The sequence below is a fragment of the Megascapheus bottae genome, chromosome 8 (genome assembly GCF_031878675.1).
Source record: "Megascapheus bottae isolate mThoBot1 chromosome 8, mThoBot2.hap1, whole genome shotgun sequence".
Taxonomy (NCBI): Eukaryota; Metazoa; Chordata; class Mammalia; order Rodentia; family Geomyidae; genus Megascapheus; species Megascapheus bottae.
In genome coordinates this window covers 19,497,377-19,606,559 of record NC_143516.1, presented here as the reverse complement: position 1 = coordinate 19,606,559, position 109,183 = coordinate 19,497,377, and the positions used below count along the sequence as shown (strand labels likewise).

Genomic DNA, 109,183 nt, shown 5'->3' with positions numbered 1-109,183 from the left:
TTTATTTTTCAGATAGGATCTTCTAGTTTCGCCCAGAGTGGTCTCTATTGTATTTTTCCTACCTATACCTCCCTCATACCTGAGATTATAGGGCATACACACCCACATTTGACTCGTTACTCTCTTAAAATGGACATGCAGCAAAACTTTGTGTATAATATTTGGTGAATAGTACCAAAACAAATACTAAGAGTTCAAAGAAAATACTTTCAAGGTCAAATATTTTTAAATTTTGCCACACCATTGGGTGAAGCTCCTTAAAGTCAGCTCCTTACTATTTTGTTGCCCATGAAATGAAAAAGTCAAGTTTTGAGGTAAAGTGTGTCTATGATCTGGTGGTTTCAGACTAAAATAACATGTGATTATTTGTGCTAATTATTTATAACAAGTTTTAGAGCCAAAATATAAAGAGATTTAAAAGATTATACTTATTTTACAGATGAGAATATAGAAAGACAAAATGGTAAACTGTCTTTTCTCAAGACACTTGATAATTAGAAAGCTGCCTTAATATTATCTAATAGATTCTTTATGCACTAGATTTCCACAAAAGATGATGACCCATATTATGACTCAAGAAAAAGAGTGGATAGAAAATAGGAAAAGCAATTATAACTACTAAAAATTCTGACAGATGCAAGTGCCTGTACTGGTACTTGAACTCAGGGTCTGAATGAACTCTACCCCTCTGCGTTTCTCCTCAAGCTGGCACTCTACCACTTGACTTACAGCTCCACTTCCGGCTTTTGGGTGGTTAACTGGAGATGTGAGTCTCATGCTTGAGCTGCCTTTGAATTTCGATCTGCAGATCTCAGCCTCCTGAATAGCTAGGCTGACAGGTATGAGCCACTGGTGCCTGACTTACATGCTCTTCTCAAATTGGGAAATGCAGTGCCAGAGATGGTTGGACTATGAGGAAGAACCCAGGCTTGGTGGTAAAGAAGAAATAGGACAGAGAGTTCACTCGTGGGCTGGGAAGGCAACGCTTTCCGTGCATGCGTAGGGGCTGCATTAAAAAACAGAAAAGGCTGTGGGTGTAGGGAACAAAAGAATCTTTCAGAAAGAATATGAAGGCAAATGCTTCTTAGTAAGATGGGGGAGGGGAGATTTCACTTTCAGTTTTTAGCTTTTTGAAACTTTTAGCCAATTTCAGTAATAGTGAATTTTGGTCAACAGCATATTTGCATAATTCTAAAACTTTTCAGTTAATCTGAGGACATTAATTGGCATTAGGATTTGTTTTCAATGTGCTAGACCTTTTTAAAATCTACTTTCTATTTTAAATAATTAGAAAAGGTGACAAGAAAGTTTACAGTGGTATGATATACTTTCCAAATGCTACAGCTTCAGTATACTTGCTCTTTTTCTATCTATCCAATTATCAGTAGTTATCTATAATTTCTAACCATGTGTTAAAATTGTATTTATAATAAAAAACAGCATCAATATTTTCTCTTTAGTCTCCAGATTGGAGTAAGCAAGTCTTCTTAAATACAAATTTACTCATTTAACGTTCACACCTGAAAATTCCCATAGTGCTTCAGTATTTACTTTACAGTAGGAATCCAATTCCTTTTGTGTGGTATGGAAAAATTTCCATGACCTAGCTCCAGTCCAACCTTTTAGTCCCTCCACCCCATCATGCTCTTCACCACATCATGTACCTACTATCCTTTATGGATTATGCAGGTTTGTATGTCCTGGGTCACTCACAGGCATTCCAACTTCTTGTTTATTTAAAGAAAACCTGTCCATCTCTGGGCATTCTTTCACAAAGACTACTTCCTTTTCTGAAGTTTTTCCTATTTCTCCCTCTCCAGCACTAACAATTTCCTTCTATAAACACCCAGATTGTACCTATAGTATTTTGATTACACTCAGCTGCTTCTATTAACTTCCCTTTACAAAACTCAAAGCTCTTGAGGCAGGCTGTGGATGGATCTTATTGCTATGAGTCCCAAAGGCTTCACTCTGGGCTTCATAGATAATTAAGGTGATCATGTAACTTAGTTTGTGCCTGTTCACCAGCTTGATTATTAACTATAATCTCTTGAAATCTACTCTGAAAGTTGCTGGATTTGGCAGGTAAATCACACAGTGATCTTTCACATAGTACACACTTGGCAAAAGAATGAGCACATCTGGTTTTCCTTAGCGTGGTGTAATAACATAGATAATATATTACATTTGGTAATATATAATGCATATAATTTCACATAGTTTTTTTTCCATTTCTTTTGGTTGTATAGGAATTTGAACTCAGAGCCTCTCTCCAGTGATCTACCATTTGCATCATGCTCTTAGTCCTGTTTTCCTTCTCACCTAAGGCCTCAGATAACGATCCTCCTACCTACTTTCCCAAGTAGCTGGTATTACCACCGCGTTGAGCTTGTTATTTAGAATGAGGCTTGGTTGACATCTTTTTCTTGACTGTGCTCAAACCTCCATCCTCCCATCTACACCTTCCAAGAAGCAGAGATTACAAAAGGTGGCGCACAGCACTCTGCCATAAGTTAAAAAAAATAAATAAACATTAGCTGTTTATGATCATCTTTTCCCCCTCCGCTTCAGTGTTACCCCGGACAACACAGCATTCATTCTTATTCTTTTGGACTAAATGGTCTCAGAGTTTGGTTGAAGCTTGTCATGTTTTATAACCGTCCGGAAATGTCAGTCTTTCAAACGTCCAAAATCGTTTAATTTTTTTTTTAAATTCCTACAGTGGAACCGGAGCTGCGACCATCGAAGCGGTGGGAATCACCAGGAAACTCGGGCTGCCTACCCAGTGACAGCAGGTGCAAAAGAGTTTTGCTTTTCCCAAAACAAAAATGGTGTCTGGCGGCGTCCCCGCCCCTTTCCCCCGCGGACCAATCACAACGCAGGATTCAAACGCCGGCGTCTCACTTCCGCTCGGTTTTCCCGGACCTCAAACTTCCAGCGGCGAGTCGCCGCCTCCCTGCGCCTCCGGACTCGGGTCGGCGTCTGCAACGGGGACGGCAAGGCCGAGGGCGGTGGCGGGCGCTATGAACGCTGCGCGGACACTGCGGGTGCCGGGCAGCCACGGCTACGCCGCGGAGTTCTCCCCGTATCTGCCGGGCCGCCTGGCCTGCGCAGCGGCGCAGAACTACGGCATCGCGGGTGAGCGCTCGCCGGGGGCGGGACACGGGGGAAGCGCTTCCGCGAGCGCGCGCGTGCGTGTGTGCGTGCGTGCGTGCGTGCGCGCGCACTGTCGCCGGCCGCCGCCAGGTGTCAGCAGAGGCGCGAGTGGCGCCGAGCCTCCGCGTCCGCTGGCTAATCCTGGGGACCGAGCCTGTCACTTTACCCCTTCTCCTGTGGCAGTTACCGATGCCCTCGTCCTTGGACATTCCTTCACATTGCCAGTGCCGCCTGGCACGCGTGGTTGGTGGCCTGGATCAGTGCGGGGACGGGGGTGTCTTCCTCACTCCAAGGCACCAGCACTGGTTGCCTGCCTTCTGCCTCACCCTTGCCATCCCAGTTGCTCAGCCGGCCGAGGCCCGAGAGGATCAGGGTTTGAAGCTAGCCTGGGCAGAAAAGGCCATGCAGCCCCCAGCAAAAAGTAAGGCCGGAGGCCTAGCTCAAGTGGTCGAGCCAAGCAATCCGGACACCCCGAGTTCAAACTCTAGGACTACCACCACCAAACCCAAACAACCACAGCATTCCGACACAGAAAAGAAAGAAAAAGGACACTTTTCGTAACTTTTGTTCCTCAAGCATGTAATTGCAAACAGATGCCAAGAGGCTCGGCCAGTGTCTTGGGTGGAATGGCGAAGTCCTGGGCCTGCGATCCCAGTTTTGCTTAACTTACTGTTATTATTACTTACTGCGATATTAGGAATTGAACCCATAGCTACGTGCATGCGAAGGCAAGCACTCTACCACTTGTGACAGGCCTCCAGCCCTTTTGTATTTATTTTAATTTTTTGAGATAGGGCCATACTCACTCCACTTGGACAGTCTCTGTCCTGCCTCTGCTTTCCAAGTAGCTGGAATTACAAGGGTACACTACTTGCTAAAAATGTAGGTTTTTTTTAAAGCTTTCCATCTGCCTCTATTCTCTCTCTCTCTCTCTCTCTCTCTCTCTCTCTCTCTCTCTCTCTCTCTCTCTCTCCCTCTCCCTCTCTCCCTCTCTCCCTCTCTCCCTCTCTCCCTCTCTCCCTCTCTCCCTCTCTCTCTCTCTCTCTCTCTCTCTCTCTCTCTCTCTCTCTCTCAAGTTGATGTTCTGGCTGTTGTTCTGCACTAAAGCGAGGTGGATGCTGTCAGTAATCCATAGTGTTTTTAATAAGTCCTATCGTAGGGGGGGAAAAGTGCTGTCTAAAACTTGATGGCAAACAGTTATGTTTTCATCAGTGGCTCTGAGTGCTTGAACACTGTTAAGCCTGTAATATTCAAATCATTTGCAAAATCTCTTGAGTGGAATTGGTACATGTGTGTTTTTAAGTCAGTCTTGTTTAAATAGGAGAGTTCCCCATGTCCCCTTTTAAAGATAATGTAATCTCTCAAATACATTAGCCCTCCAGGAAAATAATGCAGTGTTGGTAAGTAACAATATAAAATCAGTTAAAAAAATTTTCCCCCAAGTATTTGGTATTGCCATATCCGTATTTTATTTTTTTTTATTTTAATTTTTGCCAGTCCTGGGGCTTGCACTCAGGGTCTGGGCACTGTCCTTGAGCTTTCTAAAGGCTAGTGCTCTACCACTTGACCCACAGCACCACTTCTAGCTTTTTCTGTGTATGTGGTACTGAGGAGTCAAACCCAGGGCTTTGTAAATGCAAAGCAAACACTCTACCCCTAGGCCACACTCTTGGCCCCCCTCCCCAAATTTTGTTTTTAAGTCTATTATTAAAATCTTTTTAAAATTTATTATCAAGGCAGCATAATTTAGTAGAAGAATCACAGACTGAGGGACCCCTGAGCCTGAGCATTGTCATCTGCCAGAAGGGAAGGTAACACTAACCTGCAAGATTTCAAGTGCCTGGCACCTTGCCTATCACCTTGATTGAGTGAGTACTCAAGTGTCTTCTCCAACCAGTAATGCAGTTCTGAGTTCCATTTAGTTGAGATGGTTAAGTGGAATATGGAATGACTAAAGCATAAACATTTGAAAGCTCATGCCTGTAATTCTACTTATACAGGAAGTTGAGATCTGAGGCTCATGGTGTGAAGTTAGCCTGGTCAATGAAACATCCCTGAAACTTTTATCTTCAAATAACCAGCAAAAAGCTGGAAGTGGAGGTGTGTTCCAAGTGGTAGAGCACCAGCCTTGAATGAACCCCTCCCCCCCAAGAAAAATCCAAGAGGTCTGGTGTACTAGTGTAAAACAAATACAAAATTCTAATCCGTTTATATACACAGTTCCCATACTTAAGAGGAAATTTGTGATAGTACAATCAGGTGTTCACTTAAGATCACTTTCTTGATCTTAAACGTTTCCCCCAGCAACTTCAACAGCATGACTTTGAGGGTTTTTTTTTTTTTCTTACCAGGTTGTGGAACACTACTAATACTTGATCAAAATGAATCTGGGCTTTGTATTTTTAGAAGGTAAGGTGGTTCCAATTATTAAACTTATAGATATTCTCTTATTAGTAAAGCCTGCACAGAATTAAGTTTTGGACCTTTTGGATCAGTAAGAACTTTTCATTCGCATTATTAAGAAATGTTAGCATTTGTATAGAATAGAAATTATTTTTGCCATTAGATTAGGAATATGCCATGTTTCTACTCAAGTTTATTTTTGAGTATCCATTTCTAATTTATCAAATTTAAGCAGACTGAACTAATTAATGTAGAATAGGACATTGCCTGTCTTTGCTGCCTTAATGTAATTGAGCTCTACTCAGGCAAGAGCTATTTACTGTTTATTTCCTGCCTGTTTTCCCGTGAGACTGTTGTACACATTAATATTTCCATCATCAATAAACAGAGTTAAAGAAAAGAAACCAAGTCCTGTCAGAAACTAACTACGTTCCTAACTCAGGAGAAAGATTGATGGGAAAATTTAAAATTATTCATCTACATTAGTATGGTGACAGGACTTCATGCCAGTTGCTTCATATTAGTAATTGTACTCTATGTGTGTATTTATTGTTGTTTGAACTCAGGACCTCTCCTGCTGGATCTTTTTACTTTAGTTTAGATAGGGTCTTGTGCATCTTTGCTCAGTGGGCCTCTGACTAGAATCCTCCCATCTCTGCCTCCAAAGTAGCTGAGGTTTTAAATATGACCTGGCCTGGAATCTAGTCTGTTCTTTTATCCTTTTTGAACTTATTTTTGTCAAGTCACTGTTTTACTTCTTTCCTACCATTGTGAAAATATTAGATCAGGTGTGTCAAAATACATGAAAAACTGTGATCATAGAGCATTCGTCCAGCTGAGTGTATAATTTATTTAATTCTTTCTTTCTTTCTTTTTCTTTCTTTCTTGCTGCCAGTCCTTGGACCTGACCTCAGGGTTTGAGCATAGTCCCTGGACACTTTTTACTCAAGGCTAGAGCTTTGCCACTTGAGCCACAGCACCACGTCTGGCTTTTTCTGAATATGTGGTACTAAGGAATTGAACCCAGGGCTTCGTGCATGCTAGGCAAGCACTCTACCACTATGCTATGCTCTTGGCCCTGCCTGTGTAATTTCTACTTACGTTTTTGCATTTGTTCTGTAGCTTCGACTGGAATGATGGTTTATTTGATGTGACTTGGAGTGAGAACAATGAGCATGTCCTGGTCACCTGCAGTGGGGATGGTTCGCTGCAGCTGTGGGACACTGCCAACCCTGCAGGGCCACTGCAGGTGTATAAGGAGCACACCCAGGAGGTAAGAAGGGAATCTGGGTGTCTCTCTGGGCTGCTGGTTCTTCCTTCTTAGACTTTGGCTCAAATCTCTCTGGAGCTGTCCATAAGAAATGTTTAAACTTTAATGTTTCTTCTACATATTAGATGTCATTTGTTACTTAATTATTCAAACAGAAACTACATCTTGGCCTAAGGATGTGGAGCAAAACGAAAGGTCAGGCTTCTCATTAGGCAATCAGGATGCCCCTGGTAGCATCCTGAGGCATCGCTCACTCCATCAAGTCTTGTAATTTAATTGTCCTTATGCCAGAAGAACTTGCTTGCCCTGGATGCTTTATAGGAATAGGCAGACCTTTCCCCAAAGTACCATAAGATTGTCCTTAGGCTTCAGGAAGATTCCTGAGTGTTTCTGAAATATATTTGAATTGTAGCAGCATTAAGTACTGAATATGAGGCAGAATCAACTAAAAATATATCGAAACTGGCTTGTGTGGCTATATTTGTGTGTGTGTGTGTGTGTGTGTGTGTGTGTGTGTGTGTGTGTGTGGCATAGGGAATCCGTTGGGTTGTAGTCATGCCCAAATATGTATGTCTTATTAAGGAACTTTACCCACTTTGTTTCCCTATCCCTCCTACACTAATGGCCCTTTTCTCCCACCCCCAATCCCAAAACAGCCTGTTTTACGTTCCTGATATTCCATATTTTAGGGTATATTAATTGCACCTAGGAGTTTTACTGGAGCATTTCAGATGTACATAGATTGCGTCTTAATCAGAAAAACCCTTTCTATTGCTTTCTCTTTCTCAGATCCCCCAGTGCCCTTTTGATGATCAGATTTCATTAACATGTCTTGTGCCATCTTTATCCATAGATACAATGGCTTTTGAACGTATTCACCCTCCACTATTTTCCCCTCATCCTAATCCCTCTAAACAGTCTCATATAGTTGTGCTCTATGTATATGTATGTATGTATATATATATATAAACTTGTTTATGCATCTTTGCATATTTACATATGCACCTATCTGTCCATGAAGGTGTATGTCCTTTCATGAATAAGCGAAAACAGGCAATTGTTGGCTTTTTTGGTCTGTTGTGGGGCTTGAACTCTGGATGCTATCCCTTAGCTCTTTAGCTCAAGGCTACTGTCCTACCCCTGAGCCACAGTGCCACTTCAGTTGGAGATAGGAGTCTCAGGGACTTTAGTGCCTGGGCTGGCTTTGAACTGCATTCCTCAGATCTCAGCCTCCTGAGTAGCTTAGGATTACAGGCATGAGCCACTAAGCCTGGCTCAGTATTTGCCTTTTTTTTTTTTTCCTGCCAGTCCTGGGCTTGAGCTCATGGCCTGAGCACTGTCCTTGGACTTTCTCAAGGCTAGAGCTCTACCACTTGAGCCTCAGTACCACTTCCGGCTTTTTTGTATGTATGTGGTACGGAGGAATTGAACCTGGGTCTTTGTGCATGCTAGGCAAGCACTCTACCCCTAGGCCAAACTCTTGGCCCCTAGTATTTGGCTTTTTGAGGTTAGGGTATCTTACACAAGATGATGGTCTCCAGTTTTATCCATTTTTTTCTTTATAGTTGCATAGTATCCTATAGTATATAAGTTGAGAACTTATTGGGTTCTTGTGAATAGAGATGAACCTGGGTATATTGGCATATTGCTTGTACATTGCTTCACTCTCCTTAAGGTATATGCCTACTAATGATATGGTAGTGTGAGTTTATGGCATAGTTTTTTGTGTGTAACCTCCATACTAATTGCCATAGTGGTTGCACTGCTTTCATCCCCTCCAATAATGTAGAGATTTTCTTTTCTCTGCATCCTGGCCAGCATTTGTTGTTTGTTTTCTTGAAGATTGCCATTCTGATTAGCATGAAATAAAATCTTAGGGTAGTTTTGATTTGCATTTCCTTTATACAAATGTATCTATTATTTGTATTTTATCTGAGAACTTCCTTGTCAGTCTGCTTGGCCATGTATGAATTGTATTATTCTTTTGTTGTTTAAGTTTTTGAGCTCTTTATATAATCTGTATGTGAATCCTTTTATGTGTTGAATAACTGACAAAGATTTTCTCCCATTTTGTGGTTTGTATGTTGGTTCTGGTATTTGTTTCTTTTGCTGTGTGGAAACTTTTTAATTTGATGAAGTCCCATTTGTCAGTTTTTGTTTTTGTTTTCTGGGCAATCAGAGTAACTACCTGTGCCTATAACTTTCCCAGTTTTCCCTGTGTTTTCTTGTAGCAGGTTTAAAGTTTCAGGTCTTACTTGGAGATCTTTAATCCATTTGGAGTTGATTTTGACATATGGGCCTTGTGGAAGCAGATAGCCAGCTTTGCCAGCACCATTTATTGAAGAAGCTGTCTTTTCTCCAGTGTATGCTACTGGCTATCTTGTTGATAAGGTCAGTTTGTGATAACAGTCTCTCAGATATGTCTGAGCAGGCTGACTCTGAACTTTAGTTCTTAGCTGTCAGCCTCCTAAATAGCTAGGATTCTATGTATAAGACACTGGCAGAGATCTTGGTTTGATATTTCTGTTTTTGTGAAGAATGACCTTTAGAGGGGCCAGGAGTTTGGCCTAGTGGTAGAGTGCTTGGCACTGGGTTCAATTCCTTGGTTACCACATACATGGAAAAAGCCAGAAGTGGTGTTGTGGCTCAAGTGGTAGAGTGCTAGCCTTGCATAAAAAAAGCTCAGGGACAGTACCCAGCCCCTGAATTCAAGTCCCATGACCAAAAAAAAAAAAAGAGTGTGTAATGGGAGGTTTTGCTATTTTCTATAATTTTATACATGTTTTAAAATCCATAATGAATAAAATAAGTTTTGCATTGAAATTGAAAACTTTTTCTTTTCCCTTAGTAATTAAAAGTCTATGTCTCCTTTTCTTCCATTGATACAGATAAGTATGAAAATTTGGGGCATAGTTTTTATTTGACGTATTTTCAGTTTAGTAGACCAACTAAAAAGGAAGCAGTACTGTAAAATAGATTAAAAAAATAAGTTCTTTGGAGATGGTTTCAGTAATTAAAAGGATTCTCTAAAAATGGTTTTGATGAAATTCAGATTTCATAAAGTAGTATAGAATACTATTCGGTGGTCCCTGTCCTCATCCTTTTCATTGTCCCAATTAATTTTCTTCACTACTGCCGAGAGAAATTTCATAAAATAGACTGTAAGAAAACCCTGCTTTTAAGGGTTAAAATCAGATATGCATCTCTCTTCCTTTCTGTATTTAATTTGACCATATGTCATGTCTACTCTTTGAGCGGGAGTGGAGAGGGGAGAAATACACTAAGAGGAGACAGGATTTCCACTCAGATTTGTTTCTCTATGCATTCATTCATTTCAGGAAAGTTTGTCTCTACAAGTTCTCTCACCTAATACAGATGGGAAGATGATCTCTCTGAGACATAGAGACTGAGGCTCTGGTCATCTCACGTGTAGTGTTAATCATGAAAGCTGAGGAGCTACAGCATTGCGAAGGCAAGGAGAATATTCTTGAGTCTGAGGGAAGAATAGGAATGAGCTATTCGGATGACGAGGCCTGAGGAGTAGTGTGGGAGGCCAAGTGAAGAGTGCTCTGGAAGAGGAGGAAAATGCTGGATGTAGTTTTTATTGGACAATTTTTAATTAAATATGCTATAAATATAATATATAATAGATTAAAAATAAGCTTTGTGGGAATTAGCTTCAGTGGTATTCTATATCTTCTCAGAATGGTTCAGATTTCTTAAAAAAGCATTAGCCTGTGTTCTATAACATGGGTGTGATTGTGGAGAGTGCCTAAGGCCGGGACCGGGGTCTGGCATTTAATTTAATTTGCTAGTGAAGATCATCTATTAATGTAATATTGTAGAACACCAAATCTATGCAAAGATCTATAATATACAAAAATAGAAAATTTTGATCTCTTGTTTTCTAGATCTTTAATAGTTTTATTTAATGTTTTTCAGTGTTTTTGTTGGTTGTTGCTATTTTTGTGTTGTCTAGAACTTATCATCCTCCTGCTGCCTTTATATTGGCTAAATTTTCTAGCATTATTGAAATATCATTGACAAATAAAAGTATACATTTAAGATGCACAATTAAATGTTTTGATGGAGGTATATCTTTTTTCCATATATTTTTATTATAATTGTAATTAATAGAAGGGTTACATTATATTCACCAGATAGAGGGTGCATTACTTCACAAACATTGATACCCTTTCTCATGTCTTGGTCCGCATTTCCCTTCCCCAACCCCTGCCCCTCATCTTGTTTTCCCCCCTTCCCTATCCGATTTCAAATAACCAAATATGCATATATACAATATATCAGATAACAAGGTGAAATACTGTAACAATATGAGATAACCAAGGGACAGAAAAAGAGATGAGAGATAACATAGTACATTAAGAACAACAATCACTCATTATATGGCTTTTGTTTCTATATCCTAGAGGTCCTTTCATTTGGCATCATACTGTATGGCCTTATGTATCTAGGTTTTGTTCTATTGTAAATCTCTGCTAGGAGAGCCCAAGGTTTCTACTGATTATGACAAATGAGGGAAACCATTGAGCCTATGTTCCTTTGAATCTGGCTTACTTCACTTAATATGATTTTTTTTCTAAGTCTTTCCATTTCCTTACAAATGGGGCGATGTCATTCTTCTGACAGCAGCATAGAATTCCATTGTATATAAATACCACATCTTGTTGATCCACTCATCAACTGAGGGGCATCTGGGTTGGTTCCCTATCTTTGCTATGGTAAATAGTGCTGCAATGAACAGCACTAGTGGATTTAGAATGTCCTTGTTTCTGGACGATTGGGTAAATGCCAAGTAATAGAATTGCTGGGTCATAGGGGAGCTCTATGTTTAGTCTTTTGAGGAACTGCCATACTGCTTTCCATAGTGGTTGAACGAGTTTGCACTCCCACCAACAGTGTAGTAGTGATCTGATGGAGGTATATCTTGAGTAATGATTTCCACCAACTAATTAACATTGATTTCCTGAGGGGTGTGTGTGTGTGTGTGTGTGTGTGTTTGTGTTTATGGGTTTATGGGTTGATCTACTGTCTCAGCAAATTTCAAGTATACACTGCATTATTGTTAACTATACTTCCAGTGCTGTACATTGAATATTTAGATTTTGTTTAAAACTTAAGTTTTAAACCTTTGACAACATTTCCCCATCTCATCATCCATTTCCTCTGTCCCTTCCTCCAGGTCCTGGCAACCACCATCCTATTCTATACTTTGCTAACTTTGACCTTTTTGGGATTAAAGCATCAAAATTGTAAATACAGCCTTTTAAATAAAGACAAGTCCCTCTCTTGCCCTCAGGCTCTTGTATGTCTGTTCTCATATAGAGAACAGATAACTTTTACTTATGCCATAAAAAGCCTGCACACTCAGACACCTGCATATCTGCGGGTGTTTTAAGATTGAAAACAACATTCTGGCTGATCACATTTAATGGTATATACTTAGAGCCATGTGATTACTACTTTACTAAGTGTAATTATGCAGTCTTTTGTTGAATTCACTTACAGTAGTGATCTGTGTATCATTTGTTGTATGAAACAACAGCATGGACAAAACCATATCCATACATTTTTAGATGTGTCACCCAAAATGGTTCACTGAGGGCAGGGAAGCAGAAGAGCTCTACCACTTCCGGCTTTTCTCTATGTATGTGATACTGAGGAATCAAACCCGGGTCTTTGTGCATGCTAGGCAAGCACTCTACCACTAGGCAAAACTCCCTGCCCTTGATGAATACTTTCTAATACCCTCTGACATTTCCTCAAGGTGTTACCACAGTGATGTGTTGGTAGGTTTAAAAGTACATATATTTGTTTTAGTGAGGAAGGCTTAGAATGATTCTGTAGAGTGTAATAAGGCAGAATATTGTGTCTACAAGGCATGGAGGAATGGGCAAGATGACTTTTCCATTTCTAAGACACCATGTTGAAATGAGTAAGACTATATATATTCAATATAGTCAACACACACACACATATTACCAGTACTGGGGCTTGAACTCAGAACCTGGGTTGTGTCCCTGAATTTTTCTGCTCAAGGCTAGCATTAAATCACTAGAGCCATAGCTCCACTTTCTGTTGGCTATTTAAAGGTAAGAGTCTGAATGGAGCCGGGTGTGGTGGCTCATGCCTGTAAACCTAGCTAGTCAGGAGGCTGAGATCTGAGGATTAAGGTTCAAAGCCAGCTCAGGCACCAAAGGACTTGAGACTCTTATCTCCAATTAACTTCTAGAAAACTGAAAGTGAGGCTTGGCTCATGAGTAGGGCGGTAGTCTTGAGCTGAAGAGCTCAGGGACAGTGCCCAGGCCAAGTTTAAGCCCCATGACCCACAAAAAAAAAAAAAAAAAAGAGTCTGAAAGGACTTTCCTGCCCAGGTTGGTTTTGAACCAAAGTTCTCAGATCTCAGCCTCCTGAGTAGGTAGGATTGCAGGCATGAACCACAGAACCACCGATACCCAAGTTGAAGTTTTGTTGAAGTAAATCAGTTGTTATGACTATTGCTGTTATAAAGAGATAAAATGTAACATTAAACTTGATGCTGCTTTGTTTTCTAAAATTTTTAAATGTTTTTAGGTGTATAGTGTTGATTGGAGCCAAACTAGAGGTGAACAGCTCGTGGTGTCTGGCTCATGGGACCAAACCGTCAAAGTGGTATGTCAATGAATCTGTAAATAGAAGCACAGTCTTTCTTTCCAGTGCTTCCTTTGCATTTTTTTTGCTTTCTAAAATATCGTACTGTAGCTTGACATTAGCTATTCAATATTCTTTTCCAAAAACTTTAGAACTTAAAATTTTTTTAGGCTGTGAACTAATAATTAGCTTATCATTGATTACGTTGGCCTCTGAAAGACTATTTTAGTTTATATGAAGTAGATCATAAAAATTCTTGAAGTATGTAAACTTGCAGTATATTGTACGTATTGTACATATAAAAGCATATCAATTAAATAATTGATCTATTCATTTATTTGTAGTGGGATCCAACTGTTGGAAAGTGTCTGTGCACCTTCAGAGGCCATGAAAGTGTCATTTATAGCACAATCTGGTCTCCTCACATCCCTGGTTGTTTTGCTTCAGCCTCAGGTAAATACCTCTGAATTTACCCAAAATTAGAGTAGCCTTATTTTTTCCACTAGATGGCACTGTGTGCTCTTGATTCGGAGAAAATAGTTTATCCCTATTCTTTTCTGCTCTTAGGATCTATCTATCCTTCTTTACCAACTTATTGACAAGAGTTAGCTGCAGCTGAGAATACATGTAAAGGAATCTAAACCTTTGAAGACTAATTCCTGGTTTCTTGTAAGGATAGATTTGAAGATGATAATGTCATAGCTAAGATAAGACCTACATCTAAAAGAGAAGATCTTTTTGTTTTAGAACAATATTGAGCCTTTGAGACACACAGTTTTGTCAATGAACAGGTCAAGTTTGAAACTGAAGATCCTAATGCACAAGACCTCATGCTTTGAAATGGTGTCCTTGGGTAATCATTGGTTACTAAAAGCCATTGCATTAAATCAGAGCCGTCCAATAAAGTCTAAATAGAAGAAGCCTTCAAATAGAATATAGTGGACAAACTACTACCTTAAGGTCAAAATGACTGTTTATTTGCATATTGTCTGTCGCTGCTCTTACACTGTAATATCGAAGTTGTTAGAAGCCTAAGAGCTTGAATCCAAAAATATTTACCACTTTTTCCTTTACAGAAAATGCATTCTGATCCCTTGTATTGAACTTTGAAGGGACCTAAAGAATTGGAAGCTCTTTTTTTATTTTTATATTTTTTATTGTAATTAATAAAAGGGTTACATGATATATGCCAGATAGAAGGTGCATTAATTCACATACATTGATACCCTTTCACATGTCTTGGTACCCATTACCCTCCCCCCCATCCACCAGCCACCCCCCATCTTGGTTTTCCCCCCTTCCCTACCAAATTTCAAATAACCAAATACAAATAAATTCAATATATCAGATAACAAAGTGAGATACTGTAACAATATGAGATACCCAAGGGACAGCAGAGGAGATGAGAGATAACATAGTACATTAAGGACAACAATCATTCGTTATATGGCTTTTGTTTCAATATCCTGGAGGTTTGGAAGCTCTTTTGTATAGTTTCTTGCTTAGGAGAAGGTGGTGTGCTTCTAGTAGCTTTCATTTACACATCTGGCATCTAAAGATAAGCCTTTCTTCAAGTTCATTTTCTTGCAATTCTAAAATTTAAAGCTATTTAAATTTCTGAGAATTCTGCAAGTATCATTATATTGAAGACACGCAAATGGCAACTTTCAAGCAAATTATATACATATATATCCATTTAGATTATGCATTATGTTGAGATACTAATAGAAAATAATGGTGGTATTTATGTATGGAAGAATAGCTAAGAAACATCTTTTAAAAGTTAATTGCATTTCTGGGGCCGGGAGTTTGGCCTAGTGGTTAAAGTGCTTGCCTAGCATACATGAAGACCTGGATTCGATTCTTCGGTACCACATACATAGAAAAAAAAGCCAGAAGTGGTGCTGAGGCTCAAGTGGTAGAGCTCTAGCCTTGAAAAAGTCCAAGGACGGTGCTCAGGCCCTGAGCTCAAGCCCAGGACTGGCAAAAAAAAAAAAAAAAAAGTTATTTGCATTTCTTAAAAAGTAAAGAACTGGGGGCCGGGAGTTTGGCCTAGTGGAAGAATGCTAGCCTAACATGCACTAAGACCCGGGTTTGATTCCTTGGAACCACAGACATAGAAAAAAGCTGGAAGTGGTGCTGTGGCTCAAGTGGTAGAGCTCTAGCCTTGAGAAAGTCCAAAATAGTGCTCAGGCCCTGAGCCCCAGGATTGGCCAAAAAATAAAATATAATAAAAATAAAATAAAGAACTGTATACCTTGTGGACATATAAAATCAGTACTATTATTTTCATTTTTAAAAATGTCTATGTTTGCGGGTTGTGGGGGAGGAGGCAAATGGGGACCATGTCATGAGAAAGGGTATCAATGTTTGTGAAGTAATGCACCTTCTATCTGGTGAATATAATGTAACCCTTCTATTAATTACAATAAAAATATATGAAAAAACCCAAATTTCTATGTTGTCTAAGCCTTGACTTCTTATCCATAATTTTTCTCAAACTGTCAGATCATTTTAAAGGAGACCAGAAATAGCTTTTCTAGTTCCATTTTTTTTTTTTTTGTCAGTCATCTTGAACTGTGGGCCTGGGCACTGTCCCTGAGCTCTTCAGCTCAAGGCTATCATCCTACCCCTGGACTTGGGCGTTGTCCCTGAGCTCTTCAGCTCAAGACTACTTCTGGTTTTCTGGTAGTTAATTGGAGATAAGAGTTTCATGGACTTTAGTGCCCAGACTGGCTTTGAACCGAGGTCCTCAGGTCTCAGCCTCCTGAGTAGCTAGTATTAAAGGCATGAGACACTGCTCCTGGCTTCTAGTCCCATCATTTTGTCTAGTCCCAGTTAACCATAAAGTTGTATGTATGTTAAGTAAATAGAAACACCATTAATGTTCTTAATATGAAATTAGCCCTTCAACCTATGTGTAATAACTTGAGTTAGTTAGATTTTATGCTTTTAATTTAATGCAAATTAGCTTCAAATTTAATGCAAATGAGTTCATACTTATAGTGAATCAGATCTCTAAGATAACCACAGTTCACTTTAGTAATCGTAATTTGACTACTTGCTATTTTTACCTTTGATGAAAAGCCCTAATTCAGGGAGTCTTGGTGCAAGTTAAATTAAGATTCTTACCAGCATATAAATTAGGTTGACATTAGCATGATTTCCCTACAAAAGAGAGATGTTTTTTGGTGTTATATTTTATAGTTTCAGAGGGCCCATTTCAAACCCTGAAAGGAATTAGTATCCATCATCAAAATGAATGGAACACAATTCCCTTTCAGTGAAGGCATGTCTGCTGGGAGCTCTAATTGGCAACGGTCACTAAATTTAATCATGAGTATAACTTTATTAAGATAGATTATAGATAGATTTTGTTAAAGCTCTTTTACCTTGCTGTTACATGTGATTTTCTTTATAATATTATTTAGGGTTCTAAAATTGCCTTCATTTAACCTCCCTCCCTCCCTCCCTCCCTCCCTCCCTCTCTCTGTGTATGTGAGCAGGATTTGACAAATGCACGCTAAGCCTACACTGTATGACTGAGCTATACTCCTAGCCCACTTTTGTTTGTTTTTAATCATTGTTCTTTTTATTCCTGTGACCAAATATAAAATCCAATGATAAAATCATGAACTAATAACAGCTGTATTTATTTACATATTATGTGTATTAGTCCTTTCTTTGGGTTGAGTCACACATAACTCCTTTCACACTGAATTTTATGAAACATATATATACATATGTGTGTATATATGTTATATATTATATACATATATAATATATATTTTGAGTCTGGATAGTGCATATAGCATATTTAGAAAGCATCTTTTAAATTATATTACCCTAATGTATTATAGTTGAAATATAAATACTTACATTAATTGAGAATTCTTTTGTAAAAGTGCAAAAAATCTGACCCAAATTGCATTAAGGAAGAAGATAGATTTGTTTGCTGACAGAGCTGTCAACTCTTGAATTAGATCTAGCTTTAGAGGCATACTGAATTTAGATAGGGCTCTGTTTTTATCTGTTATCAGTTACCAGATGATGGCAGTAGCTTCCACCCTTCATTCTTATGGTTTCTGACCAACAGGAAAATTGAGAGGTCCTCTTTCAGATATTCAGAAGTATTACTTTCTCTCATTGGTTCAGTGGGTCTTTGTGGTTGTTTTGATTGAGCTTAGCTCCTGTGATGGCAGGCAGAAAATGGGGGTGATACCCAAGCTTCAAGTGTTGAAGATATGAGGAATAAATCTTGCTCAGGTAGAAGAAGGTGATTAGATTCCACAAGGCCAGTGTTCATTATATTGGCTATACATTTAAGGTTTAAAATAAATCACAGGGGATTTGAGTAATCAAATAAAGCACTGGATCTATAAGAATTAATAGGCAGGTGAGTTACTTAACAGATTTTCTTTGTATGTCTTATGTATTTCCTATTGCATGTCTGTATTCTCTTATTCAGTCAAAAGCCTTCCAGTGATGAACACTAAAGTGTTGTTGACTGTTATTTCATATGATACAGAACTACCAACTTACCTGATTTTGCAAACACGCCCATGGTTCATTTTGATTGATGAAAAGGACACTCAGCTAGCCTACCAGATATTTATTGAATGTGTGCCATTTGCTGGGCATTGGAGATTCAGTGAGGACAAAAGCAAAGTTCCTGCCATTGTAGAAACATATCATGTAGTGAAAAAGAGAGGTGCAAACAGTTATCCGCTAGAGATGCAGATACACAGTGAATGGACTCCTGTGCTTCCTAGCATCGTGCTCTGCTTTTCTTTGTGGTGGCGTGGCATTGATAGTGCTGGTTACGCTATTATTTCTCCCACAAGGGCAGTAATAAGACCTATACCGTGCAGTGTTGGGGATCCTTGAGTTCATGTACACTAAAGACTTAGAATGGGCCACCATACACAGAGAGATTAAGAACCCTGGAAATGTTACTATTGTTGTGATAACATGGTGGAAATGAACTCGTCAAAGGTGGCAGGGTGCTTTCCTGAGGAAAGTATATCCAAGCTGCTGCCCATGAAGTTGTTATGAGACTCTTAAGATGGAGGTAAAGATGTGGGGTGCGGAGAGGATAGAATGTATTGAAGGAACATCAGAATGGCTTTTGGAGTGTATATGTGCAGCCAGAATGAACAACGAGAACAGATGCCTTGCTCTGCACAGGCTCTGTAATACGTAGCGTGTAATACAAGTCCAGGAATTTAAAAAAAAACAACTCACCAATCACTGGATTCATTAGGGGGCTTAAACAACTGAATTCTGGGCTCCATCTTAGTTCTGCTGAATCAGAATGCCATTGGAAGGTGGCTGTTCTTGGTCCCAGTTGATCCGGGGGATCAGCTCCATTTGGAAACTCTGCACTAGTGTGGGATGGCTCTGTCTGAGATGGCAAATGAATAGTCTATTTCTATGGATGTCATGGGGGCTATCATGCTTGTTTTCATAGGAGCATAATCATCGGATGTTTAAAAACCTACAGAGTGGCTTCAATGCTGAATTCAGAGATAAAGTGGTTTCTTTAGTTTGAGAATTCTTGGGTTCCCCCCTCAGTTTTGTTATAATCTTCAACAATTAATTTTTTTGCATTGTCTGAAAAGCTTGCTATCAAATATACAATAGTCTTTGCATAAAAACAATCTCAAGGGGCTGGAAGTTTGGCCTAGTGGTACAGTACTTGCCTAGCATGCACAAAGACCCAGGTTCAATTCCTTGGTACCACATACCTACAAAAAAAAGCCGGAAGTGGTGCTGAGGCTCAAGTGGAAGAGCTCTAGCCTTGAGAAAGTCCAAGGACAGTGCTCAGGCCCTGAGCTCAAGCCTAAGACTGGCAAAAAAAAAAAAAAAACCAATCTCAATTGCAAAACTCACGGTTATGGAAGTCAAATACTTTATTTTTAATGATAGGATGAAAGCTTCCATGATAACCTTCTATTTGTGGCACACATCTTGTTAACTATTTTACTCAATTGATTACAGCAGCTTACATTTTAAGATAATATTTAGAAATAAACTGGTTAAACTACTCCAAGAATTCAGTCACCTTTAGGGTTGTGTAGAACTTGTATTCATTATCATTAGTGAAGTTAAAGCCAAAAAGGAAAAGACAGATCTAAGTATATCTTCATAGCAGAGTTCTGAAAGTTTATTTTGTTTTATGTAGTTCATGAGACAGAAAGGAAGGATATGTGAGCTCCTTAAATAAAGAGAATTAATATGAACCAAACTTTCTTTTGAGCCATGGAAACTAAATTACAGACTCTGTATAATTGCATAAGTCTTAGCCATCCTCCAATGTATGGGGTCTAGCAGTAGTTAAAATAAACCTCATTGTATTGTAAGGAAAAGTCATATTACATATGACAGACATCTGGCATTCCAATTAAATTAATTTATTTGGGCCCAAAAGTACTCTATCAGGACTCTGTTCACGTGACTGTTTTAGACTCTGTATACTCATTGTTCTTCATCTTACTTGCTGCATTCTGAAATTAGGCAGAGCAGCAGCCTGTACTTCCTGCCATTTGGTTCTGCTGCCAGTGGCAGGTCTGCAGCTGATAAGAGAAGCTGGTGATTCAGGTAGGACTAGGGCACCATCAAGGGCTCTGATGAGCATCTGGCTGGCAGGGAAAGGCCAGGACCAGGTGTCTGGTGATGGGATTAGAATAAATGCAGATGCCCTGGGGGCTGAAAGAGTGGGATGAATCATAAACTTTTACCAGAAGGCCTCCTTCTTACCTGGGCAACAGAGATGAAGACAGAATGTCAACAGTGTACCACAGGAGTGACTTTCAGGGAAGTAGGGTTCTTAACTCCTGCAGAGCAGTCTTCCCCTTCAAGTTAAGGACAGGAAGACGGCCACAGCGATGGCTTGAAAATACATATTGCCTGAATGTGATGAGCCAAAATATTATATCAAAGATACTGATTAACCATCGACCTTTTTCTTATTGGATCTTTTATGCATGGAACCTAACAAGTGTGTACTGTTAAGTATACTACTGGACTTACTGTTCACAGTGAGCACATCTGTTTATCTACCACTGAGATCAGTAAACAGAATTGTACCAGAGGACTTCATCTAGTTCTTGACATCCCTGCTCCCTGCTCCTCCCCACTGCTCCACCCTCCAGGGTAGCCAGCTCTGCCTTCTAATAGCACAGAGTACTATTACCTGCTGTATGCTTTTGTGTCTGATTTCTTTTGCTCATCATTCTGTCTGTTTCACTGATCATAGTGCTACAGTAGGCTTCTTTTAATCTCCTAGTCTTCACTTGAAATCAGTTCACATAACTCAGATAAGATAATTGTCTGGTGACACAGCTCATTAGACTTTAGACAGTGCTTTAATCATGACTATAGAAGACCTCAGAGTTACTATTAAATTGTATCAGGTTTTGAAAGCAGCCATTATCACTTGGGCTTTTGGTCTGTTTAATAAGATGCCTTGCAGGGGCATGGTGGCTAATATCTGTAATCCTTGCTACTCAGGAGGCTGAGATCTGAGGATCAAAGTTTAAAGCCAGCCTGAGCAGTAAAGAACTTGAGAGTCTTATCTCAAATTAATCCCTAGAAAATGGGAAGTGGGGTTGTGGCTCCAGGGGTAGGGTGGTAGCCTTGAGCTGAAGAGCTGAGGGCCTAGAGTTCAAGCCCCATGACTGATCTCCCCCCACCCCACACCAAAGAAAAGAAACCTCATGTTAAATCAAATGTTGTTTTTTTAAGAGACAGAAACTTAGGGAGCACACTATCCACTTCCTCTATGATAATAGGCACTCTTTCCACCTCCGAAGAATAGAACTAGAACTGTTACAGGTCCTTGTCACTTTAGTTGAAAAGTACACCAAGGGAAGGGTTGCTTGAAATGCCGCAGGACAGTGTCTCTGGACTTGTCCGGCTAAGTAACTTGACTGTAGGCTTGCTCTCTCCATGCAGTAACTCTTGGCCACCAGGGGCTCCATGGCCACCTTGACCTTCCAGCTGCAGTGTAAGCCTGTGTGGAGAATTCCCTGGAGAAGGGAATGAATGTGCTGTTCCTAGAAGGTTGCTGCTAGCCATGCCTGTCACCTCGAGATAGACTCTGAAGGCTAGGGCAAGGAAGGGAAGCTTTATTTCTTAGGAGTTCTGAGATATACTCTCCTGACTGGTAGCTAAACCGGAGACTGATTATTTTTAGGGTGCCTACAGGTATTTGATCCTCTTACACGAACCAGTTCAGAACTGTATCCCTTTGTGTGTCCACACTCATCATTCCCTTTCATCTTAATCATCCTTAGATCCAAAAAAATGCCAGTTACTTTCATCTATCAAAGTGTTCTTCAGCCTTTTCAAAGGCACCTGGATGGTGGTTTTAAATAAAAGAGGGAAAAAGGTCTCATCTGTATGCAAAGAATAGTATGTGTTTATGAATCCACAAAGGTACATCAGAAACATGGGAAAGAGATGCCTGACCAAGCCCTGAATGCTGCAGCCTCTGGGCGTGGAGGCTGGGAAATGGGATTGGAAATAGTGGAGATTTTAACTTTAGCTCTAGTGTGTTAGGGATTTTATTTTTAAATAATTAGGAGAAAATAACAAAATGCCCCTATGACAGAGAGAAATAACATCCCCTATTCCCTCACCTTCCCCCCAGTTTATAGAAAACGTATGAACGATGGAGGAATTCTTCCTTAAGCAAGTGCCTGGCAGTGTGGAGTGAATGACGTTTGTGTAAGACAGCATTAAGACGAGGCGGAAGGCAGTGGTTCTCCAGGTACTGGTCCCGTTGTCTAGTGTCCTAGGAGAAGTGATTTCATCTCCATATGCTGCATTGTCCTTGTCAGTAAAGGACTAAAAGCAATTGCTTTTATATCATCATAATTTCTGCATCATATCATTGCTGTGATATATAAAATGTTAATATGCATAAAATGCTTAGAACACCATCTGATGCCTAAGCATCCAATCATTATTGCCTGTTATGCTTGTTAGTAGGGGGACATGAATGACTTAGAAATATGGATAGGTGTCTCATTTTGTTTTTCTTAAACAGTGAGGATTAAGTAATTCCCAGTGCCTTACCTTGTTTCAACCTTGTAAGATAGTTCTTCATAGGTATGGAAACCAAGGCGCAGTAAAAGTAACTTGTTAAACATAATCAGCCTAAGCCAGTGGGATTAGAACCCAGCTCTGGTGCTTCAAAGCCCCGTTCTTCCCCTTGCCTTGTTTTCTTGTCATGCTGAGGATTGAACCCTGGGTCTTGTACATGCTAGGAAATTGTTCTTCCATACAGCCCAAAGCTCTTGTTCTTGACCTCAAATTCAATAACAGCACAAATTCTTATCTTTCTTATACAGCTTCCAAAGAAGTCAAAAATATTCTCTAAATTTAGCTATTTCATGTGATTGATCTGGTTTAGAAATGGGTATATAATATATGTAAACGTTAATTGTAATAATTAGCATCTTCAGTTATCATATCATGTAGTATCTACTGTGTACCAGAGACCATGGCTAATGCTTTACAGAAACTGCATTGTGGTAAACTTGTATTTTTGAATTTTATTCATCCTGTCCTTTTTTCATTTTATTTCCTTCATATTATAGAAAAATTAAAAGCAAATGCCATCTTTAAATCATTTAGTCAGGGTGACTTCGTACAGTTAGGCAATACAAACCATTCTTGTAATGTCTTTAAGATTTTGAGGCTATTCCCAAAAAGAAAAACATTTTCTCCAGGTGCCATGTATGAAAAGGATCTGTAGTAGAGAGAGGTAGAGGAGCAGCTCTGTGATACATACTTGAGGCCAGAAGCTGAAGCTTAATTGTTAGCGCGTGCGCACGCGCACACACACACACACACACACACACACACACACACACACACACCACCCCCCCCATCCAAGTAAGCAACCAAACAAAACTACTTAAAAATCAAAATTCTTTGTCTCTAGGAGATTCAGATTTTCTTTGAGGAGGAAGCATTGTGTTGTATTGCTTTCTGTTGTCTTTCCCTTTTAGTCGTTTGTATTTTAAAATCATACAAAGATGGGATATCCTAACGGGGGAGTATCTTTGCTCATTGTGGCTCTGTGTGCTGCTGCGGGGATCATAAGTGATCAAGTGTTCCTTGCTTCGCAGGTGATCAGACTCTGCGAATTTGGGACACGAAGACCACAGGAGTCCGAATTGTGATTCCAGCTCATCCGGCAGAAATCTTGAGTTGTGACTGGTGTAAATATAATGAGGTACACATGTGGCTCCATTTTGTGGGGCTGCTATTCTAATGTTGAAATGATCAGTTTTATTTGTCTTTGTTTATGTGGACTCTGGTGAACCATTAAGTAAATGCAGTCCTTTTTGTTTCTAATTAGTGATTGTGACTGACACACATGAATTGAATCTTAAGTGCTCATAAAACAAAAGTAAAAAATACAAATTCTAAAAAGTTCAGCAGTTCTAGTTTGTTTTGGGAAAGTGCTTTATAATTTATGTAATTTTCTCCTTCTGTGTGTGTGTGTGTGTGTGTTCACCCTGCCACTTGTGCTTTAATTTCTTTTTCATTTCACTAGTCTAGACTTTGAACTTCTTGTAACTTGATTTTTAGTGATAGTCTTAATGTTTTTGTCTTCTTTTTTTTTATTTTTTTATTTTTTTTATTTTTGGCCCCTTTCTCTTTCTGGCCCCGCTCGCTCCGGCCCCGCTCGCTCCGGCCCCGCTCGCTCCGGCCCCGCTCGCTCCAGCTTGCTCTTGGCCCCGCTCGCTCCGGCCCGGCCCTGCTCCTGGCTTGCTCTGGCCCTGCTCGCTCCGGCCCGGGTCGCTCCCGCACGCTCCTGGCCCCGCTCCTGGCTTGCTCTGGCCCCGCTCGCTCCGGCCCGGCCAGCTCTCGCTTGCTCCTGGCTCTGCTCGCTCCGGCCCCTTCTCGCTCCGGCCCCTTCTCGCTCCGGCCCCACTCGCTCTGGCCCCGCTTGCTTCCGCCCGGCTCGCTCCAGCTTGCTCTGGCCCCGCTCGCTCCGGCCCGGCCAGCTCTCGTTTGCTCCTGGCTCTGCTCGCTCCGGCCTCGCTGGCTCTGGCTCGGCTCGCTCCCGCTCCGGCCACCACTCGGTTGGGCTCTGTTCACTTCAGCTCAGCTCGCTTCTTTCGCTCTCTGTCGCTTGTTGCAGTCTCGTCTCTGCCACTTTTCCGGTTTGGTTGTGTCTCGTCTCTGCCACTTCCGGCTTGGTTGTGTATGTGGGATACCGAGGAATCGAACCCGGGTCTTTGTGCATGCTAGGCAAGCACTTTAACCGCTAGGCCAAACTCCCGGGCCCTATTTTTGTCTTCTTTTAAAAGCCTAATTTGCATATTTCTTCATGATAGTAATGTCTTCAAAGCTTTAGCCACATGAGCGCATGAATTGAAAACATAATAGGGCTGGGTGCTGGTGGCTCAAGCCTGTGATCCTAGCTACTCAGGAGGCTGAGAGTGGAGGATCGCAATTCAAAGCTAGCCTGGGAACGAAAGTCCATGGGGCCTGAACACTGTCCTGGGGCCTTTTTTCCTCAGGGCTAGTGCTCTACCAAGTGAGCCACACCACCACTTCTGGCTTTTCTATGTATATGGTACTGAGGAATCGAACCCAGGTCTGAAGTGGTACTGAGGCTCAAGTAGTAGAGTGTTAGCCTTGAGCTGAACAGCTCAGGGACAGCACCAGGCCCAGAGTTCAAGCCCCATGACTGATGAGAAAAAAAAAAGAAAATAGAATGGATTTAATATATGAAAATGTACTTAATGTTTCTGTACCAGTGGTTTTTGACTGCAAAAAATTATCGAAATGTATACCTTACTTTTCTATTTTTTTTTCCAGTTCTGGGGCTTGTACTCAGGGTCTGGGCACTATCCTTGAGCTTTCTTAAGGCTAGTGTTCTACCACTTGAGCCATACCACCAATTCTGGTTTTGGTTTTGGTTTTGTTTCTGCGTATGTGTTACCAAATAATTGAACCCAGGGCTTCGTGCATGCTAGGCAAGCACTCTTCCACTAGGCCATGTTCCCAGCTTCCTAATTTTAAGTTAACAAAAGAACTTTATATTGACAGAATCATTTAGATAAAAGGAAAAAATAATACATATTTTGTAATAATTCTTTACATGAACACGTCAGTGCTGATGGCTGGTTTCAGTTTCAACCATCACAAGTGAATTTTCCTTGTAAATATTATGTACTTTATTATGGTCAAAACCTTTTTATAATCATTGACACTTGGATTCAAGGGATCTGACATTAAAGCCCCATGTATCTAGATAATGAGTTGCTGTTCCGGTTAGTATAGAATAGGCTGAGTGGTTCCTCAGCCAGGAGCTATGGCCTCACCTCAGGTTCTAGGTAGCAGAACGTGTACAGTCTGAATATAGTCAATTGTAGCTTTGTCATAGTTAACCCTTCTCTGGATTGCTTTTAGAATTTGCTGGTGACAGGAGCCGTAGATTGCAGTTTGAGAGGCTGGGATTTAAGGAATGTACGACAACCAGTATTTGAACTTCTTGGTCACACCTATGCCATTAGAAGGGTGAAAGTAAGATTTTTTATTTTCTTTTAATATAGAGATGAAAATATAAATGTAATTAATGAAGCATACATAAGAGTTATTTTGGTGTTTATGGGTTGGTTTGTTGAATTTATTGATTTATTTAGGAATGCTGGATTAAGCCCAGGGCCTGGCAGCCCTAGCAAGTGTTATACCACTGAGCTATGCTCCCAGCTGTTGGTGTTGTTTTTAAGATAGAATCTTGTTTTGTGATCTAGGTTAACTTAGAACTCTTTTTTAAAAAATTGTAATGTATAGAGGGGTTACAGTTATATTTGCCAGATAGTAGGTGCATTACTTCTCACATATTGATACCCCTTCTCATGTTTTTGTCCCCATTTCTTTCCTCCCCCCCTTAGCTTAGAAATCTTGATCCTCCTGCATCCTCCTCTCAATACTCTGGTATTTGATTCTTTTTTCTCATTTTTTGTAACTCAGCTAATAGTCATCAAAATTAATAACAAAAGTTTGCTCAAATATTTGAGTGTTTATTGAATGAGTTAGGACAATGTGAACATTCAGTGCATTAAGGTAAATAATTTTTTTCTTATCCTATTATCCCCCCATATGTATTTTTAAAATTATTTCCTAATGGTATCGGTTTACCTTTAGTATTACATTCTTTATACTTTTCTATTCAGTAGGAAAATCTCTACTTTTCTTTCTTTCTTTTCTTTTCTTTTTTTTTCGGTTGTGGGACTTTAATTCTGAGCCTGGGCACTGTCCCTGAGCTCTTCAACTCAAGGCTGTTGCCCTACCCCTTGAGCCACAGTGCCACTTCCGGTTTTCTGGTGGTTCATTAGAGATGAGAGTCTCACAGATTTTCATGCCCCAACTGGCTTTGGACCGCAATCCTCAGATCTCAGCATCCTGAGTAGCTATGATTATAGGCCTAAGCCACCTTGCCTGACTTAAATCTACTTTTTTTGAAGCTGATGTAGAGACGATTAATTCTATCTTTTCTTTGATATAATGGTAACTGAATATTTATAAGTAAATAGGATATAGGAAAATTTCTACTCTATAACAGCAGAGGATGAAGTAACTTGTTTTAAATTAATGTTAATTTCTCAGTTCTTACTTATGTTACTTCTACTATATTACTGTGGAAAATAATTCTCATTTTGGGTTATTCATTAATGGCCAAAAATGTGCCTTATTAATATATTCTATATGATAATCGGACCTGATGCTGTTTTTAAAATTGTAAATCTCTTTTAAATTACTATTTTAAATTTTATTGCCTGTGATGCAAATATATAAGATGTCATACTATAATTGCTTTGCTTATATTTTAAAGATAGTCTTATGTAGAAAAGTTTTATTAGTAGAAGCATAGTTTCTGTGAATATTTCAGAGTGGTCCTGAGACTGAAGTTGGATAACATAGTGAAAATACCTTATGAACTGTAAAGTGTACTTATTTGTAGAGTAGATGATAGTAAATTCTATAAGTATATATTATCACATATTTAAATTTCTCAACATATTTCGGCAGCCAATAAGAATGTGTATTTAATTTTTTCAGAGTACAAACATTTTGGGAATACTTAACTCGAAAATGCTTGAGGGATGATTTTCTCCAGAGAATGTAAGAATAAATATTTTTCCTATGAATGGACATTTAAAAGGCCAAAAGACTTTCAGAACGGCATAATTTCAAGTGACAGATCTGAATAATTTGAATTTATTATATTTTTCATGGAATAAGTAGGAAATAGCATGCTAAAATTACAGCTAACTTTTTATTCTGCTTTATGTTTTTAGTTTTCACCATTTCATGCTTCAGTGCTGGCCTCATGTTCCTATGATTTTACTGTAAGGTATAGTATTTTTTTAAATGCATTTCATTATGAAGTACCAAGTAAAATTTGTATGTTTGCAACTTTTCTGAAACATGATGTATTTATTTTTAGTAATAATGAGTATCTTTCCTGCTGTTCGGTCTTAGTTTCCTTTAAAATATTACCTTTTTAAGCCTATATTCTATTTCTGATTACTTTTTTTTGTAAGGACATTCTAAACATTTGAACTCACCTTGGCCATATTCTAGCAATTACATCTCTCTTTATTTCTCATTTACTTGATGTTCCAGAATCCATGTAGCTTGGTATAAAATGTGTTTCTATTAAAATAAATTATAATAGTGCCTTTAGAAAAATGTCCTGACATGGTTTTCTGGATTGATATAATACAAGAAGTTAGACCAACTTGTAAATACAGGAGTGGAAGCATGGCTTAAATGGTAGAGCAACTGCTTACTAGTAAGCCCAAGGTTCAGAATTCAGACGTGAGCATAACCAAGGAGAAAAAAGAAAGAAGACAGAGGGAGGGAAGGAGGGAGGATTTAACATACACACTAGGAAATATAATCACACTAGGTTGCTCATCATACATCCCTAACTCCAGACTTGAACTGTGGGACTAGATTACTGGCTAAAGGTAGAAGGTTTGAAGATATTAACTTAGTGACAGTTCAGTCCATAAAAATGAGTATGTTGGCCAGAAGTGTGACCTAGTGGTAGAGCGCATGCTCAAAGCCCTGGGTTAGATTCCTCAGTACCACATACGCAGAATAAGCCAGAAGTGGTGCTGTAGCTCAAGTGGCAGAGCACTAACCTTGAGCAAAAGTACTCAAGGACAGTGCACAGGCCCTGAGTTGAAGCCCCATGATTGGCGCACACGCGCCACACACACACACACACACACACACACACACACAGAGAGTATGTTAGAGAATGAGTGTGTAAAGAAAATCAGAACAAAAAGTTAGTTTCTTCAGGAGGAAATGGATGTTGGGAGGAGGAAGGGAGCAGCCCACTAGAAACAGGGATCACCTCCAGAGCAGTGTGCAGAACGAGAGAATAACCAGGATTCTCCAAATAGGCTGAGCAGGATGAAGAGGGATCTCAGAACCCTCTGCCACTCGTTGTCATGTGGTGTTATACATGGAAACAAAAGGGATTTCAAATACATAATCTAGTCCTTGGGTTTCCAAAACTTTTCTAGTGTCTGAAACTAATCACCAGAAGCCCTACTCAATGGATGTTGGATATTTTATCTTTTGGTAATTTCATTTTTATAATCTTTAATGACTTTATTTGGGTCTTTTCTAATATGTAGATTGTATCTATTCATCTAGGTACATCTTGAATTTCTTTTAGTGTTTTATTTGTTACTACAGGGTGATGGTGACTTTCCATACATTCTTTTCAGAGTTGTCACTATCATCTTAACCCTACTGACTATTCTGTATTTTATTCATGTACTTAAATACGGCATTTCTCTTCTAAACACTAAGTTGGGAAATGCTTTACTTTGAAGATACAAACTTGTCTCAGGAACATTTTGTACAACTGCATGTGAGCTGTACTGTTCTAAAACCTTGTAGGTACCAAACCACATGCTGAAAGCATTAGTCTCCACATGTTTCCTTAATGCTGCAGGAGAGTAGAGTTTGGGAGAGGGGTTAGTGCTCCTGCAGAGCAAATGGCCTGTGCCATGTTTTTATGCTTTTACATCATGCTTTCCACAAGCATGTGGAACAATGAAGACTATAATGAAATAATAAGAGCTCTTTAACATTTAATTAGAAAAGATATTTAAATAAGCAATTACCCTACAAAGAGTCCAGGTTTCTTTAGATAGAATGGGGAAATTTGTAGTATCTGTCCTCACAAGCTCACAAGGTGGTTGTAAGAATTATATAAGAGGTCATCTGTTAAAATACTGCGATAATTCTTAATTATTTTTTCCAACTCTTACTGTAAAACATCTCCTCAACTCTATTCTTTTAGCCAGCAAGACCTTATCTCTTTTGATTTGGCATGGGAGGGCTCAAACATAAACCTCATTTGCTGCTCAAGTCTACAAAGTTATAGAAAGCTATCTTCTCCACTTTTTAACTTTTATTTTTTAGTACTAGTGAATGAATTTATTTGTTAGGAAAGTATTCTACCACTTGAGCCAGGCTGGCTTCAAATTTAGATCTTCTAGATCTCAGCCTATAGAGTAACTTCATTAGTACTTCAGTATCTCTTCTTGTGATAGATTTGATTATATGGATTATTTCTTCTTTGTTCTGTTTTGGTAAGTCTAGTTTATCTAGAATTAATTCATTTCTTCTATATGTTTGACTTTATTAGCATATAAGTGGTTTTTTGTTGGTTTCTTTTTTTTTTTTGCCAGTCCTGGGCTTGAGCTTCAGGGTCTAGGCACTATCCTTGGGCTTTCTCTAGGCTAGCACTCTACCACTTGAGTCACAGCACCACTTCCAGCTTTTTTCTGTATATGTGGTACCAAGGCATCAAACCTAGGTCTTCATGCATGTTACATGAGCACTCTATCACTAGGCCATGCGTCCAGCCCCAGAATATGTTTTAAAAGTATTCTTTAATGATCATCTGGATTTCATTGATATTTGTTATGTTCTCCCCATTTATCTCTGATTTTATTAATTTGATTTTTTTCTACTTCATTTGGTCAGTTTGACCAAGGGTTTATCCATTTCATTTATTTTTCCAAAGATCCAACTTTTTATTTCATTGATTGTTTATACAGTTACTTGATATCCTGTGTCAAATACAAGACTTAAATTTGTAATCCAGTGAAGTTTAAGATCAGCCTGGGCACAAAGTTAGTGAGACCTTGTTTCAACAGATAGATTCGGTAGTAGTTCCCACTTGTAATTGCAGCTATATGGGAGACTTAGGTAGAAGGATGCTTATGATGGTAACTGACCAATATTCAATATCCTATCCCAAAAAGTAACAAAACAAAAGGGCTAGGAGTATGGGTCACATGGCAGAACACTTGTCTAGCTAGTACAAAGCCCTTAGTACCTCCCTGTCACAACAGTTTCCTGAAGGACCAAGCAAAAATTGGGCTTTGAACTTGAACCTTGACCTTTTCTGGGCTAGTAATGCAGTGTCCATGAGTCAGTGCCAGACTGCCCAGGGCAAACAGCCCACATTGCAGTGTGCTGTGTTTCTGAGTTACGATGTTGGGTAGATTATATGTCATATGGTAAATGAAATTGTGACTTACAATTTCTCTTTGCAATGGGTTTACCATTGTAAATTGAGGAACATCTGCAAATATTGTTAATGAGGTGGATCGCTTTCTGCCTGGGCTGGCCCTGATCTGTGATCCATTCTGTCTCTGCCTCCTAAGTAGCTAGGATTATAGATATGAACAGGTATGAAATATGCCTGGCATAATTTCAGTTTTCATTGCTTTTTCCATTATATTAAATAGGTCATATCACAAAGAGAAATTTACATGACAATAAAAGTAAAAAGCTGTGGACTTATGAGGCTTCATTATATTGTTTATCTCTTCGACATTGTCAAATAGATACAGGTATAACTTTCCTAAGATGAGAAAGCTGCAACGATGAGTTTAGACTCAAAAGTTATATATTTTTTTTAATTAAAAAATACTTTTTTAGTGCCTTTCCTAGAGCTTGAACTCTTGGCATAGGCACTTTCCCTGAGCTTTTCTGCTCTAGGCTAGTGCTCTGCCATTTGAGTCACCACTCATCTTCTGGAGATAAGAGTCACATGGAGGTAAGAGTCACATGCCTTTGGAGCTGGCTTTGAATTGTGATACTCAGATCTCAGCTAGGATTAGCTAGGATTACAGGTGTGAGCCACCGATGCCTAATATTTTTGTAAGTATTCCAACCTATAAAATACCTTATTCATGGCATTTGATAATAATAAACCAAGCCAGTTACTCTGATAAGCATGTACTTTTTGTTGGCAAGAAAACTATGAAGAGAATTTTAATTTCCATGATAGCATACTGCCCACAAGTATGCATGATGTGAATCTTAGCTTTATCAACACTGGCAGCTCTTAAACTTATAGGCTACTTTTTAGTTAGGGTTGCACACCTGTATACTATTTTTACACTCAAGTGTATTTGCAGAATGTCTCTCTCTCAGCATGATGGTGGCTGTAGATAAGACTAAAATTGAAGGCTTCTAGGACAGTATAGGGAAGCCTAAGCCCAAGTCTGTCCCCCTCTTTGCTATAGTGGGAGATGTGTTGCCACAAACAGGAGTGGAACAGTGGAAAACAACTGAAAGGAGTGATTCAGGGTCAGCATATTCTTGGGAATCACTGATTGCATGGCCAGACTACCTTCTACTAGCCATATAAACTTGGGCATGTTCTTGGAAAATAATGTGGCTCCATTTTGTCACCTGTGAACTAGACACCAGAATACACTCGCTAGAGAATTACTGTGATGATTCAGTAATTCAGAGAATTACTGTGATGATACACAAATGTGACACCTGGAAAGGGCTAGAGATACGGGAACATTTTATGCATTTTACATTTGCTGCTCTTGTCAGCATTAATGGATGGTGGTCAGAATGGGTGGTGACAAAGGACTATCTCTTTGGGCTTCAAAGGTGAAGAAATCATTTCTGCTTTGCAGTTGTAAAATCAGCCTCAATGTGGCCTTTGGTTGTCCTTGGCAGTTCAAGTACAAAGTGGTAGGAAGTTGTCTGGATGCAGCCTTGTCCCTCCATGTCCTTTGTTCTGTGGAGAACTCTGTGAACATTCTCTGGGCTCAACACCTCATGCTGTAGGGTGAGTGTCTAGATCCTTGAGCCAAGAAGGCATCGGGAGGAAAGGAGCCTCCTCCTTTTATAAGCCATGAAAGAAAGTGAGGATATCCAGTGGTTTCATGAGGTAGTATCTGTAAATGTTCTTGGCATCTAATGGATGCTTAAAAAATAATAGATGCTTTAAGTGAGAAGACTAATAGTAATAATAAGTTTCCTATTTTAAACTATAAGTAGCTCAGGGAAAGTTGAGAGATTAATCATTCGTTCCTTATCTAGCATTATATTAAGATAATTATGTTATTCAAGCCACCAAGAAGCTTTGTGAATAGAAATCTTTATTGTGCAGTGCAGCTGAGATAGGGGAAGGGGACCTTGTGAATTTGATGCAGCAAGAACCAGAGCAGTAAGCCAGGCATGGTGGCTCATGCCGGTAATCCTAGCTACTTAGGAGGCTGAGAGCTGAGGATCGAGGTTCAAGGTTCAAAGCCAGCCGGGGCACTAAAGTCCATGAGACTCTTATCTCCAATTAACCACCAGAAAACTGGAAGTGCCTCTGTGAGTAGCCTTGAGCTGAAGAGCTCAGGGACAACACCCAGGCCCAGAGTTCAAGTCCCACGAACAAAACAAAACAAAACGAACCAGAACAGTGCTCAACACGGCACAGAGGAGACAGGGGAACATTCTACTCAAAGATACAGCCAAGCCACCTCATCTGCTTCATTCCAGGCTGTTGAAATAGGTCCTCTGAATCACTCCATATTATATGTAAATATTTGCTAGAAAATTGCTTCTTAGGGAGGCAACATGATGTAATAGAAAAGGGTAAGAGCTTATAGTTTTAGGTTTTTCCATTACCACCTACACTGTACATAATGTGTTGGTTTTCATGTATTACCTTAATTACATTATGTAATCTCCCATGCAGTCAATCTCCTAAGCATTTGTTTCTTCTATCTTAAACTATATGATGACATTTGACTATCACATATGGAAGCTATTCACAAGGTACCTGACTTCCATCAGCACCCAGTAAATTGTACTTGGCTTCTCTCTTTTATTTTCAAATGTATGTATTTCTTAAGCTTAGTGCCATAGAAATATATATTCTGTATTTCTCATCACAGTTGTCAAAGCCCAGCAGAATCACAGAAACACTCCAGGGCATGTTGTCTGCAATTTCTTGTTTAATGATTAAGCAAAATATTGTTTTACATGTGCATATGTAGAGAAAGGAAAATAAAACAAGTATGGTAAAATTTTAACAATTGGAAAACTAAATGAAGAGGAGATTCCTTTTATTTTCTATGACTTGTGTGAATTGGAAGTTTTCAAAATAAAAATACCTGAGGAAAAAGAAAGTATTTGTTCATGCAAAATAAGACACTGAAAATGTTTCTTACCAATGCCTTTTAATAGTACAATAGTCAATATTTAATTTAGAGTAAGATAGTGTTATGATAGTGCAGAAAGCAGAAAAGCAATCTTTGGATTGTAGCTAATTTAGACTTTTAATACAAACAGCAGCTACAGACACATCTCTAATGTTTGTCACCCTCACTCTCAGAATCTGCTTTTGTACCCTCAGTGTCTTAACTTTACTGTGGTGGATAGGATAGTTGATCCTTGAGTTTATTAGCAGGGATTTCCACAGGCAGATACTTCTCTTTCTTGCCCTTCCCAGTAACAAAGGTCAGCCAAAGTAAACAGATAGTATAGCTGAATATGTACTCTGCCTCACAAACCTTTCATTTCAACTTTCCCCAGTCCCCCTAACCCACAGGAAAGGTCAGTCAGAGTAAACAGAGAACGATCTCCTGGCTGAGCATGCACTCCTGCACAGCCTCAGGTGACTGCTTTTTAAGATAGTTGTTTTTAACTCCTCTCCATTTCCCCACCAGACAAGAAACCCTATGGCTAAATGTTGTAGTTCTTCTGATTGCCAACATTTTTCAGGCGCATTGGTTGAGTCCTTAAAACCGTAGAAGGTATGTTTACTGTTGTAAACCTTTCACATATCTTAAATAAAAATGTTTTTGTAACCCTAGCACATTTTTCACTTTGCAGCTCAGGTTTGCCAGACTTTCTCCCTGATATTGAAAACTCTCGATGTTTACATCCCCTTATTTGTTTAGTTCTTATAAGGATGTCTTGTGTTAATAAAGCACATTGTCTGACTACAGCATAGAGCTTGTTGCTTTGCTTTGTCCCTGACACTCAAAGGGTCATGGCTATGCTAAATAAATATTTGCAAATGTAAGTGAAATTTAAGTTAGATGAAGCATTATGTTCTTTCTGCCCACTCTGATTATAAAAGCTTGCAACAATTATATTTTAATATGTTTTTACCTCAGTTATATTTCAAGTAGCCACTAATAAGAATGAATGTAATGCAGCAACTTTATTTAGATAGAATGTGTTTTTTGGAGGAGAGTGCTTGCTGTTGCATTGTGGCTAAATCAGCACTACCTAAATAAAAATTATATGAATCAATGAATTTGGAATAATTATATTGGTATCTTGATGGTTAACTAAAGTTAAAGATAGACTTCTTTTTCACTTTGAAGCTTTCTTAGTATTTCATTCTTTTTTTTATTGTCGGGATAATGTATAGAGGGGTTACAATTACATTCAGTCAGTTAGTATGTGCATTACTTCTCACACATTCATACCCCTTCTGGTGCTTTTGTCCCCATTTCCCTCCCCCACCCCTCCCAATAACCTTGTTTCCCCCGTTCTCTTTCCTATTTCAAATAAACAAATAAACGTATATACAATATACCAGGCAACAAAGTCAGATACCGTAACAATATGAGATTAACCAAAGGGCAACAAAAGAGAAGAAAAATAACATAGTACATTAACAATCACACAAGATAAAGCTCTTGTTTCCATGTCCTAGACATTTTTGTTTTTATAGTACTGTTAATCTTCAGCTTCGTATACTGACACATTAGGATCTATGCATGTAGTTTGTTTGATATGCTACTTTTTGTTTATTTTTCATCAGCCCTGGGGCTTGAACTCAGGGCCTGAGCATTGTCTTTGAGCTTTCTCAAGGCTTGCGCTCCACCTATTGAGTCACAGAACCACTTCCAACTTTTTCTTTTTTTCCCATATATTTTTTATTGTAATTAATAGAAGGGTTACATTATATTCACCAGATAGAGGGTGCATTACTTCACATACATTGATACCCTTTCTCATATCTTGGTCCCCATTTCCTTCCCCCCACCCCCACCCCTCATTTTGTTTTCCCCCTTCTCTATCCAATTTCAAATAACCAAATACACATGTATCCAATATATCAGATAAAAAGGTGAAATACTGTAACAATATGAGATAACCAGGGACAGCAAAAGGGATGAGAGATAACATAGTACATTAAGGACAACAATCATTCATTATATGGCTTTGCTTCTATATCCTAGAGGCCCTTTCATTTAGCATCATACTATATGGCCTTATGTATCTAGGTTTTGTTTTATTGTAAAGCTCTGCTAGGAGAGCCCAAGGTTTCTACTGATTATGACAAATGAGGGAAACCATTGGGCCTATGTTCTTTTGGGTCTGGCTTACTTCATTTAATATGATTTTTTTCTAAGTATTTCCATTTCCTAACAAATGAGGTGATGTCATTCTTTCTGACAGCAGCATAGAATTCCATTGTATATAAATACCACATCTTGTTGATCCACTCATCAACTGAGGGGCATCTGGGTTGGTTCCCTATCTTTGCTATGGTAAATAGTGCTGCAATGAACATTGTTGTGCTAGTACACTTCCAGCTTTTTCTGTGTATGTGGTACCAAGGAATTGATCCCAGGGCTTCATGTATTCTAGGCAAGCACTCTACCATTAGCCTACACTTCTGGCCCTGATATGCTAATTTTTAATATGTGCCAGGAAACTTTTTACCATGTATTGAAGTTAATAAATTTTTGTGTCAGTTATGATATTGGAAATACCTCTTTGTGTATTAAGTATAATGTCAGAAAAATGTTGAGAAAAAAATTTAAAAATCCATAAAATGAAAGAATATATATTAATTAGAAGAAACTTGTAGAAGAAACTTTAGACTTCAAATGCCTGGCTTATTTCATCAGAACATTTTCAGAATTATTGTGCACTAACATTTTTCTTTAAGAATCAAGCCAAACCTGTGTCTAATTCATAACCTAATGCAAGCACATGAATAAGTAGATAAATGTAAAAGGAGAGTGGAATGTTGAACCTTAGCTTAATGCAGTGCAAGTCACTGCTTTGAACTTTGAATTGTGCTGATTAGTTTCCACAGAAAATTTATGGATTTTTGTCTGCTAATTTGCATTATAATTTTTTTAAATTGTGCTCTGTGGGTTCAATAAGGCCACTCAGTAGCTTTGTATATGTTTGTATTTTTCTTAAGTTGATGCTGCTGCTACCTCATTTCCCACAGTAGGAAATCAAAAGGTAATATCTGAAAATGAAAATCAATAAATCCAGTGAGCATGTTATTTAGTGTAAAGTGAGCATATTATTTAGCGTAAAATGGCAGAAGAAACAACGAGAAGAATTTAGAGTGATTCTATCTATGTGAAGGATTGAGGGTTGCTGTCTGTCACAAGCCTCATCTATGCAATTGGAGGTGGTTGTTTTTTTTTTTTTAAGAAAAAGGTAATCCAGCAGAAAACCCCAGTCTTTCCTCATCTTAGTTATTTGCTCACATACACTGAGTCTGTTTACTTAGATCACTCGAGTGCTACCAGCCAGCTGGTCAGAGTTTACTCGGTTCTTTGAGAACTCAGGGATAAATAATAATTCACCCTTGAGATCTGTCCTGAAACCATTTACTCTAGTAAATGGACCTAACTTCACGGACTGAACTCTATAATAGAGAACAGATGATGGCACTTTTTCATGTTTTCACCCTAAATAGTTTCAGCAAAGTTCCTTATCTTGCTTTGTATTTTATATATGGGGTGTGTGTAAAACAACCACTTCTTTAGCTCGTTTCAATACAAAAGGGAAACTTTCTCCAGACCACTTGGTTCCTCTGAGCCCCGAAGCTGAGCGCAGCAGCCCAAGGGAGTACTGAAGCTGTGGACGCTCGCACCTGCTTTATCCTTCCTTCTCTTTCTGCACATCTACTGATTGATTTTCCTTCTTCAAGCTTTCATGTCCAGTTACCAGAAAAGGAACAGACTGAATTATTTTGTCTATGTTATCTGTTTTTCTCTGTCTTCCTGTTTCCTTCCACCCTCCCTGTCTCCATGCCCATCCTCCACTGGAGAGAGTTGTTAAAATAGTTTGGCTGTGAGTGGTGCAGATGTTCCACAACCTGAGGACACCAGTGGGTTTATGTACAGCTGCTTAGCTGCAGAGATCAAGGACTAAGCATTTCATGTGGCATTGCTAATGGATGACCAGAGCACCGACAGAAAGCTGATGTGGGTGTAATGGTTTTTATTGTTTAGGTGTGACATTCTAATGCAGCTTTGTCTAATGTAGCTTTTTTTTTTTTTTTTTTTTTTTTTTGTTTGCCAGTCCTGGGCTTGAGCTCAGGGCCTGAGCCCTGTCCTTGGACTTTCTCAAGGCTAGAGCTCTACCACTTGAGCCTCAGCACCACTTCCCGCTTTTTTCTATGTATGTGGTACCGAGGAATCGAACCCGGGTCTTCATGCATGCTAGGCAAGCACTTTAACCACTAGGCCAAACTCCCAGCCCCTAATGTAGCTTTGACTGACCTTATTTATCTGCACTTGTGTGAAATGCTCTTGTTTTTTGGTACCAGTTGTAGTCCAAATGCACACAGGCTGTCTTTCCTAATGTAATTGATCTGGTACTGAGATGGATATTAATACTACTTCATGAGGAGAATTCTTACAGTTTTGTGTTTGTTTTAATCAAATATTCAAAATTGAACTGCAGAGATTATCTTTTGAGTCTTTAAAAATTAAGATTAAGGGTCCAGGAGTTTGGCCTAGTGGTAGAGTGCTTGCCTAGCATGCACAAAAACTGGGGTTCAAGTCCTCAGTACTACATACATAGAAAAAGTGGTGCTGTGGCTCAAGTGGCATAGTGCTAGCTTTGAGAAAGCCCAAGGACAGTGCTCAGACCCTGAGTTCAAGCCCCAGGACTGGCAAAAAAATTAAATTAAAAAAATTAAAAATTACTGGTACAAAACACCAGTAAACTTAATAAACAAGCCCTATAAGAGGTTTTTTTTTCCCCTTTGTCTTCTAGCTCTTTTTCAGATGTGGCATTCTTTTAAAAAAAAAGTCATTCTGTATCCTTGTGTATTGCAGCCATAAATATTCCCACAGCAAGCCTTCATCCGCCTAATGGCCTTCTTTAATTTGTCAGAGTACTCTAAGCTATACGCTGAATGGTTCCTGGGCTTAATGTTTATTGTAATGAAGAGGAGCCTGGCCTTCTAAAATATTGGTCTGACTAAAGTTTTAATTGAAGTAGTATAATTAATTCACTTCAGTATTGAAGCAAATTGTGGAATTTTATCATGTTTAACCATGAATTTTGGTAAATCATGAACTATGGTATCATTTCCAAATATTTGTAATTAATTGCTATGAATATTACTTTTGAAAATTAACATAAGCCATATAATGAATGATTGTTGTTCTTAAGGTACTATGTTATCTCTCATCTCTTTTGCTGTCCCTTGGTTATCTCATATTGTTACAGTATCTCACTTTGTTACCTGATATATCGGATATATTTGTATTTGGTTATTTGAAATTGGATAGGGAACGGGGGAAAAGAAGATGAGGGGTGGAGGTGGGGGGGAGGGAAATGGGGACCAAGACATGTGAAAGGGTATCAATGTATGTGAATTAATGCACCACCTATCTGGCAAATATCATGTAACCCTTCTATTAATTACAATAAAAATATATGAAAAAAAAGAAAATTATCCAGTGAGGTTTCAGAAATAATCATATATCCAGTCTTCATTACTAGTTATTCCTTTTTTGTTTTAAATTTCATTTTTAATTTTCAAAACAAACAAAAAACCCCTAACATCACTCCAATCTTATCTTGCAAATAAATAGTCTGAACATGAGCAGTCAATAAATACTTTTGAGTGAATAAATAAAAACAAGTTTTAACTTCACAGAATTATTTTGCTAATCTACAATTTGTTTTAAAACAAATTAACACATAGTAAGCTTATGATTTCATATGTTTGAGGTCGCAAATTTTTGTGTCACTCAACTAATGAGCCCTTTGCTAACCACACAGAGGGTGTGGTACATAAGCTAGCAACAGATACCTAAGTAGATGAAAGTAAATGCATATAAAAATACCAGAAGAGGAAAGGAATTCCTACACTCATTGCCTTGGGAGTTCACCTTTATTCTGGCTCAGAATGTTAATAGCCTAACTAATGAAATCCTGGCATGCACTTTGTCGTAGGGAATTTTCTGTCATTTGAAGAGCTGGGGAAAGTTTACTTGACACTGACACTTTAAACTGTTAGCCTGTTACTCAGAATTGTCCTAATAATCTCAGATACTGCCTACTCATATTTTGAATTGCCTGACATAATCCAGGCCTAGAGAAGAAGGATCAGAATGTCCTGGAAGAAAAAGTCCTGGACAGGATGTCAGTGGAATATGGGTATTGGGGTTGCTGCTTGTTAGCTATCTAACAGTAGGCTGCATAATTTCTTCATCTTTGAAATGAGACTGTGTCTACTGTATATACTTGAAAAGGTTTTATGATGATCAAAAGCACTTTTATAACATAATGTGAAAGTGGAAAACTGTGAAGTGCTAAATTTGTAATTCTTGCTGAAGGTAGATGGAGTAAAGTGGGAAACTCAGTGCTGGATCATTCTATTACTGTGAAGTAGGAGTTAACTGATGAGGTTCTGTCACTTATTCTAATATAGGAGAGAGAAGCCTTTTACAACTAGTTACCTCGAGTAAATTATATTAAAGAATAATGTTAACCTTTTCTGTGAAAGAGATTCCCTAGACTTTGTGCCTAAACTACTTTAACAATGTTACCTTTCTTGTTTCTAAACTATCTCCTCTCCCCTTCCCCCACCAAGTCTTTGCTACAGTGGTTAATAGTAATGCCTAGGACACTGGTACCCAGAGTACTGTCCTGGGTCTAGCACTGGGAACTTGTTTCTTATACAAATCCTTATGCAAGTCTGGACCTTCAGAGTTTTTTCATGATGTTTTTCTTAGCATACATTATTTGTATAGGAAAGATTTCACTGTGGCATTTCCATAGATGCACTGAACACATCCTAATAAAACTCATCCCTCTATCAGTCTCCCTTATGCCTTCCCAGTTTCTTAAAACAATTTCAACAGGTTTTACTATTCTATTTTGATAAATGTAAATAAGCTCTTTCACCGTATTGAAACCTCATTCACTGTTTCCATTACCGTTTCTCTTCCTGCTGATACCCAGGCCCCTCAACAGAGCCTGTTTATTTTCTCCTCACTCATCTGAAGTGTGTATTAATTAATAGGTTATCTAATCCTTTGGTTTGTATGCCTTTTCCTTCTATACTCATGATTCATAGGTTGGGTCTTTTGATAATGATAGTTGTTTGTTTGGTTTCTTTTGCCAGTCCTGGGGCTTGAACTCAGGGCCTGAGCACTGTCCTTGGGCTTTCTCAAAGCTAGTGGTCTGCCACTTGAGCCATAGCACCACTCCCAGCTTTTTCTGTGTATGTGGTACGGAGGAATTGAACCAAGGTCTTCATGCATGCTAGGCAAGCACTCTACCACTACTGCTGGCCTCAGTTATTTGTTGTTTTTAATTTAAATTTTATTGTAAAGATGATATATAGAGAAGTTTAACAGTTACGTAAGTCAGGTAATGAGTACATTTCTTTTTTAACATTGTCACCCCTCCCTCATTTTCTCACAGTTTTTCCCTCCCCCATTAGATAGTTCATGTCTAACATAGTGTCTAGTGAGTATCATTGTTGAATTGGTTCATGCTTTGTTCTACCATTTCTGTGCTTCCACTTCCAGGCATGGTGGCTCACGCCTATAATCCTAGCACTCAGGAGGCTGAGATCTGAGGATCAGGGTTCAAAGCCAGCCCGGGCACAAAAGGACCTGAGACTCTTATTTCCAATTAACCCCTAGAAAATGGGAAGTGGGGCTTGACTCAAGGGTAGGGTGGTACCCTTGAGCTGAAGAGCTCAGGGACAGTGCCCAGGCCGAGTTCAAGCCCTATGACCCACAAAAAAAAAAAAAAAAAAAAAAAAAAAAGATAATGGGAGTGTGGCCTGTGGCCTAGTGGTAGAGTGCTTGCCTAGCATGCATGAAGCCTTGGGTTCCATTCTGTGGTATCACATACTCACTAAAAGCCGAAAGTGGTGATGTGCCTCAAGTGGTAGAGTGCTGCCTAGGCCCTCAGTTTAAGCCCCAGGACTAGACAAAAGAAAAGAAATAAAAAAAACAAAAGGGATAAACTCAAGAAAAAGAAATTTAAAAATAGCTGAAAACAGTAAAATAAAAAAATCTCGTTTCCCTTTCTTGGAGTTCATTTCGAGAAGCATCATTTTATACCATCAAATGCACATAGCTGTTGCACCACTGTGATCCTCTTCTAAGAATGACTTTCTATGGTTTCACTGTGTGAATGCTTAGAGTGCTATTTAATTAATCATGTACAACTATAATTATTTGTATTTTACTATAATGTTTTGATAGTTTCACTTATGTTTTTTTTTTCAGTGCTATTAACTGAATAATTACTCTACTTTGTCTACAAACTTGATACCCTATTTTCAATTTGTTTTATTAGGCTTTTGACTTGAGTTTTTTATTTGGGCTGTTGAGCTCTTCAAAAGTTTTAAGGTTTGTCTTTTTTTTCTTCAACTTTTTTTTTTTTTCGCAGTCCTGGGCTTGGACTTTCTCACTGTCCTTGGACTTTCTCAAGGCTAGAGCTCTACCACTTGAGCCTCAGCACCACTGCTGGCTTTTTTCTATGTATGTGGTACTGAGGAATCAAACACAGGTCTTTGTGCATGCTAGGCAAAGCACTCTACCACTAGGCCAAACTCAGCCCCTTTCTTCAAGATTTTTATCTTTATTGACCACCCTTTTTTCTTATCCTCCATTTTTATTTCACTCAGACTACTAGTCTTAATTCTCTTTGAGCTCATTTATTTATTTATCTTACTTAAATTCATTCAGCTGCTTATACAGCAGGTCCTTAAGTCTTTTATTGTGGAGTTGACAGTTTTTGAGTAAGACATGTTGCCTTGTTTATTCATGAATTTGGTGGGTTAGTGGTGGTTATTTTTTTTTTTCTTATGCATCTGGGGCCTAGATTTGGGTGGAGATTTTAACCTTTGTGTTCTTTTAGCTGGTGATTTCTCACATGTTGAGACTGTCTGGGTTGTGGGTATTTTCCTGTTACTTGATTCTGGTGGTCAGTCTCAGTTGTCAAATAATCAGTCTTCTAGGTACTGGGTGTAGAGTTCCACTCCACTCAGATAAGGAAGCTTATCTACAAGTTAGTATAGTTGATCAGTCAGTCTTGTGTTTGTGGGAATCCCCAATGAAAATTGGGCACCAGTACTCCAATACCTTTGAATGCGTCTAGAAGCAAAGATATATCTTCCTATTCTATGAAGACCTTTATAAACCAAGGTATAAGGAGAAATACAATGGAGATTACACTAATGAAGGATTTGGTAATGTAGGAAGAAAGGGGTGGGAGCTAAGCTTGATAGAAGAGGTTAATGAGAAAGTGAAGTGAGGAAAGTAGGATGACCTCATTAAGATTGTGTTGGGGTGAGAGTCAGAAGGGGAAATTAAGAAAATGGATTTGCCAAACAACACAAAAATAAAACAAAGCAACTCACCAAATACACACAGATAAAAAAAAATCAAGACCAAAAAAATGAAATGAGGTAATGGGCAAGGATTAGGAATGGGAGCCAGCATGGAAAAATATATGAGGAGAGAGCAGTTCTACTTGTAGATAGAAGAATAGCTTAAATGGAGAATGGTTATAGAAACAAGAAGAAAATATGATTTACATTGGAATACTGAAAGGGAGTTGGGGGGATTTGATATGATCATTTCAGAGGAAAGGGGAAGAGTAGAATTAAGAAATAAATGTGAGAGAGGGTACAAAATTTTCTGCTTCAGATATACAAAAATATAAGTAATTTTTTTAAAAAAGGGATTGTAACAAAGACAATAAGATGTATATAAAACAAAATGAGTTCTCTTATTCTTTTGAATATGTATATGCATATATACCTGCGCATGTATGTATGTGTATACATAACCTGTATATGTATATACATGTATATGTACATACATAGATGAGCACATGGAGATATCTGCCTCACAGTGGAGCTCACATGCTCGAGGTACGCCTGCACAGGCTCTGTCATCATGGAGAGCCATGGGGTACTGAACAAAGCTTCAGGCTCCAAGCTTTCCTTGCTCTTCTGGCCTCAAGCAAAGGGTTTTGTTTTTGTTTTTGTTTTGTTTTCCTCTCCTGGACATGGGGCAGCTAACTGCCAAATACATCTTCTAAGTCCCATCTGTCTCTAACCTCACTCATGGGTACTGCCAAACCTCAATTTACTGCCAGGCACCTGGAGCAACTGCCTTTGGCCTCTCTCTGCCTCTAGTGGTGCCTCTGGCTGCTGCTTTGTGAGCTGCTGCAGTAACCACTCCCTCCACTCCTTGCACCCAATGCCTTTGCTGTGTGACTCAGGAGAGCAACTCCTGCCTCTGGGGTCCCAAACTACTGCCTCTGGCATCTAAGCTGGCAGGGTAGCTTCCTGCAGTTTAAATTTCTCTATGGGACTGTGTTGGACACTCTTCCCTTTCCTAAACGCTCTCCAGTAGTTTTCTTTTTTTAATTGTGTTATGTTAATTATACTGTTGGGGAAATTATTTCATGATGCATTTACACACATTGACATTGAATTCCAACCGTTCTCACTCTGTTTCTCCTTTCTCCTCTCCCCAGTGTAATTTTGATAGCCTAAACCCCTTTCTTGTAACTGACACCCAAATTGTAAGGGAGGATTTCTTGTGATCCTTGAGCCGCAGTTGTTCATTTTCCCCATGTTTCCTCTGTTATTTCTAAAGTCAGTGTATTCCACTGGGATTAGAATGGGATGGGATTAGATGGGATAAATGAGTAATTAAAAACATTTTGGGTGGGCTGGGAGTTTAGCTAGTGGTAGAGTGCTTGCCTAGCATGCATGAAGACCCGGGTTCGATCCTCGGTACCACATACATAGAAAAAAGCCAGAAATGGTGCTGAGGCTCAAGTGGTAGAGCTCTAAACTTGAGAAGAAGAACCCAAGGACAGTGCTCAGGCCCTGAGTCCAAGCCCAGGACTGGCAAACAAACAAACAAACAAAAAACAACATTTTGGGGGAGCTGAGAGTTGGCCTAGTGGTAGAGTGCTTGCCTAGAATGCACGAAGACCCCAGTTCGATTCCTTGGTACTGAATACATAGAAAAAAAGACAGAGTGGTGCTGAGGCTCAAATGTCCTTGAGAAAGTCCAAGGACAGTGCTCAGGCCCTTAGTTCAAGCCCAGGACTTGCAAAAAAAAAAAAAAAAAGAAAAAGAAAAAAACTCACTGCTCTAGAGACTGGACCCAAGCAATGCAAATGGAAGTCATTATGATGACAAAATTTACTTAAAATAATAAAAACATAGCCTAGAGTTAATGCATGTGTAGGGCATTGGAAAATGGCCAAAACATTTCCATTTTTTTTGTAGTTAGCAGAGTCTCAAAGAATTAATGTCTAACTTGTAAGTTGATGAAAAAAGGAAAAAGGAAGAGCTTTTAAAAATATTTTAAACTTTTTGCTGAATTTATCCAATGTCTAAATATCAAAAGTGAAATCTGAAATTCCATCTTAGTGAACTAGAAAGTAATTTCAGCTTAAATTTTGAAAAAAATTTTCAAACTGGTACATACTATTCAGACATTTACAATCATTTTAATATTAATACAGTTCTGCATCATTGCTTTGTTCAAGAATTGTGGTATCAGAAAGGAACAAGTTTCTCAGTTAAGACCTTGTATTATGTTCTCCAATTTAAATGAAAAATGTTCTTACAGTTCTGTCATACTTTGTAATCACTGTAGGCCAGTAGAGTATATTACTTCCCATCAGACAGTAAATAGTCAGTGATTTCATCAGTAAAGAGACAGAAAGGCACCAAGAAGTATATATGCTGGACCCAAACAGACATTTCACTGTAAAATATTGTGCCTTCTTTGCTCATTTAATGACATGTAGACTGACTTCTCCCAATGAAAAGAGAGCATTTTACTTGTGGGACAGGCTCATGAGGGGCCTTGTAGATATATAAGTAGATAGATGTAGATACCCCTATATCTATGTGTATCTATATATAGATATATTTATATCATATCTATATATAGATATGATATAAATATATCTATATATAGATATAACAATAGATATATCTATACAGATATATACATATAGATACATCTATAGTTATTGATATATAATGGTATATATTATTATATATCCCCTAATTATATGTATTAAATTATACTGAATATATTATTCAATATATTCAGTTATATTATATTGGATATATTACCTAATATATTCAATTAAGAAACTTAAGAGTATAGGAGAAGGTTGTAAGGAGACATGGAGGCCACTACCTCCCTGCCAAGTAAGAAAACCCAGAGAAACACATATCCAACATGTCACCTTACAACACTCTCTTTCCTGGTGGAACGTTCATGGGTAGGACATATATATATATATATATATATATATGTCAGAGATTAGGGTTTGCCTAAAGAGGATTTAGCCTACCCATTCTACTGAAATAAAACCAAATCCAAAATAAAGTCAGAGTACTCAACATTGGATTACACCAAACTGACCATCTCATAGAATGCTTCTACTGTTCTTTCGGGTAATGTCGTTGATGGTTGACATTGACGTTGATGGTGATATTGAGGTTTTTTCATTCCATATGAGTAGGGTTTCCTGTCTAGAAATTCCCAGGGAGCATGTCCTTGTATAGGAGCACATGCCTATGGACTTTGAGTTTGGGGCCTATTGTGTTTTCCTTTATTCTTTGTCTGTAGAAAAGCTTAATATCAGTGGTCTTCCCCTATCAAATATGTATGATCTCATGACATGTATTTCTATTTAACAATATCATTGAAGGTTCCAACTTACTTTCTTCTCCTTAATGTTCTTTTAACTCATTTTTGCCATGTTGGATATTTTCAAAACCATCATGAATTTTTGGAATGTAGCGGATCTATGCAAAATCATTTGATTATTATTTTGAATAATGCAAATCAGAGACTAACCAGATTTTAGAAATTAAATTATATAAGTACATGTTTGTTTTGTTTACATAAGTGTAATCTGAATCCAGAAAATTTTATCTTGGCACCATTTGCTGTCTAGGAACAAATGGACAAAAGCAATGGATACCAACTACCATTAGGGTTTCCTAGAAGACCTGTGGCTTGTTACTTCCTTTGTTTGGAAAGGTTCCCTTTCAGAAGTAAAACACTCCACCTAAATATTCTCTGTGTCTCAGTAGTGTGGTAAAGGAGCTATTTATTCAGTGTTTCTATGACATCCACACAGTGTATTATCCATAGCAACAGTCCTTTTCAAAACTTAATAGGGCTAACTCTGTGTTTATTAGGGAAATAATACCTGCAGGTTAAACAAACTGTGACTGTTGGTTCAATGTGTTTGTTCTTTTCCAAAAGGATCTGCCCAACCTTCTGTGTATTTCTTGTTGTACATCATTCAAAAAGCTGAATTAGGGTTTGACGCCAGAATTCTGAATATGCCTTTTTAAAGTATGCTTAGAGTCAAAAAGGATGATGAGCAGATAAAGCTTTAGAAAGCTAAAATACTATTTTGTCTATTGACAATAGAGCCAAATTATCTGAACAGTAGAAATCAGTGCTATATTATGTAAATATTACCACTCACAGTCTATAAAAGAGGTAGAATACATAATATTGGCCCGTGAAAACATGCTTCTGTCTTCCTTGACTCTGGGAATTACTTTGATGGGCAAAAGGCTGTTTTTCAAAAAAAAAATACAGTCTCAGAATTATAGACATTTTCACAGGAGAACAGATTTATGTTAAAGAATTTGAATTGCTGTTGATATGTAAATTGAACCTAAGATCTTTTCATGTTACTTTCTGAGAAATGAAGTAGAATTTAAAACCACAAAGTATTAAGAGTTCATCGAATCCATTATTCGTGTTTTATCAGCATGAATACATCCAGTACTGCCACGGAAGTGTCTCATGTCCCATGGCCATACAAACTATAGAACTAAGAAGGCGTTCCAATAACAACACAATCCTCTTTTACAAGGGTATATTAACTGGTAATTCTATTGATTTGGGATCTAGCAGAATGGAATTTATGTTTTTCCCTATAAGATATTTTCTCTTTTTTATATAGAGTTATTAGTCCTTCATGTATTATATATTTATTCATTGTAACATTATTTATTCCTTTATTTACAATTATCCATTATGTATCCTCTATCAGAGTCTCCACTGCTTTAAAAGAAAAAAAACATAGGCATAAGAAGATTAAGTAATATGCTCAGGTCCCAACATGTATTGAGTTGTGGAGCTAGGATTTTCATGCAAGGCAGACCAGCCACATAGTTCACAGTTTTAACTTCTAAACAGTGATGGATACACCTAGGTTTGAGGGTTCTGCAGTTTATAACAATACTTGAAGAAAAATTAAACATTACTGATATAAAACTGCAAGGCTCCCTCTCAGGGTCATGTTAAAATAAACTTCAGTTAATTCACAGTTAACATACTCTGTCCTTACCCTGGGTACCATTTTCATTGACCTAGGGGTGTTTTCCCTTCTAGTTATGAGCTAGGCAAGCACTCAACTACTTTTCTACACTCTCAGGTTGAGTTAACATTTTTGAAGAAAAAAATATTAAGATAATCTGCTCTTCTGTATCAGAAACTTTTCCCTGCGTGGATGGCCAGTAATTGAAGTTCACTGTCAAAACAGTTAACATTTGAAACTTCATATCATAATTCTAAATAGCTTGCTCCTAGAAGGAAGTAAATAACTTTATGAAGTGTTTTTGTAGAGCACAGACTTGAATAAGAAGAAGCCTTTGAGAATGGTTTGGGGCTTTAAAAAAATTCTAAATCTAAAAAAGAAGTAGTGTAGGAAAGCAGTGAGATCATGGATCTTGGCAACCATCTACCTGGATCCTGGAGTCTTAGACCCAAAGGTTTGCAAAAAATTTGACCTCTGTAACCACATGTGTCATAATCATTTTGCCAAGAAAATTTTTTCTCTTTAAAATCAGTAATAAGCTCTTTATTTATTTATTTATTTTAATGCTTTATTCATAGTGGTAAAAACAACTTAAATTCCTATCGCTTGGTAAATGGACTAAAGAAAATATATCTTATTCATTCATTAGAATGAATATCTTATTCATTCATTAGAAAGGAAATGTACTCAATTGCCTAACTTAGGTAACTGTAATCCTCTGTTTTTAGCATTTCCAAATAAAATTAATAAAAATTTAATTAAAAATTTTTTTTGCCAGTCCTGGGGCTTGAACTCAGGGCCTGAGCACTGTTCTTGGGCTTTCCTCAAGGCTAGAGCTCTACTACTTGAGTCATAGCACCACATCTAGCTTTTTTTTATTGTTGTTGTTGGTCATTGCAGTTACATTCCTGAGGTAGTAGATGCATTACTTCTCACACACTGATACCCTTTCTCATGTTTTTGTCCCCATTTCCCTCCCCCCACCTCCTCCCAATCATCTTGTTTTCCCCTCTTCCCTTTCCTATTTCAAATAAACAAATAATTGCACATACAATATACCAGGTAACAAAGTCAGATACAGTAACAATAAAAGGGCAAAAAAAAGAGAAGAGAAATAACATAGTACATTGGGGCCGGGAGTTTGGCCAAGTGGTAGAGTGATTGCCTAGCATGCACAAAGGCCTGGGTTTGATTCCTCAGTACCATGTACATAGAAAAATGCCAGAAGTGCTGCTGTGGCTCAAGTGGTAGAGCTCTAGCCTTGAGAAAGCCCAAGGACAGTGCTCAGGCCCTGAGGCCCAGGCCCAGGCCTGGCAAAATAAATGAATAACTAAACTTGTTGAGGTCAGCAAATGCTATCAGGGGAAACCCACTGCCATTCACTGTGGACCTTGTTAAAAACAAAAAAACCAAAAAAACACATAGTACATTAATAATAGCAATCCCACAAGATTAAGTTCTTTATGAGTTGGTAGAGTCTATTTTGGTAAAATCTGTCTATTTCTTAGTATAAATTTGAAGAGATAGTTTTAGCCATTAAGTTGTTGTTGTTGTTCTTCTTCTTCTTTGTGTTGTTGTTATTATTATTATTATTATTATTATTATTATTTGGATCGCGGGGCTTGAACTTGACCTGGGGGTTGTCCCTGAGCTCTTCAGCTCAAGGCTACCACCCTACCCTTGAGCCAAGCCCCACTTCCCATTTTCTAGGGGTTAATTGGAAATAAGAGTCTCAGGTCCTTTTGTGCCTGGGTTGGCTTTGAACCTTGATCCTCAGATCTCATCCTCCTGAGTAGCTAGGATTACAGATGTGAGCCACCACTCCCAGCTCTTCTTATTTTTGTCTTCACAGGTTCTGGAACTTTTCAAAGCCTGACCCTCTCCTTGAAATTGTGGAGCATCACACGGAGTTTACTTGTGGTTTGGATTTAAGTCTTCAGAGTCCTACTCAGGTAATGGAATCAGCATACTACCGGTACAGCCCACACCTAATCTGTGTCAGGGAGGGATTAATGTTATAGTGGAGATGAGGGCAATCAGAAATTAACCTGAACTCCTAAGCTAGAGCATTTGAACATTGGAAAGACTGAGGAATAAGAAGTATCCAAAAACTTGCCATACCTCTCTTCTCTCAAAAGATCCACTTCTCCAAGAGGAGAGAAACCTTTCTGAAAGGTTCTGTGCCTAACAAATTGAAGGCTTTGTGTCAGTAAATAGAGTGCAAAAGAAAGATGGAAAGGGATGGCGTGTTCTGAGGGAGGCTCGAGAAAAGAGCCTGTGGTCTTAGACTTTGCACAAGGGGACCCCAACAAAACCTGCCCCTCTCTGATATCCACATACTGTGTGCAGGACTTCTGTTTTAATGAATAAACTTTGTAGTTTCACTCTGGATCTTTTAAAATTTTGAGTATAATTTTTTTCCATGTGAACTTTTTAAAAAGGTTTTTATTAATATTGATTTTTACATCATATTTCAAATGTTATCTTTAACAAAAAGGGGGATTCTCTATATCCAATTTCTGGAACATAGATTTTAGAACATAATTAAAATTAAGCTGAGGGTTTGTATATCATAGATACATATCAGTTTATGTAATAAAACGTGTTTATAGAGTATATATCCCATCATATATTTCTGTCTATGTAGTTATGTTTATATTTCTGACCATATAAATTTTTATGCTGTATACATTCTTTTGTTTTTTAAAAAGCAATTTCAGGTTCAGAAATTATAAATTCATGTCAAAAATACTGTAATATATTGAATGCTAAGGTACTTTATACCACAGATGGTGTAGTAAAATCAACATTTTCCTTGAAGTACAAAATAATACATGGAAATTCTAGAGTGTGATTAAGGCAATAAGCTTACGACTGATTTTGGAAATTAAACAAAAGTTCCATTGTACATTATATACTTAAAACTCAATACATACATAGGTTTTCATTCCTTTTCAGAATTTATGACAAGTTTAAATATAATAAATTTAAAATAGCCTCACTAGATATTAGAAGATTCTCATTATCATTAAAATAATTGAAAATGACTTTATAGCATATAAAAAGAAGAAAGTGCAATAGAATCATCTTCCACATAAATAATGAGCTTTGAATGAACTAGCTCCTTTTTCTGAGAAATGCATCTATTATTGATAAGTTTTAATTCGATGAGTGTACCTATTTTCTGTCCTTGTTTTTTTAAAAAAGCTGTAATACACTCTTCAGTACCTGACAGTACCAAACAAAAGGTCCTATAGAAATCTACATTAAGTATTCATAAGCTGTGCACTATGAAATCCAGACTGGACTGAGGTAGCGCCTGTGGCTCCTCCATTGTGGGGGTTTCTCACTCAGATGGCTTCTAAACCCTCCGTAGACTCACCTTATTGGAACCTTGTGAGCAGAGGAGTTATGAATCAATGATACCTATCCTTTGACAGAGATTGTATTGCAAGGCAATATATGTAGTCTGTAGCCTAGTGACTGCCATCTGTCTCTTCTTGTTGGATAACAGATTCTGTGTGCACTAGGGCAGTGGTGGCTGTTGAGTATAACTAGGAGTGGAACAGTAAATTCCACTTGGGGTCTTGGAGGAGTAAATAAGCAGGAGGCGCTGCAGCATAATGCTCATTCAAATGGGCCAAAAATCTCCTCTGAATTCATTCAGAATGAATATAATTTTGAAGTTATGAGATCCCAGAAATAAGATATTCATTCTTATGCATTAATTCTTTCAATAAATGTTCTGATAGTCTAGACCTTGTAGATACTGGGAATTCCTGGTGGGATAAAAATAAACGTGGCCACTAGGCCAGAACTTTGGCCTAGTGGTAGAGTGCATAACCAGCATGCACAAAGACCCAGGTTCAATTCCTCGGTACCACATACAGAGAAAAACCAGAAGTGGTGCTGTGGCTCAAGTGGTAGAGTGCTATCCTTGAGAAAGCCCAAGGAGAGAGCTCAGGCCCTGAGTTCAAGCCCCAGGACTAGCAAAAAATAAATTAAGATGAAATAAAATAAATGTGGCCTTGGGGCTGGGAGTTTGGCCTAGTGGTAGAGTGCTTGCCTAGCAGGCACAAAGACCCAGGTTTGATTCCTCAGTACTGCATGCATAGAAAAAAGCCAGGAATGGTGCTGTGGCTCAAGCGGTAGAGCTTTAAGCCTTGAGAAAGTCCAAGGACAGTGCTCAGGCCCTGAGTCCAAGCCTGGGACTGGCAAAAAAATAATAAATAAATAAATAAATAAAAATGTGGCCTTGCCTTCATTAAGCGTTTGGTCCAGTGTGAAGTCAGATCATCTCACAAATGTGATCAGGTAAGAGTGACAATTCTGAGAAGGAGAAGGGTCTTGTGACTTAAAAGCTCATGATCAGGGCAGGCATTTCACCTGCCCTGGACATCTATATGTTGAACAGGTATGCATGATAACAAGAAAAAGTGGACCATTGGACAGGGTAACAGTACACACAGAACCTGCACTAGAGAAGCAGAGCTAGCACTTACAAATACAAAAATGTCTACTTTCCTGACTTCTGGTATTCTACAGTAGAATCTTAAAAATATATATTGTTTTACTTGTTATTTAAAAAATTGAGTGTTGTTGTTACAAGCTGAATTGGATAGGTTTCTGTACTAATCTGCTTAAGCTATCATAACAAAACAACACAGAATGCCTGGCTTAAACAACAACATTTTTATTTCACAGTTCTGGAGGCTGGATATTCCAGATCAAGGTCTGGTTCACGTTCACCAGATCAAGTTCACATTCTGGTGAAGTCTCCTCCTGACTTCTAGATACTACCTTGTCACTCTATCTTTATCTAGAGAAAAAGCAAGCAGGAATAGCAAATAGCAGGTCATGAGAGGAAAAATGGTTCGGTATGATTAAGAAGGCCATTACGGCCAAACCGTGGAATGACAGAGGGACGGTGATAGGAAATAGAGACCAAACTATGTGGGGCTTTGTATACTATTCTGCATTTGAGTCTAGCAGTAATTGCATTATAAACCCATTGGATGCTTAGAATAACAGATATGATCGGATATGATTTGTGCTGAAAAGACCATACTGGTGGTTATAGGAGAATAGCTTTTAGATAGGGATGGAGGCTCACAGATTAGCTTGGAGTCTTTTAAAGTAATCCTGGTGAATTTGAGTCCTGGAGATGGAGAGATGGAAAGATTCAAGATATGTTAGGTTGTACTGAATTAAATTGATGGAACTTTTTATAGTTCAACCTAATAACATTTCAATGATAGCAGAAGAAATACTGATGGATTGGAAATGGGCTAAGAAAAAAACAGTGGATGAGATTTTACCCCTGGGATGTGAGGACAAGTTGGGCACTGGTTTGATTTAGTGAGATTGTCCAAGAGGAGGAAGCAGGGACAGGAACAATTAAGAGCTGTGTTTGAGTTATCTCCTGTTAGACATTCAAACAGATTGTCTAATTAGATATGGCTTGTTCTTCTCAGGGGAGAGTTTGTATGCAAAACTAAAATGTGTGGCAAGAATGGAACAAGGGAAGTGGGGAATTGGCAGTATATCATGGTGAAATTCTCACTGGTACATTTAAAGTGAAACAGTATTATTTGAGGGTAGATTGTGATAAATTCAGCATGTATATTATAAATCCTGAGATAACCTTCAAGAAGTTTTAGTAAAAGACACATAACTAGTAAGGGAGTCATGGTGATAAAATAGAATGACAAAAATAATTTTTTCAACATAATAAAAACTAGACATAAAAATCCCACAGCCAAATCATATTGTGAGGTAAGTCAAGCTCAGAGAGACAGACAACACATATTTTCTCTCTTTTGTGGAATTAGATCTAAAATATAGCAGGATATGATAAATTATACAGGAGTTAAGGCATTTGCACAATGAAACCAAAGGAGGAGACTCTAAGGGCAGGAACACAGAGCTCGGTGCTTTGAGCCTCTGGTCATATAAAACACTGCCAAAATGAACTCCAAGAAATGGAGTTTTTCTTTGTTGTTGCTTTTGTTTTCTTTTGTCTTGTTTGTTTGCTTATCTCTCCTTGTGAAGGGGAAAGGAAAGGGGGCCCAGAAATGGGGGAGAAAAGGTGAACAACTGCAGCAGTGCTACACACCCGGCACTATGTAACTTGAGAGTGGGCATGGGAGGGAAAAACTGGGAGAGAACAAAGGCAGGGGTGACATTGTCCAAAAAGAACCTGACTTCCATAACTATAACCCCTCTGCACATCACCTTTATGTGACAATAAGAGTATCGCACAGTCATCATTGGCATTACAGTCAATAATAACAGACAGATGTATTTAACCTAGTGTTAGTCCTAGCGGGATGAATTAGACAAGAAAAAGTAATAGAAATAATTTAGATTAGAAAGGAAAAAAGTAAGGTTTTTCCTCTCTTTTCAGATGCCCAGCTGTAATAGCAGGTATCGGGATGGCAGATTTCAGAAGGATGACAATTTGAGCCCAGCCTGGGCAAAGAGTTAGCAAAACCCATCTCAGTCGGATGGTGATGCCTACCTGTCATCCTGGCTGCATGGGGGATTGTGGTCCAAGCTAGCCTGGGCAAAAATGTAATACCTTACCTGAAAAATAACTAAAGCAATAAGACATGGAACATGGCTCAAGCTGCAGATCACCTGCTTAGCAAGCACAAGGCATGAATCCAGACCCTGGTGCCAGGGAGGAAAAAAAATCCATCCATGTCAACAATTATACTGAGTGTAACGAGTTAAACACCCCTCATTAAAAGACAGTTAAAAAGCTAAATATATAAGGAACTTTGAGAGGCTTTCTATGTTAAGACTTCATGACCTATTGGATTTTGAACTTGCTCTTCATTTTGAGACAGGGTTTTCTTACTCAATCCAGGGTCACCTTGAACTCATAGTTCTCCTGTCTCAGCCTTCTAGGAGCTGATATTACATACATGCCACCACACCTGTCTGGATTTTGAGTAAAAAAAAGAGGTGTTCTGAGTCCAATTATTATCTAATATCAGTTTTCCATGGCTTAATGGCTTAGTCAGAACATGTCTCATTTGCTCACAATTCCCTGTTAGAAATTTGGGCCTGGCAATTCTTCTGTTGGTCTCACCTGGACCGCCCTTTCCCTCACATGGTTCCTGTCCTTTAGCAGCTTAACTCGGGCTTGGTGGTCTTGATGGACCTCATTTACACCTCAGCCTTCTTGTTGGTGAATCCCTTGTGTGAACCTCAGCCTTACTTGACCCTTCTGCTCATGTAAGCGAGCCAGGGCCAATGCTGTCACATGGCATCTTGAGAGGCTAGACCTGGAAGCTACACACTATACTTGATATGGCAAAGCCAATTAGGAGACCAAGCAGAATCCAGAGACCCGGACAGGGATACCTGCTCTTCAGTAATTACGAAGAATGCTGTCCTAGGATCTACCATTATAACTTTAGTTGATGTAATTGATGGCTTCATTTAATTTTGATGTGTCTTATTTATTCTTTATTTTTATAACATTGTACAGATTTACTGATTGCAAGTTAATTTTACCCTTTGTTTATATTTTATTCTCTGATAAAATCTTTCTTTCTCTGACCTCTTACTACTATTCTGTCTGCTTTAGAACTTATCTTAGGGCTCTCTGTCATAATATAGTCTCAGTCTTAGAAAAGATTTGTCTGACTCCTTGTTTTTATTAATCCTGTTCTTTTTAGCTTCTTCCTTCTTAGAAGTCAGGGGGAAAAAAAAACAGGTCCAAAGGCATTCTTATACTGCCTTTCTTCTTGACAGAATGTAAGATCTTGTCTTTTAAGGTCTAAGACTTGACAAACAAGCCCTCTGGAGCCATTCTTTAAGGACAGTGGCTGAGAAATACTGTACGCCCTCTCTTGTTAACCGAGATGAAGTTATCTTTCACTGAAAAATTTTCTTTGATTTTTTTTCCTATGAGATCATGACTCATGCAGCCCTAGCATTTTCTCTTTTTTCTGTTATCCTTAGTTCTAAATTGGATAGCCCTTTTCTGCTCCTAGACTTGTGATACCAGGCTTGCTCTCTACCTGCTTATATAATTAGAATCTTTTTTTTCTGTATTAATTTATCTTGAGAATTCTTGACTTTGTGCCCTTTAGTGCATGTCCTGCTCTTCTGAGTGTGCATTGAGTTCTTAGTGCAGTATATGTAAGCTAAGGACAGGTTCACATATCTTATACATTCTTTTTGGGTATCATTAATTCTCTCTTTAATGGTTTGTTGTTTTGGTGGTACTGGGGATGGAACTTGGGCTCTTACACTTGCTAGAAAGATGCTCTGCTAGTTGAGCCACTTCTCTAGCCCCTTACGTGTTTGGTTATTATTGAGAGGATGCCTCACTTTGTCCCTTGGCAAGCCTGGACTGTGATAATCCTGTTTGGTGCTCGTCCATGTCACAAGGATGACAGGCACTTACTGCCCTGGCAGCCATGATGCTTCTCCTGTCACTGGTATGGACAGGGGTGTACCACCACACTCAGGATGGAGGGACCTTCATGAGGTCCCTCCCCAGTCTCTACCTTCCATATAGCTAGAATCACAGGCTTGAACCACCATACTTCTCTCTAAAGCAGACGTTATCAGTTCATTTCAAGATATCACCTCCTCTCATCTAATACAACTTCACTATTTTTTTCAGTTGGAGTTTGGGAAATTACATTTAGAAGATTACCCTTAGATCTAAAAACTGGTTTTTGGGTTTTTTTTCCCTCTCAGTGCTTTAACAAAAAAGACAAAAAAAAATACCCTTTGATACACACACACACACACACACACACACACACACACACACACACACACGTATTGAAAACTGCAGCTATTTTAAATGTACAGCTCAATCAGTAATGCATCTAGGCATCCATCCAGACCAATGCCAGCTTTCCATGGATTGCCTTCGAAATCTTACCCACTCCTTTCAAGCAGTATCTGCTTGTCCATTTTTTCCAAGCCAGACCTGGAGCCATTGTTGCTCAGTTACTTCTAAGGTGTAATCTTTGTTCAGGCTGCCCTAGATGATAATCCTCCTATTTGCACTTCCCACTGTGGCTGGGATGACAGGTATGTATTACCATACTCAACTTTCTCTGTTGAGATGAAGTCTTTTAAACTTTTTTTGCCCGGGTTGGTTTAGTCCTCTCGGTTTTAGCCTGCTGTGTAGCTGAGATCACAGGCCTGCATCAGTGCACTTAGCTATTGATTGAGAAGGGAAATTTCACAGCTTTGTGTGGGGACTAGTCTTAAACCTCAACTTCCATATATCTATCTATCTGGATTTTTTTTTTTTGAGGGGGGTACCTGGTAGAGGTTGTGGTACTCAGGTTTGAAATTAGATGTTGTGCTTGTAAGACAAGTGCTCTGCCAATTGAGCAGTACCCCAGCCGTTTTATTTAGCTTACTTTTCAATAGAGTCTAGCTTACACTTTTTGCCCATGCAGGCCTCTTACAGCAATCTTCGCACCTTTGCCTCCTGCCTAGCTAAGATTACAGGTATGTGCCTCCACATCCAGTTTGCTCTTCTTGAAATAGGGGTGTGCTATGTTTTTGCATAGGTGAGACTTGAACTGCAATCACCCATCTTTGCCTTTCATATACATGGGGTTACAGGTTTGTACTAACATGCCCAACTGTTGTGAATGGCTGTCTTGCAAAGTTATGATTATATTACAAGTATGAATTTACCTTTGGGGCCTCCCCAAATGCTTGGTAAACACAATCTTTAAGAATTATTATTGAGGCCCTGAGTTCAAACCCCATTACCAAAAAAAAAATTAATAGGAGTTTTTTAGGGTCAAGCATCCTAGGATTTATGTCTAAATCAATTTCCTCACAGATATTAGTTCTTAGATTATTAGAGGATAAAAAATACTCAAAATATTCCAATATGCATCTACAAAATTGGACTTTAGGAGTAGGCTAGCACTGTTGTATGTTCTGTTCACCTGTTATCTCAGATGATGTTTTCTGCATCTGTAACAGACTAGCCCTGGAGTTGCAGAGACCATGTGCCACAGACCTTCAGTATCTCAGCTCTTTCCTCTTTGATGCTTGTAATTGTGTGTTTTTATGACAAGTGCTTGATGCTGTCCCTGAACCCTGGACTATCGAAGGTGTAGCTGGGGGTCGCAGCCTTGTGCTCAGTGGTAGATGGGGTTGGCCTGCATCTGCCCTCTGCACCACATAGGCCACCCTTGCCAGGACTCTCCCATTATGTATGACATTCCAGCCACTGCCACGAGTGTCGCCTGCTCTGGAATCTTCTCAGGCCTTTGCCTCCTCTAGGCTATGGAAGCATTGTGCCTGAAAACCAAGCAGATCACTTGATCACACATAATGAATGGCTGGTTTTTCAAATTTTAGATTTAATTGTTAGTGATAATTTTAAAAATCATTCTCCCTAATCTCTGTGTCTTCCTATCTTACTCATTCTCCCCAAAGGAGATAATTACAGTTCATTGAGCACCCTTCCCAAGGCAAGAGCAGTTTCCCACAAAATTGCAAGAAAAAAATATAATTCTAAACAAGAAATAGAAAAGTTGCCAATAAAGTAAATCTCACAATGGGACAGCTGGAATGGACTGATAAATTAACAGCTCAAATCATCATTTGAGGTGAACTACCTTATCCACTGCTTGTGTAAATATTTTAATAAAGTGAAGGGAATTGATAAAGCTAAAGAACATAAATGAATCTCAGTATACCATGTATCTGAAGTCTGGCATTTTCATTATGATGTTTTGGTTTCAAAAAGCTGCAATTCTAGGAGCATTAGTAGTGAAGTGTCTTCGAACGTATTTTATCTGCTTCATCAGTGGTGAGCTTCCAGCAGGGCTTCCTTACTGTGAGCATTGGTTCATTAAAGCTCTGGAGATCATCTGTGGAATGGCTTGCTCAGTACTTGGCCTGTGAGAATTCTCCTGTTCTGTGAAGCATCTGGAAGCATCATGGCACTGCATCTGTGCTGAAATAGACTGTGCCCACACCATGCTGCGAAAGAATGGGCCCAGCCAGGCACTGGTGGCTCATGCCTGTAATCCTAGCTACTAAGGAGGCTGAAATCTGAGGATCACTGTTCAAAGCCAGCCTGGGAAGGAAAGTCCATGAGACTCTTATCTCCAATTAACTATGCAGAAAAAGCCAAGCCCGAAGTGGCACTGTGGCCCAAGTAGAGTACTGGCTTTGAGTACAAGTGGCTCAGGGGCTGTTCCTGGACCGAGTTCAAACCCCGTGACTGACAGGGAGGGAGGAGAGGGAGAGAGAAAGAGAATTCGTGGAATTGGTTTTAACTCATAGTCTTGTACTTGCTGGGCAGGTGCTCTGCCATTTGAGTCACACCTGCAGCACTGTTTTCTTTAGCTTTGTTTCAGGTAAGACCTTATACATTTTGCTTGGAGCTGGCCCACGTCTTGATAGTCCATTATATCTGGGTTCACAGTCATGCGCCACCATGCTCAAACTTTTTGTTATGATGGCCCCAAACTGTGACCCTCCTGACTTCCACCTCAGCAGCTAGGATTTCAGGTGTGAGCTGCCATATGTCCCTTGTTCCTTTGGGTGTTTTCTTTTGTTGTCTCACTGTGTTGCCTGACCTCAGTGATTCCCATTTCAGCCTTTTGAGTAGAGAGATGTCATTGCCACTGGGCTTCCTCTTTCTGATTCCTCCCCATTTCTCTCTTGTACTCCATATGAGCCTACTAAGCCTGAAACTTCACTTACTAAGGTGAAATGGCAGAATATAGCACATGGTGCTTTCCATTGAACTAATGGCTTATTAATATCTTTTCCGTATAGAGGAAGGGAAGTCTGCCTTAAGAATGTTTCAATCCTGAGCTTAAATTCATTTTAATCAACAACAAAAGCCCCTGAACACCTCTGCCTCTATGACACTGTGGCTAAATAGGATCTGTGGGCCTATTCAGGTCTAAGATTTAAAAAATAATAGTGAAGAAAGACATTGTATATTTTTTCATAACATCATTCCTTGGGCACTGACTGTTTTAAAATGAAGGCATGTATCTCAACCAGAAAATTGAACTTGATAGCTGTATATCTCATTGCTTTTAATTTCATGCAAAATGTTAACAATTATTCTACCCTCTCTTTTTAGTATGATTATCTACTCTTCCCCCATTCTACAATGTTTGCTCTTATAATAGAATATCCCTTCTGTCTTACTGTGCTATATTAAAAAGTAAGGGTTATTCTGTTCCATGGAAGTGATGGCTACCCTGTTAAGACAAATTAACCTGTAGCCCTATGCATGACCGCACTACTCTATATCCCCATGCCTGATCTCACTATCCTTATATGTGTGACTGTGTTAAAGTGATATACCTGTCATTGAAAGGGTGTGAGCATGTGTCATTCATGTAACTCATATAAGATTTTAGGGCTAGCTTAAAGGAATCAGAGCTCAGATACACAAAGGTAATCACTAAATGCTGACATGAATTTCTGATAGATGTAGAATTGGTCCATAGCCTCAGGGCACTGAACTAAAAGGTACGGTGTCAGTTTTTTTTTAACACATTTTTTTGTGGGAGGGGCAGTCCTGGGCTTGAGCTCAGGGCCTGAGCACTGTTCTTGGGCTTTCTCAAGGCTAGAACTTTACCACCTGAGCCACAGCACCACTTCTGGCTTTTTTCTATGTGCGTGGTACTGAAGAATCAAACCCAGATCTTCATGCATGCTAGGCAAGTGCTCTACCACTAGGCCAAACTCCCAGCCTGGTGTCAGTTCTTCAGGAGGATCCTCAGACAACACCAACATCCCACTGAAGACGCGAGGTGATAGTTTTGCTGTTTTCAGTGTTCTGCAGTTGTGTAGCCATGAGGTAATAGGCAAACATGGAGGGACAGAAATGAGAAAGAACAAAGGTAGGTGTGGCCTCATGTCTACCCTGGGTACTGCTTTGAAGGTGGCCACGAGGAAGCAGGGTGAGTGCTGGAGAGGATTCTTCCTTGACAAGCTAAAGGGTGATGGCCCTCACCTTGTAAAATAGATTATTTTCCTAACATAGCTTTTGTCTTCTTCTGAATGTATTTTATTTTAGCAAGTTTTTTTTTCAATGTTTGCTTTTTGCTGGTTATTTTGGAGCTGGAGTCCAATAAATTGTTCTGCCTGGTTGGTCTCAAACTATAGTCCTGATCTCTGCCTCCTCATTACAGTCGTGAGCCACATGGGCCCAGCAGCACTTTTTTTTCATATATTTTATTGTAATTAATAGAAGGGTTACATTATATTCACCAGATAGAAGGTGCATTACTTCACATACATTGATACCCTTTCTCATGTCTTGGTTCCCATTTCCCTCCCCCCACCCCCACCCTCATCTTGTTTTCCCCCCTTTCCTATCCAATTTCAAATAACCAAATACGCATATATGCAATATATCAGATAACAGAGTGAAATACTGTAACAATATGAGATAGCCAAGGGACAACCAGAGAAGAGAGATAACATAGTACATTAAGGACAACAATCACTCATTATATGGCTTTTGTTTCTATATCCTAGAGGTCCTTTCATTTGGCTTCATACTGTATGGCCTTATGTATCCCACCCCCACAGAGTGAATGCCAGGCACTGTGGAGTCTGACCCCAGCCCCCAGGATTGGATGATTTCATTCTGTGAAGTCTCAGCAGCATTCTCCACACTCAGCCACCAAAGAGTTGTTTGTGAAGGGGAGGGTTTGCTTGATCTTCTCCTGTCCCCTAGCTTACATTTTCTGATACTCATTATTATGTTCATGATTCTGTGTTTCTCTCTTCCCTCTGTAAATACCACTTCAAACTGTCCATTGAGCAAAAAGGTCTTAGTCCGCATTCTAGGAATGTATATTTTTAATATTTGCCTCAGAAGGTATAGAATTAGGTAGCTTTTCTGAGGGGAAGGGAGTCCTTGCTGATGATTTTAGTTCATTGAAAATAATCACCAATGGCTTTTTATTAAAAACAGGTCCCTGTGTTTTTCCTACTAAAAAATATGTCTAGCCAGGTGCTAGTATTTCACACCTGTAATCAACCTCAGAGCTACGCAGGATACTGAGATAAAGAGACTGAAGTTCCCAGTGTAGACAGAAAGGTCCGTGAGACATTACCTCCAAACAACTAGCAACAACGTAACTAGCAACAACGTAAGGCTGCAAGCTTCGCTCAGATGGTAGAGTGCCTGTTGATAGCAAGCAAGCTGAGCAAGTGTGAGACCCTGATTTCAATCCCATAATCCCTCATAGTAAACACATATCACAATATAAATACAAGTATATGCTTACTAGTGGGTGAGATACTATCACACACTAAATGACTTGGGCTTTCACTGCCAGCCTTGAATTTCCATACAGCTAAGTGTATTTTTGTTCTTCCTTTGTGTCTTGTAGGTAGCCGACTGTTCCTGGGATGAAACAATAAAGATATATGATCCTGCATGTCTCGCTGTTTCTGCCTGAGGGGCTCAACCCTGCTCAGAAACAAGCTGTTTCTGAAGAGCTACTTCTCAACAAATAAATTAGCTATTGAAAACAGACATTACACATTTATGGGCTATTCAGATTCCTAATTTTTCAAACTTTACACTCAGTTTTGAGGCAGCTGATAAAATTTTGGGGCTCTATCATCCTGGCACATAAGCCATATTTCTTAAAAACTTAATAATAATAATTGGTGTTATGGTTTGTCTTATGTCTATTAAAATGTACTATAAAATGAATTAAAATATGGGAAATCAGTAGACTATATGAATAGTAATATATTTCATTTCAGTTTGTCATTTTAATGTAAAATAGAATCACTGCTACTGATCAAAATCAAAATAAATAGCATCTCTTGATTACTTGTGATATCACATTCTTTTTAAAGTGTGTACATAAAAACAATACTATATATTAGAATAATATAGCTATAGTTCATATATGGGCTGTAACTTAGATTTAGTTGTTCATTATTTATTGAACATGTACTATGTGCCTGAATAGTTGAATACAGTTCCTTCCAGGAAGGAAGTATATATTCTAAGTACATGGAAGAAGCCAAGGGTTATGTAATTCTAGCACTTAGGAGGCTGAGGTAGGACAAGTTCAAGTCCCTGTCTGAGGAAAAACAAAACAAAAAACACTGTGGAATGCTGTGAATGAAGAACTTGCTAAAAACCAAACAGACAAAAAAGCATTTGCTCAAAGACTGGCTGTGTAACCTGAGTGGTCGAGCACCCATCCTTGCGCATAAATGCCAAGTAAGCATGAGGCCCTGAGTTCAACCTAAAAACCTTGCCTGGCCCTTAAATTTTTGAGAGTTTTTAAAAAAACAAAATATACTTGTAATAATGAGAGAAAAATAAGTTCATGTTTGTATACTCTGATATATTTGCACATGTCTTTCATGCTTAAGAAAAGGTTAGGACAACCTACAGGACAGCAGTGTAGAGCCAGGAGAGGACTCCAGTGTGCATCCCTCAAAGCTCTAGAAAGTTGCTGCCAGTGGGAGCCACCAGTTCCCTCTAAGGTCTCTACCTTCATAAATGGGATGGTCTCTTCATTTCAGTGCCATCAGCTTGAGATCTTGGATGGTGTCCTGCCACCAGGCCTGGCACACCGAGGTCGATGCTTGATAAACATTTGTAAAATGAATGAAAGGTCTCAAGGAGGAAGGCACAGCTCTTTTTCTTATACCAACAATACTAATTGATTTTAAAGTTGATACTGCTTAATATTAGTGGATGGTAACTAACAGGTGCTCGACCTTATCACTTGAGTGGCACATGGTATACTTCATGGTGCTTCTCTCTGCTTCTTCCCTTCATGAAGAGGATCCACAGTGGGTGTTCTCTGTAAAGGACGAGTTTTAATAGGCCTTTAAAAATGCCTAACCCACATTATATTTACAGTGAAGTGGAATTCTTTATTTCTTTTTTTTTCTTTTTGAAATAAGATGATATTAACAAAATGATTCATCATGTGTCTTTTGAAACAAAACTTGTGATTTAAGAATTAGTATCTCACAGAGCACAGTGGTATATACCGGTAATCCCAGAATTCTGGAGGAGAAGGAAGCAGAAAGTTTGTGAGCTCCAGACAAGATTGGGCTCAAAACAAAGCAAAAATAACTTCCCCATCTCTTTTGATTCAATATTTTAAGGGTATCAGAGATGTATAGCTCAGATTCTTGAAGTCTTCATATGACACAGTATTGGTGGCCAATTATGCAGTTGGACCTAGTGTGTATAGATAAAGTAGAATGAATACTGCAGGATTCTCCCTTAAAAGACAATGTGTGGATTCTTGAGCTCTTGGAGACTAAAGGCTCAGCGACTGGACATGCCTTTCATGTTTGAAAGCCAGCCTTGATCTCCTGACTGCTGGCTCTTAGCTCTATTCCTGTCCATCTTCCACGCTGCCCATGTATCTGCAATGACAGAATATGATCCAAGGGAAAGGCTGCTCATAGCCACCCATCTCTGTTGGGGATCTAGTGTGAGACACCTCACATGTGCTGACCTTTTCATCTCTACAAGGCCACCCCACCTACTTGCCAGACAAGGAAGCCAAAGGTCTCAGAGTCACAGTAGCCAGGAAATAATGAAACTGGATATGAAGCCTGGATATCAGAATCCAAACCTTTAGTCCTACCTCAGGGCCTCCTTTAAGGATGCAGAAATTGGCTCACTGAGAAAGTTAAGAAGTAAAACTGCGGACTGGTCATCCCGAGGGAGTGGACTCTAAAAAGCTGACATGCTGGAGCCATCACTGCCAAGAGACAGGCTGAAAGCCAGCTGCCCTTTTCCTCCTTGGCACTTCTCAACCTACAGCTTAGCAATAATTTCACTTTCAAAAATGAACTCTTAGCAGTTTCTTACTTATACTGAATACTTCCTGCCTTCTCTACCTAGGTCCCCTTAAACCACACACTCATTTTATTCCAGCCAAATTCATCTCCCTCCTCCACACATGCTTTTTCACTTGTTGCCAGTTTAGGTGAAGCTACTGCCCTAAATGCCATCCCTTTCTGACCCATTTCCAATGCAGTCTGAGGATCACAGTTCAAAACCAGCCCAGGCAGGAAGAACCAGGAGACTCTTTAGTTAACCACCAAAAAAGAAAAAGACAAAAGTGGAGCTGTGTCTCAAAGTGGTAGAGTGCTAGCCTTAAGCACAAAAGCTCAGAGATAGCCCCCAAGCCCTGAATATCATTCCAAGGACAGACAGACAGACACACACACACACACACACACACACACACACACACCCCTAACAGAAAATATGTTGCTATTGATAGATGTATTAGTTACTTCAGTATAACAAATTCCCTCAAAACTTAGCAATTAAGACATGCGTGCTATCACACGCCTAAAATCCTAGCTACCAGGAGGCTGAGATCTGAGGATCCAGGTCCAAAGCCAACCCTGGGCATGAAAATCTGTGAGACTCTTATCTCCAACTAACCACCAGAAAACCAAAACTGGTGCTGTGGCTCAAAATGGTACAGTACTAGCCTAGAGCTGAAGAACTCTGGGACAGCGCCCAGGTTCAGAGTTCAAGCCTCATGACAGTCAAAAAAAAAAAAAGAACGTGTGAAAATATGATGAAACCCTTTACTATGTACAATTTAATATATGCTGATTAAAAATAATTCATAATTCTGTGCATGGTGAAGCACTCTAGCCTCAGCTATCCCATGGACGGAGTTAGGTCACAGTCCGAGGGTTGAGTGGCCATAGCATAAGACTAAGAACAAACTAAAGATGGCTAGGGGCATGACTCAAGTGGTAGAACAAAACCTTCAAGCCTTGAGTTCAAGCCCTAACGCTACCAAAAACAAATCAATAAACATGATAGGAAGTGGTGTTGTGGCTCAAGGGGTAGGGTGATAACCTTAAGCTGAAGAGCTCAAGGACATTGCCCAGGCCCAGAGTTCAGACAATAAAAGAAAGAAAGAAATACATAATGACAAAAAAAATCCCATATATTTCTTTCCAGGAAACCTCTCCTACCTGTCAAGCAGATTTAAGTGCTATAGGTGTTTCCTGTTTCCTGCTTCAAGATCTCATAGCTGCCTTGACTGCATGAGCCACCTTACCTCTGTCTGTAAGGCTCAAGGTCAGAGTGCTCCTCCTTGAAACCTCCCTGGCTAACAGACATCCTAGCAAAATACCTGCTCTGTGGGTTTGCTGGATGAATAAACTGAAAGATTGATCATATGCTACTAATAGTTATTGAGTAGCTTCTAAAGATAAAGAGCTTGTGTCTACTTTGTTGTGCCTGATACCAGTTGTTCAAATAGCTATCTGGCCTCTGGTCCACATTCCTGTTCAATTAACCTTGCCAATGATAGTATTATTCCCCCCATCCACTTCCACACACAGTTTTCTCTAGGAACTTACCTAGTTATAGGCTTATAGGAGATGTGATGATTTAAAAAAATTAAGCCCTAATAACTATGCAAAAGAGAACATCTGCTGCATCTTATACCACTGAAAGATTCCAGTATTAAGCTCAACAGTCTTTGCCAAATGGAGAAGGGTAAGGTAGCTGACTCAACCCCCAACCTCCCTCCTAACGTTAGGATGGAAGCAATTATAATTGCTGGCAGAAATGAATCATTCCCAAACGAGGTCTGCACAGCCACGTCTTCATGATATTCACCTAGGAGGACTTCTATTGTAAATGAATGGCTTTAATTGGAATGGTCCCTAGAAACAGAAGTCTATGGTTTCTTGAGGTCTTACAGAAAACGAATTTTCCATTTTACCTGTTTAAATTTTGAACAGACACAAACCATAATTGGACCTGCTGCTTCAGACTTCATTATTTCCTAAAGAAATAAACTTGAAACACGGCTCCTTAAATAGCCACAAGTTAAGCCATAAAACCCAAGAGCACCCAGAGGAATCCGAAGCATTTTTTTTTTCGCTGTCTCTCTGTCTCCCAGCAATGCTGTCCAGTGTTATTACTCCTGGAAAGCCAGCGCAGTGGATCGTTCGCCTTTTTCTGAGTGCCCACCTATGGGGGACAGACCTGCAGTGGTCCTAGTATGCATGCTCCCCTGAGCTAGAGCTCTCCCAGCAAGTGAAAGCTGGCCCAGAAGGACTGCAGTGAGACTGCCATTTCTGATGGGTTCTTTTGTTTTATGTGGGTTTTTTTTTTTCCTGCTGCTGAAGCATTAACAATCGCAGCCCAACACCTGAGCTGTTCAGTACAGAGGTGAAATCGCAGTGGGGAAGAAATAGACCCTGAGTGTGAAGGCCCTGTAACTGGGAGGAAGGAGGCTGCGGTTCCGCTGGCCCGGAGAGGGAGCCCGGGAGGCCGGGGCGGAGCTCTGGGGGTCGCGCCCAAGCCCTGCGCTCTGGACACACACGACAAGGAACTGGATTGTGTGCAGTGGACGCAGCGGTTGAGTTCATTCCCAAGGAAGTGAGTTCACACCAGACTCTCCTTAGTCTTGCACCCGAAAAACAAGCAAACAACAATACAATTCTCTTCTACTTCCCGGCCATTTTTCCAAGCCCAGAGTTCACAAGTCCTGAGGGGCCAGGGTGTCGCGTGGCCTGGAGAGGTGGAACGCACAGCTCTTGTCCTCCTCCCTATCGTGGCAGCCCCTGGCTGCCTGGAACCCCAAAAAGTAGCCCATCCCCCGCGCAGGACGCAGAGCCCGGGGTCCCGCCCGGACCCGCCCCGTCACGCCCTGAGCCCTCACCCCTCTGGTCGCCCAGAACTGGTCGCGATGGTTCACCCAGAGACGCTGCTTCTGCTCTTCCATGTGTGTCACCCCCCCCCAATCAGGACGTGAGGCCTGCGAGGCCGCCAGCCCCCAGCCAGCCCCCCAGAGCGGATCCCAGGATCCCAGCACCTTCCCTGGACGGCGCCACGCCTGGCACCGGAAAGGCCAGCTGGGGTGGAAGCCCGCCCCGATGGAGCGGGAGGGGGGGTCCTTTAGATGTCGGGGCGTGGGCACTAGCGTCTTGAATGCCAGGGGCTCAGCCGCGCGTCACCACCGACGGCTTCTGCTGGGAGAGACCGTGGGTGGGAAACCCGCGGCGGCACTGGAGCGGCAGGGCGGGGGGCGCCGTCCCTCGTGGCGACCAAAGCGATCGCGGTTTCGTAGTGCCCGGGATCCCCTCCCCACCCCACCCCCGCAAACCGTGGCCACTGTCGGAGACTGAAGGCGGCACGCGTGGGCGCTGGATGTCCGAGGGGCGCAGGCTCGCTCCGCCTTGCCTGCGGCGGCCGCCCAGCTTCCTGGACGGGGTATCCGCGGGGGACGCAGCCCTCCACCGACTTCCGAACCGCGATCGCTGGCGCTCCCGCCGCTCCTCGGCGACCGTGCCCCCACCCCGCCACTTTTCGGAACCACCCACCCCCGCCTCCCCGGAGCCGCGGGGCAGTCGCGCGCGGAGCCGCGGAGCCGCGAGGACGCCGGGCTGGAGCTGCCCTCCCCGGCCGAGCCCGCGCTCCAGGGGCCGGCGCCCTCGCCGCCCTCGCCGCGCTCCGCTCCGCGCGGAACCCGCAGAGCCCGGAGCTCCGCCGCCGCCGCCATGCGGCAGCTGTGCCGGGGCCGCGTGCTGGGCATCTCGGTGGCCATCGCGCACGGGGTGTTCTCGGGCTCCCTCAACATCCTGCTCAAGTTCCTCATCAGCCGCTACCAGTTCTCCTTCCTGACGCTGGTGCAGTGCCTGACCAGCTCCACCGCGGCGCTGAGCCTGGAGCTGCTGCGGCGCCTGGGGCTCATCGCCGTGCCCCCCTTCGGCCTGCGCCTGGCGCGCGCCTTCGCGGGGGTCGCCGTGCTGTCCACCCTGCAGTCCAGCCTCACGCTCTGGTCCCTGCGCGGCCTCAGCCTGCCCATGTACGTGGTCTTCAAGCGCTGCCTGCCCCTGGTCACCATGCTCATCGGCGTCCTGGTGCTCAAGAACGGCGCGCCCTCGCCGGGGGTGCTGGCCGCCGTGCTCATCACCACCTGCGGCGCCGCCCTGGCAGGTGAGCGCGCCCCGCGCCGCCACGGGGGGGACACTGAGGCAGACAGGTGGACGGCTCGGAGAGGAGTGGTGGTTAGGCGGCACACTCTCCGGAGAGACCCTGCGCAGCCTCGCTCCTCCCTCGGGGATCCCCCATCTAGTGTCCTGACCCCCAACCTAGTGGCGGGGTACACGGTACGCTCCCCCCTGCTTTCTCCCCGGCAGCCCTTTCCTTCCCTTCCGGAGGGACGGGGACGCGGGAGCTGGAGTCCCCGCGCCGGACTGAGCCGGGAGGAAGGAGGGGGGGGGGACATGAACTTCCTCGGGTCACGCGGGGCAGGGATATGGAAGGGCTGGGAGCCCAGCCGGGGTTCCCGGGGCTCATCGGGGGTCACCGGGGGCGTCAGCCGGCGGTCGTTGAGCCTCGGGAGCGGGAAGCCCCCACTGTGGGGTGGGGTGGGCGACCTTCGCCCCGCCCTGTGCCTCGGTGGGCTCAAGGTTCTGAGCCCACTGTGGCTGGGGCTCCCTCTCCCTTCTCGGGCCCCGCGGGGCGGGGGCGAGAGGACCCACAAATCAGTTGACCTGGGTGCCAGCTCTGGGAGGCCACGGCGCTTAGCCCAGAGCATCTGTGACCGCAACGGCCGCGGTGCGCGCACCGAGGCCGGCGGAGTCCGGGGAGGGCGCCTGTCGGGAGCGCACGGCACCCGGGGCTGCGCCGGGCGGTCCCGTTTTGTAGGTGAGGCTAGGGCGCGTCCGCGGGGCACTCGGGCACTTGGGTGGGCAGAGCTGGGGAGCTCCCCATCCCATCTCTGCCTGTCCCGGGGCGCCCCCGTGGCCTCGCCCCCGTGCCAACTCGCTGTCTTCTCTCTCCTTCCCGCCCGCGCCCGGCGGCGCTGGTGCAGGCGCTGGCGACCTGACGGGCGACCCCGTCGGGTACGTGGCGGGCGTGCTGGCGGTGCTGGTGCACGCCGCCTACCTGGTGCTCATCCAGAAGGCGAGCGCCGACACGGAGCACGGGCCGCTCACCGCGCAGTACGTCATCGCCGTCTCCGCCACCCCGCTGCTGGTCGTCTTCTCCTTCGCCAGCACCGACTCCATCCACGCCTGGGCTTTCCCCGGCTGGAAGGATCCGGCCATGGTCTGCATCTTCGTGGCCTGCATCCTGATCGGCTGCGCCATGAACTTCACCACGCTGCACTGCACCTACATCAACTCGGCGGTGACCACCAGCTTCGTGGGCGTGGTGAAGAGCATCGCCACCATCACCGTGGGGATGGTGGCCTTCAACGACGTGGAGCCCACCTCCCTGTTCATTGCCGGCGTCGTGGTGAACACCTTGGGCTCCGTGATTTACTGTGTGGCCAAATTCCTGGAGACCCGGAGGCAGAGCCACTACGAGGACCTGGAGGCGCAGCCCGAGGGGGAGGAACCGCCGCCGGGTGGAGACCAGCTGCCATTTGAAATGGAGGAGCTGCCTGGGGCGGGAGAGGGTGGAGGGTCAGGGAGAGGGGAGGGAGCGGGTGGCCCGGCTCCCCGGAGTGGGCTCGGGGCCGGGGGCTCCCCCCAAGGAGCTCCCCGGGTCTGCGGGGGCCCCCTGAGCCCAGCTCGCTCCTCGGAAGAAGGTAGTAGAAGGTCTCTAAGGGAGGCTTACTTGGAAGTATGGAGGTTGGTTAGGGGAACCAAGTACATGAAGAAGGATTATTTGATAGAAAACGAGGAGTTAGCCAGCCCTTGAAGGGGACCCCCGCGTATGTACATAGGGCAGAAATACTATTTTAACGTCAGGCCTCCCAAATTGTATTCCTGGAAAGGTGGGGAAGAGAGGCTAAAAAGGAGCCCACAAATTTAGCACCGGTGTGAAGTATCTGCCAGAACTTTTGCTGAGGTATAAGAGAGAGAAAAACATCAGGAAAGCACTTCACACAGTCAAACTGAAGTTGGACTCAGCTTCTGCCTTCTGGCTCGTTTATTTATTAATTTATGTATGTATGTATGTATTGCTTTTCTAACCATAACCAAATATCTGCATGCACCAAAAGTCCCTCACTCACTCCTTTCCAAAGATGAGTGTACAGATGAGAACTGCACTTAATTTCAGAGACTATATATCCAGGGGCACATCTTTTGATGCTAGCTAGACCTACGGGTTGTCTATATTATTTTAATTATTATCTTTAAGTAGTTACATGAAGAGATTTCAATGCAACACATCAGTTCGTGAGTACAGTGCCTCTTAATCCATGTTTTCCATGTTTCCCCCTCTCACCATTCTCCCCCATCTCTTCCCAGCCCCAACCATCCACTCAAGTTATCTGGTTCCATTTTCACATCAGCGTACCCATTCTTCTCTGCTCACTCATTCTTCCTCCATTCCTCTGCCCTCCTCTCCAACACTTGTTCCCAGCATTCATTTGGTTAAACTGTAAATTAGTTGTTCAAAGGATTTACACCATCAGAACCTATAGTTTCTCTGGCCAAGTGGGCAGAGTGTAAGGTTGAAGCAACATCTACAAATAAACGGAATTGTTTGCTGTTATTTAGAATCATCTTCAATATCATGTTTACTCAAGTTTTTCACTTGTTTCTTGAAAATAAGTTGTTCTATCATAGGCTGATGAGAAATACTGAAGCTATTTTGAAAACAGGAGTTTGGGGGCTCTAATTGCAAAGCCTAAAATTTGCTTTTAGGAATTGTAAAATACCTTAAACGTTGTCTTGGTTCCTTGCCTTTTAATATTTATTATTGAATGCTGTAACCTTTTCAGAAGCCAGTTATACTGTTGAATATTCTTTCAGGCAAATGCAATGGCCAAGATGTCATGTCATATTGACTTCTGTGAGCCAGAAAGAGACCATCCTATAAAGCCAGCCCCAAATTGCACTGCACACCCCAAACTATATTACACAAAAAGCAATTGCTAGATTCACATTGTCATATTTTTATATCTCAAATTTGTCAAAATAAAGTGTGAGTCTATCTGTTAATACATGTTGTTAAAAATTGATTTCAGAGATGTTTGTGTTCTGTTGGGGCTGTAGCTTGGGTGTGTCCAATATGTGTTGTGGTGTGTTTGGTGTCAGGGCTTCAAGCTTGCTAGGCAGATGCTCTACTGCCTGAACCATACCTGCAACCCCATTGGGAAGTTTCTAAATTCATATGCACTTTGGTTAAAAACCATAACCAAAACATTTTCCAGTGAAGAAAGTCAAAAAGTGAATTCTGTCAGAAAGTAAAAGATTCTCTTATATTTCATGATGAAAGCCATCCACAGTAGATTTCAGTTTGCATGGGGTTGAGATTGAATAAGTGAAGTAGCCTCCATTAAACTAGAGTCCTGGGTCAGCACCTACAGGACAGGCCCTGGAAAACAAGGATACTTTTATTTGCCAGCATTTCTTTGAGTCTCTCCGATACTGTTCTATTTTTGTTTGCTCATGTCCAAAAATCAAAACAAAACTCAAGGTTTTTCACACTAGGAGCTGATCAGCAGGTGGAATTGTGATTTGTGACTGGGTCTGGTTTCCTGGTTTTCACAGGGAACACCACAAAATCTTCGAGATGTAAGAGCTCTCAGAGGCAGCAGAGGTGGACAGAATTATGATACCTTTAAAAAAAAAAAGCATGAATTTTGACACCAGCCTGCCAGAAGGCAACATCCTCTCCCAACAATGTGAAGCAGAGAATTAATGAAAAGCAAGGAAGTTGAACAATATCTATTTTTTAAATATCATTGTCAGATAAATGGATAGAATGGTTGTTTTTCACTGAACAAAAACTCTTTAGTTACAAATGTGAATTGGTATTTACTGGGAAAAAAAAGACCCTCTTTCTATCTACAAACTTACAGTTTTGTATTGCAGTTCTTCAGAGAGACAGTGCGTGTGTGGGGGTGGGGGAGAGAGGGAGACACAGAGAGAAAAAATATTAGTGATATTGTGGGGGTTGGCTAAATCTGACATTTATAGGGTGGGAAATTGTCTTGTAAGGAGCCATATCTATGGTGTCTTCAGGCAGAATTCCTCTTTCTGGAAACCTCAGTGTGTGCCTTTAAGGCCTTCAATATACTTCATTCAAAGTGTACTGATTACAAATATCAAATGATTCTTAAAAACACATCAAGTGTGATTTAACCAAACAGCACTATAATGTAGCCAAATTGGCCCATGAAAGGAACTATCGCAGACACTGATGGTAGAAGTGATGGTAAGTGTGTGTGACAGGAGAAGAAAAACCTAAGGGGATGAACGGGGGGGGGGGGGTTCTGACACACACCTTCATCATGACAGAGCATCTATATAGAGCAAGAACATAAGTTCCAGGGCAAGGTGGACACTGGGTCAGTGGGGGGAATTTCTCTGTGGAACACAGAGCGCCTGGCAGGTCCCTCTGTGCTTGGGACAAGCCTGAGTCAGGCAGTGAGGAGGACAGAGCTGAGTGGGACCCTGCAAGAAGTCACTCATGGTTTTGGCTTGTTTCACCTCATCTTGATGCCCCATTTTCAGCCCCTCGGTTCTCCCTTTTCAATGAGATGGCATCTCTATCTTGTGCCCAATTGTTTCCCTGACTTGAAAACTTGTTTCTACTCATTCTTCAAGATGGATGGCCTTACCTGACATTTCTCAACAGGAAACAGTTTCTGAGATGCAACATGTATGTCAGATAGTCCTTTTCAGAACTGGCCTGCTGCTGGCCCCTTCCCTCTAAATGCTATCTAATTCTTTCTTCATAATTGTGGCATGAATCAGTCTAAAATATTGGCGTAATGACTGCCTAGAACTGCCTGGAGAGTCAGAAAATTGTTGCAGAGACCTAATTCCCACAAGGCCAGAAGTCCTGCCAAAGCAGTCACTTGACACAAGGCTTAATTTTTTTTAAGTGATTAATATAAATATTCAGAAGAATGAACCCAGTCAAACATACAAATCTTTTTTTTTTGAGGTGTTGAATCTTTTATTGTGAGTAACTTTTATAACACTATTAATATTATTATTATTTAATTCATGTTCATCTAACACCTTTTAGGTATGCTGCCCATACTTAATTACTGTCCAAAATGTTACCAGTGGGTAGAACAGTAGATGAGAGGGAAAAGGGTTTTATGTCCATATTTTTTTCAAACATACAAATCTTATTGCCTTAAGACATAATAATTCTCTTACTGCCTAAAGACTTTGGTGATTCTTTGTTCACCAAGAGAGCTGTTCATTTCTGTCATACTTTTTGTTTTTAAAACAACCCTAGTATTTTCTTCTGTTTGCTTTTTAAAGTTTCCATCTTTCTGCTCATCTTACCCATCTGGTCTTGGCAAAGTTACCTATTTTTTAAAATGAGATCCCTTAACATATCAATGGTAGTTGTTTAAGATTCCATCAGATTAGGGCTGGCTGGTTCAATGGTAGAGTTCAAACCACATATCCCCCCCAAATTAAATCTCATCAGACAATTCCAAAACCTGTGTCATATCTGAAATCTGAGTATGCTTCTGATGTTGATTTTGTCTTTTTAGACCTGTATTTTTCCTTTCTGTTTAGCATGCCTAATACTTTTTCATCAACCATGGTCTTAACCAACCCAGCTGATTCCTACATTCATGCTCCAGAATTTTCTGGAGACTGAGGGATGTTGTATTTAACTGTAAGTAGTAATACCTGACGTTTGTTATTATTGTGCTTGTGGTTTGCTGCAGGTGGTTCTAAGTGTTTGAAACATTCTAGTTAATTCATCCTCAGATCATTGCCATTAGTTGGCATTAATATCATCTGCTTCTGCTTCTGCTTCTTCTACCTCCTCCTCCTCCTCTTCCTCCTCTTTCCTCTTCCTCTTCTCCTCCTCCATCTTTTTCCAGTCCTGGGGCTTGATCTCAGAGCCTAGGGACTGTCCCTGAGCTTCTTTTACTCAAGGCTAGCGCTACATCATTTGACACTTCTGGCCTTTTCTGATTAGCTTATTGGAGATAAGAGTCCTACAGATTTTCATGCCCCTGCTAGTTTAGAACTGGGATCCTCATATCCTCCTGAATAGGATGACAGGCATGAGCCATTTGCATGTTGGCCTTTAATAGTATCTTAATCATACAGGGAGACCAACAGAAGCATAGAGGGGTTCAACCACTTCCCATGGATAGTAATATGAAGGAATTTTAATTTGAACTCAAGTTCTCTGGTTGAGGGCCTTCCATAGTTTCACAACTATGTGCCTTCTTATGCAGTGATAAATATTTGATCAATATGGTAAAGTTGGATGTAAAGGGAAGCAGTTAGCAGCAGCTCCAGGGTTTGTTTGTCGTGCAACTCAGTGAAGACCCTTGTACTTTTTTTGGTGTTTTCCAAAGGCACAGGTTATGCTTCATTTGCAGAAGCAACATGCATGTATGTGTGTGTGTGTTTGTATGTGAGAGAGACAGAGAATAATTTTCTGCTTATGAGAGCTAAGAGATATAGAATTGAGGTATTATGAACAACAGAATAGGGGCCCAATTGCCCAAAGCAGTACCCCATTAGGACAAGCAATGTCCCATTGGGACAATTTCTTACTTTTTGAATAAAATACCTTTACCTTTTCACCTTAAAGAACCTTGACAAATACAGAAGACCTTCACTAGTATTTCTCTGTCCACCAACTCCACTGCTCAGTACTAATGATTTCTTCCTGCACTAGGGTCAGTGCAGGCCTCCCCTTAAAAAAAGAAAAAATATTTAAAATATAATGAAATATATCAGATATATAAGAATTTCCCATTACTGGTCCTTAATATATTTACAGAATTGAATAAACATCACCACTGTCTCATTTTAGAACATGTTTCCATCCTACTCCAAAGAAATTTGGTAGCCACTAGAAGTCTTCCACTGGGTGTGGTAGCTCACGCCTGTAATCTTAACTACTCAGGAGGTTGAGATCTGAGGATCAAAGTTCAAAGCCTGCCCAGGCACAAAAGGTCCTGAGACTCTTATCTCCAAGATAAGCTGTAGAAAATGGAAAGTGGGGCTTGGCTCAAGTGTAGGGTTGTATGTAAGCCTTGAGCTGAAGAGCTTGGGGGCAGTGCCCAGGCCCAGAGTTCAAGCCCCATGACTCACAAAAAAAAAAAAAAAAAGAAAGAAAAGAAAAAGAAAAGAAAAAAAATTAGTCACTTTCATTTCTCTCCAATCTGCCTGTCCCCTAGCAATTGCTTTTTTACTTTTACTCAATGGGTGAACTGTTTACTTCTTGCTATTCCCAAACTCTTTCTTCTGATGGTTCTTCTCAACCCACTCCTGGACTTCCTGTTTTACCCAACATGATGCAGATATAAAGCCAGCATTAAGATGCAGTTGGGATTTCATTAATGGTTACTTTGGATGAATTAGGTATTCTGTAATATAACTCAAATAAAATTAGTTCATAGTTTATGCCGTTCGCTATGTCATTTATTACTCCAATGTCTCTATAATAATGATTTTAGAATATAAAACAGTAAAACTAGACACCATTATTTCCCTCAAATCACTCTTTTTTTTTTTACTCAATGAATTCAGTAGACTATTGGGTTTTTCAATTATCTAACAATGGATTAACATCTATGATATCATCTAAAATAATGTATAAACTTCAGGCCATAGAAAACACAATTACTTATCTTTGGATTTTTTTTTAGTTTTGTATTTTTATTTTATTTATTTACTTTTTTTTGCCAGTCCTGGGCTTGAGCTCAGGGCCTGAGCACTGTCCTTCCTTGGACTTTCTCAAGGCTAGAGCTCTACCACTTGAGCCTCAGCACCACTCTGGCTTTTTTGTATGTATGTGGAACTGAGGAATCGAACCTGGGCCTTTGTGCATGCTAGGCAAGCACTCTATCACTAGGCCAAACTCCCGGCCCCATGTATTTTTTATTGTAATTAATAGAAGGGTTACATTATATTCACCAGATAGAAGGTGAATTGCTTCACATACATTGATACTCTTTCTCATGTCTTGGTCCCCATTTCCCTCCCCCCCACCCCTACCCCTCATCTTGTTTTCCCCCTTCCCTATCCAATTTCAAATAACCAAATACGCATTTATCCAATATATCAGATAACAAAGTGAAATATTGTAACAATATGAGATAACCAAGGGACAGCAAAAGAGATGAGAGATAACATAGTACATTAAGGACAACAATCACTCATTATATGGCTTTTGTTTTTATATCCTAGAGGTCCTTTCATTTAGCATCATACTGTATGGCCTTATGTATCTAGGTATATATCCACATTGTGTAATTCCAAATATGACCCATCCATTCGTGCCTTTAGATCAAACTTCTCCTTTGAGTATGGAAAAGAAAAAATTTGATTCTAATTTTTCAATGCCAAAACACACGGTTGAAAAGTGTAAAAAAATTCATATTGATGCTTTTGATACTTGTGTAGAATCAGATATGTATCTGGAGAGTGGATCACATTTGTTGTTTTGTTTTTTTTTGTTTTGTTTGCTACTTGACTTCATGAAGACTGTTCGTGTGTTGTGTGTTGTGTTTGCTGTGTGTTTTCTTGTATTAAGTCATTTACATAATGAATGAAAAGTGCTGTTAATCTTGGAGCTGACTTCCCATACAATTCTGAGTAGAGTGCTAATCTATTGTGTGATTGAATGCAACATCACTGGCTATAAATCTCTGCTGTGTAGCACCCTGTTTCAGATCAGCAGTAGTGAATACGGTTCATGACTGAAATCCAATAGTCCTGACTATACGTAGAGTGCTTTCCCACTGATTGCTCAAGTCTCTAGAGGACTATTGGTCTACCTCATCAATAATTGCTGTGCCCGGTTACTCTTACAGCAGTCTACAATAAGCAACCCAGTCCAAATTGCTAGTTTCTGTTCTTCCTTAAAGAGTAACAATCAATTTTCAGATGAATTGGGCAGGCAAATAGGGAAAACTTTTCCCATTTTGCAATCCACCCAGTGGCTGTCATCCAAAATCTACAGTATATTTCGTAAACATTATTACTGACTTGGTAAGCAGCCATTTCTGTAGGCACTTACTGTCATTGCAATGGTATAAAGGGAAATTCACTTTGCTTAATATTACCTAAGCCTTCCAGAACACTACTGTAATCAAAGGATGGCACTGCCTTTCTCCTTTAATGAATGAGTTCGTAAGCCAATTGCATCCTCTTTAATTCTGTAACCATATGGAGAGCTGATTGTGGAAAGAGAGACAGAGGCCAGACAACACACCTCACTAAGGCAGCATTCCAACTGTCTTATCAGAGCGCATACTTCCTGGGCCCAATGCTATGCTCAGAACTTAGTCTGCCCTCAATAAATATTGGCTGACTGACTGACAAGAGAAACCAAAGTTATGAAATGAAAGTCCAACTTCAGTGTTCTCATTCAATTGGAAATTACAGTGGATTATAGGGCCCTTTTAAGATGGTCTGATAGGTAAGTCTGACTTGCCTATAGTGCCATTCTTGGAGAATCAAATGCTATAAATTGAATCTGTTGCAAGAACAGACTGAGTAGCATCTACATGAAAGGCACCAGAACAGAATGGCTTGGTGCAGTGAGTTTGGAGTTCTGCTTAGTCACAGAAGTACAAGGAATGCTTTGCCCCTCCTGCCAGTGCCCCAGGGCTTCCTGCACTCAGATTTTAGGAGATTTATCTTGGCTCAAAACAACAACAAAAAATGCTCATGAAGAAGAAACTATTTTTTTGGCAAAGGTGCTTGCCAAAACATTATTAACAATTCAGCCGGAAGGAAGAACTAAGTCAGACAAAAACAAAAAAAAAGAAGGTGAAGTTTGGGTCTTTCTTTAATCTTTTGTAGTGTTTTAAATCGCTCTTGGCAGTTGAAATTTGTTCTGTACTTTGGAGTTAATATACGCGCCAGGGTTTTGGTTGTTCCTCTGGGGATGGTTGATCAATATAACTAATAAATGGGAAATGACTAAACTTAGCTTATTGGAATCCGGCAGCCTTGCTAATGGGGCCTCAAAGAGTTTCTGGGATTACTGTAGGGCCTGTCCAAGCGGGAGACAAGTGTAGCTCTTAACAAAGAGGTTAGCAGCTACTTGGTTTGTGCTGGTTTAGCCCAACAGAGGTAGGCCATATCCAAGGAGAGAACTAAGTAAAATAAGGTTTTTGGGTCTAAGTTGCAATGCCTTGCTGGGTGATGAGGGCTTTTCATCCAGCTTGGAAAAGTCTAGAGGTGAGAGAGGCCGTTCTTTAAACTGCAGATCCATCATGTTGTTTAGCCCTAGGAAACCTTTGCTCCTGAGAATGCTTGTTCTTTGCTACCAAGAATGCAAGAACATGAACTTGGTGGTAGAAGAATAGGCCTTAGATGAGCATGTAAGGAGGGAACTGTTACAAGCACAGCAGGAGAGTGAACCACTGGCCCTGATGTCTAAGGTTCTCTTATGGGCACCAGTGTCAAGAGTATGAATCCCAGTGCCAATACAATCTAAGTCACACCTAGGAATGACTCTGATTCAAAAATGATAATAAAGTAAACAAACAAACAACAGTAAAAGAAAACCTCAAATTCATCGAAAACAAAGTGGGGAGAAACATGGATGATGAGTGACATTATTTAAGGATTCAGTAGAAATTCTTGGCCTAAGAGATTTGTAAGTTTAATGGTTCTACAAGTTAGGAATGTTCATACCTTTTGGAGATAGCCAGTATTTGCTGAGAGCAGAAAATGAGCCTGGCAGAGACACTAGGAAAAAAGACCCCTTTCGCAGAGGTTCTGTGTGGCCTTGAGCAGTCCTGGATGCAGGCCCTTAGACTTCGTATTACCATGCCTTGAGCCCTGGGGCCTGATGTCATGACCCATTGCCCCTGGAAGACTTGCATGTGAACAAAGGGCTGAACTGACCCCAGAGACCTACCAAAGTGTGCATTTAATCAGAGGGGCTAAAGACACGTGGAGAGCTCATGCAGACTGTGTAGAGCGTGATTGGGTCTGAGTACGGATATGGCCTGCAATCTGGGCAATGATTTTGAGAGTCACAAATGCTCTTGAGTCCTTGGGTGTCTTGTAGAGACACCTTATTAACCCTTGCACAAAGCACGCCTCGCAGCACTGTCCTTGATGAGCCCTCTTGTCCTGCAGGAACTCTGCTCATCTTTTCTTTAATACATCTTCTTTGCCATCTTATTTCTTCTGTGTGTGTGGAATTATTCTTTGAGATGAGAGAGATAAAGGACCTGACCCAGGTGCTACAGTTGCTGACAAGTCCCCACTTAGGAGAAAGTTAAAGAGTTGTGTAAAACACTGGAAATCAAGAGAACATACTTTATGGCACATTCTCTATTACCTAGAGTGACTTTAGTCTTCTTCTTTTTTATTGTGTATTTTTATCTTGGACATTTTTTTTCATTTTGCTTGAGTTCATTTTCATTTTTAAAAGTTTCTTGACAATTCAAATTTTATTTTTCTAAAAATTTTCTTGATCAAATGAATTTATAAAATATAAAGTATAATTTCACCATATTTCCAAGACTTTCTCCTTGAATTCAATGCATGATTTATCTTATTTACTGTCAAACAAGTTTAACCATATTTTATTTTATTTATTTATTTTTCTTCCATATATTTTTTATTGCAACTAATAGAGGGGTTACAGTTATATTCACCAGATAGAAGGTGCATTACTTCACACACAGTGATACCCCCTCTTATGTTTTTGTCCCCATTTCTCTCCTTCCACCCCCTCCCCTATATAATGCGTGATTGTTCTTCTTAATGTAAAATGTTATTTCTCACATCTTTTGTTGTCCCTTGGTTATTCTCATATTATTACAGTATCTTACTTTGTTATCTGGTATATTGTATATATGTTTACTTATTTATTTGAAATAGTCTTCTTTTAAGCTTGGGGTGCTCAAAGAGCTTCTCAATTAAATTCTTTCCTTTCTTCAATTCCCTCCCTCCCCTTTTTTGTCAGTCATGGGGCTTGAACTCTGGGCTTGGGCACTGCCCCAGAGCTCTTCGGCTCAAGGCTACCACCCTACCCCTGGAGCCACAGCCCCTCTTCCTGTTTTCTAGTGATAAGAATCTCAGGTTCTTTAGTTCCCTGGGCTGGCTTTGAACCTTGATCCTCAGATCGTAGCCTCCTGAGTAGCTAGGATTATAGGTGTCAGCCACTGGGCCCAGCCTTCCCCTTCATTTAAAAAAAACAATGTTGAGTATACCTCAGGTACTTTTTATTTTTAAGTTTTTTAAAGATACAATGAATGTAGGGTTTTATGCATGCTAGGTGATTACTCTACCACTAAACTAAATCTCCAGGCTCCAGCCCAATAGCTGAATAGGTGAAAAATGGAATAGAAGAGCCAGGTCCTGCTTTATAAAAGTATGCTAAACATGGTACGTTATCACTATAAAGGAGCTGAAGGAAGTCTTTCACTTATTTAGAAAAGTCTGCTCAACTCCTGACATAGGATGCACAGCTTGTGTTTGCTGACTCACATCCTAGCTTAGTTTATCTCTGTGATCCTGGTGATTCTCACTTCTAGAGCCGACACAGCATCCAGTAAGCACATACTCAATGCATGAATCTCCTTCAGTGGACTGCAAACAAATTTAGACTTACCAGGTCTATTTTTCTAACAAAGTTAAATTTCTTCATGAAAAAGGAATGAAATGTTTGCAATAAGACTGCCTTTGAGAGCAGTCTTCATTAAAAAAGGAGACACAGTGAAAAGCCACACAGAATTTTCTGCTTTGGGATTATTGTCAAAATATGGAAACCAAATTATAGCACAGACATCTAATATTTTCATCTCTCTTTATTAAGTTGGTTATTAATCTCTTACTGGAAAATGAGATTATCAGGCTTCAACTGCAAAAGACATTGTTATATAAACTGGACAGTTAGGGACATGCAATTTTGTTATTTTGTTTTATTTTGAGACTCAGTGATGGAAAAAAGATCCCCAGGAACCTTAAGCAAAACTGGATGTGTAGAAAGAGCCCAGCTATGGAAGAATAGCAAGGTGGCATTCTAAAAGTGTTGTCTTCAATGGAGATAGTGGCTGAGAATGCATGAAATGTCAGCCCGAGTATGCTGTTAGTTCCAGCTGAACAGAAAGAGTGATCATTTTTATTGACCTAACTTTAAGGATTCTCCCAAAGCTGGAGGTATTCCATTTTAATCTTCAAATCTTTTAATTAACAAACATTCCTAAGCAGGCTAGAATCTCTTCTGATTGAGCAGACTAAATGCACAACATTGAAGTGCAATATTCCCCATTAGGTAATTATTGAAATGAGATGCCAAATACTTGGTTGAACAGGCATCTTAATGAGCAAAACAAATCTATGCAGATTTTGCATTTGAAATACTTAATAATCCCACCATTCAGGATTTCTAAAGACCATCTCCTCTGAAAAGGTCAATGACATCCCTACATTGCTCATTCACCTGCTTTTTGAAAGTACTTTTCTTCTATCTTTCTATTCATGTCATTCACACGAAATTGCTGAGCAGGGTGCTGTACTTTGGGAAGAGGATAAATTACATTGTCAGATATGTAAAATAATGTTTTCCTGGGGTATACAAATTGGAAGGGCTGAGGACAAGAATCTAAGCTAATGAGTTTGTAGAGAAACATTTAGCTGGCGTAATAATTTTGTGAGCTGGAAAAGAACTTTCTTCAAGATCAGAATTGGGCTGTGGGCCTCATCCGAAGAAGCTGCCATTAGAATTACAAAAGGAGCTGGTTGCTGGTGCCTGCAATCCTAAACTGCTCAGGAAGAAGAGCTCTGAGGATTGGCTTGAAGTTTGAAGCCAGTCCAGACAGGAAAGGCCAAGAGACTCTTATCTCCTATTAACCAGAAAACTGGAAATGACACTGTGGCTCAAGGGGTAGAGTGCTAGCCCTGAGCAAAAAGTGGCTCAGGGGCAGTGCCTAGGCAGAGAGATAGAGAGAGAGAGATAGAGATAGAGAGAGAGAGAGAGAGAGAGAGAGAGAGAGAGAGAGAGAGAGAGAGAGAGAGAGAGAGAGAGGAGAGAGAAGAGAAGAGAAGAGAAGAGAAGAGAAGAGAAGAGAAGAGAAGAGAAGAGAAGAGAAGAGAGAGAGAACTAATGGAAAGGGGCTTATGCCACCTAACCTTATTGCATGGTTTATTGTGAAGTAAGGTGACTGAGTCACTGCCATACCAGACCTGGCCAGGTGTTTGTGGCTGTTAGTTTCTCAGACATCTTGGTGCCTCACCAGGAGGTATGGGGCAGTCTACCCAGCTCCAAGGCCTAGAGGCAAGAGGAGCCATCCTTTGAAATGCAGATACCTAGCTCTAGGTGAGCTTGGAGGGCTTCATTTCAGAGAAATGCAGATAACACAGCCTCAGGAAAGCTCTGCAGACGGAGAATGAAGGTCTGGGGGAAGGTGAAGCTCCCCCTCCCCCAGGTAATGGGTGGTGCCTGAAGTCCTGGAGACTAGGGTGGGCACTTGACTGATAGGTTACTAGGTCTCTGATCTGAGTCTATTTAAGCCTGGATCAGCTTTGACACCAATACTCCACGCCACACATCTCCATGTTTCCTTTCAGTGTCCTATCTCTGGGCACCATGACATCTCAGTTCAGCTCTCCATCTTGTTGGTATTGTTTTTGTTGTTTCTGTCCTCTCTGGCTGATGCCTAACTGTATTAAGTGTATTTTCTGGCTGCTAGTCTTTGAGACAGGAGTTTGCCATGCAGTCATGGGCCTTTTAATAAAGACCAAGATTCAAACCCTGACACAATACTGCCCCTTGCTCCAATGAGTCAGAACTTAACTGTTAGGAAATTCACAATCTTTCATGATTGGTTGGTTTGCTTAGTTAAACTATAACAGGAACAAGACATAACTTGTAATAGGATATTTTAATTAAAGTATAATCAACTTGGGCCAAAGCCACCTGGCCAAAGCAGAAATTCGTTAGAAAAACAGTTCTTACTCAGCTCAAGTTCTACCACTTGAGCCACATATCTAGTCCCTTAGGGGAAAAAATAATTGGATGTGTCTTAATAAAATAGCTTCTTATAACATGGTGTTAAAATGGCAGTACTTATGTGAAGGAACCATTTTGACAAAAAAGATTCTTTCTTTCTTTCTTTCTTTCTTTCTTTCTTTCTTTCTTTCTTTCTTTCTTTTTTTTGCGAGTTCTGGGGTTGAAGTCAGAGCCTGAGCACTTTCTCAAGGCTAGAGCTCTACCACTTGAGCCACAGCACCACTTCTGGCTTTTTCTATGAACTGATGAGTCAAACCCAGGGCTTCATGCATGCTAGGCAAGTACTCTACCACTAGGTCAAACTCCTGGACCCCCAGAAAAGATTCTAACTCATACAAAAAGATGCCAGGTGCTGGTGGTTCATGCCTGTACTCCTATCTACTTGGGAAACTGAGATCTGAAGTTTACAGTTAAAAGCCAGCATGGACAGAAAGTTTGTTCTTTTATCTCCAATTAACTGCCAACAAGCCAGAAGTAGAGCTGTAGCTCAAATAGTAGAGTATAAAAGCTTAGAGTATAATAGTTTAGAGACAGTGTCCAAGCCCTGAATTCAAGGACAGACACCTCCCTCCCTCTCCCCCCAAATCACAGTCAGATTGAGTCTTGTATTAAAAAAAAACAAACACCAATAAGATACTTGAAAACTAAAGAAAAAAAGGATTGAGGGCAATGGTTCAAATAGTAGAGTTCCTGCCTAGTGTGCACACACACACACACACCCAAAAGACAAATCACTGCAATGGTAAATTTACACTGGAAAATTGGAGGCCTATCATTTATATCTGTTTATAACTAAAGTGTGACCTAGATCATTTTTGATGGAAAGCAGAAGAAGAAGGATGATGAAAAATGACCAGATTTACTAAAGCAACTTTTGAAAAGGGAACTAATTATTCCAGGAGTGCCCAGTTATGTTGGAGTGTGCAGACAAGTAGGAGTTCTAATCTCTTCTGTCAATGTGGTTGCTTGGCATAAGCACCACTATGTAAGGGCGGCCACCATCTTACACAAAGCTATATTAAGTAAGCCACATCCTCTTATAATAATTGCTTTTTTAAAAAAATTAGGAGCTAGAGACAAAACTCCAGTGATAGAGCACTAGCTGAATAAGAAATGTTTTTCTGACAGGTTCCTGCTTTGGTCAGGAGGTGTCCTGGTTTTGGTTTATTGCCTGAACTGGCCAATCACATGGGAATGCCAGTCTAAGTTCTGGCCTATCAGAACAAAAGGCAGTCATTAGGGATAAAGCCCGAATGGACTACTCAGGCAGGACACCTTCTTACTTGGCTTCCTGTTTGTAACACAGCTTTCTAGAGGCATCAAATCTTATTTCCGAGTTGGTGTCCTTATTCCTGTGCAACATCTCAAGATCCTGAGATATTTCCAACTGACATGGACAGAATAACTAAATATTGGTGGTATTAAGATATAATAACCAAAAGCATTGAAAGCATTGTCCCTGGGGAACAATGGTAACCAGCCATATAAACAACTTACTGATGTTTTGGGGACCGCTATTACTTTCAATAAAGTTTTCCATTGCTAGAGAAAAAAGAATACAGAGAAATTTATGGGCGAGGAATGAGGTTGGTTCCTTAAACAGGAGTATTTCAGGTAGCAAGCCATCAATATTAAAAAAAAAAATCACGACTCCATTAAATTGAATTCCAAACACATTTCTTCCATGATCTGTTAATGAGGACAGTTTGACATTCTCCTAGGTGAAATAATTTAAGTAGAAACCCTGTGATATGATAATCAATTTAAGCAGCTCTCTACTTACTTCAAGTTTGTCAAAGTGTTTTACATTTAAAGCTATAATTAGCTAGCCTTTCTAAATTCACTCTGAGGTAGAGAGTTGAATTACCAACTAAGCTTTGTTAACTGTGAGAACAAAGAAATTATTTTCACAAAGAGTCAGTCACTTAGTTACTGGTTACTTTATACTGTGACTTTACCAACTCCACTACTTAGGAAGTGTTCACTATTCTACGTGCGAGCTGAATACCCATATAAAGGCAGAATATAAATACATCAAGAAGCCTGCTAGAGATGATTTTTAAAATCTGTTGAGACAGAATCTGTTGGGAACTGCCGAGGCAAGGCATTTGTGTTCAGTGTAATGGCCTTTAGCATATGGCACTAGCCACTCAGGGGGCTAATTTCTCTTAAGATTTAAATTAGGGCCTAAGAATAATAAAATTGTGTGCTCAGGACTGTAGATGGGAATTAGAATGGCAAGAGACAAATAGGATTTTCACATGCTTTGTTCACTAGTGGTGGTCTAAGTTGGTAGGTTTGGGTCTTGGCTGTGTGTTGTACCAAACAAGATGTACCAAACAAGATGTGAGTGGCTTGACCACTTGGCTGTTATTCCTCAGTGCAGAGATGGCGTATTTCTTAGTTGTTTGTTTTTGGGTGGTGGTGAGATTTGAACTCAGGGCCTCACATTTTCTAGGCCAGTGCTCTAATCACTTAATTCAAGTTGAGGAAAAGAAAAGGGAACTGTTAGGTAGATAGGATGAAGAGTAGAGGATATAACATGTGGCAGATAACACACATGGTCTGTCATGGAGCTTCTTGTTCCCATAGTGCAATGGGCTCCTGCTTAAATGCTTTTCCCCATAATTCCCTGGTTGTCTGTTCAACCAATGAGAAGAATCGGGGCAGTGTGTGCACAAGCCAGAGAGCAATCCACACAAAATACCTTCCTCTTTGGAGCTCCTCTGTTCAGTCTCACTAGTTTCCTTTCCTGCCTTTCCTTTTTCAAATAAACTTTCTGTGTGCTTTAAATATATTCCTGCCTTTTAATCTTTAATGGGCAGAGAAAACAAATCCATATCCTTAGATGGCATATTGCTAAAAGAAAATTGAAGTTTGCTGTCTCTCTCTCTCTCTCTCTCTCTCTCTCTCTCTCTCTCTCTCTCTCTCTCTCTCTCTCTCTCTCTCTCTCTCTCTCTCACACACACACACACACACTTTTATCCCACTCTTCTTGTGACTTGCCTCTGGCATCTGGCCTTTGGAAACTGGCATCTACTTCACAGCTTTGCTTTCCCATCTCCCGTGGGCCCCTTCCTCCACTACCACTGCACTGAAATTACTCTGTGGGGCCTTCAAGGCTGGCTTCCATGCTAGGTCCTTAGGCTTGGTTGATAAGCCAGGTCCCTTTAGTGTGATCTTATCAGGTCTGAGACATTTTATCCTTTTGATCTCTTTTTCCAAAGCACTTTTTTTTTCCTTCTGCGTTTTCATGGGATCACACAGTTTTTCTAATCACTTGCCTAATCCCTCTGGGCCCCCTTTTCAGAGTCCTTTAAATGCTTTAATTTTTTTCCTCTTCACCTGTGACTTTTATCACCTGCATGATACTTAAATGTATCTTTCTACCTTGTTTTCTCTTCTGAGTTCCAGATCTCTAAAATTAAGGGCTATAGCTCATCTAGGCTGGATCTATTTTTTCCCTTTATCTGACTTCTTCTAGGAAGACTTTGCTCTGACATTCTACAACTGGAGTTTTAGATCTCAGGTATAAACTCCAAGATTTCTACATATGAAGTCTGGTCAGTCACTCCTATACGCCCAATCAAGAGACATGTGGAAGGGCAGAGAAAGTAGATTTATTAAGTTTCTCTTCAGCTGCCTTCAGAGAATCAGGTATGACCTATAGCTTTCAACAGACAAAAAATAAGAGGCAGAATATGAAGGTAAGCACAACTAAAGCAGTTCCAGACACATTGTATTCACTTGTGGTCTCAGGTGGCAAGAGGTTACATGAGCAGTGATCTGACCTAGCTTCTCTCTGCTCCTTCCTGGTTTCCAAGATGGCTTCAAAGTAACTTCAGGGGAGAATAAGATAAAGGAAATAAATACAAAATGGAGGGAGGGAAGACAAGCTTCCCCCTGCTTTTAATAAATTTATGGGACTCCTAAGTAGCAGTATTTTCCAACAAAATGTAGCTTTAGTACCTCTTATGGCCTTTGCTACTAATTACTCTTTACAGCTCATGAACACATTTGGCATGTTCCTTCTCATAAATCTCTCTAGAGTGCTGTGTGTTTCTGTGGATGTACTCTTGATTTTGCCCTTTATCCTAGCCACCTATTCCCGATTAGACTCACTGGACAGGAAATGACAGGAAGAGACAAGATATCCTAAGTCTACTTCTGTCCACTCAGAATGAGACCCAAATTCTCAGCAGAAGCCTGCAAGTCACCCTGGGTCGTGCTTGCTTTGTTTTTGAAACCTTTTTGATGACACATGATACATTTCGGAACTCTAATAACCTGCTACACTTACCCACCAAATTCCACTTTCCTACAGTTGCTTCACTGGCTGCATCACCTGTGGTTATGGACTTAGGGCAGAATACGATGATTCCCACCTGTGTGGTTTTTACCTTTAAAAGCTCAGCCCCACTGAGGCGCAGGGCTGCTCTCTACCAGCCCGAAGGTGGAGAGCAGTCACTGCGCAGCTATTAAAATGACTCCTAGCTAGATTCACCGAGTGCTGGTACCTTTGATACTGTGCATTCAAATCCCGCCTGAGTGCCTGGGACACTACAGGAACTGTGTGAGCTAGAGTGTGGGAAGTATCTTTCTTTCTTTTCTTTTTTTTTTTTTTTAAATAACTCCTGTCCATCTTTCAATACCAGGTCAGCTGGTACCTCTGCTGAGAAGCCTTCTTTCTCTTTTCATGTACCCATTTCTAGCTGCCTTAGGTACCTGGCCCACAGGGCTCCAATCAGTAGACTTCTTGCAATGTCTGCTCTTTGTTTCCTTGTCTGACTTTCTCAGGAAAAGCAGGATCTTCATTGCTTTTATTGGCTTTCTCAGGGCCTCATCGTGGCTCAGTCCTTCTATAAATACAGTTTTAGCAAGTGATGGTTTGGCTACAGCCAGGCTGGGGGACACTTAGGAGAGGTCGTAGAGGAAGAATTGGGAGGTGTGAGTGTATGTGAACTGGGTGGTTTATCAGCTCTTCCAACAGTCTAGAAGTAGCTCAAAAGTAATTTAAATAAAATATGAGAAGTTCGTTTTTTTCCTGATCCACCCACATTATCATTTCCTTGCTACCTGGGAGACTAAAAACCATATAACTTTCTATTGCTTCCATGACCGTGTCAAAAGATCTGAAACATGTCAGCTCTGAGCAATCTCTCTCGAGTCTGCCTCCCACAGAATCACATTTCTCCTTCCCTTTGCTTTTTCTTTCTAGATCTTCCAAAACACATTAAATATGCCTGGGAGCTTTTCTAGCCTGGAATATTCTCTTCTGATGAAAATACCCCCTTCATCTTGTAAAGTTTACCCTATTCCTCAACAAGCTTCTATGGGTAGAACAAAGTTGATGACTTTTTACGTCTTTTAATAAGATACCTAGAAGAGAGGCATCGGATGGGATTTTAATTTTGCACTAAAAGAAACCACAGATAATTTGAGTCTTTCTTTGCAAACTGCATCAAAGTGAAATATACAGGATCTAAATTATGAAACAGAACAGAGTATCCATTAGCATGACAGTGATGCTAAACAGAGGCACAACAAACCATGTAAATAAAGACTTTTCTTCTTTGAAGCAAAGTAAATGCTATTGATAATGTTTCTGACTCTGTTTTCTCTTAGAAAGAGAACTAGAAGATAAAAATCCAAAGGCAAATGATTCTGTTAATCTTATTCTTTTATTAATAAGCCTCTTCTTCATTATTCTTTTATTAAGTCTCTTCATTATTTTACATCAAAGTTTAGATCCACTTAACTTAAGAAAGAATATTCCATGGCTATATGAGGAAGGAAAAATCACTGAGTTAAAAATGGTATTGGAGGGGCTGGTAGTTTGGCCTAGTGGTAGAGTGCTTGCCTATCATGCATGAAGACCCTGGTTCGATTCCTCAGTACCATATACATAGAAAAAAGCCAGAAATGGTGCTGAGGCTCAAGTGGTAGAGCTCTAGCCTTCAGAAAAGTCCAAGGACAGTGCTCAGGCCCTGAGTTCAAGCTCATGACTGGCAAAAAAATGGTATTGGGTGAGAGAATGCACAATGCTGAGGAAATTTTGTACCTTTTGTGGAAATTGGTCTCAGAAAGCAGCTGCCTTGGAGGTGTGGAAATTTATTTTGCAGGGCTGAGAGAAGGCAAACTTCTTACAATATTATAAGAGGCAATGTAAAAGAGGCTTTGGTTGGGCTGTGTAAATTAACTAAAATTCCCCCTACTTTGATCTGAGCTCTTCTGCTGTAGTCCATTGGCAATCACCTTGTCTGAGGGATAGTTTGCTTTCCACACAACACCTTATCTTAAGGAAAGCAGCCCAAACATAGATCACTTTATTTCTATTCTGTTCCAGTAATAAAGTGATATCAATTCTTCAGAACTTCTCCAAGGATAAAGATTGACAATGGCTGGGGCAGAGAGTTTGGCCTAGTGGAAGAGTGCTTGCCTCACATACATGAAGACCAGGGTTCAATTCCTCAGCACCACATACATAGAAAAAAAGCTGGAAGTGGTGTTGTGGCTCAAGTGGTAGAGCTCTAGCCTTGAGAAGTCCGGGGACAGTGCTCAGGCCATGAGTTCAAGCCCCACAACTGGCAAAAAAAGAAAAGGAAAATATTGACAATGGCCAACCAAGCCAAACCTGTGACCAAAACTTTTAAACTATGCACACCCTTCTCCCTCTGCCCCCAACTCTATTTAATCAGAAAGTGATCTTGGGTTTGTTCATGACTTTTTAAATAAGATGTCAAAGATACACCCATAAAAATGAGAATAAATAAACTGGTGGTCCTTATGCATATTAAATGCCTAGAGAATGAAAAGGCAAGCAACAGATGGGAGATAATATCTACAAAAAATATCAAATGAATAGAATACTTTTTGTACAAGAGCCTGCACACAGATGCATAACTGACCAAACTTGAAAGCCAACCAAACTTGAAAGCCAACCAGAGGGTACACATTGCTGGTTCTGTTCCATTTGCAATCATATTTAAGAAGCTAGAAGACACATTATTGGTCACACTTGGCTCCAGATCCGGGCACACTCAGGTGAAAGGTTGAAATGATATGAAAAAAATGCTTCTGGGCTTGCTTGGCTTGCATCAGGAAGAATTAAACTGGAAATAAAGGCAAGAAGATGTTGGAGATGCTTTAACATTGGGAGTCATCCCTAAGGTATCTGCCTTGTGTAGTGGCTAACAGGCCCAGGGGAAATAGTGGCAGAAGTAATAAAGGGAGGAGAAGCTGTAGGAACAGGTTGTTTAGAGATGGGGTGGCATTTCAAAATATCAAGAGTTTGAGGACAGCATAGAACTACTTAATGAGACTTTGTTTCAGTAAACAAGCCTTTAACAATGTCTTTTTTGGACACCATGTGTTCTATTGTGCTATGTTTAAAGTGTTGTATCTATACTCTACATGTTTACCTTGATTGAAGAGGCAAAGCAAGTTTCCCACTTCTTGATTATTATTTTAAAAGACAAGAACATTTATGTCAATGAAATTAGAGGAGAGGAGCATGTTGGGATTCAGAGCATGAACCCCCCAAATCTTTGTGATCAGAAAAGTGGAGAAGCACCCACTTTCTCCCCAGAAGTATGGTCATGCAGAATTCCCAGCTGAGTGCCAATTCCTCACACATGAAATTCTAGTTAGGAGGCTGAGAACTCGCTTTTGGTAGAGTTTCATGGGCTTTCTGCTTGGGCTGACTTTGCGCCTTGAGCCTCCAGATCTCAGCCTCTTGAGTAGTGAAGGATTACAGGCATGAGATAACTGGTGACATGTCACTCATGTGTTACAAAAGCAAAGGCAAAATTGTTGCCGCTATTCTAGAATCATGCAGCTGAACGATTCTATCTAGAAAAGTCATATATATGGCAGCTATTTAAATATGCAATCCCAAAAGCCACCTGAAACACAGCATTCCCGGATTAAACTATCCTGCTCCTGGCTGATGCTAACCAATATTCTATTTCCAAACTGTTAATCGAGTTTTTAATCCACAAAATAAAGTAGATGGGAGAGGGTTTTTCCTTTGGTTTTGACTTGCATTATTTTAACCTTTCTCTTTCCCTCCCAAAATACCACTCATTAGCAAATGGCACCTAAGTGGCACTTCCTTTGTGACTTCACAGCTATCATTGTTCCACATTTATCAGGGCCCAAAGTGCTCTTCTGTGTATTTCTGGAAAGCTATTCATCTGCTTTAAACAAACGGAGCTGTTTAAGCTGTTACGATACAGTGCCGTATGGTGCCATAGTTATTTGTCTTTTTGCATCTTTAAATTACATCCAAATGAAAGGTTGGGGCTAATTGGGTCTAGGAATAGTACCCAGAGCAGTCCTAGAGAATTTCTCCTGGTGATAAGTGGAAAGCACTGAGTTTTGCTCACAGGGAAGGGCACATTCGTTTGCTGGCTTATCTCTGGCAGCTTAGTGGTTGTGGGTACTGGGCTGGGGTGGTAAGAGGAGGAGAAAAGTTAATTATGGTATAGTGCATACAGACCAGAACCCAGAAAATTCTTCTAAGAACAGGGAGGAAACAGGACACAACACATGGCTTGAGCTTGAGACCAGAGCAAGACTATAGGGTCCCTGTGTCCAGAAATATGTGCCCTGCAATCTCTTATCTGCCAGCACTCTCTTGCAGTTGTGTTTTGCACTGGTGTGTGTGTGTGTGTGTGTGTGTGTGTGTGTGTGTGTGTGTGTGTGTGTTGAGCCCTGAGGCTTGAACTCAGGGACTGGGCACTGTCCCTGAGCCTCTCTGGGCTCAAGGCTAGCACTCTACCACTGGAGCCAGAGAATCACTTCTAACTTTTTCTGAGAAGTTTATTGGAGAGAAGAGTTTCCTGGACTTTTCTGCCCGGGGTTGGCTTTAAACTGTGATCCTCAGATCTCAGCCTCCTGAGTAGTGAGGATTACAGGCAAAAGCCACCACAGGAAACTCTTCATGTGTTTAAAGCAAAGTCTGACTAGAAGAGTGGTGCAACAGGCGTGGGAGTGCAGGGCCTCCTTCCATCTCTTTCTTCAAGCTTTGGTGATCATCTGTCTACTGCTACCAGCCTTTCCTCCCCTGTTCCTGAAGGTCTGCATTCACCCTGCAAGGATCTCTGTGCCCCAGGGGAGTATGATGTTAGAGTGCATGTACAAACCACCAGGGAGAAGCAAGAGAAAAACAGTGGGAAACACAAACTTCGGAATTTTCATTTTGCACTAGGCAGTGCAAGTTAGGCAGCCAGCCAGCCTGAGCCTCTATGGAGGAGGAGCCAATAAATCAGACTAATAAGTCAACAAAATGCACCCCAAAAACCAACACCCAGATGCTCCCAGAATGAGGGATGGTGAGGAAATCAGGTGTTACAGGCAGAAGCCATCACCCAATCAGGGATCAGGACAGGAACCAGCGGGTGGGGGTGGGAGGACTGGGCTTCAGGGAAGCAGAATGACAGCACTGGGGCCTCAACGCCACTTCACCAAACAATGTCCTGTGACCCTACCACATCCATCCGTTCTGAAGCCTTGTCTGCAGATCGTTCCCTCACCTGTTTGCTGTTTTGCTTTACCTTTCTCTTGAACATTATCATAAGAATTACCATGTATAGTTATCATAAAAATTGTCATATCGTTCTCCAACTTAGCAATATGTAGTGATTTGAACAGCTCTTCACTGCCTTGCTCCTCTTATGGGTATATCACCTGTTGCATGGAAAAAATAGCAATTTTTTTTATAAAAGTGACTTCCTGAAAGGACTAAAAGCAAGTTTAAGTGAGTACATTTACACTCTTGGAGAGGAGACACTCATCTATGTGTAAACATCTATGTGTAACATCTTTGTTAAAGACTATGAAAACAGGTCAGTACTATATTAGACAAAAGTTAATATCAATATATAAAGAAATCATTACAATCAACAGGAAAAGACCATTTCCCAGAGAACTAAACTGTATTAAAAACAGTTAACATACAGAATTAATATACCATATCAAGTACATATCCTATATATAAACATACATATATACTATATATAGTCATATACAATAATAAATATTATTCATAATATATGATATTCAACTATTAATATGCATATATTCCCTTTCCTCTAACCCCTCTCCATCTGAGGATGTAAAATCAAGGCCTGGACACTCTCCTTGGGCTTTTTTACTCAAGGATAGCATTCTACCACCTGAGCCACAGTTCCACTTTTGGCTTTGTGCTGGTTAATTGGAGATAAGAGTCTCAAGAGTTTCTTGCCTGGGCTGGAAAAACTATGATCCTCAAGATCCTCCTGAGAAGCTAGGATTATAGGCATGAGCCTTTATTTTTAAATGAAGTCCAGCCTGTGTGTTTTGTAGTTTGGAGAAGCAGTACAGCCTAGTGGCTTAGTGCAGGAAATCAGGAAGCAGACTGGTTGATGGAATAAATGGCTTTAGCCCTTCCTGGTTTCTTTAGCCCTTCCTGTCTATCTCTTATTCCATAATGAATAAGCTGCTCAACCTATGAGTGAGGGCAAGACACATGGAAGAGTGGGCATAGGCTGGGATGCCAATGCAGTGTGGACCCAAAGACTAAATTATAACCCCTGGGATATATTGAACAAAAATAAACAAATGGGGTAACAGAAATAGTGTGGACACCCTCCTCTGCCCCATATGTATCTAAGTACTTAATCTCACAAAAGTCTGAAGGAATAGGCTCAAAGGATGGATGCAGAATAGAAATTTGTCTTAATAATGGGGCTCTGGGTTGAAATTCAAAAGCTCAGACTTGTCTATTCTTTTTAATTCTTTCTTTTGAATTACCAGAGACCCTGCTAAAATGAAAGGCGGGTGCTGACACAGAATGTGGAATAGGGCACAGGGAAGGGAGAAAGGATCGATGTCTGACAGATCCATGACCTCTTCCCTTTATTAGTGGTTCCTGGATGTCTAATTAGAATCCTGTTTCCTTCTGTTTCCTAAGGGGCTGGAGAAGTGCCCTGAGGGCTTGTCACCCTGGGCCTTTTCCCCCTTCTAATCAGCCAGATGGCAGCTGCAGGAAGTGGCCTCTGAAGCCACATCACAGTTGTGGTGTTGACAGCAATACAGCTACAAGAAGCAAGCATGTGCTTGGAGTTTCTGAGCCTTGAGACAGCAGAACATAATTCTGTCATCTAGGCTTTTTGGAATAGATAGACAATGAAAACAACAGCTATTTGATCATCTCCATCTATTAGATTCAAATAGAAAGCTAGCTTAAAAATCCTTCTAGGTGAAAATATCCTTTTTGAAGCATTTATATTTCATCTCTCATTGGTAAGAATTTCAAAATTTGTAAGTAGCTCTTGGTGAATGCATGCTGTGTATTGAATTTTTATTTTGATATGGCCTAGAGGTAAGGAGAAAATGTTCTTTGCTTGTTAGAATCATTCTATACGTTTCATGATCCTTAAAGAAGAAGGGCTGGAGGACATGTGACTACCCACCAAAGACATTCCTGATGTTACAGGCTTCAGCACCGCCCCGGCCTCTTTGCAAGGGCAACATCCCATGCAGATGTGTTCATAGAAGGAAAGCAGAGAGTGGAGTGAAAATGCTGGTGGGCCCTATAGGAAATGGGCAACTGGAGTGTGCTGTTTCTGTAGACTCAAACTGCAGACCCCTCTGTTGGTTTATTGTTAGAATTAGGACAATGCTCAGCCATCCTGAATTGCTCAAAGACATATGCCTGGTGCTTACTTTCCTTGCTGTCACCCGTAAACCACCTGGAATTGTAGACAACAAGGACTTCTGCTCATGCAGGTTCCTTCCTGGTTTGTCCACTCTAGTCCACTCACTCATCTATCCATTCAAAACCTGGAGTGTGATCATGGTGGTACAAATATTCTCTCTTGGAAACCACACAATGACATGGTTTGTGGTTAAATGGGTTATATTTCCCTATCAAGCCAACATTATAATTGATGGCTTGCATCTGCTCACGTTTTCAGGGAAATTTACAAACAGAACTCCAAATTTTTAGCTAAATAATAGAAGTAAAGACCTTATTCTTTTACAAAAAGGGCTGGAGGTGTGGCTTCAGTGATTCAGTTCTGCAAGACTCAAATTTTGTTACTGCCAAACTAATGCATAAATAAACAAGGCCTGAAATCCAAACACTGAAAAGATAGCCACAGTTCTTTTCTGTAGTTACCTTGAGAAAAGTAGGGAAATAGCAGTTTGTGTTGTATAAGTTTAATATAGAACGTTTAGACTGCTGATTAATTCATCTCCGTTTTTTTTCCCCCCCACACCTTTTGTTGTAGTTAGGAGTACTTGTGAACTAGGGATAGGGGAAATAAACGATTTTAAGGTTAGGAAACTTCTGGAAATTGCCCAGAGGAGACTTTGGTAGACCATCTGTGTGTCCTCTCTCAGTTCTTATACAGCTTCTTTACTCCCCCACCCCAAGGCCCTGCAGGAGGACAAATGTGAGGGGGGCTGCAGGTACACAAGGACAGAGAATATGGAGGAACCAACCACAGTAGGTGCTTCTTGTGGCCCTAAATGCTGTCAGGAGGAAGCAGTGCAGCTTCTCTCCGGAATGGAAATTGGGCTCCATCTCTTAGAGGTTCCTTTACAACTGACCTGTGAACGAAGATAGTTCTACGTTTGTGCTGCTGGAGGCTCTGGGGTTAAGGCAGCTTGAGTGGATGTAGAGAATGATCCAGAAAACTGTTGCTTGTACTTTCAAGTAGGAGCGATGACATGGGGTGGAGAAAGAGATGGAGGGAAGAGAGACTGTGGTTGAGGAATTGTCCCCACACTCTGGTTCACTGCAGTGGTGGACAGTCACAGATGTTACCACTCTGCCACAAAGGGATGGACATCTGGCCGCAGGATTTGTCACAAGTCCCCATGGCGTCTGAGCTCACAGAGGCTGGGAGAGGGGAGTGGGTCTGAGAGGATGGAGGGAGGGAGGAATCTGGATGCTGCTTTCTCAGGCATGCTGGCTCCATGCTTTTCTTAAGTAGTTTTACAAAGGGGTTCCATTATCTCAGACACCTAATAGAAAAGCTAGATGATGTGTCCATTTTCTCCAGCCAGTTCTGGGCAGTACTTCTATCTGTGGACAGACATAATACAGCCACTACCACAAGGTGGCAGCCCTGTGTCCTTGTGCACAGCCTGCGGGGAGGGGGCGGGGGTGGTCTCTTTTCACTGCTGAAGGAATTTCCTTCTCCCTCATTTTCAGAATGAGTTTCTCATCGAGAGGTGAGGAGCTCCAGAGTCAAGAGACTTCAAGAGTCTCTGGCTCTGTCTCTCCTCTCTTCCCCTCCCTGCCCCCTTTGCAACTTAAGACTTACACTGGACTTAAAGACCTTGCACTTGCTAGGCAGGTTCTCGACACTCTAAGCGGCTCTGGAGCTTGTCTTGCTTCAGTGACTGTTCAGAAGGGGTCTTTATATTTTAGGCTGGCCTGTGAGGTACAAGGCCTCTTGTGTAACTGAAATCACAGGTGTGTACCATCACCTTGCCTGGCTTATTGCTTGAGATGAAAATGTCACTTACTTCCTTCTGAACCAAGCCCAACCTGATCTCTATCTTCTGAGCAGCTGGAATTCTAGGGTAAGTCACTGTCCCTAACCTTTGAGAGTTTTCTTCAGGGTTCTTTTTGCTAATATTAACATCTTAGGATTATGAAGTTGTGCATTTGTAGATACATTTTTGCCTTTTCCTACTAGTCAATATTTTCAATCCAGCTCACTGGATCTATGGAGCCTGTGGCTGTCCACAGGGTTGGTGGGGAGAGACAGAAAAGTGAGCAGGTGCTCTGATTGACTCAGCGTGTTTTGGGTTCTGGCAATGAGCAGGTGTTCTGGACAAAGTCCCAGGCTGGCTCTGCTGTGCCCCTTATCTGAACCGAGTTGATGAACTGGCTCTCTTCCAGATGCGAATGACCAGCACAGAGAGGGGTCTGGAAACCAGGAATGACAGGGACATGTGGATGGAAGAGGAACGCATGTGCCAAGGAGATGACAGTACAGCTAGTTAATGACTGGAAAGGCTGTCATGAAGACGGAGATAGGTACAACCACCCTGGTTAGATGCTAGCTTTGGAAATCCCACTGAAGAAAGGCTAGCAGATGATGAGAAACCCTCAATATTACATAATTGGCCGGTGACTGAGTTAAGCCTGCCAAGTGCTGGTGGTTCATGCCTGTAATCCTAGCTACTGAGGAGTCTGAGATCTGAGCACAGGAATTTGAATCCAGCCAAGGCAGGAAAGTCTGTATGACTTGACTCTTACCTCTAACCTGCAAAAAAAAAAAAGCTGGACGTGGAACTGTGGCTCTAGCCTTGAGCAGAGAAGCTCAGTGACAGTGTCAAGCCCTGAGTTTGAGTCCTAAGAACCAGCACACACAAGTTGAGTCTGTAGAACAACCTCTTTAGCTATATCCCCGAATTCTTTTAAGTGGTAGGAAGGGAGGTCTGGAATAAGAGGGTGGCTTCTGTTTAGTGTGAGGCAGAAACTGGATGCCAAGACCCTTCTTTGCCTCAAGGTATGGCCACAGCCCAGTCCCCACACAACCTCTGTGTAGGATCTCCTAAACATTTTCTTAACTGCTAATAATTCACATGGTTGTGAGGTTGGGCTGTGCAGTCATGGATGGGGAGATGCTAAGAAAGGTCTGATTTTTGGACAATGTGTATGGGAGTGGTGAGGAGGGGGCCAGCACAGCTCTTACCCAGAATTCCCTGGTGAGCAAGGGCCTTGGGCCCTGACTTGAGAGTCTAAACAGGGGGCTTCCATGTTCTCCACCCTGTCTCCATCCCTGAATGGTTCTTCCTGAGTAACCTGCTGAACATCCGTGCTCTGAAATCTGAGATATGCTGCAAAAGCCAAAGTGTTCTAACACCACAGTGGAAAATTCCACATCTGATTTGACATCAAAATGTAGGTACGTGAAAACATGTTCTAAAATGACCTGTGTGCTATGTGTCTGGTCTAGGTGAAGCATAAATGAATTCATGTTTAGATTCAGGTTCCATTCCCAAGGTATTTCATCATGTATATGCAAATATTCCAAAATACATCACCTCCCTCCATTGCACGTATTTCAGATAAGAGACAGGCAACCTTTGTGTGGTATATAATGTTCTGTCATATTTCCAAACATTGATTGGCTGTCTTTGTGTCTTCGTGTGATCTGCGTGGGGTTTGGCCTCACCTGTGTGGAGTGGTTCTGGATGGGAAAGGAACGGGTGGGGCTCTTCTCTAGAGCTGAAACACTGCTGTCATTAGCACCTAATGACTTTTTAAATGACTCTATAAATGACAACTAATGCACAAATGAGGATGAGGTGTTACGTTCCAGTCCACTGAAACACAGACAGGTAAGGCTAGAAGAAATGACCGCAGTTGACTTCCCAAGTGTGCCTTGTGCATTGGGGGTACATGGAAATGGCTTCAAGTGGGAGCAACATTTTCAAATGGAATTATCGTCTGTATGCCTTCAAGTGTAACCCAAAATGCAATTGCTTATGTATAAAACTTCATTGCTTAGCTTGATGTTAAAAATTTAAAAAATGAGAAAAGGAATAACTGTCATTGAGTGCTGAGGACCCATGTATACTAAATGCTTTGTAAGAGGCTCCTCTTTCAATCTTCACAATAACCCTGCGAGCCAAATTCTGTTTTGGAAGAAACTGGGTTGAAGCAAAAGAGAGTTGAATAATCTACCCACAATCTCACACAGTTCAAGGGGGACAGACCTGTCCACATCTGGATAAACTCTTATCTCTCTGAGTTCAAAACCTAGATTTTCTCTGAATTCAAAAAGCTAGATTCCCAACAAGAAGATATGGCTTAGAACACACAGTGATGACTTTTTAGCAGAAGGGGTTTGGTCTTTCTGGTCCCCAAATGGGCCTTTGATAAAATCTTGCAGAATGGACCTGTGAATAAAGAAGTAGCACATGGTAGAATGTTGTTCTGGCAAAAATTGTAAATCAGCCTGTGGAAGCTTAGGAAGCTCTGACCTGGTTTAAAGGCCCAAAGTGTGTTCTCACACTCCAGCCTGGGGTTCAAGCTGCAAAGAAGACTCTGGGGCTGCAGGGAGATGAGAAGGGAAAGACACAAAGCTTCATTTCCTTCCTTGCTGTCCCCCAGCTGTCACCAGAGCCACTTGCTAATTACCTGCTATGACTTCTTCCTCTTGCATTTTCTACAAGCCTTCACAACAGTTCCTACAATGAAAACAAAAGGAAGCATACGCTAAACAAAGCAAAATAACAACCTTAAAACCAGAATCCCTCAGTGATTCAGCGCAAGAATGGAATTATGTGGATGGAGAAACTGTGACCCACAGAAGTAAAAGATTAGTTCCAAGCCAGAACTAGGATCCAGTCTTTCTGAACCTTTCCCCAGTGCTCCTTTTTTCTTAGCATATGAGGTGCCTGGCAAGGTGCCGTTACAAAACTGTCTGCATGGAATAGATGGGAGACACAGGTGCTGTGATCATAGCTGACCTACATAAAGATGCATTTTAATCACTGGGGTTTCTCTCTCTCCAAGAATGTCTTAGGTGAGGCTAATTCTCATCACTTCTACATTTGGAAGCACAAATTTAGGAGGAGTAAGTGGCTTAGTCATCTAACTTTTTTAAAAACGGTCTTAGCGCACTATCTTTTGTTATATCCTACCCTAACTGCTAGAAGTTAATAAGTCTTAGCCTTTGCTGAAATCAAGTAATTTCTGGGAAGGAGAAACTGCTAGAGGAAGGCATAGGATCAGGCAAACGCACTCAGGTAATTTGGTGAGTAGACAGCAATTGCATTAAATTCCCCCAAGCGACAAGTCTTTGGAAGGCTGAGAACAAAACAGAAAAAGGCTGAAAATATATTGGCTCTTTCTGTTTGGCAGTGGGCAGCCCAAGCAAGCCTTATCCCCAGCCCAAGGCCTTGTTTCATTTGCATTGCTGTATCTGACTTCTCATATACATAATTTGATGGGCTGGCTAGCATCTAGACCAGAAGTTATAGTCACTCAGTCTTAGTGTTCTGGTGAGACCTGCACAAAACTAGACAACCAGCTGTTGCTAGTTTTTCCTCTGTGTCTGCCTGGTATGAAGTCCTGGTTTTTTCCTCCGCTTCCCTCTCCCACTTCCCTCCTTATCCATTTCTCTATTTCCTCCTTTTCCTTCTTCTCTTCTCTCCTTTTTCTTTCCCCTCCTTTCTTTCCTCTTCCTGCCCTCCTACATATTTTATTTAAAAAATCTAAATATATGAGCTGTTGCAATAATAAAGATAAGATGTGCTGGACTATTCTTCTAGAAGTTCCTCAGGGGTGGAAAGTGTTCTATAGGTTCCTGAGGCTTCTCAATCTCTTGAATTTCCAAGAGCTTCAAATCCATTCTCTGTTCTAGAAGCCCAGCATTGTTTCAGTTGCATATTCACTCTCTCTCCTCTTTATATAAGGTCCATGAGGTACATTTCCGATGAGATCAAAAACCTTTCTCTGGACACATGTCCTGTCCTATTTGGGAAAGAGCCTGGTTTTCTTCTCTCAGAACCTCAAGGGGTCACATGGCTCCATGTAAAAAATGAAAGGCAAAAAGGGTTGAATTCAGCATTAAATAATCCCTAAGAAGTTCCCTTCCAGCTAGCCCTATGAGTCTTTACAATTAAGAGTGTTTTATTGGGATATTTTCTAGACCCAGCTATGCAGAATTCTAGAATGACTAAAGATCCAATACAAAAAGTAGGAGCCAAAAGAGAATGTGCAAAATTGAGAAAGCCTCATTAGGACAGGAAGACATTTCCCACTTTTAGAAAACTGTTTCCTTTTTACTGGAAGGAGCATTGTACCTCTGCTTCCTTCTGTCTCTCTCTTTAGGCCTGGCAGGGACAGGTCATCAGATCACTCTAGATGGCGCCACTGAGCCATCTGCCCTTGGCCTCACCCCTTAGAAGGGATCATTTTGGAAAGGGGCTCAGCTATGCATCTTGAGATCCCAAGCCAGTTCCAGGTCCATTTTCTCAACGAAGGCATTTGATTTTAGTCTCTAAAAACTATTACCAGCCTTTTTTCATATCATAGAGATGTGGACAACATCAAGATAAAAGACAAACAGATTTAAAAACTACATTTCTTTTATATGGAAAACCACACTTCTTTTATATGCAAAATGAAGCTCTGAAATGCATTTCTTAAATGTTCAACAAGAAAGATCAACAAGATTCTTTTAGGAGGAGGCCTAGGATAGAATGTGAGGATGACAGGATTAAATGTGTTCTCCCAGAGTCAGCATCATTCTGAGAACATTCAAGCATCATGGGTGCTCTCACTAAAATTGCTCTGAGCTGTCCACACTTGAACAAGTATTGTTATTATTATCATTATTGGCAGTAGTGAGGTTTGCCTCAGTCCTTTGATTTTTAATTGGTGTTAAGATAGTTCTTCTTGGCCACAGCCTTGGTTCCCCCTCCTTCATTCTGCCTTTCGGTCTCCCACCTAGCTGGGATTACAGGTGTGTACCACTATGCCTGTCAATGTTGCCTTCTTGTGTGTATTTCTTATTGGTATCAAAATGGAGGCATTCTCTTCTTAGACTATATTTAAATCAGGTAAATGCATGTATATTGAATTAGTTAAATGTATGTTTATTTGAATTATCAAACTATATTAAAACTACCAAAAGTCCCTAACTGGTCTCAGTGAAGAGCGGTGGGGATTTCATACTTGAATTCTGAATGCAGGCAGAGGCAGGAGGATTGTGAGTCTGAGGCCAGGACTGTGTAGAAACTTTCAGTCAAGTTTAAACTGCATAGAATGTCCTTGATCAGACAAACAGCAAACAGAACCACCAAGTAGACAAGTAAAAAGGAGAAATGTGCAATAGCTGTCTACCCAGCAGGAGATTTATTTATTTATTTTTAAGGTAAGCAAATAGTCTATTGCTTTTTACCAGTCTGAGGGATGGTTCCAGGACTGGCCCCCAGAGGATGGACCTTTGACCTATGTTTCACGAATAATTTTATCTTTGGGCTTGGGTATCCTAGGTAAAGCCTGACCAGATGATTGTGAGGGGAGATATTTGAAATTGGCCGCATGCCCTTGGCTCAGGACCATGTGTCGCTCGGATGTGAATAAGGCCAAAGCACAAGTCAAGCAGGAAGCCTGGCTGCTCCTGTAGGGACGGGGCCCAAGTTTGGATTGTCCTTGGCAGTGATGGCAGTGCCAGAAGCTACGACAGCCCTGAAAAGGGCAGAGCTCTTCCTGAAGAGGTCCTTGGAATTCTGCACACTGACCGCTTTGACATTTGGTCTCTGGATAGCTGTGCACACTAGCTTTTAGGTCAAGAATTGCTGTTGCTGGTTCCAGGCAATAAAATAGTAAAGTCTGGCCAGCAAAATGCAAATTAAAATGCACATGTGAATGTTCTAAGAAATATTTGTAGGGAGTTATTGGGATTTCTTGGTGTAAAATTTTTTGGTTTTGAAAGGAGTACTACAACATTGCAAAATAAATGTCCACAAGCTTGAAAACAGAAACTAAATTTAAATGTCATTTCATTTGATGACCAAGAACACTGTTTTCACAGTAAGCATCTGAGAAATCAATTATTGATGATGCAGTTTTAAAATTGTTTTCTCTTGTAATTGCTGATACTGTACCAGAATGTATAAACAAAGTTTGATGCACAAATCATGAAGCCTTCTTTCTTATATACTCTGCTCAAACTATGAGAAATGTAATTAGAATACCATTGTACAAATTTGCATTTAAAACTAAGACCAGGCTTACATGAAATTGGTTTGTATGAAAAATGGTTTTTAGAAAAGTCTGGAAGAATCACTAGTCTAGATGTCCTAGATGTCCTTATATTCATATTCGAAAATAGTTTATCAATTTACCCAGTGTCACAGCCTGTAATAACACAACAGCTCCAGTAACCATGGCATCAGCAGAAAGAACTTCAAGATTCAAAATACAAAACATTGTTGCAATCTTTTACTTTCCCAATTTTTACTTTCCCAAGCAACTCACATCACTTTTAATTATATTGACTGTAAAGTTGATCAAAATAAATTTTGATGGCCTATTATATAAATGCTCAAAAGTGAGCCAGAAAAGTCTTTTACTCAGCCAAGAAAGTACAAGAATATATTTATTATCTGCAATCTGTACTAAAATACTACACCAAAATATTTTCTTCCATTTGTAAGCTGATGTATCACTGTGTTGACCACTTATAGGGCTAAATTTTGCCCCCCCCCAAGTTGACTGTATTTGGAGAAGAGATCTTCAATGAGTTCATTAAATACAAATGAGATAATAAACCATGTTTATTACTGAGCAGTAAACACATGGAGACCAGTGACATGGAGGAGGCTATCTGTAAGCTGGGAAGAAAGGTCTCAGCAGAAACCACCCCTGACAGCCCCTTGATCTTGAGCCTCCTAATTCTGTATCCGATCCCTAACTCCAAATGTCTATGAGAAAGAATCTAGTTAGCTGGGTCCACCGGAGTGGCTCAGACCGTTGGCTCAGTGTCAGTGCTAGGGTTACACTGGTAGACCTGGTCATACAGGCTTGTATTTGCTAGGGGTCAAGTGGAAAGGAATTGTAGAAGAGGAAGCTGGTTCTCTCTGTCTCTCCGTGTCTCTGTCTGTCTCTGTCTCTCTGTCTCTCTCTCTCCACACACACACACACACACACACACACACACACACACACACACACACACACGAACTCCAGGCCTCCAGTTTCTTAGGTAAGCACCCTACCGTTTGAGCTCCAGTCCTCTTGCTTTCAGTTTGTCCTTCAGTTTGTTCACTTTTGTCCTTCCAGTCTTGGACTGAATTCTTCCTACCTTAGCCTCCTGATTAGCTGGAATTATAGACATGCATAATTATGCCTTCTCTTCTCCTCTGCTCTTCTCCTTCTCCTCTCCTCTTCTCCTTCTCCTTCTCCTCTCCTCTCCTCTTCCCCTTCTCCCCTTCTCCCCTTCTCCCCTTCTCCCCTTCTCCCCTTCTCCCCTTCTCCCCTTCTCCTCTCCTCTTCTCCTCTTCTCTTCTCCTCTTCTCTTCTCCTTTCCTCTTCTCCTTCTCCTCTTCTCCTTCTCCTCTTCTCCTCTTCTCCTTCTCCTTCTCCTCTCCTTCTCCTCTCCTTCTCCTCTCCTTCTCCTCTCCTTCTCCTCTCCTTCTCCTCTCCTTCTCCTCTCCTTCTCCTCTCCTTCTCCTCTCCTTCTCCTCTCCTTCTCCTCTCCTTCTCCTCTCCTTCTCCTCTCCTTCTCCTCTCCTTCTCTTCTCCTTCTCTTCTCCTTCTCCTCTCCTTCTCCTCTCCTTCTCTTCTCCTCTCCTCCTCCTCTCCTCCTCCTCTCTCCGCCTCTTTTCTCCCCTTCTTTTCTCCTTTTCCTCTTCTCTCTTCTCCTTTTCCTCTCCTTTTCTTTATTTCTCTTCTTTCTTTCTCTCTTCCTTCCTTCCTCCTCCTTCCTTCCTTCCTCCTCTTTCCTTCCTTCCTTCCTCCTCTTTCCTTCCTTTTCTTCCTTCTCGTTCCTCTCTTCTCCTTCCTTCTTCCTTCCCCTTCCTGCCTTCCCCTTCCTGCTTCTCTCTCTCTCTCCCTCTCTCTCTCTCTCTCTCTCTCTCTCTCTCTCTCTCTCTCTCTCTCTCTCTCTCTCTCTCTTCCCCTCCCTCCCTCCCTTCCTCCCTCCCTTTCTTTCTTCCTTTTCCTCCTCCTTCCTTCTTTCCTTCCTTTCTTTAAAATAATCCAGAGTTGAGGGCTTACCATGAACTTCTCACAGTACTGCAGGATACAGGGGTTTCAAACTCAGGGCCTGCTCTCCAGTTTATAATCGAGTATAAAGATGAATACAGTAGGGCCGGGAGTTTGGCCTAGTGGTTAAAGTGCTTGCCTAGCATGCATGAAGACCCGGGTTCGATTCCTCGGTACCACATACATAGAAAAAAGCCGGAAGTGGTGCTGAGGCTCAAGTGGTAGAGCTCTAGCCTTGAGAAAATCCAACGACAGTGCTCAGGCCCTGAGCTCAAGCTCAGGACTGGCAAAAAAAAAAAAGATGAATACAGTAACAGACTGTAAGTAGCATTATAGGATGACAGTGACTGAATACAAAACAAGACAAGCCAGAGCAGTGAACATTTCAGATCTCCAGGAAAGAGGCTTGAAACCCTAAGCTAAGACAGTGCCCACAGAAACAGAAAACGTAGAAACACTGAGAAGTCACAGGAATATAATCCCCATTGCAAGATGAGTGATTGGGTGTGAAGGGTGAGGGAGAAGAATGAGCTGGGGTGTCCTTCAGAGTTCTGGCTGCTGTGAACAAGGTGTAGGAAGTTCCCCCCTGGAGAGTGACACTGTCACACAGCTGACATTTGAAATGAAGGCTTGAGAACCACTGACAAAAACGGTCAGAAGTGTGAAAATCACTGGTGGTGACTTTCTCTGTATAGAAGAAAACACCACATTGTGAATGAGGGGGACACAGAAGATCTGTTTCTTGAGGGAAGGGCACATAGCATACCTATATCTCATGTCCACCATATATGGTGGAGGCTTAATGATAATATTAATAATAATAATAATATATTGATTTGATTTGTAGAAACGAATCAATGTCCCCTTGACCTTTGCTTCCCAGCTCCTTTTGGAGAAGAAAAGGCTGAGGAAATTTACAGATGTCTTTTGTCCTTGAGCAAATAGCAGTCCACTCCTGGTATATTTCTCTTTCAACTGATTTTCTGCAGAGAATTGGAAAAACCATGTTGACCCAGCGGATAAGACCTTCTCACAGCCCTGACAGGCAGCCCCTCCTCTCTCCAGGCTTCATGGTTGCTGAGTTGAGGGCTTGGTTCAAAGGGGGCATGGTGGGGGTATGTGAGGTGTCACAGGGCCAGGGGCAATTGGTGTGCCTTAGACAGCAGGACTATGGTCCAGACCTGAGCTGTGATTGCCTCAAACAATGGAGGCTTTCCTGCCAACTTCAGAGAGAAAATTGTGTCCTGAAGCCCTCTCCTGACTCCTAGATATTGCCTCAGGGACTTACACTCAGAAAAGTAGCTCATCTTCACTTGAAAATGTGGAAATCAAAATACTCTTTAAAAAAAAAAACCCAAAGTAGGTCAGGTTTGGACAAAGAGAACAGTCTAGACTCCTAATCAAAGATTTTTTTGGAAAAGAATATTTTGTGTGTGTGATTTTTAATTACTGACATCTACTGGAGTGATGCTCTTAAAATTTCTTATGTCAATGTTGAATTTACAAAGCTAAGTGTGAGGAGCAGAAGATTTTATTCTTTAACCAATAGCTGTGAGTCAGGGTTAACATGTCTGAAAACAAAAATCGGTTTCAAACCTTAGCGGGGGCCACGTATGGTACCACATGCCAGGACATGGAGAAGGAGGATCCTGGTCCAGACTGTCTCAGAAACCAGAAATGTAAGCCAGCTTGAGCTCAGGGCCTGAGCACTGTGCGTGGGCTTTCTCAAGGCTAGAGATCTGTCACTAGAGCCATAGCACCACTTCTGGCCTTTTTCTATGTATGTGGTACCGAGGACTCGAACCCGGGTCTTTGTGCATGCTAGGCAAGCACTCTACCACTAGGTCAAACTCCTGGCCCATTTTCTCCTCTTTCTTGCGAGTCCTTTTGAACCAGCTGTGATTTTTCTGCAAACCCGAGGTGAGTGGCATCCATTTGCAGCCACTTCCCCACGAGGTCATTCTGGAAGCACTGACCCCGGCAGAGGGAGGGCCACACACGAGGCAGGGAATTCACAGGGCTGTCCCGGAGCATCGCCTTTGCAGGTCTTGCTGTCCCCCTGACTAGGGAAAGAACTTGGTCAGGACGGAAGCCAAGCAGACGGCCTGAAGACCAGAGCTACAACGCGGGCACCGACCAGCCCTGTTCCATTCCTGAGTTGGGGTGTGGGGTCCTGATCCTATAATCTAATCACCCCATTAACGGATCCTTGCCTCTGTGGAGGCTGATGAAGACTTGACAAGACTTTTCTGGAAGGCTGTGGGATTGAGTCGAGCCATTTTTGGTGCTAAATGGCTGTGGCTTTGCCTGCAGCAGTTCGCGGGAGGCGTAATTGTGGTGCGCTGCCTCCCTGCAAAGCTTTTCCTGCACTTAACCCACCCACTCCACAGCATCTGCCTCTCCTTCCCGGGACTGTGCCCCCAGAGCAGAAGGAACTCCGGCCTGTAGTCAGCACTCAGGCAGGACAGGCCTGGCAGCTGCAGCACCCACGACCAGGAGGCCACCAACCCCCAGGAGCCTTTTCAGCTAAAGAATGCAGGGCCAGATGTGGGTGGCTCAGTCCTAGAGGCCTTGTTACCCAGGAGGTGGAGAGCTGCTGCTGTGGCTCGAAGCCAGCCACAGAAGGAAAGACTATAAGAGTATCTTTAACCAGTCCCCCAAAAGCCAGAAGTGGAGTTGTGGGCTCAAGTGGTAGAATGTTAATCCTGAGCAAAAAAAAAAAACCTGGGGGACACACACACACACACACACACACACACACACACACACATTTCTAAAGCCGTGATACATAGCATTGCTTTTAAGCAACGTATCCTTGCTTGATAGACTGAGAAAACCTTCTTTTGTTCTACGGTGTCCTAATTTTTCTCAGTTAGGGATATAATGAAATGGATTTAATTAATTTTCTGTTCAGGATGAAATTACTTTAAAGTCTTTGCTACTGCGATTGCTGTGATGTGCATCTGAGTCTCGTGCTCCTGTACTCATGCCCGGTCCTTTTCATAAGATCAGTTTGCTGGGACCCAGTTTCTTTTTCCCTCAGCTCTCCTTGCCACCCCACCTATGTCTTTCAATGGGAGCTGGTTTTGCTAAGGCAGATGAT

General features: G+C 40.9%; 2 protein-coding genes across 2 annotated transcripts; both read left to right on the top strand.

The window, feature by feature from the left end:
• The first annotated feature begins 2,908 nt into the window (after positions 1-2,908).
• Positions 2,909-63,246, top strand: Pex7 (peroxisomal biogenesis factor 7). The gene is made up of 10 exons (XM_090338058.1): positions 2,909-3,138; positions 5,508-5,565; positions 6,682-6,832; positions 13,424-13,501; positions 13,825-13,933; positions 23,620-23,726; positions 25,919-26,032; positions 27,811-27,866; positions 50,292-50,391; positions 62,821-63,246. The coding sequence occupies exons 1-10, from the start codon at positions 3,024-3,026 to the stop codon at positions 62,887-62,889; spliced, it is 957 nt and encodes a 318-aa protein (XP_090194184.1). The 5' UTR covers positions 2,909-3,023; the 3' UTR covers positions 62,890-63,246.
• Positions 63,247-68,965: 5,719 nt separating this feature from the next.
• Positions 68,966-71,135, top strand: Slc35d3 (solute carrier family 35 member D3). The gene is made up of 2 exons (XM_090337642.1): positions 68,966-69,404; positions 70,285-71,135. The coding sequence occupies exons 1-2, from the start codon at positions 68,966-68,968 to the stop codon at positions 71,115-71,117; spliced, it is 1,272 nt and encodes a 423-aa protein (XP_090193768.1). The 3' UTR covers positions 71,118-71,135.
• The last annotated feature ends 38,048 nt before the right edge of the window (positions 71,136-109,183 follow it).

Coding starts and splice junctions, on each gene's coding strand:
- Slc35d3 (XM_090337642.1), top strand. CDS start 68,966: ATGCGGCAGCTGTGCCGGGGCCGCGTGCTGGGCATCTCGGTGGCCATC. Junction 69,405..70,284: donor CTGCGGCGCCGCCCTGGCAG/GTGAGCGCGCCC, acceptor GCGCTGGTGCAG/GCGCTGGCGACCTGACGGGC.
- Pex7 (XM_090338058.1), top strand. CDS start 3,024: ATGAACGCTGCGCGGACACTGCGGGTGCCGGGCAGCCACGGCTACGCC. Junction 5,566..6,681: donor GGGCTTTGTATTTTTAGAAG/GTAAGGTGGTTC, acceptor TTTGTTCTGTAG/CTTCGACTGGAATGATGGTT. Junction 6,833..13,423: donor ATAAGGAGCACACCCAGGAG/GTAAGAAGGGAA, acceptor AAATGTTTTTAG/GTGTATAGTGTTGATTGGAG.